Source organism: Nicotiana tomentosiformis, chromosome 1 (genome assembly GCF_000390325.3).
Source record: "Nicotiana tomentosiformis chromosome 1, ASM39032v3, whole genome shotgun sequence".
Lineage (NCBI taxonomy): Eukaryota > Viridiplantae > Streptophyta > Magnoliopsida > Solanales > Solanaceae > Nicotiana > Nicotiana tomentosiformis.
In genome coordinates, this window is record NC_090812.1 from 74,139,176 (window position 1) to 74,283,354 (window position 144,179).

Genomic DNA, 144,179 nt, shown 5'->3' on the forward strand with positions numbered 1-144,179 from the left:
TAGGGAATGGATATCGTCGGCCCTCTGCCATCGACCCCAGGTAAGGCAAAATTCATTTTGTTTATGACTGACTATTTTTCTAAATGGGTTGAAGCACAGGCGTTCGAGAAAATAAGAGAAAAAGAAGTTATAGACTTTATTTGGGATCATATCATATGTCGGTTCGGGATACCCGCCGAAATAGTATGTGACAATGGAAGGCAATTCGTTGGCGGCAAAGTAACAAGATTCCTCGAAGACCATAAGATAAGAAGGATATTGTCGACGCCGTACCATCCCAGTGAGAACGGGTAGGCCGAATCAACGAATAAAACCGTCATTCAAAACTTAAAGAAGAGATTGAACGATGCTAAAGGGAAATGGAGATAAATCCTACCCGAAGTTCTTTGGGCATATCGCACAACATCAAAATCCAATACGGGGGCGACCCCGTTCTCCTTAGTATATGGATCCGAAGCATTGATACCAGTCGAGGTTGGTGAACCCAGTGCCAGATTTCAATTCCTGATGGAAGAATCAAATAACGAGGCTATGAACACAAGCCTCGAACTATCGGACGAAAGGCGAGAAACTGCCCTCGTCCGAATGGCCGCCCAAAAGCAGCGAATCGAAAGGTATTATAATCGAAGAACCAAGCTCCGCCATTTCAAGCCTGGGGACTTAGTGTTGAGAAAAATTACCATCAATAAACGGAATCCAAATGAAGGGAAGCCAGGACCGAATTGGGAAGGACCATATCAGGTACTCGAGGACATCGGAAAGGGGTCGTACAGGATCGGCGTTATAAACGGCAAACAGTTATCAAGCAACTGGAATGTATCACATCTAAAACGGTACTACTATTAAGGTACAGCCTTTCCATATTCGTTTATATCTCAAAATTGACCCTCGCAGAAGTCCGAACAAGGGACGAATCTCTCATCAGAAAGCACACGTTGCACTCTTTTTTCCTTATACCGTTTTTATCCCAAATGGGTTTTTCGGCAAGGTTTTTAATGAGGCAACCACTGGTCGTGCAGCATTTATAATGATATCCGAGGCCCCGTAAGAGAGTTACTTCACAGCAACAGGGTCCCGATAGGAAAACTGTAAAGAGCCAAATGGCCGAAGCAAGCCATGCTCGTATAAATTGGCCCGAACCCGGGCGTGTAATAACATGCAAAGAATTAAGATATAATGCGACCATTAAGCCTACGGGCTATTTTCTCATTTCGAGTTTGAGCAAACACTCACTCGACCAAAAAGCCTACGGGCTGCATCAATTCGAGTTCGAATCATTCACTCGACCAGGCCTATGGGCTATTTTTTCATTTCGAGTTCGAGCAAAAACTCACTCGACCAAATAGCCTACAGGCTGCATCAATTCGAGTTCAAATCATTCACTCGACCAGGCCTACGGGCTATTTTTTCATTTCGCGTTCGAGCAAAAACTCACTCGACCAAATAGCCTACGGGCTGCATCAATTCGAGTTCGAATCATTCATGCGACCAGGCCTACGGGCTATTTTTTAATTTCGAGTTCGAGCAAACACTCACTCGACCAAAAAGCCTACGGGCTGCATCAATTCGAGTTCGAATCATTCACTCGACCAGGCCTACGGGCTATTTTTTCATTTCGAGTTCGAGCAAAAATTCACTCGACCAAATAGCCTACGGGCTGCATCAATTCGAGTTCGAATCATTCACTCGACCAGGCCTACGGGCTATTTTTTCATTTCGAGTTCGACCAAAAACTCACTCGACCAAATAGCCTACGGGCTGCATCAATTCGAGTTCGAATCATTCGCTCGACCAGGCCTACGGGCTATTTTTTCATTTCGAGTTCGAGCAAAACCTCACTCGACCAAATAACCTACGGGCTGCATCAATTCAAGTTTGAATCATTCACTTGACCAGGCTTACGGGTTATTTTTTCATTTCGAGTTCGAGCAAACACTCACTCGACCAAATAGCCTACGGGCTGCATCAATTCGAGTTTGAATCATTCACTCGATCAGGCCTACGGGCTACTTTTTCATTTCGAGTTCGAGCAAACACTCACTCGACCAAATAGCCTACGGGCTCCATCAATTCGAGTTCGAACCATTCACTCAATCGAGCCTATGGGCTATTTTTCATTTCGAGTTTGAACCATTCACTCAATCGAACCTACGGGCTATTTTTCATTTCGAGTTCGAACCATTCACTCGATCGAGCCTACGGGCTATTTTTCATTTCGAGTTCGAGCAAACACTCACTCGACCAAATAGCCTACGAGCTGCATTAATTCAAGTTCGAATCATTCACTCGATCAAGCCTACGGTCTATTTTTTATTTCAAGTTCAAGCAAACATCATTCAACCAAATAGCCTACGGGCTACATCAATTCGAGCACAAGCAAACACTCGCTCGACCGTCAAAAGCCTAAAGGGCTACATTGCCCCAAGTTTGAATAAACGCTCGCTCGGTTGCAGAGACCACGAGGTTCAAGTTTGATTAAGTGGTTTAATACATAGAGATATACCTATACACAAAATTTATCTACATAGGTGGCTACAGCAAAAAAAAATAAAAATAAAAATTTAAACGGGAGCGGTCTCTTCTTTATCAGGTTCCCCCCCGTTCTCGGATCCGCTTTTGCTCCCGTCATCGTCATCATCATCGGAAACCAGAGCTTCAGCATCAGCTTCGAGTTCTTTCGCCCTTTTTATCTCTTCTGTGAGATCAAAGCCGCGAGCATGAATCTCCTCGAGAGTTTCTCTCCTGGATCGGTACTTAGCAAGTTCGGCGACCCAATGCGCCCGACCATTGGCGGATTTGGCTGCCTCTCTTGCCTGAACTTGGGCAGCTTCAGCATCAGCCCGATAGACGGCCACGAGTGCATCCGCATAAGTCTTTGCCGTTTCAGCATCGGATTTGGCCTTGGCGAGTACTGAGGCCAACCGAGCCTCGATCTCCTCAATTTCTCTTGCTTGAACCATGCCCTTTTCCTTCATTTTCTGAAGTTGGGTTTCAGACGATGATAACTGGGCTCGAGCAGTCTCTTTTTCTGTAGCAAAGTGGTCCATACCTTCTTTCCACCGCAAGGATTCCATCCTTATCACATCGACCTCCTCACGCAGCTTCCCTATCATCTCGATATTTTGCTGCAGCTGTGAGACCGAAATGTTAGCTACCGTTCTGGTATCGAACCCATAGGCTTTCAAAAGCATCATTACCTGCTCAGACAAATCATTCTGGTCTCGATAAGCCTTGGTCAGCTCGGCTCGGAGATCTTTTATTTCCTCCTCTCTCTGCCCTAAGGAAAATTTGAGAGAATTCCTCTCATCGGTAGCGCATTTCAGGTCGGCCGCATATCGATGCAGCTCATTCTAGGAATGAGAACATTGTTCTCGATGGACCGTCGCAGCCTACGAAGGAACAAGAAGCAAAGATAACGAAAGACGAACATAAAGGCAATACCAACAAAAAGATTTTAACCAACAAAAAAGACTCACCTGGTTCAAAGCCTGCCGCAAACCGTGAAAAAGATCTGATTCATCACCGGCACCGGCAACATCCTCGATACTAGTAAACAGGTCACAAAACGGATCCTCTTCATCGTGAGGCCTACCTAGATCGAGGGCCCCCCAGAGCTTGAGCTTCCCGAATCACCCCTGCGGAAAAAGCGGGGAAGGTAGGTGAGTCCTCGATCGCTGCTGCCCCAAGTGACTCGCTCGGAACATTCCCCTCAGCTTGGAGGGGTTCGAAGGGCTCCTAGATTGTAACCCCTGCCGGTTGATTCCGATGAGAGGCGTCTTCGATATCCGATAGTTCGGGGACTCTACCAGAACCTCTCTCTGGTATATTTTCAGTTCAAGACGGAGCCCCATAGGGCATCATCGATCCAGCCGGCGTTGAAGCATCGATGGCTCTCTTCGTCCGGACTGCCAGCGTGGACTCATTATCCTCTTCCTCTTCTTTCTCATCCCTTAGGCGCAAAACGGATTCTACGGTCAAAGGAATAACATTCTTGTTCGGCTTACGAGCCGTCCTCTTCTTCGGTTTTGGATATTCGGGCAACGAAGCTCTCTTCCTTTTATTTTCCTTCACCGGCTTTGGAACGAAGGTCGAGACATCCTTCTCATTAGACAGAGGTCTCAAGACCGCGTCCTTACCCAAACCTGCATATGGGAAATCTTATAAAAAATATCGAGAAATGCCTCGTCAAAGTCCGAGAAATGAGCTTACCGTGATTTTTGGCCTCCCACCGACCCTTAGACAAATCACGCCATGAGCGTTCGGCATATGTGGAAGTCAAAACAAGATCCCGTACCCAATTCTTGAGGTCGGGAACCGCTCCGGGCATCCAGGGAACCGCTACATCACGAAAAGAGGAGTATCGATAAGAGAACAAATGAAAGAACAAAATAGAAGCAATGGCAAAATCACACTTACGTTTCAAATTTCACTCCACGAAAAAGGGCATCTTTTCAGTCGGGATCAGGTCCGAAGTCCTTAATCGAATGAACCTGCTCATCCAACCCCGGTCCCTGTCCTCGTCAATACTCGAGAACAAAGCCTTGGTAGCCCGACGCTGGAGTTTTATTAACCCTCCCCGAAAAAGTCGGGGACGATACAACCGGATAAGATGATCAAGGGTGAATGACATCCCCTCGATTTTGCTCAAGAAATATTGGATCAGAATAATGATCCGCCACAAATAAGGATGGACCTGGCCTAAGGTTACCTGATACTGTCGACAGAAGTCGATAACGACGGAATCAAGGGGACCCAAAGTGAAAGGGTAAGTATATACGTTCAAAAACCCTTTCACGTGAGAAGTGATGTCTTCATCAGGGGTAGGTATTATCACTTCTTTTTCCCCCAATTGCAGCCCTTCTTTAACAGATCGAGGTGCTTCTCAGTAATCAAACACATGTACCTCGATACCGGCTCACACCGGCCAGGGACCGATGAACCCTTATCAACTTTAAAATCTGAAGTAAGGACGCACGCCTCGGGGACACACTCCTCTGGCCGTGGCTCCGCCAGTGTCTCTTCGGCGGCACAATGTTAAGATGAAGCTTTCTCTTTCTGAGGAACGGTTTGCGATATTTTCGCCATTTTTTGAATTCAAAAATAAGGAGTAGAAGAAAGTGATAGAGATTTGGTAGAATTGAGGGGTCTTTTCGGAAAGAAATCACAGCTTTTTTGGTAGGCTGGAGAGTATAAAGAAGAAATTGAGAAATTTTAGAAGATAGAAGTTGCAAAAATGGTAAAATATAAAGGTGAGAGTTATTTATAGGTTCAAAGCGACGGCGGTTCGTTATCAGCAGTGGCAGACCACCGCCTGACATGCATTAAATGCCTTGAAAGACTAAACCGACAGGACAGCTATCATGTGTGTCATAGTCGAACTTGATGGAATCGACAAGATATAATCCGATCGAGCCGTTGAAAATCATATCGTTTCTCGCCATATTTGTTTTTGAGAAACGAGGGGACTATCTGTATACGGTCGAAATAGATTTCAGCCTTGGCATGTCTGGTACGGTTCGAAGGGTGGTGTATTGAAGTAAGATCCCGAAGGGGGGAACGAACTAACCTAGAGCCCGGGGAGGCCGGTCCGTGTTGAGATCGATATCATAATCAAACTCGAACAAGAATCGAACCATGGCGCGGGTAGATTTATCATGCTGATAATCCAAAAACCAACCTACATCGACCTGGAATCCATCCGAGGGCTCGAGCCAAGATCACGAGTTCGAGCCGAAATCAAGCTCGAACCAAAATCGAGGATTCTAAACAAGATCGAGCTCGCAGACAAAAGCCGTTGTAATCCCACTAGAGGGAATCCTGGCAGAAATTATGGAAAAGCTGATTTATCATGGGTCTCCCACTGAATGTTTATTTTATATTACTTGGAGCCAAACCCTTTTTACTATAAAAGGGCTTGTTTTATCATTCTGGCATAGCATCTTTTTGGAGACTTAGACTTTCAAAAACTATATTATTTCCTCTATAAGCAAGAGTGATCTTTCTAGTTTCTTAGATTGTTTCTATTTTGTTAAATCCTGAATTCACTGTTCAAAATTGATTCGCCTGGATTACATTTTCTCTAACCTATATTCATCCTGTTATTTATCCTAGCATTCTGTATTAAGTTGTACCACATATCTTCGGAACTGCGTATAAATTTAACTATATCCATTTTTCGGGTAAACAGTTTGGCGCCCACCGTGGGGCCGAGGATAACAGTGGTCACTTATTTCCGAAAACACCTTCAGTTCAGGTTCGACTACGAATAGCCATCGACCAAATGGCTTCACCGACCAATAACGAAGTTGGCCTTCAAGATAAAACCAACAACTTGGCACTACCCGAGATTCGAGCCGAAATACCACTAGATGTCAAATCACAAATTGCTTTGGAAGCAAACCAGTGTTCCGAACCGGAAAGAAGCATTCAGGGCGGTGCTCGATCCGTAGCCCAAGACACCCAAAACCCAGAGGAGATCGGGCCAGCTTACGCATGATCTTCGAGATGTTGCAAGCCCAGCAATTAGCGATAGCTCAGCTACAGAGCCAAACTCGCGCACAAAGCAGGCCAATTTCCAATCCACTTTGAGAGGTCACCCCCAGAACAGAGCCTGCCATAGTAAAATCTAACGAGCAGGAATCGGGGACTACTCCCGGAATTACTAAATTGCTCGAGGAACTCACAAAATGAGTCGAAGCCAACGATAAGAGGGTGGAAACGTATAATGCCAGAGTTGATCAAATCCCGGGAGCCCCGCCAATGATAAAAGGGCTTGATTCAAAAAAATTCATACAAAAGCCTTTTCCATCGAGTGCGGCACCGAAGCCAATCCCCAAAAAGTTCTGTATGCCCGAAATTCCCAAATATAACGGTACGACCGATCCTAACGAACATGTCACCTCTTACACGTGTGCCATAAAAGGCAATGATTTGGAAGATGATGAGATCGAATTCGTGCTATTGAAAAAGTTCGGGGAGACCCTCTCGAAAGGAGCTATGATTTGGTACCACAATTTACCACCAAATTTCATCGATTCTTTTGCCATGCTGGCAGATTCGTTCGTAAAAGCGCATGCTGGTGCCATAAAGGTTGCAACGAGAAAATCAGACCTCTTCAAAGTAAAGCAAAGGTAGGGAGAAATGCTGAGGGAATTTGTATCCCGATTTCAAATGGAACGCATGGAATTACCCCCGGTCACCGATGACTAGGTCATAGAAGCTTTCACCCAAGGATTGAACGAGCTAAGTTCAACAGCATCACATCGGCTGAAGCAAAATTTGATCGAGTATCCGGCGGTAACTTGGGCAGATGTGCATAGCCGATATCAAACGAAAATTAGGGTCGAGGATGATCAGTCGGGGACCCCGTACGGACCTGTTCATCAGAACAGGACAGTTGTTAATCAAAAGCAGATCGACAGAGAGCAAAGGTCAAACAGAGACCGATATCGACCGTATGTCACCGATCGAGTAAACAATGGTTCAACACGCAATGCAGTTCGGAATAGTTAAAGAATTGATCGGGGACAAAATTCTTGGGGGCTTATGAGTAAGAGCGGCTTCGACAAATATGCCGAGCCTATAGAAGCACCTCGATTATCAGAGTATAACTTCAGCATTGGCGCATCCGCTCTCGTGTCGGCCATCGAACGCATCGAAGACACTAAATGGCCTCGACCAATGCAAACCAATCCTGCCCGGAGAAATCCCAATCAAACGTGCGAATACCATGGTACCCATGGCCACAGAACGGAAGATTGCAAGCAACTAAGAGAGGAAATAGCTCGCTTATTTAACAAAGGGCATCTTCGGGAGTTTCTGAGTGATAGGGCAAAGAGCCATTTTAAAAGTAGGGATTTCAGCAAGCAGAACGAGCAAGAAGAACCACAGCACATTATCCACATGATCATCGGCGGCACCGATACCCCCGGGGACCGATGCTTAAGCGCACTAAAACATCGATGGTGAGGGAAAAGTGATCTCGGACTCAAGATTATGCACCCACGGGGACTTTGTCCTTTGGTGATGAAGATGCAGAGGGGGTCATCCAACCTCACAACGATGCACTGGTAATATCCGTACTCATAAATAAAACTAAAATTAAGCGTGTGTTGATTGATCAAGGTAGCTCGGCCAATATCATCCAATTGAAGGTAGTAGAGCAGCTCGGCCTGCAGGATCGAATCGTACCTGCAACTCTGGTCCTAAACGGGTTCAATATGGCATGCGAAACCACCAAAGGGGAGATAGCCTTACCAATAAACGTGGCCGGAACTGTCCAGGAAACAAAGTTTCACGCGATCGAAGGTGATATGAGGTATAACGCCCTTTTCGAAAGGCCATGGATCCACAACATGAGAGCCGTGCCTTCGACCCTACACCAGGTCCTCAAATTTCCTGCGTCGGGAGATGTCAAAACGGTATACGGAGAGCAACCAGCCGCAAAAGAAATGTTCGCCGTCGACGAAGCCAAACCAATGACCTCACTTTCGCGGATAAAGGGATCGGGCCCGGAAGAAGAACGGGACACCAAATAGCAATCACAGACAGCGACTTCAACCCAGCCAGACAACCAGAAAATCAAAGAGAATGGGGACCAAATGGTCCCTCGATCTTTCGTAATTCCCGATGACTCCGATGCCACAAAATCAACGATCGAGGAGCTAGAACAAGTCATATTAATCGGGCGCCGACCCGAGCAAAAGGTATACTTGGGAATGGGGTTGAGCCCTGAACTCAGGAAGAAACTCGTTCAATTTCTTATCAATAACATCGATTGTTTCGCCTGGTCCCATTTAGATATAACAGGTATCCCGCAGCAAAAGTTTGATAACAATTTATTTGGCTAAGTTAATATTTTCAACAAAAATAAAGTTCTTAGCTAAACGAAATAACAAAAATAACGAGCAATTTCAGAAAAGTTAAGGTTGACTATATAAATTCTTGATCATATTTCTTCATTTAAATTTAACTCATGTCGTCATACCAAATAAATTAAAGGTGAAAGTGAAACCTGCACCATCAATCAACAGCCTCCAAAGATATTGCGGGTAGTCCGAAACTCACCCGAGCACCCTGGGATCCCGTCCAAATATTTCAACAAGTCCATAAATACTACCGTATCTATCCATTTACCAATAACAAGATAAATTGCACAAGGTATAAAAATAAACACAAGGAAAATACAACATCACATGAAAATCACCAATGCAACCACTCCACATCATCAAATATCATCCCTGACAATAGCCACCCTTATCTCTCCTATAGCCACCCTTATCACTCCTATAATAGCCTCCCTTATCCCTCCGCCCTGACAATATCAATAGCCACCCTTATCACTCCTATAGCCACCCTTATCTCTCCTATAGCCATCCTTATCGCTCATATAGCCACCCTTATCTCTCCTATAGCCACCCTTATCGCACCGCCCAGACAATATCCCAACACATACGAGGTAACCAAACTTCTCAAAATAGGGTCCATTCGGGAGGTAAAATATCCCGAATGGTTATCCAACGTAGTCGTAGTCCCTAAAAAAGGGGACAAACTTAGGATGTGCGTGGACTATAAGGATTTGAACAAAGCATGCCCCAAAGATTCTTTTCCATTGCCCAATATTGATCGCATGATCGATGCCACGGCCGGCCACGAGATCCTCACTTTCCTCGATGCCTATTCCGGGTATAATCAAATACAGATGAACCCGGAGGACCAGGAAAAAACCTCGTTTGTCACCAAATATGGAATGTATTGTTATAATGTGATGCCCTTCGGGCTAATAAACGCAGGGGCCACTTACCAACGCCTAGTGAATAAAATGTTCGAAGAACAAATAGGAAAATCAATGGAGGTTTATATTGATGACATGTTAGTCAAATCCCTGCGCGCAGAGGACCATTTAATTCATTTGCAGGAAACGTTCGAGATTCTGAGAAAATACAAAATGAAGCTCAACCCCGAAAAATGTGCCTTCGGGGTCAGCTCGGGCAAGTTCCTCGGCTTCATGGTATCACGTCGGGGAATAGAGATTAACCCCGATAAAATCAAGGTTGTTAAAGACATCACCGTCATAGACAGCGTGAAGGCTGTGCAGAGACTAACGGGTTGTATCGCCGCCCTAAGCCGATTCATATCGAGATCTTCCGATCGAAGTCATAATTCTTTTTTCTCTACTCAAAAAGAAGAACGATTTTCCCTAGACCCTGGAGTGCCAACAAGCATTAGAAGGACTAAAACGATACCTATCAAGCGCACCACTGCTTCACACTCCAAAAACCGATGAGAAACTTTCTTTGTACTTGGCAGTATCAGAATTCGCCGTAAGCGGTGTCCTAGTTCGAGAAGAGCAAGGTACGCAATTCCCAGTTTATTATACAAGTCGAACCTTAGGAGAGGCGGAAACTAGATATCCGCTCCTAGAAAGGTTGGCGCTTGCACTGATAAGCGCCTCAAGGAAGTTAAGGCCATACTTCCAATGTCACCCCATATGCGTATTGTCTACTTAGCCGCTTCGTAATATTTTGCACAAACCCGAGTTATCAGGCCGACTGGCCAAATGGGCTGTCGAACTCAGTGGGTACGATATAGAATATCGACCCCGCACGGCCATCAAGTCTCAAGTCCTAGCAGACTTCGTGGCCGATTTCACACCAGCCCTCATCCCCGAAGCCAAAAAAGAACAGTTGAAATCAGGTACATCATCGGGGGTATGGATCCTTTTTACGGATGGGGCTTCAAACGTAAAGGGGTCCGGGTTGGGCATAGTTTTGAAAACACCCACGGTTGGCATTATTAGACAATCCATTAAAACTATTAGGTTGACTAACAACGAGGCCGAGTACGAAGCCATGATTGCAGGTCTCAAGCTAGCTAAAATTTTGGGAGCAGAAATCATTGAAGCCAACTGCGACTCCTTGCTGGTGGTAAGTCAAGTAAACAAAACTTTCGAAGTTCGAGAAGGTAGAATGCAGAGGTATTTAGATAAACTGCTTATCACCTTGCGCCATTTCAAACAATGGACTTTACGACATGTGCCACGGGAACAAAATAATGAGGCCGACACACTGGCGAATTTGGGGTCATCGATCGAGGTAGATGATACGGGCTCGGGGAATGTAGTTCAACTTTCGAGATAGGTAATCGAAGAAGGACACACCAAAATAAACTCTACAAGCTTAGCCTAGGATTGGAGAAACAAGTATATCGAATATTTGAAAAACGGAAAACTCCCATTGGACCCTAAAGACTCCAGAACCCTACGAACCAAGGCTGCTCGATTCACTCTGGCTTCAGATGGAACACTGTACCGAAGAACGTTCGACGGACCATTGGTGGTATGCTTGGGTCCGGGGGATGTCGATTATGTCCTACGGGAAGTGCATGAGGGTACTTGCGGGAATCACTCTGTAGCCGACACATTAGCCCAAAAAATAATCAGAGCAGGGTATTATTGGATCGATATGGGCAAAGATACAAAGGAATTCGTTCGTAAATATGATAAATGTCAAAGGTTCGCACCAATGATCCACCAGCCCGGAGAACAACTCCATTCGGTCCTATCCCCATGGCCTTTCATGAAATAGGGAATGGATATCGTCGGCCCTCTGCCATCGACCCCAGGTAAGGCAAAATTCATTTTGTTTATGACTGACTATTTTTCTAAATGGGTTGAAGCACAGGCGTTCGAGAAAATAAGAGAAAAAGAAGTTATAGACTTTATTTGGGATCATATCATATGTCGGTTCGGGATACCCGCCGAAATAGTATGTGACAATGGAAGGCAATTCGTTGGCGGCAAAGTAACAAGATTCCTCGAAGACCATAAGATAAGAAGGATATTGTCGACGCCGTACCATCCCAGTGAGAACGGGTAGGCCGAATCAACGAATAAAACCGTCATTCAAAACTTAAAGAAGAGATTGAACGATGCTAAAGGGAAATGGAGATAAATCCTACCCGAAGTTCTTTGGGCATATCGCACAACATCAAAATCCAATACGGGGGCGACCCCGTTCTCCTTAGTATATGGATCCGAAGCATTGATACCAGTCGAGGTTGGTGAACCCAGTGCCAGATTTCAATTCCTGATGGAAGAATCAAATAACGAGGCTATGAACACAAGCCTCGAACTATCGGACGAAAGGCGAGAAACTGCCCTCGTCCGAATGGCCGCCCAAAAGCAGCGAATCGAAAGGTATTATAATCGAAGAACCAAGCTCCGCCATTTCAAGCCTGGGGACTTAGTGTTGAGAAAAATTACCATCAATAAACGGAATCCAAATGAAGGGAAGCCAGGACCGAATTGGGAAGGACCATATCAGGTACTCGAGGACATCGGAAAGGGGTCGTATAGGATCGGCGTTATAAACGGCAAACAGTTATCAAGCAACTGGAATGTATCACATCTAAAACGGTACTACTATTAAGGTACAGCCTTTCCATATTCGTTTATATCTCAAAATTGACCCTCGCAGAAGTCCGAACAAGGGACGAATCTCTCATCAGAAAGCACACGTTGCACTCTTTTTTCCTTATACCGTTTTTATCCCAAATGGGTTTTTCGGCAAGGTTTTTAATGAGGCAACCACTGGTCGTGCAGCATTTATAATGATATCCGAGGCCCCGTAAGAGAGTTACTTCACAGCAACAGGGTCCCGATAGGAAAACTGTAAAGAGCCAAATGGCCGAAGCAAGCCATGCTCGTATAAATTGGCCCGAACCCGGGCGTGTAATAACATACAAAGAATTAAGATATAATGCGACCATTAAGCCTACGGGTTATTTTCTCATTTCGAGTTCGAGCAAACACTCACTCGACCAAAAAGCCTACGGGCTGCATCAATTCGAGTTCGAATCATTCACTCGACTAGGCCTATGGGCTATTTTTTCATTTCGAGTTTGAGCAAAAACTCACTCGACCAAATAGCCTACAGGCTGCATCAATTCGAGTTCAAATCATTCACTCGACCAGGCCTACGGGCTATTTTTTCATTTCGCGTTCGAGCAAAAACTCACTCGACCAAATAGCCTACGGGCTGCATCAATTCGAGTTCGAATCATTCATGCGACCAGGCCTACGGGCTATTTTTTAATTTCGAGTTCGAGCAAACACTCACTCGACCAAAAAGCCTACGGGCTGCATCAATTCGAGTTCGAATCATTCACTCGACCAGGCCTACGGGCTATTTTTTCATTTCGAGTTCGAGCAAAAATTCACTCGACCAAATAGCCTACGGGCTGCATCAATTCGAGTTCGAATCATTCACTCGACCAGGCCTACGGGCTATTTTTTCATTTCGAGTTCGACCAAAAACTCACTCGACCAAATAGCCTACGGGCTGCATCAATTCGAGTTCGAATCATTCGCTCGACCAGGCCTACGGGCTATTTTTTCATTTCGAGTTCGAGCAAAACCTCACTCGACCAAATAACCTACGGGCTGCATCAATTCAAGTTTGAATCATTCACTTGACCAGGCTTACGGGTTATTTTTTCATTTCGAGTTCGAGCAAACACTCACTCGACCAAATAGCCTACGGGCTGCATCAATTCGAGTTTGAATCATTCACTCGATCAGGCCTACGGGCTACTTTTTCATTTTGAGTTCGAGCAAACACTCACTCGACCAAATAGCCTACGGGCTGCATCAATTCGAGTTCGAACCATTCACTCAATCGAGCCTATGGGCTATTTTTCATTTCGAGTTTGAACCATTCACTCAATCGAACCTACGGGCTATTTTTCATTTCGAGTTCGAACCATTCACTCGATCGAGCCTACGGGCTATTTTTCATTTCGAGTTCGAGCAAACACTCACTCGACCAAATAGCCTACGAGCTGCATTAATTCAAGTTCGAATCATTCACTCGATCAAGCCTACGGTCTATTTTTTATTTCAAGTTCAAGCAAACACTCATTCAACCAAATAGCCTACGGGCTACATCAATTCGAGCACAAGCAAACACTCGCTCGACCGTCAAAAGCCTAAAGGGCTACATTGCCCCAAGTTTGAATAAACGCTCGCTCGGTTGCAGAGACCACGAGGTTCAAGTTTGATTAAGTGGTTTAATACATAGAGATATACCTATACACAAAATTTATCTACATAGGTGGCTACAGCAAAAAAAAATAAAAATAAAAATTTAAACGGGAGCGGTCTCTTCTTTATCAGGTTCCCCCCCGTTCTCGGATCCGCTTTTGCTCCCGTCATCGTCATCATCATCGGAAACCAGAGCTTCAGCATCAGCTTCGAGTTCTTTCGCCCTTTTTATCTCTTCTGTGAGATCAAAGCCGCGAGCATGAATCTCCTCGAGAGTTTCTCTCCTGGATCGGTACTTAGCAAGTTCGGCGACCCAATGCGCCCGACCATTGGCGGATTTGGCTGCCTCTCTTGCCTGAACTTGGGCAGCTTCAGCATCAGCCCGATAGACGGCCACGAGCGCATCCGCATAAGTCTTTGCCGTTTCAGCATCGGATTTGGCCTTGGCGAGTACTGAGGCCAACCGAGCCTCGATCTCCTCAATTTCTCTTGCTTGAACCAGGCCCTTTTCCTTCATTTTCTGAAGTTGGGTTTCAGACGATGATAACTGGGCTCGAGCAGTCTCTTTTTCTGCAGCAAAGCGGTCCATACCTTCTTTCCACCGCAAGGATTCCATCCTTATCACATCGACCTCCTCACGCAGCTTCCCTATCATCTCGATATTTTGCTGCAGCTGTGAGACCGAAATGTTAGCTACCGTTCTGGTATCGAACCCATAGGCTTTCAAAAGCATCATTACCTGCTCAGACAAATCATTCTGGTCTCGATAAGCCTTGGTCAGCTCGGCTCGGAGATCTTTTATTTCCTCCTCTCTCTGCCCTAAGGAAAATTTGAGAGAATTCCTCTCATCGGTAGCGCATTTCAGGTCGGCCGCATATCGATGCAGCTCATTCTAGGAATGAGAACATTATTCTCGATGGACCGTCGCAGCCTACGAAGGAACAAGAAGCGAAGATAATGAAAGACGAACATAAAGGCAATACCAACAAAAAGATTTTAACCAACAAAAAAGACTCACCTGGTTCAAAGCCTGCCGCAAACCGTGAAAAAGATCTGATTCATCACCGGCACCGGCAACATCCTCGATACTAGTAAACAGGTCACAAAACGGATCCTCTTCATCGTGAGGCCTACCTAGATCGAGGGCCCCCAGAGCCTGAGCTTCCCGAATCACCCCTGCGGAAAAAGCGGGGAAGGTAGGTGAGTCCTCGATCGCTGCTGCCCTAAGTGACTCGCTCGGAACATTCCCCTCAGCTTGGAGGGGTTCGAAGGGCTCCTCGATTGTAACCCCTGCCAGTTGATTCCGATGAGAGGCGTCTTCGATATCCGATAGTTCAGGGACTCTACCAGAACCTCTCTCTGGTATATTTTCAGTTCAAGACGGAGCCCCATAGGGCATCATCGATCCAGCCGGCGTTGAAGCATCGGTGGCTCTCTTCGTCCGGACTGCCAGCGTGGACTCATTATCCTCTTCCTCTTCTTTCTCATCCCTTAGGCGCAAAACGGATTCTACGGTCAAAGGAATAACATTCTTGTTCGGCTTACGAGCCGTCCTCTTCTTCGGTTTTGGATATTCGGGCAACGAAGCTCTCTTCCTTTGATTTTCCTTCACCGGCTTTGGAACGAAGGTCGAGACATCCTTCTCATTAGACAGAGGTCTCAAGACCGCGTCCTTACCCAAACCTGCATATGGGAAATCTTATAAAAAATATCGAGAAATGCCTCGTCAAAGTCCGAGAAATAAGCTTACCGTGATTTTTGGCCTCCCACCGACTCTTAGACAAATCACGCCATGAGCGTTCGGCATATGTGGAAGTCAAAACAAGATCCCGTACCCAATTCTTGAGGTCGGGAACCGCTCCGGGCATCCAGGGAACCGCTACATCACGAAAAGAGGAGTATCGATAAGAGAACAAATGAAAGAACAAAATAGAAGCAATGGCAAAATCACACTTACGTTTCAAATTTCACTCCTCGGAAAAGGGCATCTTTTCAGTCGGGATCAGGTCCGAAGTCCTTACTCGAATGAACCTGCTCATCCAACCCCGGTCCCTGTCCTCGTCAATACTCGAGAACAAAGCCTTGGTAGCCCGACGCTGGAGTTTTATTAACCCTCCCCGAAAAAGTCGGGGACGATACAACCGGATAAGATGATCAAGGGTGAACGACATCCCCTCGATTTTGCTCAAGAAATATTGGATCAGAATAATGATCCGCCACAAATAAGGATGGACCTGGCCTAAGGTTACCTGATACTGTCGACAGAAGTCGATAACGACGGAATCAAGGGGACCCAAAGTGAAAGGGTAAGTATATACGTTCAAAAACCCTTTCACGTGAGAAGTGATGTCTTCATCAGGGGTAGGTATTATCACTTCTTTTTCCCCCAATTGCAGTCCTTCTTTAACAGATCGAGGTGCTTCTCAGTAATCAAACACATGTACCTCGATACCGGCTCACACCGGCCAGGGACCGATGAACCCTTATCAACTTTAAAATCTGAAGTAAGGACGCACGCCTCGGGGACACACTCCTCTGGCCGTGGCTCCGCCAGTGTCTCTTCGGCGGCACAATGTGAAGATGAAGCTTTCTCTTTCTGAGGAACGGTTTGCGATATTTTTGCCATTTTTTGAATTCAAAAAATAAGGAGTAGAAGAAAGTGATAGAGATTTGGTAGAATTGAGGGGTCTTTTCGGAAAGAAATCACAGCTTTTTTGGTAGGCTGGAGAGTATAAAGAAGAAATTGAGAAATTTTAGAAGATAGAAGTTGCAAAAATGGTAAAATATAAAGGTGAGAGTTATTTATAGGTTCAAAGCGACGGCGGTTCGTTATCAGCAGTGGCAGACCACCGCCTGACATGCATTAAATGCCTTGAAAGACTAAACCGACAGGACAGCTATCATGTGTGTCATAGTCGAACTTGATGGAATCGACAAGATATAATCCGATCGAGCCGTTGAAAATCATATCATTTCTCGCCATATTTGTTTTTGAGAAACGAGGGGACTATCTGTATGCGGTCGAAATAGATTTCAGCCTTGGCATGTCTGGTACGGTTCGAAGGGTGGTGTATTGAAGTAAGATCCCGAAGGGGGGAACGAACTAACCTAGAGCCCGGGGAGGCCGGTCCGTGTTGAGATCGATATCATAATCAAACTCGAACAAGAATCGAACCATGGCGCGAGTAGATTTATCATGCTGATAATCCAAAAACCAACCTACATCGACCTGGAATCCATCCGAGGGCTCGAGCCAAGATCACGAGTTCGAGCCGAAATCAAGCTCGAACCAAAATCGAGGATTCTAAGCAAGATCGAGCTCGCAGACAAAAGCCGTTGTAATCCCACTAGAGGGAATCCTGGCAGAAATTATGGAAAAGCTGATTTATCATGGGTCTCCCACTGAATGTTTATTTTATATTACTTGGAGCCGAACCCTTTTTACTATAAAAGGGCTTGTTTTATCATTCTGGCACGGCATCTTTTTGGAGACTTAGACTATCAAAAACTATATTATTTCCTCTATAAGCAAGAGTGATCTTTCTAGTTTCTTAGATTGTTTCTATTTTGTTAAATCCTGAATTCATTGTTCATAATTGATTCGCCTGGATTACGTTTTCTCTAACCTATATTCATCCTGTTATTTATCCTAGCATTCTGTATTAAGTTGTACCACATATCTTCGGAACTGCGTATAAATTCAACTATATCTATTTTTCGGGTAAACACATACCATTATTAACAATTTGTCTAGTTCAATCATGAACCAAATGACTCCTATATAACTATATTACTATAATCTTCTAGTAATAATTACATAACAAATCAGAGATGGAGTTAGGATTTGAAGCTTATGGGTTTGGAGTTTTAGTCCTTTTAAATTTGTTAGTTCTAAATTAATATTTTAAACATATTCAATCGATTTGTTAAGATAAATAATGATTTGGATCAAAATTGGTGGGTTCATAATTAGCTGCTCATTATTGGGTAGTAGCGGTAAACTGCGTTGCAGTTGAGTAACTCAGGGCTATAGCTGAAAGAAATAATTTGTCTATTGCGACTGTTAGTCCAGCCAATATTGCTGTATTTATAAATAATAATTCTACAAAATAAAAGTTATCGTAATGAAACAGTAATTAATTCGAGCCCACTGAATTCACAGTGTTTTCTTAAGGAATTTAATCCCCTCCTAGTACCCAAGGTTATGGATTATTTCCTCCCAGGATAGAACGAATAACACGCTGGTGTAGTGGTACTTCAAACCCCAGTGTTTCAGCGAACACAAAGTTCGGTAGCAAATCACACTTACAGTTGCTTTGTTTGAAGTTAAAACAATGCAGAACGAAGGAGTAGAAACTCAGAAAATCGTATGGAAATGCTGAGAGGAAGGAGTGCAATGTATAGCCAAATCTGTTGAGCGATTTCAGTTTTGTGTCTTGTGTATTGTGTGTCTTTCTTCAACAACTGCTGCACATATATATAGCAGCCAGTGTTGAAGAAGAACAATCGTCCACCCTCCATGGTGGAGCAAGCATTAGCTTGTTTGTGGAGCAAGCACATTCATGGTGGGAAGAGCATTAGGCGGCTGCCTTGTGGTTAATACACGGATTGGAAAATATCCGTTACAAATGCGGATATTCTTACGTTAATATTTACTATTAATAAATAAATTTGGTCCAAAAAATTAATCAATCAATCGATCATTTGACCAAATCCAAATCCAAATCCAAATCCAAATCCGAAGCTGAAGCCGAAGCCGTAGCCGTAGCCGAAGCCGAGCCGAGCGAGCGACGACGACGACGGCGCGAGGCTTGCTTTCTTCTTAACTCTTTAAGAGCTACAAGAAGAGCAATTATATATATACCCACCAAAAATCTTTTCCTCTTCCAATATGGGACAATGTCTCATTGTCAAGAGGGAAAAACTTAAAATTTTACTCAAAAATTTCATTTTCTCTCCATTTCCCATTCACCCTCATTTTAAGACTATGAAAACACAATCAACTGTTTTCGGTCCTATCTTTACCCTTTTGGGTTTAGGAACTTGCACTTTTGCCAAACACCCCCACACTTTAAAATAATTCAAGTTGGGCTTCCTTCCTTTCCATTTTTCATATGGAATGGATTGTGTTTTGCTATGGGGCACTCGATTTAATATTCGATTAGCCGTAAGAATGGCTTCCCCCCACAAGTTCTGTGGCAAACCAGAACTTATCAACAATGCGTTCATCATCTCCTTTAATGTGCGATTCTTTCTTTCCGCAATCCCATTAGATTGGGGCATGTAAGGGGCTGTTGTTTGATGAATAATTCCATATTCTAAACATATTTCTTCAAAAGGAGATTCATATTCACCACCCCTATCACTTCTTATCATTTTTACTTTCTTGTTAAGTTGCGTTTCAACTTCATTTTTGTATTGCCTGAATGCGTCTATTGCTTCATCTTTACTATTCAGTAAGTAAACATAGCAATATCGAGTACTATCGTCAATAAAAGTTATGAAATACTTCTTTCCACCGCGAGATGGTATTGACTTCATGTCACAAATATCTGTGTGAATTAAGTCTAAAGGATTTGAATTCCTTTCAACTGACTTATAAGGATGTTTAACATACTTAGATTCCACACATGTTTGACATTTTGATTTTTCGCATTCAAACTTAGGCAGTACTTCCAAGTTAATCATTTTCCGTAAGGTTTTATAATTGACATGACCCAAACGTATATGCCATAAATCATTTGACTCAAGTAAGTAAGAAGAAGCTGAAATATTATTATTGTTTTCCACAACCATTACATTCAGATTGAAAAGGCCCTCGGTGAGGTAACCTTTTCCTACAAATATTTCATTCTTACTTATGACAATCTTGTTGGACACAAAAATGCACTTAAAACCGTGCTTAATAAGAAATCCAGTAGAGACTAAATTCTTTCTCATTTCGGGAACATGAACGACATTGTTCAAAGTCATGACCTTGCCAGAAGTCATTTTCAGAAATATCTTCCCATATCCTTCAACTTTTGCTGTTGAAGCATTTCCCATATAAACTGTCTCTCCGGGTCCAGCAGGAGCATAAGTAGCAAAAGCTTCTCTAACTGCACAAACATGGCGAGTGGCTCCTGAATCAAACCACCACAGTTTAGGATTTCTCACCAAGTTACATTCAGAAAGCATGGCACACAAGTTATCAACATCATCATGCTTTACTACCATGTTTGCTTGACCCCTTTTCTTGTCTTTCTTCGGAGCACGACACTCCGTAGATTTGTGTCCGTTTTTCCCACAGTTGTAGCAGTTTCCACTGAACCGCTTCTTAGTTGGGTTGTATTTCGGACTAGAAGCCTTCTTCCTCTTTTTGTTATCTTCAACAATATTTGCTCCCATTATTGTTGAATTTCCACAGCCTCTCCTTTCAGCAGCTTTATTGTCCTCTTCGATTCTCAACCGAACAATGAGATCTTCAAGGGACATTTCCTTTCGTTTGTGTTTCAAATAATTTTTGAAGTCCTTCCACAACGGAGGCAACTTCTCAATCATTGCTGCTACTTGGAATGCTTCATTGATGACAAGACCTTCAGCAAGTAGATCATGAATAATCACTTGCAATTCCTGGACTTGGGTAATAACAGACTTGCTATCTACCATTTTGTAGTCCAAAAATTTTGCGGCAACGAATTTCTTCATCCCGGCATCTTCAGTTTTATATTTCTTTTCAAGCGCATTCCACAATTCTTTTGACGTCTCCACGCTACTGTATACATTATACAGATTATCATCCAGTCCGCTAAGAATATAATTCTTGCATAAAAAATCAGAATGCTTCCACGCTTCAATCACGATAAAGCATTCATTCTCTGGAGTTTTATCTGGCAGATCAGGAACATCTTCCTTGATGAACTTCTATAGACATAACGTAGTTAAGTAGAAGAACATCTTCTGCTGCCAGCGCTTGAAATCAATCCCAGAAAATTTTTTGGGTTTTTCTGCCGGTGCCAACGCCGGTGTTCGGCCTGTCGATGTGTTGGCAGTCACCATCGGAACAGCTTGGTTTTCGCTTTCAGCCGTCATTTTTTTCTGTTAAAAAAAATGACACAAACAAACGTTTAATACACGTTTTCAAACAGGAGTAAAAATCACGTAGATTTTAATCTCCAACAAAACTCCACGAAGGCTTTACTCTCCAAAATGGGAGTACATAAAACCACAAAGGTTTTAGTTTGCAGAATAATAAGAATAACACAAATACAGAAATAAATATTAAATTTCTTAAGATTGTTAGTCCCGCCAATATTGCTGTATTTATAAATAATAATTCTGCAAAATAAAAGTTATCGTAATGAAACAGTAATTAATTCGAGCCCACTGAATTCACAGTGTTTCCTTAAGGAATTTAATCCCCTCCTAGTACCCAAGGTTATGGATTATTTCCTCCCAGGATAGAACGAATAACACACTGGTGTAGTGGTACTTCAAACCCCAGTGTTTCAGCGAACACAAAGTTCGGTAGCAAATCACACTTACAGTTGCTTTGTTTGAAGTTAAAACAATGCAGAACGAAGGAGTAGAAACTCAGAAAATCGTATGGAAATGCTGAGAGGAAGGAGTGCAATGTATAGCCAAATCTGTTGAGCGATTTCAGTTTTGTGTCTTGTGTATTGTGTGTCTTTCTTCAACAGCTGCTGCACATATATATAGCAGCCAGTGTTGAAGAAGAACAATCGTCCACCCTCCATGGTGGAGCAAGCATTAGCTTGTTTGAGGAGCAAGCACATTCATGGTGGGAAGAGCATTAGGCGGCTGTCTTGTGGTTAATACACGGATTGAAAAATATCCGTTACAAATGCGGATATTCTTACGTTAATATTTACTATTAACAAATTAATTTGGTCCAAAAAATTAATCAATCAATCGATCATTTGACCAAATCCAAATCCAAATTCAAATCCGAAGCCGAAGCTGGAGCCGTAGCCGTAGCCGTAGCCGAAGCCGAGCCGAGCGAGCGACGACGACGACGGCGCGAGGCTTGCTTTCTTCTTAACTCTTTAAGAGCTACAAGAAGAGCAATTATATATATACCCACCAAAAATCTTTTCCTCTTCCAATATGGGACAATGTCTCATTGTCAAGAGGGAAAAACTTAAAATTTTACTCAAAAATTTCATTTTCCCTCCATTTCCCATTCACCCTCATTTTAAGACTATTTCATCTTTAAAAAAAAAACAAAAAACCTCAACAATCCCCCACATGAATGGGGAATGGCTATATCACGGAAGTATGCATGGAAAAACTGTGTGATTTACAAGGAAGGATTAATCGGATCTGGATAAGTAGGTTTCCCTTTGAACTTTCAGTAGTAAACTTATGTTAGATATACTCGGTCAATCGGTAGATTTGATATCTTTGAACCGTCGATCTTTGGTGTATACCTAGACAACCATAAGTCACACAATCAACCCTTAACCGTCTTTGGTTCTCATTGTTGTGTTCGTTTCAGCCATGAACACCGCCTGGTTTCATAAGTGCGTAGAGAACTGGCCTTACAAAGTTCTCCTTGAAGCGGCTAACACTTCACACTTACATAGGTGATTCCTAAACGTGTCATCCTGTAGATACACTATTTGATATACCCCGTATCAAATTTAGAAATCATTAAAAAGCCTTAATGCTTTATCCTTGGTACTGAACATTGTCTCATCACGAGAACGGACTAAAATTTTATTTGACAATGTTGAACCGTCATTAATGACTTTGTTTGATCTCCTTGAACCTAGATCTTGGGATCTCTAGTCTTCTAGGTAGAGTTACCGCCACAATGACTTGTTCTCGGCCATAGCCCTATTCCCCTTGATGATTTCTCAACTACCTCTCTAGTTAGGCCTTTTGTAAGTGGATCCGACACATTATCACTTGACTTTACATAGTCAATCGTGATAATTCCTCTAGAGAGTAATTGCCTAACAGTTTTATGTCTTCGTCGTATATGACGAGATTTACCGTTATACATAACGCTCCCAGCCCTTCCAATTGCCGCTTGACTATCACAATGTATGCATATTGGTGCCAACGGTTTGGGCCAAAATGGAATGTCTTCCAAGAAATTCCGGAGCCATTCAGCTTCTTCACCGGCTTTATCTAAGGCTATGAATTCAGCCTCCATTGTAGAGCGGGCAATACATGTTTGTTTGGACGACTTCCAAGATACCGATCCTCCACCAATAGTGAATACATATCCACTCGTGGACTTAGAATCAGTTGAACCGGTGATCCAATTTGCATCACAGTATCCCTCAATCACCGCAGGGAATTTACTGTAGTGCAAGTCAAAGTTCTGGGTATGTTCTAAATATCCCAAAACTCGTTTCATTGCCATCCAATGAGATTGGCCTGGATTGCTCGTATATCGACTCAGTTTACTTATAGCACAAGCTATATCTGGTCGTGTACAATTCATGATATACATTAAGCATCCCAACACATGAGCATAATCCAATTGTGATATGCTTTGGCCTTTATTCTTTGCTAATGCAAGATTCACGTCAATTGGAGTCTTTGCAACTTTAAAGCCCAAGTGCTTGAATTTTTCAAGTACTGTCTTAATATAATGAGATTGTGACAATGCCAGACCTTGAGGAGTTTTATGGATCTTAATTCCCAGAATTAAATCAGCAACTCTCAAGTCTTTCATATCAAACTTGCTATTGAGCATATGCTTAGTAGCATTTATGTTGGCAATGTCATTACTCATTATCATCATATCATCCACATATAGGCAAACAACGACTATGTGATTTGAAACATTTTTAATGTACGCACATTTATCACATTCATTTATCTTAAAACCATTTGACAACATTGTTTGGTCAAATTTCGCATGCCATTGTTTGGGTGCTTGTTTTAGTCCGTAAAGAGACTTAACAAGTCTACATACCTTCTTTTCTTTACCTGAAACCACAAACCCTTCAGGTTGTTCCATGTAAATTTCTTCCTCCAACTCTCCATTTAAGAAGGCCGTCTTAACATCCATTTGATGAATTTCAAGACCATACACTGCAGCTAATGCTACTAACATCCGTATGGACGTAATTCTTGTAACTGGAGAGTATGTATCAAAGTAGTCTAGACCTTCTCGTTGTCTATACCCTTTGACTACGAGTCTTGCCTTGAATTTATCAATAGTGCCATCATCTTTGATTTTTCTCTTAAAAATCCATTTAGAACCCAAAGGTTTATTTCCAGGAGGAAGATCAACCAATTCCCATGTATGGTTGTTCAATATGGATTCTATTTCACTATTGACTGCCTCTTTCCAAAACAATAATTCCGAAGAAGTCATAGCTTCTTTAAATATTTGAGGCTCGTTCTCCAATAAGAAAGTCACAAAATCTGGTCCAAATGAAGTAGACGTTCTTTGACGTTTACTACGTCTTGGATCCTCCTGATTACATGTACTTTCTTTTGTTTCTTCCCGAGGTCGTTTAGATCCTTCACCAAACGACTCACATTCCTTTTTATACGGATATATATTTTCAAAGAACTCAGCATTATCTGATTCTATAACCGTATTATTATGAATGTCGGGATTTTCTGATTTATGAACCAGAAATCGATATGCTTTACTATTTGTCGCATATCCTATGAAAACACAATCAATGGTTTTCGGTCCTATCTTTACCCTTTTGGGTTTAGGAACTTGCACTTTTGCCAAACACCCACACACTTTAAAATAATTCAAGTTGGGCTTCCTTCCTTTCCATTTTTCATATGGAATGGATTGTGTTTTGCTATGGGGCACTCGATTTAATATTCGATTAGCCGTAAGAATGGCTTCCCCATAAGTTCTGTGGCAAACCAGAACTTATCAACAATGCGTTCATCATCTCCTTTAATGTGCGATTCTTTCTTTCCGCAATCCCATTAGATTGGGGCGTGTAAGGGGCTGTTGTTTGATGAATAATTCCATATTCTAAACATATTTCTTCAAAAGGAGATTCATATTCACCACCCCTATCACTTCTTATCATTTTTACTTTCTTGTTAAGTTGCGTTTCAACTTCATTTTTGTATTGCCTGAATGCGTCTATTGCTTCATCTTTACTATTCAGTAAGTAAACATAGCAATATCGAGTACCATCGTCAATAAAAGTTATGAAATACTTCTTTCCACCGCGAGATGGTATTGACTTCATGTCACAAATATCTGTGTGAATTAAGTCTCAAGGATTTGAATTCCTTTCAACTGACTTATAAGGATGTTTAACATACTTAGATTCCACACATGTTTGACATTTTGATTTTTCGCATTCAAACTTAGGCAGTACTTCCAAGTTAATCATTTTCCGCAAGGTTTTATAATTGACATGACCCAAACGTATATGCCATAAATCATTTGACTCAAGTAAGTAAGAAGAAGCTGAAATATTATTATTGTTTTCCACAACCATTACATTCAGATTGAAAAGGCCCTCGATGAGGTAACCTTTTCCTACAAATATTTCATTCTTACTTATGACAACCTTGTTGGACACAAAAACGCACTTAAAACCGTGCTTAACAAGAAGTCCAGTAGAGACTAAATTCTTTCTCATTTCGGGAATATGAAGGACATTGTTCAAAGTCATGACCTTGCCAGAAGTCATTTTCAGAAATATCTTCCCATATCCTTCAACTTTTGCTGTTGAAGCATTTCTCATATCCTTCAACTTTTAATCTCCAACAAAATGCCACGAAGGCTTTACTCTCCAAAACGGGAGTACACAAAACCACAAAGGTTTTAGTTTGCAGAATAATAAGAATAACACAAATACAGAAATAAATATTAAATTCCTTAAGATTGTTAGTCCCGCCAATATTGCTGTATTTGTAAATAATAATTCTGCAAAATAAAAGTTATCGTAATGAAACAGTAATTAATTCGAGCCCACTGAATTCACAGTATTTCCTTAAGGAATTTAATCCCCTCCTAGTACCCAAGGTTATGGATTATTTTCTCCCAGGATAGAACGAATAACACACTGGTGTAGTGGTACTTCAAACCCCAGTGTTTCAGCGAATACAAAGTTCGGTAGCAAATCACACTTACAGTTGCTTTGTTTGAAGTTAAAACAATGCAGAACGAAGGAGTAGAAACTCAGAAAATCGTATGGAAATGCTGAGAGGAAGGAGTGCAATGTATAGCCAAATCTGTTGAGCAATTTCAGTTTTGTGTCTTGTGTATTGTGTGTCTTTCTTCAACAGCTGCTGCACATATATATAGCAGCCAGTGTTGAAGAAGAACAATCGTCCACCCTCCATGGTGGAGCAAGCATTAGCTTGTTTGTGGAGCAAGCACATTCATGGTAGGAAGAGCATTAGGCGGCTACCTTGTGGTTAATACACGGATTGGAAAATATCCGTTACAAATACGGATATTCTTACGTTAATATTTACTATTAATAAATAAATTTGGTCCAAAAAAATTTGACCAAATTCGTAGCCGAAGCCGAGCCGAGCGAGCGACGACGACGGCGCGAGGCTTGCTTTCTTCTTAACTCTTTAAGAGCTACAAGAAGAGCAATTATATATATACCCACCAAAAATCTTTTCCTCTTCCAATATGGGACAATGTCTCATTGTCAAGAGGGAAAAACTTAAAATTTTACTCAAAAATTTCATTTTTCCTCCATTTCCCATTCACCCTCATTTTAAGACTATTTCATCTTTAAAAAAAAAAAACAAAAAACCTCAACAGCGACATCAGTGAAAACTCAGCTAACTGCTGTTCATAATTACCTCCTCATTATTGAAAGAAAAGGGGGAAAGAAAAGAGGACCGAAAATAGAACAAGTTTTATCTATTTTTCTCAATCAATTCAAAATTAGTTGGATTCGCTATATGAATTCGAATTATCTATTTTTCTCAATTCAAATCAATTTTTTTTAACGCTAAATAAAATATATTATGAATAATTAGGGTTCTTTAAAAAGTTCTTTAAATCACACAGTTCATCCTATATGAACACACAAGTTTTTCAACGAAATAAAAAGAGCCAATGGGCCATAAAAAAAGTTTTCCACCAAAAAAAGAAAGGAAAAGAAAGACCCAGAAACTGAAAACAGAATATAAAAAGTCAAAAAGAGAAAAACCATATTACAAATAAGTGACTATAAACCAGACAATGCAAATACACACCACATCCCCCTCAAGATATAGAAAATTAAAAAGAGAAGAAAAGGAAGCTAGAGGTGCATATGCGTTGTGTGGGAAAGGAAGCAACGACGATAGCTGATAGTATAAACAAAAGAGTTCCATATTATGTTTATTATACTCCTTGCATAATCTGGTTGGATAAAAGAAAACAAAATAAAAGCACATAGCTATCTCCACCTGCCACTAACTTCAAAATGACTCTTTCACTTTTTCGTACATGGGGTTCATTTTTAGTTGTTCATTTTTGATTTTACACGCCTCTTAAAAATTAATAATTATAGTATATATTTTACCATATAATTCTTAATAATGATAGCATTTCAAAAAATGTTAAAGAAAAGATTTGTGGAATGAGTAATTAATAATAAAGGTAAAACAGGAAAAAAAATCTTGATTTGTTAAAATGGACAAATAAAAGTAAAAATATATTTTTAGTATAATAGACAAGTAGGGAATATTTTTTATACGCATATTAATCACAAATCTTACTCGGTATGATCCAATGATTGAAAAGTGTTTCGACTTCACTCTCTAAATTTCGCTGAATTTCACTCTGCGAAGTTGTGAACCAAAGTTAATTTCTCAAACACGCACAAAAAAGGGAACAAGAAAGCGAACGGACAATATCCGATCCTCACATCGTTGGTGAATTTTTCTGGAAATATTAGCTTCGAAAATGATTTTGGAGAGCTTAAATTGAATAGTGTCTTGACGAAATTTTGAATAATAAAGATTTATAATAATGTCTATTAAGGACTATTGTATGAAATTAAAAGTTGAGATAATTATAAAGAAAAATAATTTTTATTCATAAACAAGAAATTTTCGATACCCTATTTGTGAAAAAAAAACTTTGAAAACTATTTTTGACAATTAAATGATAAAAGATGACTTATTTTCTGAATATACTTTTCGTGATACTAAAGAGGAATAGAGCTATCCTTTGCTTGAATTTTTCTTAAAATATGTATATATACTACAGATTGAATTTTCTTAATTTTTATATTTTAATTTTTTTTTAGTAAAAATTATGGCTTCGCCGTTATTATCAAACACATTGCACTTTCACGTGTATATGAACGTGTCATACGTGCAAAAATGTACGCACTCTAAATTGAAGTGTAATCCCATTTGCTTGATTGAGTAATGGAAATCTCACGGGAATGTACCAAAAAAAATACACTATTTACCTGTAACTAGTAATTTTAGTCATGTTACCAAAAATAGTCAAAAAATATTTAACAATGATATAGAACATTCAAAAAACATAGACAAAAAAAAGATTTTTTTTCAATGGGTATTATTGAGATTCGTTGAAAACATATAGATGAGGCAATATACACATTTTGACGAAGTTTGAAGATAAGTTAGACTAGTTTGGAGTCAAAATTCATTACCAATAATATACAATATTTAAAAAAAAATTAGGCAAAAAAGGACTTTTTCAATGGGTATGGTTAAAATTCGTTGAAAACATATAGATTAGGCAATATACAAAATTTAAGCAAGATTGGAGGTGATTTGGACTGGTTTGGTATCAAAATTCGTAGTTAAAACCAAGTTTAAATTTTTTTTCTACAACACATGTATCAAACTTGTATCACGTATGTATCTCACACAGGTACAAAGGGATATACATGTGATATACATATGATGTATATGTGATACCCAAATGATACACATATCATCTTTTTCATGTTCATCTTTTATTTCGAATTTTCAATTCAAACAACCTCAAAACTCCACTAAATCATCCCAAAATTGAGATTCAAACTCCTTAAGATGTACCCAATCTATTCTAACAACACTCACTCAAAAGAAAGCAAAAAATTAACCCTTTTTAGCGACAAATAGCTAATTGGTAATATTTAGCTAATATTAGTAATATTTTATGCATTGATCAATTTTTATACTAATTTGCTTATAGGCGGACATAATTGGTAATTTTCTTGAGTAATCTACTTTTCAACATTGAGCTCATATTTAATTCGAGCTTACTATTTAGGAATCGTCTAATCCCCCATTCTTTGACATATTAGTTTTTGATATCTTTCATATCATATTTAATAGTAACTATCAAATATAGGTCCTTCTAGATAATTGGATATCAGAAATCATAAGATCATAATGGATGCACATTTGCATCCTGGCCCATGCTATTACGAGTATTTCTTAATTTAATCATGCTTAAGATTTCTGCTACCTAAAAGTTCTATGCTTTATTAAAGTATAGTTGCTTTTCTCCGGTCATTAAATAATTAGCTGAAATTAAAACTTTTCGTTTCTTTATAATTTTATCATTCCACTTCTGAAGTAATTTACTAGTTCTAGTAATAATATATTAATAATCCTTGCTACAGAGATTCAACTATTAAGAACTGTGGCCGGTGGATCTGTATTTTTTTCACATATTATATGTGTGTATGTGTGTTTTGCCTGCCTTCTTAGAAACACGCTAACAAGTTCGTCTGTCAAAATACTCAGACTTCAATTAATTTAAAGTTGGAATTGTTTCCCTCTATTTTATTCACAACCTTTTCTTAATTAAGCTTGATTAATTAACGGTCAAAAAGACTCAAAACCGAGTAACTGAATATACCAGGTGCGCACCACTCCTATATAAACCTCATCCTCATCACTGCCAATTGCTCAACTCCAACAATATAAAAAAAAAAAAAAACCAACCAAAAGCAGAAAACAAAGAAGCCTCTGTATTTCTCCTGCTTTTTTCAGAAGAAAACACACACAGTTGAAATGGGTATTTGTACATCAGCCCCATTGATGACAAAATACAGTGGAAACATGAATTTGCCTATTACAAAAGTAGCCATGTTGATTCAAATGAATGGCCAACTTCAAGAATTTCAACAGCTCATAACCGCGGGCGAAATCCTTGTCCAAAATCCTGATTTCTTCCTTTGCAGCTCAGAGGCCATGAATGTTAATTCATTAGTTCCTCAAATGGCCAAAGATGAAATTTTGCAACTTGGTCAGCTTTATTTTCTCTTGCCAATTTCCAAGTTAAACACACCACTTTCTCTTCAAGATATGTGTACACTTGCTGTAAAAGCAAGCACCGCACTTAATGACTATTGTCGTCCGTCCATTACAGTGCCGGAGTCAAGAATTCTAACGAGAGGATTCAAGAAAATGCACGATTGTCACGTTAAGGATTTGAACATGCGACCTAAAGCAGTGTTTGAATTGCCTTTGCCACTACAGTACTAGCTAGAGGTTTTTCTTATAAGGAAATTCAATTAAATTTATATATATATAAAGTTGTTTTCAATGTATTTGTACTGTCTAATTTTCGACCAAGGAGATTATACTGAACTCCTTCATATCATGAAGCTCCGCCAGCCATGGGCGGATTTATAGCCCAATATATGAGGCATGTGAACCCATGGTCTCTCTGTCAAACTATGTATTTTATGTACATATTTTTAGAATTGATCTAATATTATCTGCTAGCACCCATGATCCAAAGAGGTTAAATGATGTACTTGGTTGAACATTGAATTACTTACCTAGAGGAGCAATGATCAATTCCCACTTAATACTTATTTTTCCTACTTTCTCTAGTGGTGCACGCACCCATATTATAAATCCTAGATCCGCCCCGCCAGCGACACCACAGGTAGTCCGTGCTTTGCGAGATTCTTTTAGTGAATGGCTAAAGTAGTGGAATGAAGACAATACATTATCAAGTTGGTCATGCCCTACCAGAAAATTTCCTGACATATGATAGAAAATGGAGTAAAGAAGTTGGAAAATTAAAGTAACTAGTGACATTGAAAAGGTTATGTGAAATGTAAATTGAGGAAATGGAATCCTTATTTGATAATTTTCGGATTTTGTATTTTGCAATATGCGGCTTAAATAATGGACTGCTAACTAGAACGTAGATCTGTTTAAGTTGAAATTGAATGGACGCTTGGGATTCTCTTTAGCAATTCTAATTGATGTTCTATCTTTGTTACTCCACTCTGTCTATTTTACGTGACACATTATTATTTGAAGAGTCAAATAGTTTTTCTTTTAACCACATCTTTTAATATCTCGTTTTAAATATTTTTTAACCACAAAAGTTGTAATTTTCTATTTATTCTTATTTAATATTAAAAAATGTCAATTTAACTTTTAGAAGATTAAGAAATAGCGATTAATCTAAATTGAGAACAAAGATTAAAATATTTGTCTCTTGTACTTCAAACGTCTTCGTTCTTTTATATATTTATGTGTATGTAGTAACAGATAATGCATGGTGATTTTGGATTTAATACAATTCCGTTACTTTCAAGAAAGCTTTCAAAATTGCATCGGAAAATCCCAGAATTTAAAAGAAAACGAAGTCTGCTTTAAGGTGGAAGTTTTCATTTCTCCAAATCTTAGAGGTCATTTGGCTTGCGAACATGTTAAATTGAAATTATAATATGAAAATTAAATAATAACGGGAAAATTTGGAAATGGAAGTTTAATATGGCAACCTAGCTTGTTAAACTTTCACAAGTGAAACCGAGTATAGGGCCATTTCCAATCTGTAAATGACATTTTCAGATGTCCAAATATTACTACTATTGTATGATACGATGATTTTAATGCAAGACTTTAACGTCTTTTCATTTATATGAAATCGATTTGTTTGAATTGTTGACTTTGTAGTAAGCTAATGACTTAGACTGGGACTTTAATCTTTTTGACCAGGAATATTCTCTTGAGTTTATAAATTTTAATTTACGGTCTTCTTCAATTTCTCTAATTTAAATTGTCACGATCATTGAGGGTCTCACTGCCTCGTGTAGGCCATTGAACTCGAATGGGAGTTGAACCTAGTCTTCTTTGGTAGCACATTAATATCACTGTTGAAAGCTATATAATTCTGCATTTAGAAAATAGAACTGAATATTTTTTAACCACTCCCAAAAATAATGACCGAAAAAATATATAATTTTTGCATATATGTGTTATGCATATAATGTACATATTTTAGTATATTTTAGTATTTTTTTGATTAATGAATACAATTAGTTTCGATCGACCAACCAATTGTGTATTTTGCCCTTTAGAAAACGACTACCTGAAATTTCAACAGAGGTTATTTAGTGGCGCAATACTACTGTTGGAGATACAATATACCAAGTTTAAAGTTTAAAACAATATACAAATTGGAAATATTTCCACTGGACTGCAAATAACGAAAACCAGAACTATATAGTTCAACAACAACAACATACCCAGTAATATCTCATACCTTGGGGTCTGAAGAGGGTAGTGTGTACGCAAATCTTACCCCTACCCTGTGAGGATAGAGAGACTGTTTCCAATAGACTCTCGGCTTAGGAAAGTATAGGAAAGTATAAGCACCACATTAATGAAAATATAGACAGACAAGAAGGGACAGTACCAAGAAATCATATAAAAACAGAATAAAAACAACAGATAGTAAGGTGATCAACAATGAAAGAAAACAATGGTTAGTCATAAAAACCTACTACCAACAAAAAGCGAGACTGCGTACCAATACTACTGTTATGAATACTCTAGACTACCTACTCTACTACCTCAATCCTCGACCTTTATATCTTCCTATCAAGGGTCATGTCCTCAGTCAGCTGAAGTTATGCCATGTCTTGCCTAATCACCTCTCCTCACCTCTTCTTTGGCCTACCTCTACCTCTCTATAGTCCCTCTAATGTCAACCTCTCACATGACCTCCTCACCGGGAAGTATGTGTTCCTCCTCCTCACATGACCAAACCACCTAAGCCGCGCTTCCCGCATCTTGCCCTTAATAGGGACCACACCCATCTTGTCGCGAATAACCTCATTTCTGATCTTATCTAACCTTGTGTGCCCGCACATCCATCTCAACATCCTCATCTCTGCTACCTTCATCTTCTGGACATGAGCGATCTTGACTGGCGAACACTCAGCCCCATACAACATCGTTGGTCCGACTATCGCTCTGTAGAACTTACCCTTAAGTTTTGGTGGCACCTTCTTATAGTTCAAGTATTGATATAATATAATACTCTATAATATTTCCAATTGCCAACAAAAAGGGCCCAACAAATGCAACTGGGAAGAAAATTATGATATCTTGATTTTGTAGAGTAAAATGGAGAGAAATTGGAATCAAACTAATAAATCAACCACTCTAATTCCAACTCATTACTTGGGTAGATGGCATGTGCTTTGTCTGGAGGAAGTTGCTCTGTTACTTAAAAGTCAATTAATTTCAGGTGAGCCAAAACATGAATGTGCTAGAATTCTGCCCCTTTATTTAATTATTAAACATGAAGTTGTTTATTAAATGACTATTTTGGATAATAAATAGAACTCTAGCCAAGCAATCCAAGCGTGCGACATTATAGTAATGACCTAGTTGGCAAATCTACGACAGATCTCTCAAGGTACACACAAAACCTTAGCTCACAGCTGTTGCCATTTATTATCGCTAAAATGAAAGCTCAACAATTATCTTAAATATTGCAACATAACATCGCTCGCGAGTAGGAGTGATTTAAAAAAGAATAAATAATCTGTCTATACATACCTCAATAATTTCCATTTTAGAAAAGTGCTAAAGGAAATTAAATACTATGGGATAAGTGTTCTACTAGCTAGTATATACATTACACAATATCTATGTGCAAGCATTTGGGAAGCAGCTCTCCAGTTAGTCTCATTTCGTTAATCGAACAATCAAACAATAATAATTATATCTCAATCCAAAATAATTTGGAATCGACTATATGAATATTGTGATCTTTTCTGCTATTTTTGGATCTTGGACTAGATAGCAGCAACAAGTTGATTTTTAGGCCTCGACCCATACATTCTTCATATCAACGTTCATGGAATTTTGTGCAAGCAATGTCAGTTTATTATCACAACTTAACTCATATGTGAGTTTGAGCTTTGCACGGTATTGGTTCTAAATTGATTTTTTGTTCTTTTTTTTTGTGATTCACAATATTTGATTTTTTCAGTTAATTTTTTTTTTTAAAGTTGCCTTTGGAGTAAAAAGATAAGGAGTATTTATTATATTTCCGATTACAAATTAAGGTTAATATGGTTAATTTTATTATTAATTAATGCTAAAAGGTAAATTCCTTAATATATGTGAAAACATCTAAAATATCAATTAAAATGAACCGGAGGGAGTAATGTTTGGGAAAATTACCCTCTATTGCCCCTCAAAATTTTAATAGACCATATTTTTCTATTGACACGAAGCTAGCGTTTGGCCATAGATTCCCAAATTTGTTCTGAAAAATCTGATTAGGGTGAAGTTTGGTTTGAAGATGAAAATGTGTTTGGACATCAGTTTTCAAAACATATTTCCCAAAACTATTTTGGAAAAACATGAAACATGACTTATACCCACAAGTTCTAAAACTATCACAAATACCCAACAGTACCATTATCAATAACATTCATTATATTATCGCAATCCATGGTACTAAACATAAATAAATTTGATACAAAATTATCATTTTTATAATGAATTACATGATACACTATCAGATGACCGAGAAGACGAAGCAACATTGTTACAAAATAATAAATGATGGGCTCTTTTATAAAATACAAAAGTTTGGGGCAATTTTTAAAAAAATATAATAGTGATATTTTGGCCCAAAATCAGCTATTGGGCTGGTTTTGGGATTTGAGATTTTGCCAAAATGTAGGCAAAATCTATGGCCAAACAAGTGTTTGCCAAATAAAATCCAAATTTATTTTGGCAAAATCTATAGTCAAACGGGTCCGAAATTGCCCTTCAGCCCAACCATATTGCATCTAGTAGCCCGAAATGTCTATTTTGTATATTTTTTATATAGTGACGGCCTATTTTGTATATTTCTTGTATAGTAACAATCTATTTTGTATATATTTTGTATAGTGACAGTCTATTGTATATAAATTGTATAGTGTCAGTCTATTTAGTATATTTTTGTTTAGTAACAGTCTATTTTGTATATATTTTGTATAGTGACAGTCTATTTAGTATATTATTTATATAATGACATTCTATTTTTATATATATTTTGTATAGTGACACTCCATTGTATATAAATTGTATAGTTTTTGTACAGTAATAGTCTATTTTGTATATATTTCAACTTTATGCATAGTTATCTCCTCTCATCTTAGAGACCAGCCACCGGCGTCCATGGCCTCACAGTCGCCGAAAATGGTAACAAGATTGCCGGAGTTTTAAATTTTCAGCCAAAGATCTTCAAAATATTAACTTCATATTCACAGAAACTATAAGAAAAAATCAGAGAAAGAAGACAAGGTCATGAGAGTCGTGGTTGGCGGAGTTGCTTCTTCAACGGCGAGGACACCGGGGCAACTTCCGGCCGACCTCCTGTGGGAGAATCGTTTTCCCTTTCTTTTCTCTTTTTTTAAGATCTTGAAGGTAAATCAAAATACATATGAAAGAAGTAACTATGATACACCGGAAATCAAAATACATCTGGCTATTCTGTTGACAGTGGTAACAACCATGGGTTGCTAGCGTGAGAGAGAAGAAGAGAGATAGTAAGGAAGATGGGGATGGGAGGCGACTGCTATCCCTCCTCTCAAAAATGAGAGATGTAAAAATGTGATTGGGAACTCGAGATTTGCCAGAGAAGTTCACCGACGAAGAGCAAAATAGAGTTATTCGGCTTGAAGAATCCGATTTTCCTCGGTGGTACCACTTTTAGGTTTTTTCAGTTGCTAGCAATTGTTATTGTTTTTAGAGTATGACTTGTATGGGTTAATTTGTGACTACCGGATGATATATGTTTGGCCGATGAGATATAAATGAATTTCTCTCGTAATGTTTTACATTTCCTCCCAAATTAATGTTTACCTTGCATTACTTTTTCATTGAGAATATGAATAGCAAGAAACTGAAAAACTGGCAAGTAGCAAGATGTTGTACCTAATCGCATACTAATAATGGTAATCCAACAATATGCAAACAAATTTTTGGGGCTACACTAAATATTGTATAGGTATCCAACGGACATTTATAACCACATATGGATGACCTTTTTTCTTCCATTTTGATCCAGATGAGCGTCATGGTTCTTGATTAGGAGCTGTGTCCTGTGGTGGGAATTCTTCAGCATATGAAAAGAGGAAGTTACAGGGTACAATTGAGTATGAGATTTTATTTTCAGATTGAACTTTCCCTAGCTAAGACAAACAATGTCAGGCCACAAGACTTTCAGCAAAGTTCAAATAGAGTCGAAAACTCAGTGGGATTTACACAAACGCTGAAAATGACTTAACATTTTCATCCACAACCATAATTTACATCTGGAGTTGCCACAACTGATTCAAATGGGATCTCAACTCTCTCTTTCACGACGCACCGAGTTTCCCCATTTTCAACCACTGGGACTTTTCCTGGAGGGCATTCAACAACCACTGGGACTTTTCCTGGAGGGCATTCAACAACCACTGTCGCCTCCTTGCTTGCAAGCTGTTGAAACAAGGTCGACACCTTGAGCTGATTATCCCGTTTCTTTAGCTGAGGCTCAAATCCAGCCAAACTCAAGACAGAGATTACACCAACAACTGTAAGTGCTGTCTTGGCTGCTGCACTAATGAAGAACTTAACCATTTTTAATGGGCTTTTAGACTCGGATCTTTCTTGGTTAGCTTCATCGAGATCTTTCCTGGAGTAGTGGTTGTGGCTACCAGTTACCCCATTTTGAGTGAACTTTCGTGCAGATGGCAAGTGTGCGCCATAACCTTTGTCTGACACCATGGCACGAGATGGTCTGCTTGGGTACGGAGGAAGTAGAAGATCGTTGTTGTCTCCTACTGTTTCAGAAACAAAAGCAATCGCCTCGTGTATGACTTGGAAGTCCTTGCCTTTGTAGCCTTTCAGTGTCTGGAGCAGCTTTTCTTGACTATAACCTATCTCAGACAGCGCTGCTTCTTTTTCATACCATTGTTGCTCTTGTAGTGCCTGGACATTTTTAATTTGAAGGCGATAAGGTATAGCCTTTACCAACATGAAATAATTCAAATACACAAAAAAGTCGTGTAAAAACAAGACTTTACAGAGAGAAGATAATAACAGCTTTGGAGGATGCAGTGAATAATCTCAGGCAACTAGGACAAGAAGTTCTAATATGTTATTCAGAAATACTGTTGGAAGAGGCACATGCGATCCAATCTCTGAGGCAATCAGAAAATACTGCCACTTTGGGACATTGGATAACGTCGTGTTTGAAACAACAAATAGGAAGAAGAATATTTACACATGTAACTACCAACCTCGGACAAAGCATAGTTTCACGCTTTGAATTATAAAAATCTTTCGATAGATACTTCGAATAAAGTAAACTATATAAAGAGTTTTCAACAGATAGGTGCTCATACAAAGAAGAGATGCTTGGCTTCTCCCCCACACGGCAGGGACGGAAAAACGTTTGAGCTTTACAGTTACCATACTTTTGATCAGATACTTCTTTTAACATAAGTGAAACAATCTATTTATTAACCAAGGATAAATCCTTCCTCCAAAATTGCCACCAATCCAATCTAATTACATGAAACGGGAGACACTAGTCATTTACTAAATGCAAAAGAATATCTTTAACAGGACAATAAGCTCTCCTAAAATCGACGGATCAGATTTCACTTGTAATTACCACTGGCACTTCTGACTTCTCATGAAATAAAAAAATCAAAATACGTGCAACTGAGAAATACAAAGCCTTACTAATAAAGAGAGACTAAAATTGACTAAAAAGTACTACTAGCCTCCTCACAAAAGATAATACTTGTTTTCGTGGTAGCTCTATAGCTTATAAATGGCACTGCAATCATTGGATCAGGATCGACCATGGCAATCATTGGATCAAAAGATTTTAGAGATAGTACGAGACAAGGTTTTCCCTCTGCAGAACAATACAACCAACTCAGGCGCATGCTACAGCCCCAAGGCCAACATGCAACAACCAAGTGATAAAATAAGCATAAACAATTATCTGAAATTCACATGAAATTTTTTCATACAAACTTCAAATTCTTTGATGAGAGCCGGTGATGACACATTTAGACTATGTCACTCCTACTCTGGAAATAATATGTAATTCCCCTCACAACATGGTGAAATAACTTTCCAGTTGACTATACAGAGCATCAACTGCAACAGACAATCAGCAAGCAGATCCTAGGAATTCCTATCTGATTTAAGCGCTAATTTGTAGACACATTACTTCCGAATTTACCTTCTATTTTTGGTTAATGAAGACTTTTATTACCAAAGTGAAAGTGTTACAGCTCAAAAGAAATAGAAAAACAACTATCTAAGGCTGGGGCATGCTTTATTAATATTGGATAGCATTCTTTAAGAATAACTGAAAGGAACAAATTTCTAATGAGAAATATCAGAAACTAGACTGCAAAAGAACAGATATACCCAGTTTATTTATAAATATTATAGCTGGAACCCTCATTAAGTAGTTAAGGATTCAAAACTATTCAAAACACCCTATCAATTTTCAAGTCTATGGCAAAACAGGGGATGAAGTATGGGGTTTCACAGACTGAGATTTCCATATCTCTTGTTAAAACAGTGTTTTAGTCTCATTTATAACGAATGCCGCTGAAATCAGGTATCTACTTCACCTACAAAGATACAGCTAGAAACCAGCATTTACATTGTTTGTGGAATCAGGCTTCAAAAGTCAACAATTTTAGGGAAAGGTCGTTCAAGCAAGTTAGATTTTAAGGGGTTCGTGAGTTGCGGAAAATTTGTTTTCCCAATATCTTACTTCTACATCTCAAGATCTTTAGTTTCAAATAGAGATGAGAAGACCATAATCTTTCTATCTATAAGAAAGATAATAGTTTCAAAAAAGGTTTTTCTACCACAAGCACATGTTTATGTAATTGACCTTCAGTTCATTGTTCGCAAGTTCCCTTTCCCCTTTCATAGCAAATATTGCTCATAGCACAATAGACAAACCAGATTATAGAAACCCCACTAAGAAATCTGGAGTAAGGTTAAAAAAATGGAGTAGAGAATGCAATGAAGCGTCTAGCAACTATTCATTAAGGTTGAACCCTAATTTGGCCGCCGCTTTGCCTATCAACTGAAGAAAAAGGGAAATTTTGCAAAATTCTGTAGCATATGAAGAGAACAAAATAAATACAACACGTCAATCTCAAACTAATTGGAGTCGACTATACGAATCCTTTAAATTATTCAGCTCCAATTAGGCAGATTTCATCCCATACATGCACATTTAAAAGCTTAAAAATAAAAATAAAAACGATGAACAGAAAGAGACCTGCAGAGAAGACACTTGGGCTTCAAGTGATTCAAGAGCATCCTTAATCTTCAACAAACAATCCACTGCTTCATCATCCTCAGCCTCAAGGCTTGTTCCATTTGCAGATTCCACTTCTTCTTCATCTAATTTCTTGGATGCTTTGTGAATGCAGTTTGTAATCTCTACTCTCAGCTCAGAGATTCTAGCCAGTACTAACCCTATTCTGTCTTCATCCATATTAACCTAAAGATTTCAACTTTGGCTTCTGAAAAATGAAAATCTTGAATTTTTGTAAAAAAGGGGTTTCTGTAATAGAGACAAACAAGTGCCAAGAAAGTGCCAAAATGTGAAATACAAGTGATTGTGGTGCTTTCTTAAAGCCTAAAGAGATGACTTTAGGAATTCTTTTTCCTATAAACCCCGAAACCTCCTCCCAACAAAGTAAAACAAAACAAATTATTCATTTGTCTGTTTTATCGTTTACCTGATATTGAAAAATCTCCTATAATTATTTTATTTTGTGAAATTATTTTTGTGGTCCGGGATCACTCTCCTTGTTGTTATTTTTATTTCTCATTTCCCGTCTTTCTTTGAATTTAAATGAAGGGAGGGCAACCTTAGCCGGTAAAATTATTATCATGTGACCAGGAAATTACAGGTTCAAGTCGTGTAAACAGTCCCTTGTAAAAATGTAAGTCATAGACATTTATGGTCCGGCCCTTCCTCGAACTCCGTTAGTACACCGGACTGCACTTCTATTTTCGAGTTTATACTTGTCATAATAATTTAAAAAAAATAATTAAATCCTATTTCCAAGTAATTATCTCTGCCTTTTATAGTCATATTAGGAAAATTCTAAATACCATTTCACAAGTCTTTTTAGTTCATACGAAATTCCACTATTTTCTAGAACTAGAAATGCATTAAATCTTATTTCCAATTTTTTTTTTTAAAATCAATTTTTCCAATTAAAATTAACCTTTGGTTCTTTGAAGCTTCCACCTCCGTCAAAAAATTACAATCAATATCTAAAAACTATTAATATAAAAAAATTCATTATTTTCTTGTATGGTTTCGTTAAGAATATAGTAGGTCTCATTTTCAAATTTGGTAATTTATTTCAATATAAATATTTTAGAACTTTGAATTAAACTACTCAATTCTTCATATTAGTAAATTTTTTTTTTTACAATAAGATCCAAAGTAATGTATTATTAATACGTGGGTACCATCTTATTGACTTAAATTAACTCTTATCGATATAGATAAATATTAGTAACAGTTCTTGTGAAGTTAAATACATGTCTGGTAAGAATACAATATTATTAACAACAAGTAAGAAAAAACAGAAAAGTGATACTAACGTTTTGATTAAGTGTTATACATATATAATATAAGTATTTATTTAAAAAAAGTTTAAGGTCTCTTATTAAAATTTGGCTTTGATAACCACTGACTGTATTTCTCTTCGTGTGGGAGGCTCTATATCTCCTCTCTTTTCGACGGCTCAATATCTCCCCTCTTTTCGACTTTTCTATAGTGCTTTTGATAGGGCAAGTTATTCTTCTCCATACTTGCATGGCTCATCTATGCCTATTATGCGTATTCTGTATATGAGACGCTGTCAGCATTGTCTAAAATACGGGATACACCAGTTGTTGTTGTGGCATAGCTCAAATATATACATGACAATCTTCGCTCTACATGAAAAAATACTTCTCCATCAGGGGGTGCTTACTTTCCTTATGACACTTTCCATACTTTTGGGTGGGGATTTTGTTAGTGTGGATGGAGAGGGTGCTTACTTTCCTTATTCCATACTTTTGGGTGGGAATTTTTTTAGTGTGGATGGAGAGACTTCTGGTTAGGACTGAGTTGCCGACACACTTACCCACCAAGCTGAAGCTTACTGTTACCATCGCCTGCTGCCAAGGGAGGACATTTATATTAATAACACAAAATAACCACCTACCTATTATATTTTCATAAATTAGAGATGTTATGCATCGCGTCTCATGTCTCTTTGCTAGAATCCCATCACCATGCAATTCATATCATTATCCTAGTCAAGGAAGGTTGTTGCCACCACTACAAGGGATACATTTGCTGTCAATTTTACATATGATTTCTCACTATAATAATAGCAGTATATTGGAATGTATCAAGCATAGTGTAGGTTGTAAGTAGTATAGATAATTAATCTTTCAATCTTTCTAGGTTGAATTAAAAGTTTAAAAATAGTTTATTATAATAGTTGAAGTGCAAGTACTCTTCCTAATATAACTTCAGTTTGTAGTTTGCATAGTCAAGTTTTAAAAACATACTATTGTGACTTATACCTTACTGATATATGATTTTGAACTAAAAAAAATGGGATTTAAGACTCCATTGCACGAATCGTGACAAATTATCTATTTAAGAGTAAGGGAACATTGAAGTTAAATACTTTCGAGTACAAAACCAAATTTTGGGCTTTAGTGTATCCTTTTTTGTTAATCGTTGGTCAGCCTTCAGCTTGCCAATGCAGGCATCTCGTCTCAAAGTTGAACAATAAGTTGATCCAAGGGAAATCATGAGACATGAAGAGAAGCTAGCTTTTTAGATTAATCTCTACTATGCATTGGTGATGCTTGTTAGATTTTTCTAGCTGAGAGAGGTGTCCAAATTTCGCTTAGTTTGTACAAACTTGTTAGTACTTGTTTTCAGATTGCACATTTCTTAGTCTTGTAACTGAATACGATTCAACTACTTAAAGTGACTTGTGGGGTTGTGGTTTCCACATCTTCTGTTCACTGCTTGGGCCTCATTCATGTAACTCCGAAATAAAGCTTACATCCTTGGTCTAAACAAGCAAAAAAAAAGTAACCAGAAATGGTCTTCATAATTTATAATACCACTTGCTTTATAGTACCTTTTGTCTTTTTGCATACCATTGATCTATTTAGAGCTACTATAACCAAAGAAACTCTAACAAAAAGGGGAAGAAAAAAAAAAAGAGAATAGATGAAGTTTAGACCATCCAAATTATTACAAACTCACTTGGGAAAATGAGGATACAATCATAAGGAATGACAATTATGGCACTTCACTAGACAACCAGCTCAAGAAAGTTCAATAAATTGAACCACTTCTCAATCTGAAAAAACCTTCTAATATATTCATGCTTTTAAGCTACTTTATTCTCAAAACTGCTATTCAACAGGTTTGATTGTGATTCATCTGACATTCAAAACCATTGACATTTGACAGTGAAGTCTTTAGAGTGGAATGAGACTGTGAGACTCACTCAACCAATTCACTTGAAACAAGGTAGCGGAATGTGAAGTTGTGAGGAATCCAATCAATTTTCTTCCACAACTTTCGTTGCTCGGGCTGTTGAATTTTCTTCCTCAAATAAGAAGGTAATGCTTGCTCTATTGTTTCGAATAAACCAGATGGGCACAAATTTATCTCTTTAATATAAGATTCCACATTCTTTGGAAGGACTAGTTTTTGTTCTTTGTGTACCCTTATGTTTGCCTGAAGGTACTCGTCTTTAGCCACTTCTAGTTCTTCGAACACTCTCTTCGATGTGTACAGACGAAGCTACACACATATAATGGAATAACAAGTCAAAACATATAGGTATAAAATCAAGAAAACAGTTATATTCTTATCGATGAAGATACCATTAGCTTTAGGCAGTAAAGGAAAAGGGCAGTTTGGCTGAACGAAAAGGTAATAAGATACTAAGTAATGTTTTTGTCAGTGCATACCACATTATCAGAATGGTTTCCTGAGCAGAGAGCAAAGCGTAGGCGAGGATCTGGATGCTCTATTGCATATCCCTTTCGTGCATCTCCAGCTTTAAATCTTTGTTTAGTAAAGAACAAAGATTGAAGCCACTACAGGCAAAATTAGCTCCAATAAGCCCCATTCAAACGAGACACAAAGTCTAACAAATTAATTATCTAAATAATACATATGAAACCAAAGAGGGAATACAGATGACTTGACTGTTACAGAAAATAGTTTTGTGACTTTAACTTACTATTACAGAATTAAGAACTGAATTTACCTGACCAGGACGAGGCAACTGGCATCGTAGTATAGAATTCTGAATCCTGTTTACACTTACTGTATTCCCTCCAATGTTGTAAGCTGCCTGAAACATGAAAATTTTATTCTAAGTACCACTTACTGTGCAACTATTTTCCAGGTATATCAAACAGAATCTTCTTACCTTAAGAAGTAGAGATGTTCTCTTAAGATTACTTCTTGGAATCCCATGAACCAAAAATGCCTGCAACATATATAATGCTGGTTCATAATTTTTTACATTTTAATATAAAGCAGGAATTTACAGTAAAATTTCTTAACTCTTAGCTATAGAAATATTACATGCATCACTAGTGCATTGTGGACATTAATCCAAAAAGATAGTTTCTCTCCATGTCTCATTTTCCTAGGGTCAACTTCTTCCAACTTTGAGACTAGATACCTGCATTGGAAAGTTCAAGACTATTCAGAATTGCAAAAGTTGTACAACTCCGCAAACTTATTGATGTAGACCACATTTTATAAAAGCTATCAACATTAAAATTCCATATGTAGTCATGTAGATGCACTTAGGCTTTGTTTCTTTAGAACGGAAAGCAAAAGGAAAGGGAAACTCAAAATCAGTACAATGACTCGCCTCTTCTACCCTTCCTTCCAAATGCTTTCGTCCAACATAATGTTAATGTTTTTTAATAAATGTCATCTCGTCTATTATTTTACTTGGGTGTGGTCCATCATAATGTTAATCTAAATGTACCTATGAAGAGTTTAGTAAGTGGTATCAGCTGGAGCTACTATCCACAAACCTACACATGGTATCAAAGTCAATGCTCCACTTACGAAAACTTACAAGCAAACACGAGCTTGAGGTAATCGTGGAAACTTTAGGTATCTTAGTATATATTCAGCCTTAAAATTTTGATGGCTTATATGTGAAGAGGTATTATACAAACTACAAGTTGAGTTATAAATTGCTTTAGCATGTGCTCTACACCATTTAAGCTCTGGCTATCTCGACACAGCCCTTGCACCTGAGAACCAGAAAATGAATTTTCTCTGCATTGCTGTCCCTGGATATCACCCTGAGCTTGAGGGAAACGATGATGAGACTGAGATGGGAGACAAACTTAAATCATAGCCAAAGAAAGGCGGATCAGCAAACTGACAATATATGGCTGAAATGCACTTGATCATTTCTTCTGAAAGCTGGCTTGGCGAGCCATGATAATTATTAAAACAACTGGTAACAAAATGCTCCGCGAGACTCCTATTAGAAGTTGACAGCTGAGCGTGCTGGTTGCAACATGATAAGATTTTCAATTATTAGTTACTCTACAATGCATATTAACAAAACTTAGTTCATGTATTCTGCGCAGTAGTTACAAGAGATTGTTGCAAAAATTAATGAGATGGTTGTTTTTCTATATCATTACTTACCTCCAGCATTGATAAAGGCAAGGAATGATATGAGTCTACAGCCTCAGCAAGAGCTGCAATTGAAGGTGAAGCTCTGAAGGAAAAAGCAGCATGTGATAGGGAAGAATGGCATCTCAAAATGGTAGAATCAACTAGTTTTTTTGTGTCATCACATTCTTTGATTGGATTACTCAAAGGTGGTAAAATAGGACTAGTATTAGTCATTTGATTTTCCTTTGACTTGCCATTTTGCTCTTTGAGTTCTGAAAGTCTCCTTTCATTGGGAGTTGAATTAGTTTTCGACAGTGATTCTAAGCACTTGCCAAATGTTTTTCGATACATTGAAAGGAGATGCTTCTCCAAACACATAATATCCAGCTCTAGAAGAGAAATTTTTCTAATCAGATCTTCATGAGCAGGCTGAAAATAGGAAAAAGCAAGAAAAGTTACTAAACAAAAGCTTGATTAATTAAAGACAGAACAATTCAGATAGCATTTCAATTCCCCTTAACAGTCTAGTTCAGTTCTCAGACTTACAAATATTTTCTTTTCCTTAAACAAGAAAGTCATGAATCAGAAAGTCATTTGTCAGAAATATTTCCCAGTGAAAATATTTTCACCAAAGAAGGAAAATAACTTCCTTCACTTTTGGGCGGAAGTCGTTTTACTGCATAATTGTTTAACTCTTAACTTCATACATACTTCTTTAACTAATACTTAGATGTTATTATCAATATTTGTCACTCAAAATTTTCATCAAAACCCTCACACGTTTTGCTAATACCATTATCAATCTCTACGGAGTAACTGCTTATTTCCAAAAAGTATTGTCCAGAAATATTTTTCTAGAAAATAAGTCATTTTCGGAAAGGAATTGCTACACAAATAGACGGTCAGATTCAATGTTTACTTTCTAGCCAGTATGCATTTATTATACACAGTTATACATATATTATATATCCGTCAGCTATTATTTATTTAAAAGATTAGGTGTGCGGCTATTTGGGTTAATTCTTCTCTCGGTTGGAAAGTCATAATAAACATACCCCAAAGAAATATTACTTGTAGTACTTATTTTCTTGTTAGTCCCGCCAATATTGCTGTATTTGTAAATAATAATTCTGGAAAATATAAGTTATCGTAATGAAACAGTAATTAATTCGAGCCCACTGAATTCACAGTGTTTCCTTAAGGAATTTAATCCCCTCCTAGTACCCAAGGTTATGGATTATTTCCTCCCAGGATAGAACGAATCACACACTGGTGTAGCGGTACTTCAAACCCCAGTGTTTCAGCGAACACAAAGTTCGGTAACAAATCACATTTACAGTTGCTTTGTTTGAAGTTAAAACAATGCAGAACAAAGGAGTAGAAACTCAGAAAATCGTATGGAAATGCTGAGAGGAAGGAGTGCAATATATAGCCAAAGTTGAGCGTTTTCAGTTTTTGTGTTGTGTGTCTTTCTTCAACAGTTGCTGCACATGTTTATAGCAGTCAGCTTTGAAGATGAACGACCCTCCACCCTCCATTGTGGAGCATGCACTAGCTTGTGGAGCAAGCACTTGGCCATAGTGGGAAGAGCATTAGGCGGCTGCTATTGCAGGTGGTGGTCAATACACGGATTGGAACATATCTGTTACAAATGCGGATAATCTTACGTTAATATTTACTATTAACAAATAAATTCGGTCCAAAAAATTAATCAATCAATCGATCATTTGACCAAATCCAAATCCAAATCCAAAAATCCGAAGCCGAAGCCGAGCCGAGCGAGCGACGACGACGACGGCGCGAGGTTTGCTTTCTTCTTAACTCTTTAAGAGCTACAAGAAGAGCAATTATATATATACCCACCAAAAATCTTTTCCTCTTCCAATATGGGACAATGTCCCATTGTCAAGAGGAGGAAACTTAAAATTTTACTCAAAATTTTCATTTTTCCCTCCATTTCCCATTCACTCTCATTTTAAGACTATTTCATCTTAAATAAAAAAAAACCTCAACAATCCCCCACATGAATGGGGAATGGCTATATCACGGAAGTATGCATGAAAAAACTGTGTGATTTGCAAGCAAGGATTAATCGCATCTGGATAAGTAGGTTTTCCTTTGAACTTTCCGTAGTGAACTTATGTCGGATATACTCGGTCAATCGGTAGATTTGATATCTTTGAACCGTCGAACTTTGGTGTATACCTAGACAACCATAAGTCACACAACCGATCCTTAACCGTCTTTGGCTCTCATTGTTGTGTTCGTTTCAGCCATGAATACCGCCTGGTTTCATAAGTGCGTAGAGAACTTGCCTTACAAAGTTCTCCTTGAAGCGGCTAACACTTCACACTTACATAGGTGATTCCTAAACGTGTCATTCTGTAGATACACTATTTGATATATCCCGTATCAAATTTAAAAATTATTAAAAAGCCTTAATGCTTTATTCTTGGTACTGAACATTGTCTCATCACGAGAACGGACTAAAATTTTATTTGACAATGTTGAACCGTCATTAATGACTTTGTTTGATCTCCTTGAACCTAGATCTTAGGATCTCCAGTCTTCTAGGTAGAGTTACCGCCACAATGACTTGTTCTCGACCATAGCCCCATTCCCCTTGATGATTTCTCAACTACCTCTCTAGTTAGGCCTTTTGTAAGTGGATCCGACACATTATCACTTGACTTTACATAGTCAATCGTGATAATTCCTCTAGAGAGTAATTGCCTAACGGTTCGTCGTATATGACGAGATTTATCGTTATACATAATGCTCCCAGCCCTTCCAATTTCCGCTTGACTATCACAATGTATGCATATTGGTGCCAACGGTTTGGGCCAAAATGGAATGTCTTCCAAGAAATTCCGGAGCCATTCAACTTCTTCACCGGCTTTATCTAAGGCTATGAATTCAGCCTCCATTGTAGAGCGGGCAATACATGTTTGTTTGGACGACTTCCAAGATACCGCTCCTCCACCAATAGTGAATACATATCCACTCGTGGACTTAGAATCAGTTGAACCGGTGATCCAATTTGCATCACAGTATCCCTCAATCACCGCAGGGAATTTACTGTAGTGCAAGTCAAAGTTCTGGGTATGTTCTAAATATCCCAAAACTCGTTTCATTGCCATCCAATGAGATTGGCCTGGATTGCTCGTATATCGACTCAGTTTACTTATAGCACAAGCTATATCTGGTCGTGTACAATTCATGATATACATTAAGCATCCCAACACACGAGCATAATCCAATTGTGATATGCTTTGGCCTTTATTCTTTGCTAATGCAAGATTCACGTCAATTGGAGTCTTTGCAACTTTAAAGCCCAAGTGCTTGAATTTTTCAAGTACTGTCTTAATATAATGAGATTGTGACAATGCCAGACCTTGAGGAGTCTTATGGATCTTAATTCCCAGAATTAAATCAGCAACTCCCAAGTCTTTCATATCAAACTTGCTATTGAGCATACGCTTAGTAGCATTTATGTTGGCAATGTCATTACTCATTATCAGCATATCATCCACATATAGGCAAACAATGACTATGTAATTTGGAACATTTTTAATGTACACACATTTATCACGTTCATTTATCTTAAAACCATTTGACAATATTGTTTGGTCAAATTTCGCATGCCATTGTTTGGGTGCTTGTTTTAGTCCGTAAAGAGACTTAACAAGTCTACATACTTTCTTTTCTTTACCTGGAACCACAAACCCTTCAGGTTGTTCCATGTAAATTTCTTCCTCCAACTCTCCATTTAAGAAGGCCGTCTTAACATCCATTTGATGAATTTCAAGACCATACACTGCAGCTAATGTTACTAACATCCGTATGGACGTAATTCTTGTAACTGGAGAGTATGTATCAAAGTAGTCTAGACCTTCTCGTTGTCTATACCCTTTGACTACGAGTCTTGCCTTGAATTTATCAATAGTGCCATCATCTTTGATTTTTCTCTTAAAAATCCATTTAGAACCCAAAGGTTTATTTCCAGGAGGAAGATCAACCAATTCCCATGTATGGTTGTTCAATATGGATTCTATTTCACTATTGACTGCCTCTTTCCAAAACAATGATTCCGAAGAAGTCATAGCTTCTTTAAATGTTTGAGGCTCATTCTCCAATAAGAAAGTCACAAAATCTGGTCCAAATGAAGTAGACGTTCTTTGACGTTTACTACGTCTTGGATCCTCCTGATTACATGTACTTTCTTTTGTTTCTTCCCGAGGTCATTTAGATCCTTCACCAAACGACTCACATTCCTTTTTATACGGATATATATTTTCAAAGAACTCAGCATTATCTGATTCTATAACCGTATTATTATGAATGTCGGGATTTTCTAATTTATGAACCAGAAATCGATATGCTTTACTATTTGTCGCATATCCTATGAAAACACAATCAACGGTTTTCGGTCCTATCTTTACTCTTTTGGGTTTAGGAACTTGCATTTTTGCCAAACACCCTCACACTTTAAAATAATTCAAGTTGGGCTTCCTTACTTTCCATTTTTCATATGGAATGGATTGTGTTTTACTATGGGGCACTCGATTTAATATTCGATTAGCCGTAAGAATGGCTTCCCCCCACAAGTTGTATGGCAAACCAGAACTTATCGACAACGTGTTCATCATCTCCTTTAATGTGCGATTCTTTCTTTCCGCAATCCCATTAGATTGGGGCGTGTAAGGGGCTGTTGTTTGATGAATAATTCCATATTCTAAACATATTTCTTCAAAAGGAGATTCATATTCACCACCCCTATCACTTCTTATCATTTTTACTTTCTTGTTAAGTTGCGTTTCAACTTCATTTTTGTATTGCCTGAATGCGTCTATTGCTTCATCTTTACTATTCAGTAAGTAAACATAGCAATATCGAGTACCATCGTCAATAAAAGTTATGAAATACTTCTTTCCACCGCGAGATGGTATTGACTTCATGTCACAAATATCTGTGTGAATTAAGTCTAAAGGATTTGAATTCCTTTCAACTGACTTATAAGGATGTTTAACATACTTAGATTCCACACATGTTTGACATTTTGATTTTTCGCATTCAAACTTAGGCAGTACTTCCAAGTTAATCATTTTCCGCAAGGTTTTATAATTGACATGACCCAAACGTACATGCCATAAATCATTTGACTCAAGTAAGTAAGAAGAAGCTGAAATATTATTATTGTTTTCCACAACCATTACATTTAGATTGAAAAGGCCCTCAGTGAGGTAACATTTTCCTACAAATATTTCATTCTTACTTATGACAACCTTGTTGGACACAAAAACGCACTTAGAACCGTGCTTAACAAGAAGTCCAGTAGAGACTAAATCCTTTCTCATTTCGGGAATATGAAGGACATTGTTCAAAGTCATGACCTTGCCAGAAGTCATTTTCAGAAATATCTTCCCATATCCTTCAACTTTTGCTGTTGAAGCATTTTCCATATAAACTGTCTCTCCGGGTCCAGCAGGAGCATAAGTAGCAAAAGCTTCTCTAACTGCACAAACATGGCGAGTGGCTCCAGAATCAAACCACCACAGTTTAGGATTTTCTACCAAGTTACATTCAGAAAGCATGGCACACAAGTTATCAACATCATCATGCTTTACTACCATGTTTGCTTGACCCCCTTTCTTGTCTTTCTTCGGAGCACGACACTCCGTAGATTTGTGTCCGATTTTTTCACAGTTGTAGCAGTTTTCACTGAACCACTTTTTGCTTGGGTTGTATTTCGTACCAGAAGCCTCCTTCCTCTTTTTGTTATCTTCAACAATATTTGCTCCCATTATTGTTGAATTTCCACGGCCTCTCCTTTTAGCAGCTTTATTGTCCTCTTCGATTCTCAACCGAACAATGAGATCTTCAAGGGACATTTTCTTTCGTTTGTGTTTTAAATAATTTTTGAAGTCCTTCCACAACGGAGGCAACTTCTCAATCATTGCTGCTACTTGGAATGCTTCATTGATGACAAGACCTTCAGCAAGTAAATCATGAATAATCACTTGTAATTCCTAAACTTGGGTAATAACAGACTTGCTATCTACCATTTTGTAGTCCAAAAATTTTGCGGAAACGAATTTCTTCATCCGGGCATCTTCAGTTTTATATTTCTTTTCAAGCGCATTCCACAATTCTTTTGACGTCTCCACGCCACTGTATACATTATACAGATTATCATCCAGTCCGCTAAGAATATAATTCTTACATAAAAAATCAGAATGCTTCCACGCTTCAATCACGATAAAGCGTTCATTCTCTTGAGTTTTATCTGGCAGATCAGGAACATCTTCCTTGATGAACTTCTGTAGACATAACGTAGTTAAGTAGAAGAACATCTTCTGCTGCCAGCGCTTGAAATTAATCCCGAAAAAATTTTCGGGTTTTTCTGCCGGTGCCAACTCCGGTGTTCGGCTTGTCGATGCGTTGGCAGTCACCGTTGGAACAACTTGGTTTTCGCTTTCAGTCGTTATTTTTTTCTGTAAAAGAATAACACAAACAAACGTTTAATACACGTTTTCAAACTGGAGTAAAAATCACGTAGATTTTAATCTCCAGCAAAACGCCACGAAGGCTTTACTCTCCAAAATGGGAGTACACAAAACCACAAAGGTTTTAGTTTACAGAATAATAAGAATAACACAAATACAGAAATAAATATTTAAATTCCTTAAGATTGTTAGTCCCGCCAATATTGCTGTATTTGTAAATAATAATTCTGGGAAATATAAGTTATCGTAATGAAACAGTAATTAATTCGAGCCCACTGAATTCACAGTGTTTCCTTAAGGAATTTAATCCCCTCCTAGTACCCAAGGTTATGGATTATTTCCCCCAGGATAGAACGAATCACACACTGGTGTAGCGGTACTTCAAACCCCAGTGTTTCAGCGAATACAAAATTCGGTAACAAATCAAACTTACAGTTGCTTTGTTTGAAGTTAAAACAATGCAGAACAAAGAAGTAGAAACTCAGAAAATCGTATGGAAATGCTGAGAGGAAGGAGTGCAATGTATAGCCAAAGTTGAGCGTTTTCAGTTTTTGTGTTGTGTATCTTTCTTCAACGTATCTTTCTTCAACAGCTGCTGCACATATTTATAGCAGTCAGTTTTGAAGATGAACGACCCTCCACCCTCTCCGAAGCCGAGCCGAGCGAACAACGACGACGACGGCGCGAGGCTTGCTTTCTTCTTAACTCTTTAAGAGCTACAAGAAGAGCAATTATATATATACCCACCAAAAATCTTTTCCTCTTCCAATATGGGACAATGTCTCATTGTCAAGAGGGAAAACTTAAAATTTTACTCAAAAATTTCATTTTTCCTCCATTTCCCATTCACCCTCATTTTAAAACTATTTCATCTTAAATAAAAAAAAAACCTCTAACATTTCTTCCTCAAATGATCACCTTAAAAACATTCAGGTAAACTTTTACAAGTTCAAAAAGAAGAAAAGAAAATCCATAAACAAGTTTCTTACATCAACTTCTTCATTAGAAGAATCATGTTGTCTGCCGCCAGGTAATTGTCTTTCTTCTCTTCTGTATAGTTCTGTAGCATAGTGTACTATTACATAATGAAAATTTTATAGCAAGGGAAGGAGTAAAATCAGGACTCTGCTTAGGAAAAAAAAGGTTAAGCAGTAAATAAAAATCTCACCAAGTCAAGATGGTATGAAGATTTGCAGAATGCACTAAGCTTTTCTTCCTCCATTGTCTAACTGCTTTTGTCAATGTGAAAAATAGAATGTTTTAGTCGTTTAGTGCTAATTTGGATTGGATTATTTATTGCTCCAAATTTTAATATGACACGAGGATAGCAGAGGATTTTTACTGAAAATAGCAAAGAAGCACTTATGCTATTAAATGGAAGCAGAATAAGAGTAGCTATCGAAAGTGATGGCTTTACTTTTAGTTGATATAACTCAAGACAACAGCAGCTTTTGAAGAAGAGCCATGCAAATTTACTTTAAAAGTGAAAATTGCAAAAAGACCCCACATTTGGAAATTTTACTGAAATAGCATTAATTGCAGCTACGTTAGATCCAAGCCCAACAAAAGTTGACAACTGCCCAAACAGAAGCAAAAGAAGACCGGGTTATGACAAATCCAAGAAACATTAATTAGTGGAGCAGTAACAACAAGAATGCCTAAATGATTGAGACTACTCACACCAAATTGCAAGTTTCCTAAAATAATGAATCAAATATCTAGTATCAAAGCAGAAAATAATTGGTTCAATCTGATATTTTCCTAATCAACGCTAATGTGTTGTGGCTTTCAGACTTTTCACTCCAAACTATGATGCACTCATTCACTTATAGGTTTTTAAAGGTGTGGCTTATTTTGAGCATTTGACCGGTATTTATTTTAACCATCTCGTATATACTATGGTCAGTCCGATACACTAAACTTTTGCTATGCGCGAGATTTGTGGGAAGGGCCGGACCACAAGGGTCTATTGTACACGGTCTTACCCTACATTTGCAAGAGGCTATTTCTACGGCTCGAACCACTGACGTCCTGATCACATGGCAACAACTTTACTATCTCGTATATATTGATTCGATTAATCAAGATTCACACCATATAAGACCAATCAAAGAGGGAAGCGCTCCCTAATCCCCATCATATAGGACCTATCAAAGAGGAAAATGCTCCCTAATCTACATTGGTAAGTTTTTTAATTTTTATGGTCCAAACTCGAGGTCTCCGGCTAGGAATGAAAAGATCATATCCATCCCGCCATATTACTCGGCGGTGAGTCTTTGACTAGTCACTTGGAAAACAATACTGCGGGCTAGTTTTTTCTTTTGAGAGAACTTTTTGTTGCACTAAAAGAAGTAAATTAGCTGGTAACCTTTTTATTTCAGGAAAGTCACGTTTTATACCCTCGAGATGCACCAAGATTTTTTAATGCATTTGTCCAATTACCGAATGACAAAAGAAGAAAGAGGACAAATTGTAAAACGTATTATATGTGCAGGAAAGAACCGACTTTAAAAATTGACGTACGAGACAAGTTTAGCAGTATATCACTCGCTGTACAGACATCATAGAGTGGTGTGGTCGGATAGATAACATTCATCCGTCTCGGATTCGAGTCATAAAAATGAAGAAAATTCTTAATCACCTTTTAATGGTCGCATAGTAGTGGTCTTTATTGTTATATTTCTGTATTGCTGTAATAAATAATAAAACTTTTTGAAAAAAAGAAAAAAAAATAAAAAGTTAGTAATACTTGTTTAACGAAATAGATTCTGAAAAACAAAAACAATATAGGAATAAATCGAGCCCACTGAATACACAATATGTCCTTAGGAAAATTATTCCCCTCAAGTACCCGAGGTGCTGGAATATATCCTCCCAGGATAGAACGATTTAACTCACCGGAGTGTTGGTACCAAAACGTGTTTCTGAAAAGGTTTGCAACCTTTCAGAAACAGCCATGGCTGTTGGAAAATGGTTGTTTGAAATATTGCGAGAAAAATATATTTAAAATAATCCGAGAAAAAAAACGGGCCTGACCGAACCGGGTCGCGGATTGTTTGAAAGAAATTTTGTCCAAAAAGATTAATCAATCAATCGATCTTTGACCGAAGCCGAAGCCGAAGCCGAACCGAGCGAGCGACGACGACGACGGCGCGAGGCTTGCCTTTTTCTTAACTCTTTAAGAGTTAGAAGAAGAGCAATTATATATATACCCATCAAAAGCCTTTTCTTCCTCCGATATGGGACAATGTCCCTTTACCAAGGGAAACTCAAATATTTTATTTTTTCTCTATTTCTCATTCACTCTTTTTAAGCTACACAAGCTTAAAATCCCAACAATCTCCCACATGAATGGGGAATGGCTATAAAATAAAGGAATGCACGGACGCGTGTGTGTTTTACATACAAGAATTAATTGCATCTGGATAAGTAGGTTTTTCTTTGAACTTTCCGTAGTGAACTTATATCGGATATACTCGGTCAATCGATAGATTTGATATCTTTGAACCGTCGAGCTTTGTTGTATACCTAGACAACATAAGTCACACAATCAATCCTTAACCATCTATGGTTCTCACGGTTGTGTTCGTTTCAGCCATGAACACCGCCTGGTTTCATGAGTGCTTAGAGAATGGGCCTTTACTTTCATTCTCCTTGAAGCGGCTTACACTTCACACTCACATAGGTGATTTCTAATCCAAAAAGATTAATCAATCAATCGATTTTTGACCAAATCCGAATCCGAATCCGAGCCGAACGAGCGACGACGACGACGGCGCGAGGCTTGCCTTTTTCTTAACTCTTTAAGAGCTAGAAGAAGAGCAATTATATATATACCCATCAAAAGCCTTTTCTTCCTCCGATATGGGACAATGTCCCTTTGCCAAGGGAAACTCAAATATTTCATTTTCCCTCTATTTCTCATTCACTCCTTTTAAGCTACACAAGCTTAAAATTCCAACAATCCCCCACATGAATGGGGAATGGCCATAAAATAAAGGAATGCACGGACGCGTGTGTGTTTTACATACAAGAATTAATTGTATCTGGATAAGTAGGTTTTTCTTTGAAGTTTCCGTAGTGAACTTATATCGGATATACTCGGTCAATCGGTAGATTTGATATCTTTGAACCGTCGAACTTTGTTGTATACCTAGACAACATAAGTCACACAATCAATCCTTAACCATCTATGGTTCTCATGGTTGTGTTCGTTTCAGCCATGAACACCGCCTGGTTTCATGAGTGCTTAGAGAATGGGCCTTTACTTTCATTCCCTTTGAAGCGGCTTACACTTCACACTCACATAGGTGATTTCTAAACGTGTAATCCTATAGATACATTATCTGGTCATATCCTGCCAGACTTAGCAAATCATTAAAAAACCTTTAAACTTTGTTGACTCATCAAAAAGCCATAATGCTTTACCTCGATTTCTGAACATTGTCTTCATCACGAGAATGGGTTGAGTTATTTGACAATGTTGAACCGTCATTCATAACTTTGTTTGATCTCTTTGAACCTAGCTCGTGGGATCTCCAGTCTGCTAGGTAGAGTTACCGTCATGATGACTTGTCCTAGACCTTAACCCCATTCCCTTTGATGATCTTTCAACTGCCTCTCTAGATAGGCCTTTTATAAGTGGATCCGACACGTTATCTCTTGACTTTATGTAGTCAATTGTGATAACACCACTAGAGAGTAGTTGTCTAACGGTATTGTGTCTCCATCGTATATGACGAGATTTTCCGTTATACATAACGCTCTCTGCCTTGCCTATTGCCGCTTGACTATCACAATGTATACAAATAGGTGCCAAAGGTTTGGGCCAAAATGGAATATCTTCCAAGAAATTCCGGAGCCATTCAGCTTCTTCACCGGCCTTATCTAAAGCTATGAATTCAGATTCCATTGTAGAACGGGCGATACACGTTTGTTTGGATGATTTCCAAGACACTGCTCCACCCCCAATTGTGAAAACATATCCACTCATGGATTTAACTTCAGATGATCCAGTGATCCAATTTGCATCACTATATCCCTCGATCACAGAGGGATATTTGTTATAATGCAAAGCGTAATTTTGGGTATGTTTGAGATACCCCAAAACTCGTTTCATTACCATCCAATGTATGTGATTGGGATTACTTGTAAACCAACTCAGTTTACTAATAGCACATGTTATATCTGGTCGTGTACAATTCATGATATACATCAAACTTCCCAATACTCTTGCATAATCCAGTTGTGAGTCACTTTCACTTTTATTCTTTTGAAGTGCATAACTCACGTCAATTGGAGTCTTGGCAATTTTGAAATCCAAATACTTGAACTTGTCAAGTACCTTTTCAATGTAGTGAGACTGTGATAATGCTAGACCTTGTAGAGTCTTGTGAATTCTGATTCCTAAGATCACATCAGCAACTCCTAAGTCTTTCATATCGAATTTGCTAGCCAACATGCGCTTAGTAGCATTTATATCTGCCATATTTTTGCTCATTATCAACATGTCATCAACATATAAACAAACAATGACTTCATGACCTGGAGTATTTTTAATGTAAACACATTTGTCGCACTCGTTAATTTTAAACCCACTTGCCAATATTGTTTGGTCAAATTTGGCATGCCATTGTTTGGGTGCTTGTTTAAGTCCATAAAGTGACTTAACAAGTTTGCACACTTTCTTTTCTTTACCAGTTACCACAAAACCCTCAGGTTGTTCCATGTAAATCTCTTCCTCTAATTCTCCATTTAAGAAAGCTGTTTTAACATCCATTTGATGAATTTCAAGACCATACACGGCCGCTAGTGCCACTAACACCCTAATAGATGTTATCCTCATTACTGGCGAGTAAGTGTCAAAGTAATCAAGGTTTTCTTTTTGTCTATAACCTTTGACAACAAGTCTTGCCTTATATTTGTCAATAGTGCCATCAGTTTTCACTTTCCGTTTAAAGATCCATTTCGAACCTAAAGGCTTATTTCCTGGAGGAAGATCTACCAATTCCCATGTATGGTTATCAAAAATTGATTGAATCTCACTATTGACTGCCTCTTTCCAAAACGCTGAATCAGAAGATGACATAGCTGCTTTAAAAGGTTGAGGCTCATTTTCAAGCAAGAATGTCACAAAATCTGGTCCAAAGGAAGTAGATGTTCTTTGACGTTTGCTACGCCTTGGATCTTCTATACTTGGAGTATTTTCCTTTGGTTCATCCCGAGGTTGTTTAGGTCTTTCACTTAACGACTCACATTCAGTTTTATACGGATAGATTCTTTCAAAGAATTCAGCATTATCTGATTCTATTACCGTATTAACGTAAATTTCGGGATTATCGGATTTATGAACCAAAAACCGACATGCTTTATTGTTTGTAGCATATCCAATGAAAACGCAATCAATAGTTTTTGGTCCGATTTTAACCCTTTTAGGTAAAGGAACTTGTACCTTTGCTAGACACCCTCACACTTTGAAATATTTCAAGTTGGGTTTTCTTCCTTTCCATTTTTCATATGGAATAGATTGCGTTTTGCTGTGGGGTACTCTGTTGAGTATTCGGTTAGCTGTAAGGATAACTTCGCCCCATAAACTCTGCGGTAATCCGGAACTTATTAATAAAGAATTCAATATTTCCTTTAATGTCTGATTTTTCCTTTTCGCAATTCCATTGGATTGAGGTGTGTAAGGTGCAGTAGTTTGATGGATAATTCCATATTCCGAACATATTTCTGCAAATGGAAATTCATATTCTCCACCCCTATCACTTCTAATCATTTTGATCTTTTTATTCAGTTGATTCTCCACTTCATTCTTGTATTGCTTAAATACTTCAATTGCTTCATCCTTACTATTAAGCAAATAAACATAACAATATCGAGTGCAGTCGTCAATAAAAGTAATAAAATACTTTTTTCCACCTCGAGATAGTGTCGACTTCATATCACAAATATCAGTATGAATTAAGTCTAAAGGATTTGAATTCCTTTTAATAGACTTATAAGGATGTTTTACAAACTTAGACTCAACACATATTTGACATTTTAATTTATTATACTCGAATTTAGGCAACACTTTTAAATTAATTAACTTCCGCAAGGTTTTATAATTGACATGTCCTAAACGAATATGCCATAAATCATTTGACTCTAATAAATAAGAAGAAGCTGCAATTTTATTCATACTGTCAACAACCATTACATTTAGTTTGAAGAGGCCCTCTGTGAGGTAGCCCTTTCTAACATACATTTCATTCTTGCTTACAACAACTTTATCAGAAACAAATACACATTTGAATCCATTCTTAACAAGCAAAGAAGTAGAAACTAAATTCTTCCTAATAGTAGGAACATGAAGAACGTTGTTGAGCGTTAACACTTTGCCGAAAGTCATCTTCAGGAATATCTTCCCATAACCTTCAATCTTGGTTGTTGCAGTATTTCCCATGGAAAGCTCTTCTTCGGGACCAGCAGTAGAGTAAGTCGCAAATGCTTCCTTGACAGCACAAACATGTCGAGTGGCTCCAGAGTCAATCCACCACTCCTTCGGATTTCCAACTAGGTTGCATTCCGAAAGCATTGCACACAGATCATCAATGTCATCATTCTTCTCCACTATGTTGGCATGTCCCTTCTTCTTATACTTTTTCGGGAGACGATAATCAGGGGCTTTGTGACCGGTTTTTTCACAATTGTAGCAGCTGCCCTTGAATTTTTTTTTTGTTCTGCTCTTTAGTCTGTCCAGAAGACCTCTTTCTCTTCTTACTTTTTGGAGCAGTCTCCTCAACGATATTAGCTCCCATGATCGTTGAATTTTCACGAGACTTCTTCTCGGCTGTTTTGTTGTCTTCTTCAATCTTGAGACGAATCACAAGATCTTCCAACTTTATTTTTTTGCGCTTGTGCTTAAGATAGTTTTTGAAATCTCTCCACGAAGGAGGCAATTTTTCAATCATTGCAGCCACTTGAAATGCTTCATTCACGACCATACCTTCAGCAATAAGGTCATGAAAAATAAGTTGAAGCTCCTGAACTTGGGTTCCAACAGTTTTACTGTCTATCATTTTATAGTCTAGAAATTTGGCAACCACGAACTTCTTCAAGCATGCATCTTCAGTCTTGTACTTCTTCTCAAGTGTGTCCCATAATTCTTTTGAAGTATTCATCGCACTGTACACATTGTACAAGTCATCCTCTAAAGCGCTTAAGATATAGCCTTTGCAAAGAAAATCTGCCTGCTTCCACGCCTCAACAATCATGAATTTCTCGTTGTCCAGCATATCCGCAGCAGGCACTGGAGGTTCTTCACTAGTGAATTTCTGCATACCAAGTGTGGTAAGCTAGAAGAATACCCTTTACTGCCATCCTTTGAAGTTGGCTTCGAAAAATTTCCCAGGTTTCTCTGCCGGTGGAACAGAAGTCCGGCTTGACGAGGCCATCGTCGTTACCGCAATAGTCGCAGAAGAATTTCCGTTATCAATTGCCATTTCTCACTGTAAACAAAAGAAGAGTTCAATTAATGGCAAAATCAGAACAGTAAACAATATTGTTATTAACAAAAAAACAATATGTAGAATAAATAAAACCGAAGTTTTTATAAACTATTTCACAGAAAAACGATGAAGTTTTTATGTTCTTCAAATCGTTTTATGAATTTCAATACTCTGATGAAGTTTTTTATATCTTCAAATCAGAATAGTAAAATTCAGAAGGAGTAGAAAACCACACAGGTTTTAATCTCCACAAACAAAATACAGAATATAAAAAAAAAATTTCTTAAGAATGTTATATTTCTGTATTGCTGTAATAAATAATAAAATTTTCTGGGAAAAAAAACGGAAAGTTAGTAATACTTGTTTAACGAAATAGATTCTGAAAAACAAAAACAGTATAGGAATAAATCGAGCCCACTGAATACACAGTGTGTCCTTAAGGAAATTATTCCCCTCAAGTACCTGAGGTGCTGGAATATATCCTCCCAGGATAGAACGATTTAACTCACCGGAGTATTGGTACCAAAACGCCGGTGAACAGCAATCTTTGATCAAATCCAAATCCAAATCCAAATCCAAATCCGAAGCCGAAGCCGAAACAGAGCCGAGCGAGCGACGACGACGACGGCGTGAGGCTTGCCTTTTTCTTAACTCTTTAAGAGCTAGAAGAAGAGCAATTATATATATACCCATCAAACGCCTTTTCTTCCTCCGATATGGGACAATGTCCCTTTGCCAAGGGAAACTCAAATATTTCATTTTTCCTGCATTTCTCATTCACCCTCTTTAAGATACACAAGCTTAAAATCCCAACACTTATGCGGGTACTGCAAAAAATACATCCGACAGTAAGACTGACTTTATAAATTGACTTTACCGCAATTTTGTTTCATAAACAGAACTCAAGTTACTTTTTTTAACCCCCACCTAGCCGGGAGTGTCAACAATGCCCTCACTTACCGTGACTCGAATCTCTAAAATATAAGTTGATGGTAAATGTGCTAGCTCCAACCACTAGAGGCTAGAGCAGACGTCGCTTGACACTTTGGTGATTTTAATATAAATACCTGATGCGGATAAATTTTTAACCTTTCACAAGTATGTTAGGAGTTGTCCTAATTTTCTTACCATATTTGGTTTTCCTATTTCTTGAAGGAAAGGACAATATATTTACCATAATTGGGTTTTCCTTTTTGTAGAAAAATATTATAATTCTTCCATGTTTGGCTAGTCCTTTTTAAATTGAGGATCCTTCTTTCTCATTCAGTAACATCCACAATGTAGCCATATAAGATTTGAGAGTCGTGTTTAGGGGAAGAATTTTACGGGACAAGTTTTAGTGTGTCACTTGTGTTTGCCTCTTCGTGAGGTTGTTCTCTCGAGATTTTGTACTCTCTTTTTATATAGTGGATTACTCATCTCCGTCGTGGACGTAGGTCAATTGACCGAATCACGTTAAATGTTTGTGTCTCTTTTGGTATATTTCTCTTTTGTTGTCTAATTTATCGTCGTTCAAGGTTTGCTTTGCTCTCTTCCGCATGACACCTGATTATTTCGATCCTAACAAAGTAGGCCTCAATAATCTGAAAGCGGGGTATTTCAAGGGGCTTGTCCATGTTGTTCTCTTTTAATGAATAAAACACTCGTGTACACTTGCGATATTCAACTTACAACTGCTAAATTGCTACTGTTGAGAGCATAGCAAGCTGATGTGTATTAGTTAGTTAATTAGCTAATGAAGTAGTTATTTATGTTAAAAGGAAAGCTTAGTTAGTTAGTGGAGTTAGTTAGGTTATATGTATATATATGAGGTACAACTCACTACTGTAGCATGCAGAAGAAATGAGAATCAGTTAGATTTCTCTCCAAGTCTTCTTCATCTCTTCTTCTCTCTATCAATTCATCAATTTCTCTCTAGCTCATTGATAAATTTGGCATGGTATCAGAGACTACTGCTCGAATCTAAATCGCTCAGTCATGCGTTTGATTAGTTCGAGCTCAATTTCTCAAGCTCTATTTCTACTAGTGAAGCTCATCAATGGCGGAAATTGACAACGAGGTTCCTGAGAAGCTAAGTCACAATCATCCTTTGTTTCTAAATTCAAATGATAATTCTTGAGCAATTTTGATCTCACTACAACTCCGAGGTCAGGAAAATTACTCGGTATGGAGTCGAACAATGAGAATTGCCATTTTAGGGCGAAATAAGTTAGAGTTTATAGACGGTACTTGTAAGCGAGGAAATTATGGTCCAAATCTAGTAGATCTATGGGAGAGGTGTAACGCCATAGTGCTATCATGGATAAAGAACTATGTATCGCCTGAATTGTTCAGTGGAATTGCTTACTCCTCAAATGCAAGTGCTGTGTGGAATGACCTAAAAGAGAGGTTTGACAAGGTTGATCTCTCTAGAATTTTTCAGATTCATAAGAACATTGTTACAATTAATCAAGGTACTAGCTCAATCTCTTCTTATTTCTCAAAATTGCGACTGTTGTGGGCTGAGTTTGATAGCCTAGATCCAGTCCCTAGGTGTGACTATGAGAAATCGTGTGAATTTATTGTGTTCATAGAAAAGGTGAAGCTTCTGCAGTTCCTTATGGGGCTAAATGAGTCTGATGAGCAAGCTAGAAGTCAGTTGCTCATGATGATACCAGCTTCCTCTGTTAACAAGGCTTACTCTATGATGATGGAAAGGGAAAGCCAGAGGGCAATTGCACATACAGGTATACCTATAGAGAATCCTGATATTACTGCTTTTGTGTCTACTAGAGGTGGATTCCAGCACAAACCTAAGAAAAATTTTATCCTCATCTGTGACTACTGGAACTACAAAGGTCATACTAGAGAGAACTGCTTTAAACTGAATGGTTATCCTGCTGATTTCAAGCACATGAAGAAGGGAAGCTCATTTCCTACAGCTAACTTTGCAGGAAATAATGGTGGTTCTAATACTAATACTTGATCACTGATTCCTACTATTGGCTGTCAGGATCTGTTTTCAGCAGCTAATTTTGCAGGTAACAATAGTGGAGGAAACCATGGTGAAGGGGCCAACCTCATCTAGCAGCACCACCTCTCTCAGCACCATGCTTTACCCCAGAACAGCACCAACAAATTTTACAGATACTTAGTAAAGGGAATGAAGAAACAACAAGCTCTGCTCAACCAGCAGCAGCAGGTATATTTGCATTCATATCCAGTATAATTGATGATAGGTGGATAATTGATACTGGAGCTACTAATCACATGGTAGCAAATTCTAGTTTGTTGAATAAATTGGATAAGGAGTCTAGTCTAAAAGGTGGAAAGGTGCATCTACCAACTAGTAATGTGGTGTCAATATCAAATACAGGGACATCTAGTATATTCAGAGATCAGGATTTACAAAATGTGCTGCACATTCCTGACTTCAAGTTTAATCTTTTGTCTGTGTCAAAGTTGACAAAGGAACTGAAGTGTTGTGTGGCATTTTTCCCTGATTTTTGCCTCTTCTGGGACCTCTTCAGTGGGCAGGTAAGGGGGATTAGTAGAGAAGATTATGGGTTGTACTATCTGAAGCCAACTCCTACACAAGTTCAACCACCTGCACAAGTACAACTACAAGAGTCTGACAATAGAGAAGTTTGCTATTATGTGTCTGCTAATGTGACACTATCTGTATGGAATAATAGACTAGGGCATGCTCCTTTAGATATTCTCATAAAAATAGAGTCCTTGAAACAGTTTAAACTAGACAAAAATTATCATTGCACTGTATGTCCACTTGGAAAACAGTCAAAACTCTCATTTCCTATCAGCACTACTAGTTCAAATAAACCTTTTCAGTTAGTACATGGTGATGTATGGGATCCTTATAGAGTACCTACACATGATGGTAAGAGATATTTTCTAACATTGGTGGATGACTTCTCCAAGTACACTTGGATATTCTTGTTGAATAATAAAGCTAAAACTTTCGTTATTGTGAAGCAGTTTCTAGCTTTAGTAAAGAATATATTCAATTCTAATGTTCAGATCTTAAGAACAGACAATGGTTATGAATTCTTTAACTCTCAGTTTGATGAGTTGATTAAGGAAAATGGTAATGTACACCATAGCTCTTGTGTCTATACACCTCAGCAGAATGGTGTAGTAGAGAGGAAGCACAGATCAATTCTGAATGTAGCCAGGTCCTTAAGGTTTCAAGGAGTTGTGCCTTTGAAGTTCTGGGGAGAATGTGTTGCTACATCTGTCTATCTACTCAATAGGTTACCCTCTGTCATCTTACAACATAAATCCTCTTTTGAAATGTTGCATTCACATCCTCCTAGCCTTGGCCATTTAAGAACTTTTGGTTGCCTTGCCTATGCATCAAATCCTAATATCACTAATAAAATGTCACCTAGAGCCATTCCTGTTGCATTAATAGGATACTCCTCCACTCAAAAGGGGTACAAACTCTATGATCTACATGCTAGATCATTCTTTGTCAGTAGAAATGTAGTATTCAGAGAAGACTTATTTCCTTTCAGGCACTTCACTCCCTCTACTCTACCTATGTTTCCAGTGCTAGAACCTGCACCTGACCCACCGAGAATTCTTCCAAACACCACACCTAGCATCATAACAATTCCTCCACCTATTTAAGAAGACTTAGTCACAGAAAACCCTTCATCTTCAATCCCTTCCACAACTATGGATCACTCTCTATACCCAGTTCTGCTTAATAGCACAATAACTGATGAATCTATTATCAGTTCACTACCTATCACTGAGCCACAACAACCTGAAACACTTGAAAAATCTTCTAGAACTGTCAAACAACCTTTGTGGATGTAGGGTTTTGTCACTACCAAAAATTCCAACTGTGTCTATCCTTTATCATCCTATGTCTGTTATGAACATCTGACCCCATCCTATAAGGCTGCCTTAAACACCTATTCATCTATTATGGAGCCTGCTAGTTACAGAGAAGCAGCTACAGATCCAAAGTGTATTGAAACCATGAAATTGGAGATTGCAGCACTAGAGGACAACAACACCTGAAGCATTGTGGACTTTCCTAAGGGAAAGACTCCCATTGGATGCAAAATGGGTGTTCAAGGTCAAATATAAATCATCAGGAGAAGTGGAGAGGTATAAGGCACGATTGGTGGCTAAGGGTTATAGCCAAAAAGCAGGATTGGACTACAAAGAAACCTTTTAACCAGTAGCTAAAATGGTTACTGTCAGATCAGTGGTGGCTGTGGCAGCTTCAAGACATTGGTTCATCTATCAAATGGATGTTCACAATGCCTTCTTGCAAGGAGATCTGTTAAAGGATGTCTATATGACTATTCCAGATGGGTTTGCTAGACAGGGGGAGACCAAACAAGTCTGTAAACTACAAAAATCATTGTATGGTCTGAAACAAGTACCAAGGCAGTGGAACCTCAAGTTGACTGAAGCTCTGCAGCAACTTGGCTTCGTTCAGAGCCACTTTGACTACTCACTTTTCACACAGAAACTGGGAGGTGACATTGTTGTGATCCTAATATATGTGGATGATTTGATCATTACAGGAATCAACAATGATTTGTTAGTTAAAATCAGGGAAGACCTTCATAAAAGGTTCAAGATGAAAGACCTAGGGGAACTAAAATTCTTCTTAGGCATTGAATTTGCCAGGTCAAACAGAGGAATGCATATGTGTCAAAGGAAGTATTCTTTGGAGCTGATCTCTGAACTTGGCCTAGGAGGAGCAAAGACATTTGGTACTCCTTTGGAGTGCAATCAAAAACTTACTTCAATTGATTATGATAGAACATTCAACAAAGGTGCAGGTCATGAAGATCCTATACTGAATGATGCTGGAGAATATCAAGGGCTCGTAGGGAGACTCTTATATCTGACTATGACTAGGCCAGATATTTCATTTGGAGTACAAGTGCTAAGTTAGTATATGCATGCTCCAAAACAATCACACATGGAAGCTGCTCTAAGGATTGTTAAATACCTGAAAGCATCACCAGGTTTGGGACTCCTAATACCATCAACAGAGACTAAACATCTACAAGCATTCTGTAACTCTGATTGGGGCTCTTGTCTGCAGACCAGAAGATCTGTCACAGGTTATCTTGTAAAATTTGGAGAGGCCTTGGTGTCATGGAAGTCAAAGAAATAAGAAACTGTGGCCAGAAGTTCAGCTGAAGCTGAATTCAGAAGCATGGCATCTTGTGTAGCTGAAGTTACATGATAATAGGTTTGTTCAGGGAACTTGGAATTGAAGTGCAGCAGCCTGTTGATTTGTTCTGTGACAGCAAAGTTGCTATCCAAATAGCAGCCAATCCTATATTTCATGAACGAACCAAACACATAGACATCGATTGCCACTTTGTGAGAGAAAAACTGAGTCAAGGAGCAATTACAACTCATCATCTCTCAACAAAGGATCAGCTGGCAGATTTGCTGACTAAGAGCATTGGAAAAGCACAGCATGAAATCTTGTTGAATCAACTTGGAGTTGAGAATATATTCAAAGCATCAGCTTGAGGGGGAGTGTTGAGAGCATATCAAGCTGATGTGTATTAGTTAGTTAATTAGCTAATGAGGTGGTTATTTATGTTAAAAGAAAAGCTTAATTAGTTAGTGGAGTTAGTTAGGTGATATGTATATATATGAGGTACAACTCACTACTGTAGCATGAAGAAGGAATGAGAATCAGTTAGATTTATCTCCAAGTCTTCTTCATCTCTTCTTCTCTCTATCAATTCATCAATTTCTCTCTATCTCATTGATAAATTTGACAGCTACATTAAAGATATAAAGCCGGATACAGCACAACTATAATATGGTCAAACAGTGAGTGAGAAATTTAAGCACTAGGTGTGTTTTAAACATAACTAGACATGATATTATCAATTTATATTTTGTATCAATATGAAAGGGAGCTTTGGAGCAACGGTAAAGTTGTCTCCGCGGGTTCGAGCCGTGGAATCAACTACCGATGCTTGAAGTGCGGCATTTTTCGGACCCTGCGTGAACGCAAGATGCTTCGTGCACCGGGCTGCCCTTTTTTTATATACATATATATTTTGTATCAATATCAACTACTGACTTATTTTGATTGGTGCTGATAAACAGATTTCAAGTTTTTCCCAAAGTATGGTGCTGAGAAACAGATTTCATGCTTTATGCAGTTCAAAATGTCATTCAACATAAGTCTCAGGTCCAAGCTAGCAAACAAATGTAACCAGAAAATGTTCTTCATAATTTACAAGACTAGAGAATACTTGCTTAATAATGCCTATTGGCTTTTTGCATGCCATTGATCTATTTAGAGCTACTACAATAACCAAAGAAACTCTCACAAAAAAGGTAAAAGAAAAAAAATAAGAGAATAAATGTGGTTTTTGACCATCCATATTGTTACAAACTCACTTGGGAAAATGAGGGTACACTCATTAGGAATGACAGTTGAATCACAACTGCAGCACTTTGTTAGACAAGCAGCTGAAAAATTGAACCACTTCTCAATCTGAATAACCCCTTTAATATATTCCAGATCTTAAGTTACTTTTTCTCAAAGCTGCTATTCAACAGGTTTTGATTGTGATTCATCTGACATTCATAACCATTGACAGTGACGACAATCAGAAAGGCGCGAGACTGTGAAACTCATTCAACCAATTCACTTGAAATAAGGTAGCGGAAAGTGAAGTTGTGAGGAATCCAATCAATTTTCTTCCACAACTTTCGTTGCTCGGGCTGCTGAATTTTCTTCCTCAAATAAGAAGGTAATGCTTGCTCTATTGTTTCGAATAAACCAGATGGGCACAAATTCGCCTCTTTAATATAAGATTCCACATTCTTTGGAAGGACTAGTTTCTGTTCTTTGTGTACCCTTATGTTCACCTGAATGTACTCGTCTTTAGCCACTTCTAGTTCTTCGAACACTCTCTTCGAGGTGTACAAACGAAGCTGCACACATATAATGGAATAACAAGTCAAAACATATAGGCATAAATCAAGAAAACAGTTATTCTTATCGATCAAGATACCATTTGTTTTAGTCAAAAAAGGAAAAATACAGTTGGTATGCATATTATACTGGAATTTCGCAAAATTGAGGTAATAATATTGCAAGTAATGTTTCCGTCAGTGCATACCACAGGATCAAAATGGTTCCCTGAGCAGAGAGCAAAGCGTAGGCGAGGATCTGGATGCTCTATTGCATATCTCCTTCGTGCATCTCCAGCTTTAAATCTTTGTTTCGTAAAGAATAATGATTGAAGCCACTACAGGCAAAATTAACTTCAATAAGCCCAATTGAAACCATACACAAGTGACAAGTCTAACAAGTAAATCATCTATTTAATATATGTGAAACCAAAGAGGAAATGTAGTGACAGCTTTCAAGTGCAGAAACAAGAACTGGATTCACCTGACCGGGACGAGGCAACTGCCATCGTAGTATAGAGTTCTGAATTATGTCCACACTTACTGTATTCCCTCCAATGTTGTAAGCAGCCTGAAAACATGAAAAGTTTACTGAATTATAAGAACCACTTAGAATGCAAATTGTCATCATTTTGGAAGTACACAATTATTTTCCATGTAAAGCGAACAGAATCTTCTTACCTTAAGAAGTAGAGATGCTCTCTTGAGATTACTTCTCGGAATCCCATGAACCAGAAATGCCTGAAACATATATATTGTTAGTTCATAATTTTTCACATATTAATATAAAGCAGGAATACACAGTAAAGCTTACATGCATTACTAGTGAATTGTGGACATTAACCCAAAAAGCTAGTTTCTCTTCATGTCTCATTTCCCTAGGGTCAACTTCTTCCAACTTTGAGACCAGATACCTGCATTGGCAAGTTTAAGACTACTCAGAATTGCAGAAGTTATACAACTCTGCAAGCTAATTGAAAGATCAAAAGTTACCCCGAAAGCAGAAATTTATTTTGTACTGCTTTTTATAAAAGATATCAATATTAAAATACCATCCGTAGTCAAGTAGATGCACTTAGGCTTTGGTTCACAGGTGCATGCTTTCCAACTCGTTAAATAGACAATTTGTAAAGATTTGTGTAACGGATAACTTAGAGTATATAATCCGATTTTTATTTAAGAAAGCTCTGTAAATCATATCATAAACTGCTTAGATTGATCCTTAAACTCGCAACACAGAGAGAGGGTGATTATAAAAATTTGGTGGCTTATATGTGAAGAGGTATTATACAAACTACAAATTGAAAGATTGGGCTTACCTAAATTGTTTTAGCGCGTTCTCTGTACCATTTAAGCTCTGACTATCTCGACACAGCCCTTGCACCTCAACCATTCTAACAAAACATCCGTTAAATCTCTTCGACTCTTCAATGTGGAACGGATAGTTTGTCAATGAATCAGAAGACGAATTTTCTCTGCATTTCTGGCCTTGCATATCGGTCTGAGCTTCAGGAAATGATTCCAGTGTTGATGACGAGACTGAGATGGGAGATGAACTTAAATCATGGCCAAGGAATGGTGGAACAGCAAGCTGACAATATATGGCTGAAATGCACTTGATCATTTCTTCAGATAACTGGCTTGGCGATTTATGATAATGATTAGAACAACTTGTAACAATATACTCTGTGAGACTCCCATTAGAAGTTGATGGCTGAGCATGCTGGTTACAACATGATAAAATTTCCATTATTAATTACTTTACAGATCATATTAACAAAACTTAGTTCATGTATTCTGTGCAGAGTGGTAAGTGAAATAAATCAAAATTAAGATGAATAATCTGGTTAGCAGCAAGGTAGTTGATCCAAAATTAAAGAAGGAAAAGGTGCCATCTTAATTCCCTCTAACTCAAAATGACCCCTCGGTTAAACAGGTTTATACACCCGTTCCAGCCATTGGAGAGGCCAGGATTTTCACTAAGGGAGTCAAAATATAAAGAAGTAAACACATGAAGAAGCCAAGGGTGTCAATATGTAGTGTATATACCTAAAAAAAAAATTACCTAGCTACAAAGTGTAATTTTCTGACGAAAGGGTCGGTTGACACCCTTGAATACATGTGGCTGACTGATTCCAGCCAAGACTATTGTCACTGATCTGCCTAACTTCCAACCCAAAAGCCAACTCATGAGGTGAAGGGTTGCAGACCATTTATAGACTGCCCAGGCCTCCCTCTCCTATCCAATGAGGGAGGGCGTCAGACTCTCACCCACCCGGATCCTAGTTCCCTCACTACTGACCGACTGCCAGACTCAACTAGGTCACAAGCTTGGAACGAGGCGAGGGTGGGTCTGATACCACTCTGTCACCGATTCGCCTAACTTCAACCTCAAAAGTTAGCTCGTGAGGTTGTGGATTGCTTATAAGCTGACCACGCCGCCTCCCTCTCTTGCTCCGAATAGGAGGGCGTCAAACGATTATAGTTACAAGAGCTTGTTGCAAATATTTATAACATGGTTCTTTTTCTATATCACTACTTACCTCAAGCATTGATAAAGGCAAAGAATGGTATGAGTCGACCGCCTCAGCAAGAGCTGCAACTGAAGGTGAAGCTCTGAAGGAAAAAGCAGCATGTGATAGGGAAGAGTGGCATCTCAAAATGGTAGAATCAACCAGTTTTTGTGTGTCATCACATTCTTTGATTGGATTACTAAAATTTGGCAAAATAGGACTAGTACTAGTCATTTGATTTTCCTTTGACTTGCCATTTTGCTCCTTCACTTCTGAAAACTTCCTTTCATCTTTCATAGACAGTGATTCTAACCGCTTGGAAAATGTTCTCCTATACATTGAAAGAAGATATTTCTCCAAATACATAATATCCAGCTCCAGAAGTGAAATTTCTCTAATCAGATCCTCATGAGCAGGCTGAAAAGTAAGAAGAAGAAAGAAAAATTACTGAGCAAAAGATGGATCAATTAAAGGCAAGTATACAAATTCCTCTTAGCAGTTAAGTTCAATTTCCCAGGCTTGATAATATCTTCTTTTCCTTAAACAAGAAAAGGAGTCATTAATATTTTCCACGCTCCAACCAAATACCAGAAAATAAGTCATTTTCCGAAATATATTTTCTGGAAATTACTTCTCTCGTAACCTATGTTGCTCAGACTCTCCGAGAATGTCGCCTAGCGTATGTCGGATCTTCCAAAAGTAGTGCATTTTTAAAGGATCCGACATGAATGCGGTGTCTTTTTAAGAGTCTGTGCAACATAGCTCATAATAAGCACACCCCAAATAAATATTTATTTTTCTTCCTTGTCTCAACACTTTACAACATTCAGTTAAAATACTAGTCTCATCCTTAGAAGAAGTTCAAACAAAAATCCAGTAAACAAGCTTCTTACACTAGTCTCATCCTTAGAAGAATCACAGCCAGGTAATTGTCTTTTCTTCTGCTCTACATAGTTCTTCTCTAGCCCAGTGTCCTATTGACATAGTAATAAAATTATTTGAAGGAAAGAATCAAGACTCTGCTTAGAACAAAGGAAAAAAGGTAAGTAGTAAATAAAAGTCTCACCAAGTCAAAATGGTATGAAGATTTGCAGAATTCACTATGCTTTTCTTCCTCCATTTGTCTAACTGCTAATTGTCAATGTGAAAAGCAAAACTGTTTATTCATTGCTCAAAAATTTAATAGCATCAAAAGATGACAACTGAGGATCTTTTCTTAAAATTAGAATAGAAATACCTGGTGAGTGATTGTATTCTGAGGCTTTAACTTTCATATAACTCAACAACAGCTTTTGAAGAAGAACCATGCAAATTCCTTTTACAATTGAAAACGAACTGAGCATGTTGCAAAAGACCCCACATTTGAAAAATTCACTGAAACAGCATTTATTGCAGCTATGTATATCCAACAGAAATTGACAACTGCCCAAACAAAAGAATAGAAGACCAGGTTATGACTAAATCCAAGAAACATTTAATTGGTAACAACAAGAATGCCTGCAAAAAGATTGAGACTACTCAACTAGTCACCACAAGTTTCCTAAAAAATTGAATCAAAAATCTAATTTTGACCAAAGGACAAATTGGTTCAATCTGATAATATTCCTATTGCGCACCATGTGTTGTGGCTTTCAAAATTTTTTTATTACAAAGTGTGGTGCAACATGAGCTTATTTATGAGCGCATGCACTCATGCATTCAATTACTTGTGGTTCTTTAAACATGTGGCTTATTTTGAGTCTTTGACTAGTCTTTTTTGTTTTACCATCCAGGTACTTATTGATTCGGCTAATCCAGATTTGCAGAGTATAAGGCCTATTGAAGAAAGCGCTTCAAATCAAGAATTTTTTCATTCTCAAATTTAAACGCGAGATATCTAATTAAAAGTGACAATATTCCATTCAGCCCATTGTATTCCTCGATGGTGGGACTTCGACTAGTCACTTATGGATCGTTTGGTCGGTGGGATAGGATGAAATGCTTGATTATTTTATCCCGTGTTTGATTGCATTTTTAAATTCAGAATTAATAATTCGGGATTAGTTATACAGTAATTGTAGTATTATTTTATCCCACATTGGGGTGGGATAACAATCCAAATGTTACTAATCCTAGGATAAAATGTTAAAATAACAAAGATGTCCTTCTCCGAGTCTCTTCTTTCCGAAGTCTTTTTAAAAATTCAAAATAAAAATTTATAATAAGAATTTATTCCGATTTATCTCCTCGGGTGTGAGTGTTCGACTAGTGACTTATAATTTAGAAAGCAGTAAGTATTGCCTTTATAGTGGTCTACTTTTTCCTTTTGTAAGAGGGAGCTTTTTGTTGCATTAAAAGAAGTAAATATAGGTGGTAACATTTTTAATTCAAGAAAGTCACATTTTAGACTTGGGATGCACCATGCTAAAAGGTGCCAGGATTTTCTAATGAAGTTGCCCAATTACCATATGACACAAGAAAAATGAAACAAATTGTAAAACGTAATGACGTATGTACAGGAACTGACTTTATACAAATTGACCTATGAGACAAGTTTAGCAGTATATCACTACGACTGACTTTATAAATTGATTTACCCAAGGGTTCTAGTAGATTATACGTGGGAATATGGATATTTTGCAATTTTGTTTCATATATTTGCCTAGTTTTTAGAACTAGGCTAAACTCCTACTCAAAAAGCACAGCCAGTGGTAATACTCGTGTTAAAATTTTAACCTACTCTGTACTTTTAAATCATATCATTCAAACACAGTAAATAAGATCATATCACCCAATCACGGGGGAAACAAATCTTTTCAGTAGCTGTGACTGTGAGGGAAAAGGAGATAAAAAGTAAGTTGGTGGGCTTTCTTAGCCTTTAGGAGATAGCATTAACAAGAGAATAAGGTCACCTCAAAAGGGCTGAAAGGTGAAGGTCAAAGCAATTCCAAAAAGAATGTGAGATATTGAAATGACCAGTCTAGTATTTGCTATTTTTCCTTTCCTTCTCATTTGTCTAATTTAAATGTTGAAATTAGTAAAAAAATAAATATAATTTCTTTATCTTTAATCAGAAATATAAAGGTCTAAATTTTAACTAGAGAAAGTTTCTCTGTTTGATGATCCTTATGAAATCTAAATTAATTAGACTAGTGAATACCGAAAATATGGTCACAACTCGCACGACCGAAAAAGGGTGCACCTATTGATTGTGTCTCACAGCTCAACACCCAGTAAGTTTGCTTCCCTACTTTTTATGGGACTACGTGCATTTTGCTTCATTACTCAATAGTTATGACCAAAATTGAAAGAGGAAAAGACGACATTCTTTTCTAAAAGTTTTTAAGTCATGAACAAAATTGAAAGAGAAAAGACAACAACATTCTTGCTTAAAGTTAACATCCCTAATAAAAGGCTGTTACTTTTTTAGGCCCAAAGATGACCAACACCACGTGTGACTGATTGGCTGACTTTCGCCAATTGAGTTTTCTCTGGTTTCGTGCTGCTTGACAAATGATATTTGCTTAGTTGGTAAATCACAACCTAAACGGCTAGGTACTGAGTTCGAGTCACATCGGGAGTAAAGTGTGAAAAACACTATAAATTTTCTTTAATTGGGAGTGAATTTTAAAAAAAAATAGTGGAGGTCTTCCAAAAGAGATAGAAATGTACAATGGGAGCTAAAATGTAATTGCGTTTGTTATTTTATACTACCTTAGTTTCAATTTATGTGAACATATTTAATTGGCCACGAAATTTACGAAAAAATAGAAGATTTTTGAACTTGTGGTGTAAAATAAGGGACATATATTTTGTATGGCTATAAATCATTACATAAAGGTAAATTATTTTCAAATATAGAAAAGGATTTTTTTTTTTTTTTGCACGAACTTAAAAGAAATAGATTCATATCTATCTATACTATATTAAAAGCACGAAAACCCTTAGCAAAATGTTGTTCGCCTTTTTTGCCCTTTAAAAATAGATTTCAAATTGGACAAATTTGTAATTGTAATTTACTTATATTCATAATATTTAGGACTTTAAAAATCAACTAATTTTTATTTATTAAATTCTTCCTTATTTGAACTAGGTAGAAACTCTTATTATTTAGGAATCTAAAATTGAGTTTAATTTGAGTTATATAACTTTTTTCCATATTTAAATTGTGTAAGTATTTTCCTTAAATGTTTCCAAGTTTTTAACACGTTAGAAATTTTGTAGTACTAACCACGTAAGAATTATCAAACATGTCAATTCCATTTTTTTTCGATTTTGTTAGAACCATCTTGAGTATTGTTAATTTGAATATTTCACACGCGCACAAAGTCTTAAGGTGGTTTATTATTTTTAATATAAAAGTTAAATAATTAATGATGGATAACATGTATATTATATCATACACATTAAATATAATTTTGTCATTTAGTTAGTTTTTAATATTTATAACTTTAAAATTAACAAAAAAAAATATTGCTATAATAATCATGAATATTAATACAAATGAACTAAGTTGCAGCCTGTTTTAACAATATTTTTTTGAATTGAAGAATGGGAATGTTAAGGTATATTATCTCATGTTTCGAATGATAAATCCAATCAAAAGTACTATTGACAATTCAAATGATACAAATGAGTTTGGATATAATGATGAATAAGAATACTTCAAATAAAAAAGTTTACACAAAAATAAGTAAGGATTAATTGTTATTAAAATCGGTATATCAGTCGACACTCCATCTAAATTTAATGATATTTTAGCTTCTCAGGATATGTGCCATTTTCTTTGTAAATATATACGATGTATAAATCTCTTTTTAGATGTTACTATCATTAACGCTAACAATTTAAAATTTATTGTAATATTAGTTAATAACCAAAAACACAAAAGAGAATTTGTATTTTTTTTTTTAAAAGGAGAAGAAAAAGCTAAGGAACATATCTTTTGGAACTTTGATATGAAGAAATACTTGAGGGGATATTTAATAGTAAGAGAAAAAAAAGGCTATAAGATTTTTGTCAAAGGCTAGATATTTAAATACGGACATATAATCTGTTCTAAAAAGTTTGATTAAGAGATAGGTGACAAGCTCAAAGATCGAATGTCTATAATAGTTCATTAATCACAGTTAATATAAAAGTATATTTAAAAATCTTTGTATAATTATTAGGCGAGGAAAAATAATTAAGATTATCTCATTAATTCTACTAATGTTTAGATGTTAGTTTATAGAGCTTTGAACAAACTAGAGTTGTGTCACTTATTATTTTGATAAAATCAATAATGGATAATATTTTTCGTATCCAAATTGATTATGAAATTCGTATTCAAAATCAAGACTTTTTTCTTTATCTATCTATATGTCATTAACATTATTTATTTTTCAAGAACGTACACTTCTAAAATTTTATTTTGTAACTCAATTATATTATTTAATAATAGTTTATTATTTTTAAATTATATAACTATTGATATATGTACACGCGTAACGCGCGTACATTAAAACTAGTAAATTAAAACTAAGGGAGTATGATATAAAATCGCAGTGTTCAAATCAATTGTCGTGCCTCTATTATTCTACTTAGTATATGATATCTTTCATTAACATAGATATCGAATAATCTGCCAAAATAAGACTTGAGAAAATGGGATTTTTTTTTTGGTCTCTGTTGAGACTAAATATAATGTTAATGAAATTTGTTTTTTTTATTTAAATTATGGGTTTGGGACAGTTTGAGTGCAGCTTAACGATTCTACATGATACTTGTTACCTTCTTCTAATATAATTTCGGGTAACTCGGCCCGCCAGAACTTAAAATAAATGAAAATGGATAATTTTTTGTCTCTGCTATGACTGACATGTCATTGAGCTTGCTATTTTTAAGAAATACAAACGAAAAAATAATTAGGATATTCAGACGACAAGCTAGTGTGTGTGAGATTTTCGGTGTCTTTTTTGTTGCTTAAAAAAAGAGGCGAAATCAAATACTACTCCCTCTGTCCACTTTTACTTTTCTACTATTGATTTTGTACACTTATTAAGAAATAGTAATAAATAAAGTGAATAATTTACCATGATACACATATTAATTGGTGTATAGGACTTAATGAATTTGGAAATGATTTGAAATGAGTAAATAATGTTAAGAGCAAAACAGAAAAAATAAATTATTTTTCTCTGTGAAACGTGACAAGTAAAAATAAAAATTTATTTATGGAATACTTGAAAACTAAAAGTAAAGTGAGGGAGTATCAAATATTAGCTATATATGTTTTTTTTTTTTGAAGCCATCACCTTCAGGCTGGAGCCTTTGGTGTGGGGGGTTAGGCAAGACCCCTACCATGTCTATATATAAACAAAAGAGTACAAGATAGAGGGGATATGGACCTTACTTCTACGATGAAAGAAAAGAAAGCCTAGTTCCTTTCACTAATCTGAACTATACAATCAGCTTACAAAAAAATTACACTTATCATATCTTCTTCTCATTGAAGGAAGTTGCCATCTATCTAGTTGAAATAGTCCGTTAGCCTCTCTTGGCATCTGTTGGAGAGAGTAATATAAGGTGCCAGTTCCACTAGAAGATGCTAACTTAGCGAGAAAATTCGCCACTTGATTTGCTTCTCTGAAGCAATGAGAAATCTGTACAGTAGCGTCTCTGAGAGCATGAGTAGTATCCATGATGATATTCTTTAATATAAGGTTGTTGGTTCCCCTATTGATAAGCATATTGGCAATAACCATAGAATCCAATTCAATATGAATCCTGCTTAGCCCATGTTGAGTGCACTATTTAATGTCAAAGTTGGCCGCCATTGCTTCAGCTTGATTGTTATTGTTACATTGAACAGGGAAAGAAAATGCCATCAGGAATTCTCCATCACTGTCTCTGACCACACCTCCAATGCCAACATTTTCATTTTCTCTGATAAAACTTTCATCTGTATTGAGTTTGAACATCCCCTCTATAGGCTTATTTCAGGTGACTTGCTTGATATTCACTGTATGTTGAAGTCTTTCAATCATATTACAAATGTTGGGCCATGTACCTGTTAAATTATAGGTGGGATAGGTAATTTGAAGGGTTGCTTGAATGTGCCAAATGGTTTGAAATTCCATCATACTTTTGTAGAATTTTTTTTGCTCCCCATATTTACATGTCGTCCAGCTTTTCCAAAGTTCCCAGCAAATGACCACCGGAGCAATCTGTAATAGAAGCTTGTGTATAGTATGTTTTGGATTAATATCCCACCATTCCTTAATAACTTTGTTGATCGGCCACTGGTGGTGAGTGATTCCTAAAGGAGCACCTATGTATTTCCATATATGCCTAGCTGCTTCTCCCTGCACAAAGGTGTGTTGAATAGAATCATTGTTAGTAGGGGTGTTCACGGTTCGGTTTGGTCAGTTTTTTATTAAAACAAAAACCAAACCAATTTAATTGGGTTTTTTAAATTTTAAAATCAAAACCAAACCAAATTAAATACAAACTATCGGTTTGGTTGTTGTTGGTTTGGTTCGGTTTGGTTCGGGTTTTCGCTTCTTAATAAGCTAATGATAAGTCGATAATAGTAAAACGACACTATACAATAATATTTTAAGTACTACTAGAGCATAAATTCAAATACCTACGGTGGTAGTTCTTTTAACTATTTACATTTAAAACTGTAGCATATAATATAAAGCAGAGTATTAAAATTGTAGCAATAATATAAGTTAGAAAACGGTACCGGGTGAACTAAGTTGCAGTACATGATAGAATCAAAAGAACAAGCCAAAATAAAGGTTCTAAAGTACAAACAACTTTGTCCACTTAAAAGTAAAAATTATGTATTTAAACTAAAAAAGGAATGAGAGAATTCATAATATCATATTCACTTCTACTTTTTTCTTCATAAAGATCACTTTCGCAGTTGCTTCCATCATCGTCCTTAGCTTAAGCTCCAAACTAGTCAATGCTCAAAGCAGTGTCTAGATTTTTTTGTATCTCTTCTGTTAGGCAAAAGTAGATACGTAGGGTTAGAGAATTTGAGTCTCTTAAGAAAAATAAATTGGCCAATTCCTATTACTTTGGTCTTAGGTAATCTTTTAAGATATAAGTAGTATAAACCAAAATCTATATTAATAATTAAAATGCATAAAATATTTAAAATTATTTACAAAAAGATATGATACTTTATATAAATAGTTATTAAATTTTATATATAATTTATCGGTTTGGTTCGATTTATTTTTCGGTTTTTTATAATAGAACCAAAACCAAACCAAATATTATCGATTTTTAAAATTTAAAATCAAAACCAATCCAAATCAAAAAAAATATCGGTTTACTTAATCAGTTTAGTTCGGTTTTCGATTTGGATCGGTTTTTTGTCAAACCATGAACAGCCCTAATTGTTAGGCATCTGACAGCAACTACACCTGGAGGTTATTTGGTTGTCAAATCTAGCCAGAACTTCATCAAAGGGGAGTTTACCTAAACACAATCTCCAAGTAAGAATTGAGAATTTAAAGGGGATAGAGTTATGCCAAAGCTTACTGAAAAACATGTTAGTAGGTCTCTGATTTCGAATGGTATGCTAGACAGACTTATTAGAATATTGGCCATCTTCAGTTATGTTCCATACAGCATCATCTGCATCAGTTGGTTGGCCAATGTTGATGTTGCTAATACCTTCCACCATTTGGTTTGTAAGAGTGTTGCGCAGCTTATTCATGTCCCAACCACCATTGCTTATAAACTCGCAAACATTGGTATTATTACCAATGGTGGTAACGATATTAGCATTGCTATAAGCCAGAGGGCCTGTCATTGTCCAGTTGTCCCACCAAAAATTGCGGTCACCGAAGTTAATAAGCCAAGTGATGTTGCCTTCAGATTTGTCTCTAGCCAATAGCAAGTACTTCCAAGCTTGTGAGTTATCCAAGATCCATTTCTTTTTAACAGGATGACTTTTTGGACAATATTTAGCTCTAAGGAAATCAGCCTATAATGAAGATTTTTTTCTAAACCTCCACCATCTCTTGATAGTTAAAGTATTAGAGATATCTTCAAGACTTTTAATACCAATGCCACCTTTATCTTTAGGAAAGCACAAGTTTTTCTAGGGTCTCCAGTGATAATTTCTTTATTCCCCAGTGGTTCCCCAAAGGAACCTAGACATGTATTTCTCAATAAGTTTTAAAGTTCCTTTGGGAGGATTTAAAGCAGTAAGAATGTAAGTAGGCATAGACTATAAAACATTCTTGATGAGAACCAATCTGCCACCATAGGTTAACATTTTACCTTGCCATCCATTCAATCTCTTAACAACTCTAGTAACCATGTTATCAAAGAAGCATATCTTTTTTCTACCAATGTAAATTAGACAACCAAGAAAAGGGAAAGGGAATCTCTTGTCCATAAATCATGTGCAATCTTTCAATCTGTTGATTCTATGAGTACTAGCTTTAGGGCCAGTGAGAAAGAAGCCTTTATCCTTGTTGACAAGTTGACCCGATGCCTTTTCATACTTTCTGATTTTTTTCATCACCATCTTGACAGTTTTGGAGTTACCACCACAGAATATAACAATGTCATCAGCATAAACTAGATGATTAATTTGAGGACCTCTCTTGTTCATAGAGAAGCTAGTGAAGTTCTCCTTATGAATGAGACTGTTAAGAGATCTAGTCAATACTTCTGCAGCAAGGATGAAGAGAGAGGGGGATAAAGGATCCCCTTGCTTGAGACCCTGTGAAGAAGTAAAGAAGTCATGTCTTGTTCTATTAATAATAATCGAGTACCAGACATTCGATACCATTCTCCAAATCATATCAGACCATTCTTTGCATAAGCCAAATTTGTTTAGGACATCAATAAGGAAGCTCCAGGAAAGCCTATCATAGGCTTTAGCCATGTCAAGTTTCATAACAATATTCCCTCCCCTGTTAGGTTTGGAGATATCATGAATGATCTCCTTAGTGAGCATCGCATTTTCCGTAATTAGTCTTCCACAGACAAAACCATTTTGATTTTCAGAGATTAGCTTAGAAAGAAGAGAATTCAACCTTCTGGTTAAGAGTTTTGAGATGATCTTACTAGTGTAATTGCTTAGACTAATAGGTCTAAGCTCTTCAAATCTGGAAGGAGAATCCACCTTGGGTTTGAGGGTTGTGCAGGTGTGGGAATAAAATTTAGTGAGGTCCTTCTCTTTAACGAAATTCATGACAAATTCAATGATGTCGTGCTTGATGATATCCCACGTAGCTTGAAAAAATTTTCTATTAAAGCCATCAGGTCCAACAGAGCTATCTATGCTCATACTGAAGACAGACTCTTTGATTTCCTCTTCCAAAGTCATCATAATAAGCATATTATTATCATCTTCTGTAATAAGGTTAGGGATGCAATTAAGGATATCATTGCTCACAATAGGCTGTTGGTCTAGATTGAAGAAACTTTTAAAGTGCTTGACGCAGCCTTAGCAATTTTTTCATCAGCTTGTATCCATCTATCTCGGTGATTCTTAATTCTATGTAGTTGAAGTCTTCTTCTCCTGTCTCTCAGGATACTGTGAAAATAGCTAGTGTTGCAGTCACCATCCTTGAACCAATTAATTCTAGCTTTCTGTTTCATCAAGGATTCTTTCATACCCAACCACCTAGTATATTCAGCATAACCTCTGTTTAGATCTTTCCTTCCTTGCTCATTGTTGTTTTGCATATCAATCTCTTCCAGGATTTGCACTTTAGCTTCCCAGGAGCATACTTGTTCGTGAATGTCCCTAGTTTTATCCTTCGACCATTGACTACGGTGCTTACTAAGAAGTTTCAGCTTACTTTGAAGCCTCCATATAGCATTATCTTCAATATTTGTGTTCCATATCTCCTGAACCATATCCAGAAAACCTGGTTGAGTGGTCCAGAAACTGAGGAATTTGAAGTATTTGATGTGATGTTGTTGATCATTCTGACACTTAAGTAGTAGGGGTCTATGATCATAATCATTCCTTACCAAATTTTTCACCATATTGTTTTGAAAGAGTTGAGCCCATTGATCATTGATCATTATTCTCCAGTCTCTTCCAATTTCTTTTGCTAGGTCTTCTGTTATTACACCAAGTGTATCTTGGGCCAGTGAAGCCAATGTCTATTAAGCCACAGGATTCCATAGTGCTAATAAAATCTAAACTTTTGTATGCCATGTGGGGATTACCCCCTAGTTTTTCAGCCGGATCCATGATAATGTTGAAGTCACTACCAATATACCATGGGCCATCAATAGTGTTGTTCATGATATGATTGCTATCCCACAAATCTCTTCTTTCACTAGTAGTACATTTGGCATATACTGTTGTGATAAAGGTTCCTGAATTTGCAACATTATCTTTCATTTTGAGAGTAATTTGTTGTTCATTGTTTGCCAATATCTTAGTGTGATCCAGGTAGTTCCAGAAGCACCAGATCTTACCAGTGACATTAGCCTGACAGTGTTGAGATCCTAAGAACCTTTTGTATCCATCTATCTTACTCATATCCACAAAGGGTTCGAAAATAGCCACAAAACCCACTTTGTTGATGTTGATAAGAAGTTTAAGTCTGTGAATAGCCTTCTTTGACCTCACCCCTCTTATATTCCAAAAGATTATACTAATCATTGGGTTGAGGGGGAGGTGTGATGTTTGTTTCCTCTTCCTTTACAGGAAGTAGAAGTGTTGTCTTTGTTTTGTCTTCCAGCTTTTTTGTTTCTGCTTCTTCCTCTGGCCATTGAAGATTCACGAGAGTCACCCTTTCTTATGAAATTTTCAGCAGTCTCTGTAAGATCTTTTTATTTACTATTTTTCATGTCATTCTTTCTATTTCTGCTTCTTACTCTAGTGTAAGAAGCTCCATCTTCATTTTAGTTCTGAGAAGTAACTTTATCTCCATCAGTCATAGTTTTGGATTCCATAGTAGCTTCTTCTTCAACATGGTTGATATGTCCTTGGTTGCAAGATTCTGGCATCTGGCTTTGATTTGTCGTGTGTTCCCAGTAAAGATGAACGCAAACATTTATGGCTTTTTGGTTTTTGATCTCCGAGGGTAAGCTAATGGATTGGACATCCTCAGTTGTAGCCTCTGTGATTGTAATATTTTTACAATTGTCTCCTTTCGATTTTGGTTGATCACTACTTACTTTATCATTGCTCTTTTTCTCCTTCCCTGTACCATTTACTCTGATTTCTCCTGTTTCATGATGTTAATTAGTAGTAACTGTAGGCTCACCTTTTGCTGCTCGATCTTGATTAAGAGTATCCTCCGGCTGATTACCTTCAATCATCGAGGCTGTTAATTATTGTGAAACTGATGAGAGCTTAACTTGATAGTGCTTCTTAGTGATCTTATCTCGGATAGCAGGTTTGAATTTGACACTGCTTTTTTTTTTTGGAATTTTCTTTACTTTATTATTCTTTTTATTCTTCCTTCTTGTTTTTGCATCAAAATTCTGGTGTAACAAAGGCCTGCCAGTCCTCTGTTTCATCTTTTCAGCATTGAGACTTTGAGTTTTTGTGTTCAGAAGTTGTTCTCCCTCTAATAATTCCCGATTCTTCCTATTTTCTGTCGCATCTTTCTTTATATTACTGTTGTGATCTTTTTCTTTATCTGCTACTTTGTTCTTAGTTGGCTGCTCCTTGTTTTTGTCTTGTACCTCCTCGACATTAGTTGCAATCTTCTTCTCTAAGGCCCTGCATTCAATCACGTTGTGCCTAGTTTTTCTACAATGCTTACAATACATAGGTATGCCCTCATATTCCAACTTTTGAGTGTAACCATCTAGTGGTGAGTCCTCATATTCTTGGCCTATGAATACACTTTTCGCCAGAGGTTTAAGAAGATTAACCTCCACCCTAATCTTGGCCATACTTGGTCTAGTTCTTTCATAAGTTGCCGCATCTAGAACCAAAGGGGTTCCAACAGAGCTAAGAATTTGTTTAACATAATGCCATGTGTGCATGTGAAATGGCAATCCCGACAGTAGAACCCATGCTGGGGTAACAGGAAGGTCTTCCTCAGGCTTAAAATTAGAGGACCATTTTTGTGACCACATTTGCCGACCATCAATTTCAATTACCCTTTTAAACCATACCGTTTTCCAATCTTCCTCATTAAATAAATCGATGAAGACATTGTAATTTTCATAGACACCAATTCTGGCAGATCCTTTCAGCGTTATCTACTCCTTAAACCTTGACCTAATTCTATCAATTTGGGGTCGGGGTTTCAGAAATCGACCAACAATAGTATACTTACATTTTTCTGCCGTTATGCTATAATAATCTTTAGCCTTGAATATCACACTGTATTTCATTGTAAGTTGTATGCTTTACAATTACCTTATCCCTTTCATGGCGTATTTGGTTCAAATTAGAGGATGACGGAGCCGTGACCGATGTCGCATAAGAGATTTTCTTTTCAATTGCTTCAGAGGGTAGTGTCGCTCCCTCAAGAGGGATGTTTTGCTTCTCCTTACACGCCAGAAGTAGGTCTCCCGGCGGCTCCATCTGGTGGAGCGTGAAGAGACGCGCTGGACAATATAGTTGTTGGGTTAGCCGTTGGAGAGAGTGTTATTTTTGTAAGCACCCTTATAGTGCTACTTTAGTGGAGAGAATACTTGGTTTTGTTTAGTTATAAATTAAAATAGAATAATGTTGAGGCTGTACAATGCTATATATGTTCATAAATGGGATAACCAACAGATATCTCAGCAGAAACCCTAGTTCTTGGTAAGGCAAGTTCTAACAATTTCCAAAGGAACTGACACACATGCTCGCAGACCAATTAATTAAAAACATAGAGCTTCATTAATTAATGATTACCTCATCCCATCTAAAGGCACGGAGGTCGAGGCGAGATTTGAAACTTGTGCGTTTAGGATTTTAATTCTTTTAAGTTACTGAGTTCTAACTTAATAATTTGTATATATTTAATAATTTTTTAAGACAAATATAAAGTCTGAATCAAAAGTGTTGGGTTCGGCCGAACCCGTAGCCGAATGTCTGGCTCCGCCCCGCTGATTATCCTAACTCCAAAGACATTACGGATTAGTGCCAGAAATTAATTGAAGCTATAATATTAAAAGACAAGAGGAAATTAAAGAAACGTTACATAGATTTCTGCAGCACAAGATTTTTAATCTTTTAAACAGTTCTCTTTGGAAGTCCAACGTCTAAGAGAAAAAAAAAATCTTGAAAACATAGAACTTTAGAAGTAACATATATATTGAAATGTAAAGAATCTTTACGTTATCAATATATTTTATCTGTTGCGTTATTTTTCAGGTTACTAATTTCACTTGTTATGAACGATTATCTGTATTTATTTTTTAAATGCTCGATAATATTATTTTTTCTGATGGTGTAGAGAAGTAATAATTAATTTTAACAAACAAACAAACAAAACTCCGCAAGGAAATATGATATATATATATATAGCCCGACGTCGTGCCATGGCCAACCCGACATCGTGCCATGAACGCCCTGCGTCGTGCCATGGCGGCCTACCACGTCCGGTGTCTGTGCCATGGCAACGCCCTGCCACGCCATTAATTTTTATTGTATAATTGGACAATGAGAAATTGGGACATCAATTTTATTTTTGTCCAGCGCAATTCTAGTTGCAAGAACTGAAAACGGAAGGGGGGAGAGAAAGAATCTGAGGGTAGATAACGAAAGGCGTTAAATCAGAAACAAATTTGTATTTCTTATCTTTCGAAACTATAACCACTTTCAGATTAAAAAAATTCTTCATTTTGTTTCTTTCGGAACCATAGCCGTTAAGATAAAAGATAAGAAAACAATAGAAAAGAATCTTAATGCATAGATTAATGTACAATTGTGTGGATCTAGAAAAGACAGGAGAGAACTTTCTAAAGACTTTCTGGAGCGAATTAATTACTTAACGAAAAATTAAAGGAAGATATCTGAAGATAAAGGAATCTTTAAGCCTGACTATAACATGATTTAATTAGCAGCTGCTTCTGTTTCGGCTCTTCTTCAATCTGCCATTGTTTTCTGCTAACAGGAAACATAGTGTTTACCCGAAAAATCGGATAACATTGAATTTATATATGGTTCTAAGGGCAAGTAGATTCCTTTGATCTGAAAATAATAATACACGTATTTATGGTGCAAAAATAGAAGATGATGAACAAAGATATTTAGTGAGCTTTAGAAAGATAAACACAATGAATTCTTAATCCCAACGAAGGTGCCTTCTATTACAATCTATCTTGCCTTTTATAGCCAAGGATCACTACTTTATCTATAGCAACATGATGGAATAATACTACTAGTGGAGGACCCATGATGGTGTGTCTCCTCCTTAATTTCCGCAGAGATTCTCTCCTTTGGTGCGTTTGTAAAAGCTTTTTGTCTGCGAACTCGATACCGACTCGAGCTCGGTATCGGATCGGAACCTCGGCCTTGGTTTCGAGCTAGGTGATCACTTTCGGGCATCGATGTTCGGGACTTGTATCGGTCGATGCTACCTCGGTCGATTCGAACGCCCCGAGCTCGACGCCCCGAGCTCGGAATTCGTTCGAGGTCTTCGTGAAGATACCCCTTGATTGAAATGCCATCCTCGATCGATCTTCATGACCGAGGATCGGTTTTAACCGTATACAGATAGCCCCCTCGTTTCTTGGAAAGGAGATGACGAGAAACGATGTGATTTCCCTAAGGTTCGACCGCATCGATGATGACGCTTCTATCGGCTTTGACTATGACGTGCGTGATAGCTGTCCCATCGATTTTGTTTTATCGAGGCATTTAATGTGTGTCAGTCGATGGTCGGCCTCCGCTAGAAACGAATCGCCATGCCTTATAAATAGTTTTCCCATATAATGTTTTCCACTTTTGTGCTTCCTCTTTTCCCAAATTCCCTTTGATTAGTTTCTCTTATTTCGTTGCTTTAGTGCCGTTTATACCAGAGTTTCGGTGTTGTCCCCTCTTTCACCTTTCTTTGCGACTTTTTCTTCTCATATTAATGGCGAAAACTTTAAAAATCGTACCTCACAAGGAGAAAGCTTCTTCCTCACGGCCGTGTGACGATAAGGCGCCGACCGAGCCGTCCGTTCAAGATTATATTCCCGGCCCGTGTATTTTAAAAACTGATTTTAAGGTGGAGAACCCTTCGTCCGTTCCGGGTCGGTGTGAGCACGTATCGATGTATACGTGCTCTATAGCGGAGGTTCACCTCGAGGCCGTCAGAAAAGATTGCGGCTGGGGTTCTGAGATTGTGTTACAAATCCCCTCCTCCGATGAGAGCGTCACTACCTATGTGGAGGGATTTTTAAGTGTTTACACCTATGCCTTTACGTTGGGAGCTGTCGATCCCGTGATTTTTGATTTCTGCAGGAGATATCAGGTCACCCTCGGCCAAATTCATCCTTCCTTATGGCGTATAGTCATCTTATTGTGTTTCTTCTCTATCAAAGCCGGAGGGTTGGATTTTTCTCTGAACCACCTTATACGACTGTATCGGCCTCAGATTTATCGTGGACTTATTAGGCTATATCGTCGGGCATCGAAGGCTTTGATGTCGAGCATCGATGAAGATAAGGATCGAGGCTGGATGGGTCGATATATTCGAGTGAGGACTCGTGATCTTATCCCGGAGGAAAAGATGTCATTTCCTGAAAAATGAAACTTCGACCGTAAGTGATCCATGTTTGTTTTTCGTGTCTTTTTCCGTATTTGTTAATATTATTTTCTGATGTCCAGGTGCACCTTGGATGCTACAAGTTGTGCCTGATCTCGAGGATTGAGTTCGAAAGTTAGCCTCGACTTCATCCTATGCCGAACGCGCTTGGCGTGATTTGGCTAAAGGTAGATGGGAGGCCAAGAATCATGGTGAGGTTTGGTTCCTGTTTCCCTCGAGGTATATTCTGCGTTCATTTCGTTATCGATTTTTCCCTTGTATATAGGTGTAACTAGGGATGCCATTTTGCGGCCTTCGAGCGGTGATGAAGGAAACAAGCCCCCGGTCCTGGCATAGGGAAAAGAAAAGACACGAAGGGCTTCCTCTCGGCCGGAGGACCCTAAGCCCAAAACTTGAAAGGTGAGGAGAAAAATCATTGCCCTTTCGATCGACTCGGTCCGTCGACTGAGGGAGGAAGAAGAAGAAGAAGAAGATAGCTCCTCGGCTTTGGTAGTCCGACCTACGGAGGCAGTCGAGGTTGCTAGAGCTGCTGAGCCAATGGCAGCCGTGCCCATCGGGGTTGGTTCCGAAGACCTAAGTCTCGATCGGAGTACTCCAAGTGATTTGCTCGGGGTAATGGCAATGGGTCATTCACCTTCCCTTCCGTCTTTTTCTGAGGAGGCGTTGAAGGAGGCTCGAGAGCTGAAGACTCCCGATATTGGTGTTGGCTCAGGTGCAGCGGATCCTTTTAAGGATTGTTTTACTGGTGTTGATGACAGTTCCGATATCGGTGATGCTTCTCTTTTGTTATAGGAAGCTCAGCGTTTTATTACTCGGGTAATGATTCTTCCATACTTGGCTTCTTTGTCCTTTTCCATACTTGACGGTTCCGATATCGGTGATCCTTTTTTGCTTTATTGGTGTTGATGACAGTTTCTAATTATGTAGGCCATCGGTAGGTTTCGAGTTGATCTTAGCCAGTGTGAGGCCGAACTCCGGAAGGTCCTAGGTAAAAGAGATGACCTTCGGCTTCTTTGTAGCAAAAAGGAGGAGGCTATAAAGGATCTTCAAGCGGATTTGGCTAAGGTTCGTGAAGAAAGGGTCGAGCTCGATTAGCAGGTGAGCCTCGTTCTGTTAAAGTATGGATTTGACTCGACTGTGGAAGTTAACCCTCCGTTGTCTCAGTTGCAGCAAAAGATCGAGAAGATCGGGCTACTTCGAGAGGAGGTCGATCAAATCCGGGCCGAATGTAACCAGTGGAAGGAGACTATTGACCGCCTGGCAGCGGAGAAATAAACCATCTTAACAAAGTTATTATCAGCCGACGTTCAGCTTCGAAACGTCAAGCAAAAGGTGTCGGTTCAGGCTAAGAAAATCGATGAGCTTGAGATACGACTTGCTGAGGCTAAGGCGGAGGTTGAGTCGTCGAAAGTTTTGGCGGATAAGTCTATTGCTGTATATCGATCTGATACTGAGGCAGCTTAGGTGGAGGCCCGAGAAGCGGCGAAGATTGCTGATGCTCGAGCTCATTGGGTTGCCGAACTTGTTAAGTGTAGATCTCGGAGGGAGACCCTCGAGGAGATTCATGCTCGAGATTTCGATCTTACCGAAGAGGTAAGAAAGGCAAAAAAGCTTGAAGCGGAAGCTGAAGCCTTGGCTTCTGATGATGATGATGATGATAACGATGATGGTAGCAAAAGCGGGCCCGAGGGTGGGGAAGACCCCGACCCAGAAGCTTAGAGTCTAATTCTCATTATCTGTAAATTAATTACGTAGGCAATCTTGTATATATAGCAAGGTTGATTTTGATCGATCAGATTTGGAGTGACGTTTTGCTTGTTGAGTTGATGATAATGTGGTGGTTAACGTAAATTCTGAGTAAACGTAGCTTTTTCAATGTTTCAAATTCGATTGGGTCCTTGTTCGAACTCGGCAGCCCGTAGGCTTTAATATTTGACTGTTTTATTTCGAACTCGATGTAGAAGTGACCCGTAGGCTCAACGGTTGACTGAGTATTTCGAACTTGATATAGAAGTGGCCCGTAGGCTTAATATTCGAGTGTTTATTTTGAACTCGAGATAATGTGGTAGCCCGTAGGCTTAATACTTGAGTGATTATTTCGAACTCGAGATAATGTGGAAGCCCGTAGGCTTAATATTCGAGTGATTATTTCGAACTCGAGATAATGTGGAAGCCCGTAGGCTTAATATTCGAGTATTTATTTTGAACTCGAGATAATGTGGTAGCCCGTAGGCTTAATATTTGAGTGATTATTTCGAACTCGAGATAATGTGGAAGCCCGTAGGCTTAATATTCGAGTGATTATTTCGAACTCGAGATAATGTGGAAGCCCGTAGGCTTAATATTCAAGTGATTATTTCGAACTCGATATTGAAGTAACCCGTAGGCTCAACGGTCGACTGAGTATTTCGAACTTGATATAGAAGTAGCCCGTAGGCTTGTTTATTTCGAACTCGAGATAATGTGGTAGCTCGTAGGCTTAATATTCGAGTGATCATTAATTCTGGTTGCATAATAAATCTCAAGTCATTGTACATATGTTTTGGGGCAATCTAATATGAGCATGGTTCATTCTGACCATTTTGGCTCTTACAATTTTTCCTCTATTGTTGTGAGAAGACTTTGTTGCATCTGAACTCGATGTATTTGAGGCCCTGGTGCCCTCCCGGTATTCGAGGCCGTTCAGGCTAAGGGTCGAAAGCTTCGGATACTGTTTTGAAAGCGCAGCACGATCGATGGTTGCCTCATTAAAAACCTTGCCGCAAAAAACCCTTTTGGGAAAAAAAACCGGTCTAAGGAAAAAAGAGTGCAACACGTGCTTTTGAGTAAAAGAATACTTCTGTTCTTTGTTCGAACTTCTGTACTGGACAGTTGAATAAATATGGGAAAGGTCGGACCTTAGCAGTAGTACCGCTTTAGATGTGATACATTCCAACTGCTTGATAGCTGTTTGCCGTTTATGATGCCGAGCATGTACGATCCTTTCCCAAAGTTCTCGAGCACCTGGTACGACCCTTCCCAATTTGGTCCTAATTTTCCTTCGTTTGGATTCCGAGTATTGATGGTGACTTTCCTTAACACCAAGTCCCCTGGCTTGAAGTGGCAAAGTTTAGTTCTTCGATTGTAATACCTTTCGATTCGTTGCTTTTGTGCGGCCAACCGGATGAGGGCAGCTTCTCGTCCTTCGTCCGATAATTCAAGGCTGGTGTTCATAGCCTCGTTATTTGATTCTTCCATCGTTAATCGAAATCTGGGACTAGGCTCTCCGACTTCGACTGGTATCAATGCTTCGGAGCCATATACTAAGGAGAATGGGGTCGCCCCTGTACTGGATTTCGATGTTGTTCGGTATGCCCAAAGGACTTCGGGCAGGATTTCTCTCAATTTTCCCTTAGCGTCGTTCAATCTCTTCTTCAGGTTTTGAAGAATAGTTTTGTTTGTTGATTCGGCTTGTCCGTTTCCGCTGGGGTGGTATGGGGTTGCTAGTATCCTTCTTATTTTGTGGTCTTCGAAGAATTTTGTGATTTTGCTGCCAATGAATTGCTTCCCATTATCACATACTATTTCGGATGGTATCCCGAATCGGCATACGATATGATCCCATAAAAAGCCGATAACCTCTTTTTCTCTTACTTTCTCGAACGCCTGCGCTTCAACCCATTTAGAAAAATAGTCAGTCATAAACAAAATAAATCTGGCTTTACCTGGGGTCGATGGTAGGGAGCCGACGATGTCCATTCCCCATTTCATGAATGGCCATGGCGATAGGACCGAGTGAAGCTGTTCTCCGGGCTGATGGATCATTGGAGCAAACCTTTGACATTTATCGTATTTACGAACAAATTCTTTTGCGTCTTTGCCCATATCGATCCAATAATACCCTGCTCTGATCACTTTTCGAACTAACATGTCGGCACCGGAGTGATTGCCACAAGTGCCCTTGTGTACTTCCCGGAGGATGTAATTGGTATCTCCCGGACCTATGCATACTGCCATCGGTCCATCGAATGTTCTTCGATATAACGTTTCGTCCGCAGCCAAAGTAAATCGAGCAGCTTTAGTTCGAAGGGTCCTGGACTCTTTGTGGTCTGAAGGGAGCTTTCAGTTTTTTAAGTATTCAATATACTTGTTTTTCCAATCCCAGGTTAAGCTAGTAGAATTTATTTCGGCGTGCCCTTCTTCGATTACAGACCTTGAAAGTTGAACGACAGTTTCCGAGTTCAAATCATTCACCTCGACCGATGATCCCAAATTAGCAAGCGCATCGACCTCGTTATTCTGTTCTCGTGGAACATGTCGTAGACTCCATTGTTTGAAATGGTTCATAGTGATAAGCAGTTTGTCCAAATACCTTTGCATTCTGCCTTCTCGGACTTCGAAGGTTTTTTTTACTTGACTCACCACTAGCAAAGAGTCGCAGTTGGCCTCAACGACCTCCGCTCTTAAATTTCTAGCTAGCTCGAGACCTGCAATTATGGCTTCATACTCGGCCTCGTTGTTAGTTAACCTGATAGTTTTAATAGCTTGCCTAATAATGTTACCTGTGGGAGATTTCAAAACTATGCCTAGCCCGGACCCCTTTACATTCGAAGCTCCGTCCGTAAAGAGGATCCATGCCATCGTCGATAAATTTGATTTTAACAGTAGTACTTTTTCGACTTCGGGTACGAGGGTCGGCGTGAAATCGGCCACGAAGTCTGCTAAAATTTGAGACTTGATGGCCATTCGAGGTCGATATTCGATATCATACCCGCTGAGTTCGATGGCCCATTTGGCCAATCGACCCGATAGTTCAGGCCTATGTAAAATATTACGAAGTGGGCAGGTGGTTAATACGCTTATGGGGTGGCATTGGAAGTACGGTCGTAACTTCCTAGAGGCGCTAACCAGTGAAAGCGCCAATTTTTCCAAGTGCGGATATCTAGTTTCCGCTTCCCCTAAGGTCCGACTTACGTAGTAAACAGGAAATTGCGTACCTTCCTCTTCTCGAACCAGGACACTGCTTATGGAGACTTCTGATACTGCCAAATACAGGTAAAGTTTTTTGTCGGTTTTTGGAGTGTGCAGCAGTGGTGGGTTCGATAGATATCGTTTCAGTTCTTGTAACGCTAGTTGGCATTCCGGTGTCCAAGCGAAGTCGTTCTTCTTTTTGAGTAGAGAGAAAAATTTGTGGCTTCGATCTGATGATCTCAAAATGAATTAGCCTAAGGTTGTTATTCTTCCTGTTAACCTTTGTACAGCTTTCACGCTGTTCACGATGGTGATGTCTTCAATGGCCTTGATTTTGTCTGGGTTAATCTCGATTCCCCGATTTGACACCATGAAGCCGAGGAACTTACCCGAGCCGACTCCGAAAGCACATTTTTCGGGGTTGAGCCTCATGTTGTATTTCCTCAAGATATCGAATGTTTCCTGCAAATGGGTCAAATGGTCCTCTGCGCGAAGGGACTTGACTAGCATGTCATCAATATAGACTTCCATTGATTTACCTATTTGTTCTTCGAACATTCTATTTACTAGGCGTTGATAAGTAGCTCCTGCATTTTTTAGCCCGAAGGGCATTACGTTATAACAATATGTTCCATATCTGGTCACAAACGAAGTCTTTTCCTGGTCTTCCGGGTTCATCTGGATTTGATTATACCCGGAATAGGCATCGAGAAAGGTAAGGATCTCGTGGCCGGCCGTGGCATCAATCAAGTGATCGATGTTGGGCAGTGGATAAGAATCTTTGGGGCATGCTTTGTTCAAGTCTTTGTAGTCTATACACATTCTAAGTTTGTTTTCCTTTTTAGGCACTACGACCACATTGGATAACCATTCGGGGTATTTTACCTCTCTAATGGATCCTATTTTGAGCAGTTTAGTTACCTCATCTTTTATGAATGCTTGCTTCACCTCCGATTGGGGTCTTCTCTTTTGCTTCACCGGTCTAAATCTAGGGGACACACTTAGTCGATGTGTCGTTATGTCCGACGGGATTCCTGTTATATCTAAATGGGACCAAGCAAAGCAATCGATGTTATCGATAAGAAATTGAATGATTTTCTTCCTGAGTTCGGGTTTCAAACCCCTTCCCAGGTATACCTTTCGTCCGGGCCAGTGATCGATCAAAATGAGTTGCTCCAATTCCTCAATAGTTGATTCGGTGGCATCGGAGTCATCGGGGGTCACGAAAGATCGAGGGATCCACTGATCATTATCTTCTTCGATGCTCTGTTTATCCGGTTGGGTCGGGGCCGATGTCTTTGGTTGCTATTTGGCGTTTCGGTCTTCGATTGTGCCTCCTTTTGAACCCGATCCATTCATTGGCGAAGACGAAGATGTTGGTTTTGCTTCTTCGATGGAGAACATTTCCTTTGTGGCTGGTTGTTCTCCGTACACTATTTTGACACATGTCGGTGTTGGGAATTTGAGGACCTGGTGTAGGGTCGAAGGTACAGCTCTCATGTTGTGGATCCACGGCCTTCCGAAAAGGGCGTTATATCTCATATCGCCTTCGATCACGTGAAACTTTGTTTCCTGAATTGTTTCGGTGACGTTTATCGGTAGGGTTATCTCGCCTTTGGTGGTTTCGCATGCCATATTGAATCCGTTTAAAACCAACGGATACGACCCGGTTTTGTAGGCCAAGCTGTTTTACGACCTTCGATCTGATGATATTGGCCGAGCTACCTGGATCAATTAACACACGCTTAATTTTAATTTTATTCATGAGTACGGATATTACCAGTGCATCGTTATGGGGTTGGATGATTCCCTCTGCATCTTCATCATTGAACGATAAAGTCCCTGAGGGAGTGTAATCTTGAATTCGAGATCGCTTTTCCCTCACAATCGACGTTTTAGCGCGTTTGAGCATAGGTCCCTGAGGGGTATCGACGCCGCCGATGATCATGTGAATGATGTGCTGTGGTTCTTCTTCTTCGTTTTGCTTGCCGAAGTCCTTATTTTTAAAATGGTTCTTTGCCCTATCACTCAAAAATTCCCTAAGGTGCCCTTTGTTAAATAAGCGGGCTACTTCCTCTCTTAATTGTCTGCATTCTTCCATTTTGTGACCATGGGTGCCATGATACTCGTATATTTGATTGGGATTCCTTTGGGCCGGATCGGTCTGCATGGGTCGAGGCCATCTGGTATCTTTGATGCGTCCGATAGCCGATACGATGGCGGATGCATCGATGTTGAAGTTATATTCCGATAATCAAGGAACTTCTATAGGATCGGCATATTTATCAAAACCTCTCTTGCTCATAAGTCCCCGAGAATTTTTTCCCCGATCATACCTGCGGTTATTCCTAACTGTCTCATGTGCCGAACCGTGGTTCACCCGATTTGCGACGTACGGCTGGTGTCGGTCTCTGTTTGACCTTTGTTCTCTATTGGTTTCCTTCAGAATTTTAGTGGTTGCGCGGTTCTGACGCGTGGGTTCATACGGAAATTCCAATTGATCATCTTCGACCCTGATTTTCGATTGATACCGATTGTGTATATCCGCCCAAGTTATTGCAGGGTATTCGATCAAGCTTTGTTTCAGCCGACGTGATGCTGTCGAACTCAGTCCGTTCAACCCTTGGGTGAAAGCTTGTAAGGCCCAGTCGTCCGTGACTGGTGGCAAATCCATGCGTTCCATTTGAAACCGGGATACGAATTCCCTCAGTATTTCGTCACCCCTTTGTTTTACTTTGAATAGATCCGATTTCCTCGTTGCGACCTTTATGGCACCAGCATGTGCTTTTACGAACGAATCTGCTAACATGGCAAAAGAATCGATAGAATTCGGTGGCAAGTTGTGATACCAGATCATTGCTCCTTTTGCGAGGGTCTCTCCGAACTTTTTCAATAATACGGACTCGATCTCATCGTCTTCCAAATCGTTGCCTTTGATAGCATATGTATAGGAGGTGAGATGTTCGTTAGGATTGGTAGTACCGTTATATTTGGGAATTACGGGCATACGGAACTTTTTTGGGATCGATTTCGGGGCCGCGCTCGATGGAAAAGGCTTTTGTAAGAATTTCTTCGAATCCAGCCCTTTCATCATGGGCGGAGCCCCCGGGATCTGATCGATCCTAGCATCATATATTTCGATTTTTTTGTCGTTGGCTTCGACCCGTTTTGTGAGTTCCTCGAGCAGTTTAGCAATTTCAGGAGCGGTTCCTAATTTTCGCTCGTTCGGTTTCACTGTGTCGGGCTCTGTTCTGGGGGTTACTTCTCGAAGAAGTGGATTGGAGTTTGGATTACTTCGCATATGAGTTTGGCTCTGCAACTGAGCTATCGCTACTTGTTGGGCTTGTAGCATTTCGAAAATCATACGCAAGCTGACCCCGATTTCTCCCGTGCTGTGGGTGTCTCGGGCTATAGGTCGAGCGCCACCCTGAACGTTTTTTTCCTGCTCAGAACATTGATTCGCTTCTAGAGCTATTCGTGAATTGATATCTACTGGTACTTCGGGTCGAATTTCGGGTTCCTCGATTCGAGCTTCGTTGCCGTTGTTGGGTAGCCTTTCGGCCACGGGCACCAAGTTGTTGGTTTCATCCTGAAGGCCGGCTTCGAGGTCGATTGGCGGAGCCATAGCTGGTATGAAGCTGTAAGCTAGAGTGTACTGTATATTTGTATCAAATAATCACTTGTTATCCTTAGCCCCACGGTGGGCGCCAAACTGTTTACCCGAAAAATCGGATAACGTTGAATTTATGTATGGTTCTAAGGGCAAGTAGATTCCTTTGATCTGAAAATAATAATACACGTATTTATGGTGCAAAAATAGAAGATGATGAACAAAGATATTTAGTGAGCTTTAGAAAGATAAACACAATGAATTCTTAATCCCAGCGAAGGTGCCTTCTATTACAATCTATCTTGCCTTTTATAGCCAAGGATCACTACTTTATCTATAACAACATGATAGAATAATACTACTAGTGGAGGACCCATGATGGTGTGTCTCCTCCTTAATTCCCGCAGAGATTCTCTCATTTGGTGCAGTTGTAACAGCTTTTTGTCTGCGAACTCGATACCGACTCGAGCTCGGTATCGGATCGGAACCTCGGCCTTGGTTTCGAGCTAAGTGATCACTTTCGGGCATCGATGTTCGGGACCTGTATCGGTCGATGCTACCTCGGTCGGTTCGAACGCCCCGAGCTCGACGCCCCCATCTTGGAATTCGTTTGGGGTCTCCGTGAAGATACCCCTTGATTGAAATACCATCCTCGATCGATCTTCATGACCGAGGATCGGTTTTAACCGTATACACATAGCAAATTTTATGAAAACATGTTGCATGTGCTGCTAAAATTTTAAGAATGAAGTGCAGGCAAGTCCAATATAATTAAGTCATATGTCGTAATAATGGGATTTGAAGTAGCACGTACACTGGTTGTATAAAGAACTTATATTCTATCAATAAATTTAACATGTGATAAGATGCTAATTAGTTACTCCCTCTCTCTCACTTCCAATTTATGTGAATCTGTTTGACTGAGCACGGAGTTTAAAAAAAAATGAATACTTTTGGAATTTGTGGTCCTAAACAATTCAAAAAGGGGCCTAGAGTATTTGTATGATTATAAAAGCTTCCCATTAAGGGTATAATTGTAAGTTTTAGCAAAATTGTTTCCAAATTTAAAAAGGGGTCATTCTTTTTGGAACGGACCAAAAAGAAAATAGGTTCACATAAACTGAAACGGAGATAATACTATTTTAACCATGTATCGGTTAATGCTTATATAAGGATTTAAGCTATAATTATCTCATAAATGACGTGCAAATATCTTTTATATCAAATCATTAGGTAGAACAAAAAATCTGTCGGGGAACCCCCGGAATATTAGGACAGACGTGACTAAATTATGTAACATAAGGTTGTAGAAGTGTTCGCAAAATAATTAATCATGGGGTTATTTTTTGTTGGGATGTTTAGTTTGAAATATAACAATTAGTATACAATGTATGTTTTAAAATATGTTTTCACTTTAATGAGGCTAGTTTTGTCATTTTAATATTTTCAGTTCATGTATTTCTAATCTATTTCAGATAAAATAATATATAAATACTCTCATTACTTATGCAAATATTATTTATGGGAAAATTAATTACAAGGGAAGTGAAAGATGATCGAGAGTTTTCTTGTATTTTTGAAAAATTTGTAACATCGTTATATCAATCTGAATCTCTGTCTTTGTAAACTTGCTCATATTACCGGTCCCAAGCCGGATGAAGCAGGGTTGCGGCATAAAACTAGTCAATTCATATGCATCCTCGTAATACAACATGGTTAGTGATGTTAGGATCGGGAAACCAGATAGTGCGGAATTTAGCCAAACAACGTTATACTGATAATAACAAAGACAATACAAGTTGATAATAACGCCAATTAAAGAAGATAAAGAAGACACAAATTTAACGTGGTTCGGTCAAGGTGACCTACGTCCACAAGCGATGAGAAGCAATTTCACTATACCAGCAAGAGTACAAAAGAGAGTACAAAATTAGAGTAAATACTCTAATTAGTCCCAAATACCCCAAGAGAATAACCTCACAAGATCACTCCAAAGAAAGGGTTCACACAAGTGTTTTCCAACACTCACTCTCTTACAAAATACTCTATAATGAAATAAAGGAGGAGAAAAAAAGACAAGAGTGAAAAGCTCTTGAATTGGTGTGTTTGCAAATGAGAAGAAGCTCCTCTATTTATAGCAAGAAATCTTTGGCCTAATAGTGGATATTATGTCATGGCAAATGCCATGATCCACAATTTTTGTTATAATGGATATTATGTCATGGCAAGTATCATGAAAATTTGGCCATATTATAAATCTCCACCTTGGCCTAATTTCGGCTTATATATAGTAAATTTGCTCCACCTTCTCCGCAAAAATCCCAATGGGCAAAATCATTCTTCATAAATGCCAATCAAGTTCACGCAAAGCTTGAACTTGAACATTGGAAGAGGTTTTGTGAACAGGTCAGCAGGATTGTCTCTAGTGTTGATCTTCTGAACAGAGACTTTTCCTTCGGCAATGATTTCTCAGATGAAATGATACTTTATATCAATGTGCTTCGTCCTCTCATGATACATTTGATCTTTAGTCAAGTGAATGGCACTTTGACTATCACAAAAAATGGTAATACCACCTTGGTGTAAACTGAGTTTCGCAAATAGACCCTTCAACCGTAAAGCTTCTTTGATCGCCTCGGTCACTGCCATATATTCTGCTTAGGTAGTAGATAAAGCTACTACATATTGTAATGTAGCTTTCCAACTAATAACGCAACCACCGATGCAAAATACATAGCATGTCAGTGATCTTCTTTTGTCAAGATCGCCTGCATAATCTGAGTCCACAAAACCAACCAAAGTGTTAGTATTTCTCCCAAACTCCAAACGTGTGTTTGAAGTACCTCGCAAGTATCTGAGAATCCATTTCACAACCTGCCAATGTGCTTTACCAGGGCAAGCCACATACCGACTTACCACGCTCACTGCTTGTGAAATGTCTGGACGTGTACAAACCATTGCATACATAATACTGCCGACTGCACTGGAATAAGGAACTTGTTCCATGTACCTCTCTTCTTCCTCTGACTGCGGGGACTGAGCAGCTGATAACTTAAATGAGCAGCAAGAAGGGTACTAACTGGTTTAGCATCTTTCATGCCAAACCTCTCCAAGACTTTCTCCAAGTACTTCTTCTGAGTCAGGAATAGCTTGTTGGATTTTCGATCTCTTTTGATCTCCATGCCAAGGATTTTCTTAGCTGCTCCCAAATCTTTCATCTCAAATTCACTTTTCAGCTGACTTTTCAAGTTATGAATTTTTGTTAAATCCTTAGCAACAATGAGCATGTCATCAACATATAATAATAGGTACACAAATGAACCATCATTTTAACTTCCGGAATTAAACACAACTATCATACATGCTCCTCGAATAATCATGACCTAACATAAAGGAATCAAACCTTTTTATACCATTGTCTTGGAGACTGTTTTAATCCGTACAAGTACTTCTTCAACAAGAAAATATGATCTTCTTTTCCTTCAATTTCAAATCCTTCGGGTTAATGCATGTATATTTGTTCCTCAAGTTCGCCACATAAGAAAGTTGTCTTAACATCAAGTTATTCTAATTCCAAATCATACATGGCAATGAAGGCAAGCAAGACACGAATAGAGCTATATTTAACAACAGGTGAGAAAATATTATTAAAATCAACTCTTTGTACTTGACTATAGCCCTTTGCAACTAATCGTGCCTTATACCTCGCTTCTTCAACCCCTGGAATACCATCCTTTTTCTTGAAGACCCATTTGCAACCAACAATTATTTTTTCTGATGGCGGCTTCACAAGAGACCAAGTACCATTCTTGTGGAGAGACTCAATTTCTTCATTCATTGCAATCACCCACTTGGCTGAGTCAGCACCAAAAACTGCTTCTGAATATTTTGATGGTTCTCCAATTTCTTCAGTTTCTTGTGCAACTGAAAAAGCAAATGCAACATAATCTCCGAACCTTAATGGTTTTTTACCTTCTCTTCTTGGTCTATGTTTGGCTATAGAATACTCCTCTTCTTCTGGTTCAATTTTAGGAGTCTCAACTTCAGGAATTTCAGCTTTTGTCTCAACTTCAGGAGTTTCAACTGTATTTTGCTCCAAAGTTGATGAGGTTGGCTCAGAAGGAATGCCAATCTCAATCTCCACCTGGTTCTGTGTACTCTTTCCTTTATCTGTATTACAAGAACTAGAAGACTCTTTTCTAGAATGTAACATAGAGGATTCATCAAAGATTACATCTCTGCTAATTATAAATTTTGGTATCATGGGATCAGGATACCATAGTCGGTATCCTTTCACCCCAGATGCATATCCAAGGAAAATGCATTTTTTAGCCCTTGGATCTAATTTTCCATCATTTACATGCATGTATGCAGGGCAACCAAATATCTTTAAATCAGAATAATTAGCAGAAGTACCTGACCACATTTCCTTTGGAGTCTTAAAGTTCAAAGGTGCAGAAGGAGCTCGGTTGACAATATAACAAGTTGTACAGATAGCTTCTGCCCAAAAGGAGTTTGTCAACCCAGCATATGAAATCATGCAACGAGCCATTTCCAAAAGAGTTCTATTCATCCTTTTTGCCATACCATTTTGCTGAGGTGTCATTCTCACAGTACGATATCAAGCAATTCCTTCATTCTTGCAAAATTCGTTGAATTCATCATTACAAAATTCCAAGTCATTATCTCTTCTAAGCCGCTTAACCTATTTTCCTGTTTGCTTCTCAATCAAAACTTTCCATTGTTTGAAATTTAAGAAAACATCACTTTTATTTTTCAGGAAATAAACCCAAACTTTCCTTAAATAATCATCAATGAAAGTTAACATATACCTGGCACCACCTTTTGATGGGGTACGTGAAGGACCCCAAAGATCTGAATGAATATAATCCAAAGTACCTTTTGTTCTATGAATCGCTGGAGATTTGAAGCTGACTCTTTTCTGCTTCCCGAACACACAATGTTCACAGAATTCCATATTTCCAGTACTTTGGCCACGTAAGAGATCTCTTTTGCTGAGGATGGAAAGACCCTTTTCACTCATATGCCTCAATCGCATATGCCACGATTTGGTGATGTCAGAATCTGATTTATCTGATATTGAAACTGCAGCAGCACCTGTAACAGTAGATCCCAAAAGAGTATACAACGTACCAGATCTGCGTGCTTTCATGATTACAAGAGCACCATGATAAATTTTCAGAACTCCACCTTCACATGTGTACTTGCACCCAAGAGATTCTAGAGTGCCCAAAGAGATGAGATTTTTCTTCCAAGTCAGGAACATATCTAACATCGATGGGAGTTCTCACCACACCATCGTGCATTTTGATTCGGACTGTAGCTTTTCCAATAACTTTGCAAGCAGCATTGTTGCCCATCAAGATAACTCCACCTCCAATAGATTCATATGTGGTAAATAAATCCCGACTGGGACACATATGATAAGAACAACCCGAATCTTAGATTTGAAACTATTATTAGTTGCTAAAAAAATAGTTCCCTCAGTCTCATCAGCAGCTACACTTGCTTCAGCAGTGTCAGTATTTTTGTGCTCATTTTTCTTTTTCTGTATGTTTTTCTTTGTTTTTCAATTTAAAGCATTCAGAAATAATGTGACATTTCTTATGACAATATTTGCACATGACATTTATGTATCTGGATTTTGACCTTGATTTAGGTTTCTCACTATTTGAATCTTTCTTATTGGATCTACTTCTTATGAATAAGCCTTCATCTTGGTTCCCACTAGATTCCCCGGTAATATCTCTATCTATTTGTTCTTTTGATTTCAAAATAGACTTGATATCCTTATAAGAGATATTACCCTTTCCATAAAGCATAGTATCTCTTATATGTTTAAACGACTAGGGTAAGGAAACAAGCAATAACACAGCTTGATCCTCGTCTTTGATTTCAGCATCTATATTACTTAAATTCATAAGAAGAGAATCAAAAGTATCAAGATGTGTAAGTATAGAGGTACCTTCAGCCATACGAAAAGTGTAAAGTTTTTACTTTAGGTAAAGTCTGTTTTCTACTGTTCTTTTCATATATATGGTTTTAAGTTTTTCCCATATGCCTTTGGCTGAGCTTTCTGCCGCAACTTCACGCAAAACCTCATTTGAAAGATTTAAAATAATACATGTTTTTGCCTTTTTTGTCTATGATGGCAAACTCCTCGTCCGTCATTTTATCCGGCATCTTCTCATTTCCTTGCAGTGCCAAATCTAAGCCATCCTGAATTATGATAGCTTCCATCTTTAATTGCTACATTCCGAAGTTTGCACTTCGGTCAAATTTCTCAACATAAGATTTTGTTAGAGTCATTTTGGCTATTTAAACTAACCCAGTTAGATCTGGCTCTGATACCAATTTGTTATGATCGGGAAATCAAATAGTGCAGAATTTAGCCAAACAACGTTATAATGATAATAACAAAGACAATGCAAGTTGATAATAAAACAAATTAAAGAAGATAAATAAGACACAAATTTAACGTGGTGCGGCCAAGGTGACCTACGTCCACAAGCGGAGAGGAGGAATTTCACTATACCAACAAGAGTACAAAAGAGAGTACAAAATTAGAGTAAATACTCTAATTAGTCCCAAATACTCCAAGAGAATAACCTCACAAGATCACTCCAAGGAAAGGGTTCACACAAGTGTTTCCCAACACTCACTCTCTTACAAAATACTCTATAATGAAATAAAGGAGGAGAAAGAAAGACAAGAGTGAAAAGCTCTTGAATCGGTGTGTTTGCAAATGAGGAGAAGCTCCTCTATTTATAGCAAGAAATTCTTAGCTTAATAGTGGATATTATGTCATGGCAAATGTCATGATCCACAATTTTTATTATAATGCATATTATGTCATGGCAAATGTCATGAAAATTTGACCATATTACAAGTGATGATTCATACACCCCAACTCTAACTTGTTTGGAGTTGAGTTGTCATTAGCATTGTTAAGACTAGTTCTAACTCAGCATGCAAGATCGAATTTCGACTCGTGATGCTAACATCCCAGAAACTTATATCTCCAGAGAAATTTCAATACTTAGAATACTTCACAACTTTGATCTTTTTTCATGCTTGAGGTCTTGGTATGGATCTCTGACTCTGTTTATGTTATATACATCGAATCTCATCAGATATGTAAGAGGCATAAGGAGACGTCAAAATGATTTAGATGAAAGTACATATGTACAACTCAGACCTTGTTTTTTTGGTAAGCTAACCCAATAAGAAACTGGTACAGTTGTAGTATAAATAAGAAAATGTCCAATGACGAGATAAAACTAAACAGTAAACAACACGATCACGATGTAGAAATTTCACCAAAAAAAATTTCCCATTATGGATATGAAGCCAAAAGTCCCACGGGAGCACTGCCCATTCTGGAAAGTGCACAACGAGAGGAACTGACAGGAGGGGATGGAAATTTCTACCCAAAACAATAATCAAACTATCTACCCAAAACAAGCCAAATAAAGGCTATACACTTGAAATCTTAGCCAAAACTAAGGACTTTATAAGGTAATTCTTATCCTCTTACAGGGCTCAAAAAATTTCAAGAACAAAATAGGATGACGCAGTGAAATGCATCATCCACTGAACTATCATTTCAAATCTCTGAGAGTAGCTTTCTTCTTTTTTTTTTAAAGAGCTGTACACTTATTTTAAAATAATCAGCAACTCAATAGGGTTAGTTCCTATCAATGAGCTCGGCAGGCAAGTTTAGATCGAAAAAACCACCACCTGAATTCTCTATTCTTCGACGCTTCCTTGAAGAGCATCCACTGTCATCTGAAGTCCCAGAACCTGATGGCTGAACCAATTCTATGGAACCTCCTGCAAGATGTACAAGCACTACAACTTCAAATAACTCTTTTTCTGGTTATAATTCACAACCTACATTACAACACAAGAAATAAACTGTACATCCCAACCCTCCCCCCCCCCCCCTCCCAAAAAAGAAAAAGAAAAAGAGGTTAAGAGGGGAGACATATACTGCAAAAGAGAATAAGTGGGAAAATGGGAACCTAGACAAGCATGTCTTAGGAAAATTTGTATTGCATTGATGATCGACATAATAGCAGCATAAGATTGAATTATGAGTAAGATTTAATTGAATAAAACAGCCATCAATAACCATCACAAAGCTCTTTAATGAAAGGTCAAAACTGCTTGCATGGTGACAGTGACTGTTATTGTGTGGAGATAGAGTTGTATGGCAAAAACTTTAAACCAGTTTAAGTGTTTTTTTTTGTAACAAACAACTGATGAAGATACTTTCTGTACACGGATAAGAAAGTAAATAGTTCTTGAAGGTAAAAGACAAATTTGTTTATGAGATTAACAAAAGTTAGACTAATTAGTGCATGAGCTAATTTCAATGTGGGCGACTATAAGGATGAACTAACAAGAGAGTTTTCGACACTAACAGTTCAGAATTATATTATTGAACTCAGATGCCTAAACTGGTGGGATGAAATTGCAATAGAACCACTAAACTTGTTTAGAAATTGGATAAACCACTATAATTACCACTAACCAATTAAGTTACTAGAACAGTGAATCATTTTGCAAAACTGCATATTATGATTTAGCTCTTGCCTAATAAGTACTTAACAAATTCATCACATAAAATGAACAAGACATTATCACTAGTGACAGTTCTCATAAGTTTAGTTCCTGGTGATAGGATCTTCAACCATTACCTTTCTCCCTCTTCAAGAGAAATATAAAAGTTTGGGCAACTTCCAATCACGACATTTCTTTTAATTAGACATGCTAATTTCTCATTAGTTGCTTCAGCGACATTGGCTTGAGATTAAGGCCACTTTTCCATTTCTCCAATTTTCTCACCACTCCAACTAGCACCCACTGCCTTAAACAGCAACAGCATAGAATGTCACCCTCTCTAAGATGACAACTAAAGAAAGGTAACCTGCTTTCCCTTTGACGATCTCCTTACCCATTTTTCTGCTATCCGTTATTCACTGCTTATCTTGGGATTAACTAGTTCACCGAGGACCACTCTCCATAAACACTTTGCTCAACTGAGTGACGATGAAGATGATGTTGATGCAAAGTATTATTGAATAATAGCATGCTGCATGCCTAAAATACTTAAAGTACCACCTTCCCAAACAACCAACAGCATGTCTAAAACACTTCAAGTACGTCTTCCCAAGCAAGTTAAAACACACTACTGTCCTATGATGTGGTAACACTTTTTTTTGGGACTAAATCTGATGAGGTAACTATGAGATAATGTAAACTACTTGTATCACTTGCAAAAGCAATCAGAAATTTGAAGAAGAGGTGGACACAATAAACTACCACTCCCCAGTAGGCAGAGATGACTGATCTACATAGGTACTCAGGCATGAGAGAGGATGGAAAATTCACCATTTGTCTGGTCATGAGCTTTTTGACATGTAATATTGTTGTTTGCTTTGGTGCTCTGTCCTCCATTAAGCTCTGTTGCTCTCTCAATGCCCTTTGACTTGTATGGAGCTATATTTGCACAACTGAACTTTAGAGGTCCCAATAAATCAGTCTCGATGCATTCATACCTGCATATCAGCACTACCATCAGTTTCTCACTAAAACTAACAATAAATTATGATACCAAGATGCCTACTTACATCTTCTTACATAATGTATCAGTTACCACAGAGAGATTTATAACTTGCATCCTCATTTCCGTAATCTCTTCCGCTTTGAAATCATCAAATGGATCCTCAAAAGCTTTTGATAGCTTTTCAATATTTGCCTCAAGCTGCTGCTGCTGGTCCTCAAATAAATGCTGCTTTATTTCCTTTTCTTCTTTTGTCATTTCATCCTTAAATAAGTCATCACCAAACATATAATACGCAAATGGGTATGAAAACGAGAGAGCCCGTCTTGATCTGGAAAGCCTGTAAAGTCCATTTGTAATCCAACTAAAATCTTTCACTATTGACTCCTTTGCTTCCAAAATTGCCACCTTTTCTTTTATAGTATCCCTCAGACGAGACTCCTGTGTAGAAGAATCTGTATGAGCTTTATAACGATTGTGATAATGCATGTAGCGATAAAGATCACGCTTAGCACGTTCAGCTTTCTTCTCCTGATCTTCCTTATAACGACCACAACTGTGACCAGTGATATGCGACCAAGTATGATCTCGGCCAGTAGCTCCACCACATAGCCAACTAAAGAAAACGAGAAAACATAATACAAGATCAACCAACTAAACTGGGAAGGCAATTTCCTTCAGTGCTAGTGTAAGTAATGTCAAACAACACTAAAGAGAACGAAGCAGCAAGAATTATATCATATGGCTCGAGTTAAATGTTGTAGCTACTATTTCAACTTATAGAACAAATGGAATGTCCAATTTGAGATTCATAAAGACTTCAATGCAAACTTATGAGAGTGAGAATAGGCTTCCTAAAGGTTAACTCTGGTACCAGGTAAGAGAATTTGAGCATCCAACTCAAAACCTTAAGGTGAAGTGGAGTAGGGTAAAACATTCATAACCCCTTTGGAAGCCGTTACACAGTCCATGTAAAGACAACTATATAACTGAACACACTAAAAGTAAGACAAAATATATGCACTGTAAGTTTAGAGTATAACAAAAATAAAATTGAAGTGAGATTAGACAAGGTTTTAATGCCTAAAATGCAGACAATAAGATATTTAAACTCAGACTTTTAGAAGAATATCATGATAGATGAAGATGTAATGTGTGCAATTAAAATAAGATGTTTGAACTGAAAGGTGCTAAGGAAGTATTATGCGATAGTAGAATACCTACCAACGTGTAAAGCAAGTCCTAAGTAATACTTATAAGACCAAAAATGCAAATAAGAGCCAATATTGGCATGTAAATCAAACCATATCAATAAGATAAATGCCGTAGCAATGCGAACACTAACATATATGTGCAGCCCATTCAAGATTAGACAAGATTAAAAATGAACACATATGACAGAAAATGCAAGTAGAAACATGCGGAGGAATGAGATAAGGTCGCTTGAGATGGTTTAGTCATGTCTTACATAGACACCCAAATAGACAGATTCATAGCACTGACACTATGATCAATAAAATTATTTACTATATAGAAAAAAGAACCTTAAAAAGACAAGTTAGCAAGTCCTAGGAATCCAAGTTTTTCCAAACAAAGATCAAAACCGCTTAAATTAAACTAGATCTATGTTAACTCCAAACTAGATCAAAATAGTATAGGATGGCCCGAGGACTTTGGTCTAGTGGTAAGAACGCAAAAATCCAGACATTTAAGTGGACGAGAGGCTGGTGGGACCATTGTGCACCACTCGCTTCGAGGATTTCTCAGTAATAAAAAAAGTATTGGATCAAGTCCGGTCCTGATCCTAAAATTACAAAAGGAGCCTCAATCTTTCAGGACTTTTCAAATTACTAGAGGCTGCTAACAGAATAAGGTAAAACAATAGGTGCACCATGAAGTCATGTTCTCTGCAAATGGGCCGACAGTGCTGATATGTATCCAGAGTGTTCGTTCATCAATAACATCAGAATCAGCTTTAAGTTGCGAGAAATCTAGGCACAAACAGACATCAAGAGTAAACTCACCAAAATGCTTGCCCACAAATGCAGCTAACTAGGTTGCAACCTCCATTCTTCTCAACGGGTTTGTGACACTTTGGACAAGGCTTAGTGTGAACTGTAATCCAATTAACTGTCTCTGATTCATCTCGGCACTTCTTGGTCCAAAGTTCCCACATCAAGCAAGAACAAGGTGAATGTGCTTCTGATAAGCAACTGAAACAGAACTGTAAACCACATGAACATTCTACTTCACAAAGATCATCAGTCTCTAGCCGTATAGCATTCCCACAGTGAGGGATACTTGGACACCATTTCACCATTTTATTGTCCTCAATGTATGATTCAAGGAGAAACCGATCAAATTTCTCTGCCAAATCCGGATGCCTTTTACTAACGAGCTTTCTGATAACGGCTTCATCACAAATTGCAAAGCATTTATGAGCCATGCACCTTATTCTCTTACTCTGCCCCTCCTTTATTTTCACAATGAAATGCTCTGTCCAACCTAAACAAACAAACAAGAATTAGCTTATTTCCAGCATAAAAATGAAAATAAGTAGCAGCAAAATTCACAATTTGACTAGCATGTGAAACAAAAAAGAGAAGCCTGGAACCACTTTAATTTGACAGGTTTCAAAAAATACAAATGTAGAGACCATTTGAAAATAAAAAAGCACACCCTTTGACATAGAAACAAGAACATGCAAAATCTTAAAAACATTCGAAACAAATTGTACAATTGTATGCTAATTACAGAACTGGAAGGCCAAACATTCAAGATTAACAAGATGATCATAAAAGGTAGAAAGAATTCTGATGGAATCAATAACGAAGCACTGGCTCTACTCAAAGAATTAGTTCTCACATTCATTGCAGAAGCAGTGACCACAGTCCATTTTTGTGACATCACTCCCCGCTACCTCTTCTATGCATATATTGCACATCACAGTCGAAGAAGAAGACACAGATGATCCAAAATCAACTTCTTCAAGCACAGTTACCCCTGCTTCAGCAAATAAGCAAGCTTTTCCCTTTTCTACAAGAACCGCAAACAACCTCTCGAGATCCCAACGGTAGTGAATAAGCAAGGATCTCGCATGGTGTTCTCTTAGTGAGAGCAAGTCCATCACTCTCCGCAACTCCTCCCTCTAGCAAATATGTAAAAACACCTCAGATATCCGTGTTTAAACATCTAACGCAAAGCAAACACACGTCAAGTGCCAAAAAAAGAACTTTTCAAGTCTTCCTACCTGTGCCACCAAGAGAGACTCCCTTGTGATTACCTGTAAAACAAACAGCATATTGTCAGATAAAACCAATAAAGAGAGAGAGAAAAAAGGGGGGCAACAAACAATGGCACATCATCCAATTGAAATCCATAGAAAAGAACCTAACTTGAAGCAGTAATTTCAAAGAAGGAATAGCACTTTTGGTCCCTAGGTGATTAATAAATTCTGATTTTGGTCATTGTGATATTTGACACCGTTTCTGTACAGGTTAGCCAAGGTGCGAGAGAGGAAGGCCCGTGACCTGGACCAATTGAAGTGCATCAAGGATGAGGAAGGTAGAGTGTTGTTGGACGAGGTTCTGATTAGATAGAGATGGCAGGTATACCTCCATAAACTCCTGAATGATGATCAGGGGGATAGGAACATTGTGTTGGGGGACTTAGAAAACTCCGAGAGTCGTCGGGACTTTGGGTATTGCAGGCGGATTAAAGTTGCGGAGGTAGAGGGGGCTATGTGTAAGATGAGCAGGGGGAGAGCGACCGGGCCGGACGAAATTCCGGTGGAATTCTGGAAGAGCATGGGTAAGGCGGGTTTGGAATGGCTAACTGGGCTATTCAATGTTATTTTTAGGACGAAGAACATGCCCGAGGAATGGAGACGGGATACGATGATCCCATTGTATAAGAACAAGGGGGATATCCAAAATTGCAACAACTATCGGGGTATCAAGCTACTGAGCCATACTATGAAAGTTTGGGAGAGGGTGGTGGAGCTGAGGGTGAGGAAGATTGTGTCTATTTCAGAGAACCAATTCAGATTTATGCCGGGGCGTTCGACTACAGAAGTTATTCACCTTGTTAGGAGGTTGATGGAGCAGTATAGAAAGGGGAAGAGGGATTTACATACGGTGTTCATCGACTTAGAGAAGGCTTACGATAAAGTGTCGAGTGAGGTGTTGTGGAGATGTTTGGAGGCTAGAGGCGTTCATGTTGCATACATTAAGACTATTCAGGAATGTGTGAGGGTGCTAAGATTCGGGTGAGAACAGTGAGAGGGGGACTCGGATCACTTCCCGGTTGTGATGGGGCTGCATTAGGGGTCAATCCTCAGCCCATTTCTGTTTGCCCCGGCGATCGATGCGCTGACGTGTCACATTCAAGGGGAGGTATCGTGGTACATGCTGTTTGCAGATGACATTGTACTGATTGATGAGACGCGTTGTGGTGTCAACGAGATGTTAGAGGTTTGGAGACAGACTTTGGAGTCTAAAGGTTTCAAGTAGAGCAGGACCAAAACAGAATACTTGGAGTGCAAGTTCAGTGGCGCGACTCAAGAAGAGGTCGAAGACGTGAGGCTTGATTCACAAGTCATTCCTAAGAGAGAAAGTTTCAAGTACCTTGGGTCTATTATACGAGGGAATGAGGAGATTGACGAGGATGTCACACACCGTATTGGGGCGGGATGGATAAAATGGAGGCTCGCTTCCGGTGTTTTGTGTGACCGGTCAAGCCATCCCATGTCCAGAAGATGAAGGTGGCGGAGATGAGGATGTTGAGGTGGATGTGCGAGCATACCAGGTTAGATGAAATTAGAAATAAAGTTATTCGCGACAAGGTGGGTGTAGCCCTTGTGGAGGACAAGATGCGGGAGGCGAGACTTAGATGGTTCGGGCATAAGAAGAGGCACTGATACTCCGGTGAGGAGGAGGTGTGAGAGGCTAACATGGGAGGGCCAACGGAGAGGTAGAGGCAGGCCGAAAAAGTATTGGGGAGCGATGATTAGGCAAAATATGGCATTGCTCGAGCTCACTGAGGACATGACCATCGATAAGAAGGTGTTGAGGTTGAGAATTAAGGTAAAGGGTTAGGTGGTCGAGTGTTGTCCTTGTTTGTAGCAGTAGCTTTGATACACCACTTGGTGTCTTCCGTGTTTTTTTTCGTACCCTAGTCTTCTGTTACAAGAATACTTGATGTTGTCTTGTGTTTTGGTTTTCTGATTGCATTACCTTTTGCTAGTTTTGTATTTTTTGCTTTGGTTGTCAGATCGATTTGCTTGTTATTGCCCCTCCCCTCTCCCCTTACTAAGCTGAGGGTCTTCCAGAAATAGCCTCCAAAAAGGCAGGAGTTTCTGCGTACACTCTACGCTCCCCAGACCTCACTTGTGGGACTACACTGGTATGTTGTTGTTGTTGATGTTGTGATATTTGACACCGACACATCTAACATTCAATTATTTAAAATGTATGTATTTGGTCTCTTTATGTAGGAAATACGTTATATTAATATTATCTTGTGTTGTACTTAGACTATATTTTAGCTATTAACCCTTCAAAAAAAACCTTTTTTAATCCCATTTTAGATAAAGAAATTTACAAAATCGCGAAAACCTATAAAGAAAATGTTTGTAAACACACTAAGACTTCAATCAATGGATCAATCAACTACTTCTCAATCTCAAATAAATTAAAGAACTAAAACTAAGTAGTACTACTTAATAGCCTAAAATCAAAATGTATGAAATTATTAATTATTACTCCTATCACATAGATGATCATCAAAATTGAAGGTTTTATAACACGAGGAGCGAAACGGGTAAACTAGAATTTTAGACATAAGCAAAAATTCCAGGGATTTTAAAGCACCTTGCAGGAATTTCCTGTAGAAGAGGCCCACCGGGAATCAGACTCCTCATTCTCGAGTCCTTCTTCTTGATCAGAAGAATATATATCTTCATCGCCGCTCAGGTAATCCTCCATTCACTTTTCGCCTCTGCGCAGATTAAATACCAAAAAACAAAACAAAAAAAGGAAATTTGAAGAATGTATGAATCAAGAAATCGGTGGATCGAAGTGAGAATTCTAGCGCTCCGATCAGATTAACATCGGAGGTTAATTAGGAAATCGTTTCCTCTTTTCGTCGAGAGGAGATAAATAGAAATATTATGTGTGTGTGTGTGTGTGTTTTTGCATAGAAATAGTTTAATTTTTCTACACTGAAGGTGAGACTTTGTGCTTTACTTATTTTTAGCTTCTGGGGAGCTGAGGCTGGGAATCCGAGTTGGGGTGGGGAATTCATGAAAGCTATACGACGCCGTTAAGGAGGCTTCAACGGGAAGATTTTGTCGGAACGACGTGTTTTGATGTTGAAAGGTTTGTCAATTTCCCTATCTGGATCAATTAGTCAAATAGTAACTAACTAATTAATTGTATTCCTTATCCATTATGTGTCTGCAAATAGTAGGTTCATTAATTAGCTTTACGATAAAAATTCCACAAAACCTTACTTACAATTTAGTAGTAGCACCCCTAAGAGTCTCTCAACATAATAGGTGAGAGAGCTTAAATCTCACCTTAATTAATGCAACGAATATGACATGTACCTTATGCTAAATGTTATGAACAAAATTCTCTGTAAGTTTTTTTTTAATAAATAAACAGGCCATGTGATATGAAGAGTAAATTTTATAGATGTTTATTCAACTTTGTGTTCATTACGCAAATGTCACTTTTCTTCTTTTTGTTACGTAAAAATTATTCAACTTTGTGTTCATTACCTAAAAGTCACTTTTCTTTCTTTTGTTACACAAAAATTATTTTACTTTGCTATGTTTATCACAAAAGTCATCTTTACCAAATTTTATAATACTTTTACTTGAAAAGTTTATTATGCCATTGACATTATATATCCTCTCATTTATATAATACCTTTTATATTATATATTATATAATATATTTTTAACTAGGTATTTTACTTATAATTAAAATAACTTTAAATTATTTTATAATATATTCATACATTTAATTTTTTCACGGCACTTAATTTGTTTAATCATATTTAAACATGAACATATTTTAAATATAAAAACCATAAAAAAATATTTATTTTTAATATTTATTTGAAATAATAACAAACAGATTTGTTTAACAAATGATAGTTTTTTTTTAGTCAATACAAATTTTTAAAAAAGTTTCGAAGATATTTGTATTTAATATTAAGATATTTAAAGCTTTATCTGTTAATATTATTTATTTAAAAGTGTTAATTTGATGTGTCATTGTGCTAAATATGGGTATTTTATTTATTGGATTAATGAATATGGCGTGGCTGATCATTACAAATATTTCATTAAGCATGGTTAAGAACGTGGACTTGAGATTTGTTCACTGTAATATTTACTAACAAATTTAATAATGCTACTTATATAACTTAAAAATTATCGTTAAGAAAAAACTAAATGTTCGAATATATTATAAAAAAATAAGTAAAATAATATCAAGTTATTTTAATTATAAGTAAAATACCTGGGTAAAAGTATATTATATAGCATATAATATAGAAGGTATTACATAAATCGGATGATTTATTATATCAATGGCATAATAGACTTTTCAGGTCAAAGATTTGTAAAATCTGGTCAAAGTGATTATTGTGGTAACTAGAGAATAGATAAATAATTTTTGTGTAACAAAAGAAAAAAAAGTGATTTTTGGGTAATAAACACAAAGTTGAGTGACCACCCATAAAATTTACTCGTGATATGAATATAGATTTATTCTGAAATCACATTGCTAAAGTTATTTAGATGATTTTTTAAAAGAAAAAAAAAAAGAGTGATTAAGCTGAAGAACGTTCACCATTAAAATGTAAGACTGCTTACCTTATGGAACTGTAATATTGATTGTTCAGAATCTACTAGATAACAAACCAAACCGATTAAAAACCCGACTTGATTTGGTTTGATTTGATTTGGTATTGAGTAAAAAATCTGAACCAACCCGACATATAAATATAGAATTTTTATGTATACTTTAAGATTTTATATAGAATTTTCTTTAAAAAATATCTTAAAATATTTGGGATTCTCTTGCGGGATATAAATTTTAATAGAATATGAAGTGTTCCATATTTATTGACCTTAAATAATGGGTTATATGATCACTTTCTTATTAAGTGTTACAGAAAATGCCTTTTATCTCTTTGTTCTTCCATATTCATAACATATGTTAAGATTTATTAAAGTCTTATATCTTTTTCGAATGTGAAGTGATTATTAATATTTAGGTATCATATTGATTTTTATATTTAATTACTAGATTCAGTTAACCTGAAAGTGTACATCAACGAAAAAATTGGTAACCTGAAAGTGTACATCAACAAAAAACTATTGTCAGAAGACTAAAAAAATAATTATTATATGTTACTAATAGAATTCTCCCATAAGAATATTTTAATCGATAGTATGTTTGTTAATTTTTTATATTTTTACTAAATATATAATTACTTATCAAATATTTAACAAAGTAAGATTGAAATAATATTTAAGTAACAAAAAACCCGAAAACTCGAAAAATCCGACAAAACCGAACCAATTCAAACCGATATAATGGGTTTGGTTTGATTTTGATAAAAATCGAATCAACCCGATCCATGTACACCCCTACTTTTAGTAAATAGATGTAACAACTTGTTACTGCTGCGGGTTTTTTCCATTTATATTAGTCCCTAGAGAAGAAATGTTGGTTCCTTTTATCTTATTTAGTTGCGTTGTTGCACATTTCATTCGACAAAATTCAATGAAATGGTTTTCTTTTTTCTCAAAAGAAACTCAAAAATAGTAGTAATAATTATGTATATATGGGGAAAGAAAATATATTAGAATTATCTATCACATAGCAACGGAGTGGACCACGAAAAAGAACAATTTGATAATAATTTCGCAAGAAAGATATCTCAATAATAAAGCAAGGACCAAGTTAACCCCAATTTTGACAACGGTAACAGAAATTCCATGAGAGGACTTACAGGGTTTTATTTCTGGTGTTGTGAACTGCGAATAACTAATTTGCCCAGATGAATTTTCGAAATGTAGTAACACCCCAAATTCCAAAAAAAAACAAAAAATGATAATCAATTAAAGATCATACTGGTCGAAAGACTAGACAATTTTTGTAACATTTCAGTACTATAACAAAAGTAATAAACAATAACATAAGTTGCAAAAAGGAGCCGCTGTATACGTTTTACTTCTGGCTTTACATCTCATCAATGTTGGTTCTGAATAAATAGTCTTCACCCTCTAATTCATCATGGTATAGAGATATTGATGGGATACGAGTCTTTTCCCCGCACTCCTCGCTCTCTGATGATCTTTGTCCCTGCATTAATTCAATTCTCATGTTCAGCATTCTAACTTGGTGCATCAAACCATTATAAAATCCGCATTTTCTCTAGGGTTTTACAGGTCATGTTGTGCTCGGGAAGATATATTCTGAGGAAAAATGAATAGAACACTGGCCAACAGCATGTAGGGTGAAGACAATTTTTCTGGATTCGCGACTTACCTTTTTCAAGATGTAGAGAAAATAGTGGAATGTTTCGCCAAAAGTATTCCACTCAACAGACCAGGTGAACTCAGGATGATTAAAGAACCGGCGCCTGAAGTGCGGCTGGCCAATAAAAGCAAAATGAAACAATTTAGAAGCATTTAGCAATAGAATTAGGACAAACCATTTAAGAAGAGCGAAGAAAAAGAGATAAGGTGTTGGTTGCTGCTCTTACTATTTACAACTTAAAAATGAAAAGATAAACCAAAAGCTGTTCTTACTACCTGACCGAATGTGATAGATATAAATATTCCCTCAGGTTTTAGAACTCTGTGAATTTCGTGAAGCATCTTCATCACCTTCTCCACTGTTGCATGGTGTGGATTCCAGGGGTCACCACTGTCCACGAACAACACATCCTTCAAGTTCAACAACATACATTTTTGATAACGAAGTTCAACATACAAATGAATAGCCGATCGTCTGAAAAGGAAAATGATTGGCAGCCATTGCTGCACTAGGTAGTACATCCAAAATAAAACTTCTAATAATACCATTGTTCCTTTCTCTATAACCACATCAAAACATCCATCTTCAAAAGGCAGGTCTAGCATATCAGCTTCCAGCACTTTTATTTCTGTTGGCATTGATAACATAAAACATCAACAATGGAGCATCTCAACACCCTTAATTAGTCGGAACATATTCCTAATACTGACATCTTTCTCTTGTTATGTGTTAGCATTCTTTCACCCAATACAATTACCAAATGCGAATAGTCTTATTTAAGTTTTCATAGGCAAAAGTGCCCTTAAACTCAGGACGGAATGATAAAAAAGACACATTCTGATAAAACACAAATCTCTTAGAAAAATATTGGCTAAGCCTGCCATTGAAGTTCCATACCAAAATCTGTCTTTGACTTCACATAGAGCATTTCATAAGCGTAACGATTGTGCAGACACTATCTCAACCAATAAAAGGTTCTTTGATGCAAAAGATTTTTTAGACAGAATGTGGGGGCTGCTTAGAGTCAAGATCCGAAAGGGGAGAGGGTTGGACGAGCTCATCTCTAATGCAGCAGTGACAGATTAGTTATCATCAACTTTGAAAGCTACCTGATTCTTAGCATCTTCTTGCTCCTTCTTTCTCTCCTAGAAGAAGAGTATTCTATTTACTTCAGAACGGCAGAACCCCATCCCAGCTTCTATATGCTATTTTTTTTATTGATAACGGTGGTATCCCGGCCAACTTGCGCGCACCTCCATTAATTTCACGGGATACTTGCTACCTCCCACAACAGGTACATGGTAACTCTATCAAACAAGGCCAACTTGCGCGCACCTCCATTAATTTCACGGGATACTTGCTACCTCCCACAACAGGTACATGGTAACTCTATCAAACAAGGCACCTAAGGGTTGGAACTCATGCTTCTATATGCTATTATTGGTAAAATTTGTCTTTTGCGTTGATAAAACATTTATCTAGAGTGGGCAAGCAATGAGATCCTAGGTCTCCAACTGGGACCTCAATCTTAATAGGAAGAATCATCCATTGCAAACCACTTTAGCTAACAAATTTTTTTTACTTCAATTGAGCAAAATGAATCAAAACAAAAGGAAAGTCAAATCAAGGAAACCAAACAATAGCACAAAATTTGAACAACTAGAAAGTGTATTTATACCTTTGTAGCCCTTGTTAACCAATCTTTGTTTCATCTTGTCGACTGCAATGGGGGACAAATCAATGCAGGTCAATTCAGTAATCCCATCTCTATATAACTCTTCACTCAACTGAGAATTTCCACATCCTAGCTCCAACACCTGTCACCTCACCTAAAAACTAAGTTCCACTTTTACAACAACAACAACAAAAAAAAAAAAAAAAAAGTAATAAATGGTATATATAGAGAGATAGAGAGATGTACAGAAGAATGGGGTGTAATGTGTTGTTGAAGAAGGTGACGGAAATGAGAATAATCTTTGAACCATTCGTAGTGTTCCTCTTGAGCGAACCTCTTGTCCCTGAGAGTTAAAATGGTGTTTTTTTTTTGTAAAATGACTATAAAAAAGTGAGCAACAAAGATTAAAAGGAGTAATAAAAGGAGAAAGCGAAAGGTCTCACCAGTAGTTCCGATCAAGATATGCCAAAGCTGTAGAAGGAAGGACATCTGTTTTCTCCGGCTCTCTCCGGTCCATGACGATGAATCCTTGCGGCGATTGCCGGCTCGTCGATGAAAACCCTAATAACCTTCGATTCACCGATTATTTTAGGACATTTATTACTAAATTTAATTAAATTCTAAATTATATTCCGCTTCCCTCCCGTTATTTCTCTACACTTCTTTCTTTCTTCTTCACTTCTTAATTAACTTTATTTGATTGATTTAAATCCGTTCAAGTTTTGGACTTTTGGTTCAATTTGAGAAGTCAGTGATTCACCAATGTCTATATTTGGCTGACTAAAATTAAGTGCAAAATTAAATTTAAAAAATTCTTGTTTTTCCGAAATAAGAATTAGGCAATAATTATATGAAATTATGAAGATTCATAGAAATTAATGTTTACAGTATACTTTTGTTGTTATCGACCTTTACATTTGCCCCTTTGGCCTTAGCAGATTGAAATGGATGCATTAGAGGTCGTTAAATTTTCTGTTTGGTCAAGTTTCTAAAATCTGCTTATTTTGAGAATGTCTTTTTTTTCAAAAGTATTTTTGATGAGAAGCAATTTGTGTTTGGCTAATCAACTTAAAAAGCACTTTTGAACGACAATTAGTGCTTGACCAAGATTTTAAAAACTATTTTTAAGTGTATTTATTTCAGAAAGTACTTATACGGAGAAGCTACTTTTTTTTGTTTTTGCTTCTACTCAAAATTATTATTTTTAACTTTAAAAAACTTGGCCAATGACCTTGTTTTAAAAATAATACTCTTGGCCCGGCTAAAAGCTTGGCCAAATAGGGTTGTTCATAAAAACCCAAAAAATCGAACCAAATCGGAAAAAAAAAAAAACGATACTTTTTAGGTTTGGTTTGGTTTTGATTTTGAATTTTAAAAACCGATCAAATTTGATTTGGTTTTGGTTTTAATCAAAAAATAAACAAAAAATACGAACCAACCCGACTATAAAAGTAGCTATTTATATTTATACATACATATACATATATATATATATATATATATATATATATATATATATATATATATATATATATATATATATATATATATGTATATGTATGTATATTTTTATTAGTCGTTTGTATTTTTAGTCTAGTTCTTTGCTATTATAATAATCTAATTCTTTGTCTTTACATTCTAGTTTGATTGGTAGTTTTCTTTTGCGAAGTACAAGAATTTATTTCATGTTAAAAATAATTAATTTTTAATTGAGTACTTAAATTATTTATCACTATTTGATTCAATTTTTATCGATATATCTTGGTAAATGATAGATTTCTCAAAGAGCAATTGGTTTGATAGTGTTACGTTAAAAATGTAGTCACCAAAATATGCGTTTGGTAGTATATGTCTCATATTAAAGAAAAAAAATCGATAAACAACCGAAAAAATTAAAAAATCGAAAAAAATCGAATCGATAAAAAAATCAACTTAATTGATTGATTTGATTTCAATATATAAAAAACCGACTTGATTGGTTTGGTTTGGAAAACCGACCAAAATCTAACGAGGAACACGCCTACCAAACAAACTATAATTGTACCTTTATTTTTTCATGAGTGATAGTACTTCTTCTCACGGGAAAAAATAATTAATACAGCCGTAGAAAATATTTTGGACAAAAAGTACTTAAACACGTTGCACTCAGTGGTTTGATAGATAATCTTATTGAAAATTGAAGGCTTAGATCTCTCCCACAAGTTTGGATGTCACCACATTTGATTTGTCCTCACTTGGGTCCACAATAAGAATTCCACAGCCATCAATTTTGTTTTAAATAATCCCTGAATTTCAGTCAACTTTCCATGTCTATATTCCCAATTCTTTTGTCAAAAAGAGTTTGTTTGCCTGAACAAATTTATTACTGGTTTTAATATTTTGTAATAGAAAATAGAAATAAGAAAGTTCCAGATCGCTGTATTTCCCTTATTTCTTAGCACAGTGTTCTTTACTATATGTGATATCGTACTATGTCCCCCTTCTAAAATTATGATTCCATCTCCTTAAAATACTAAAATAAACATTGATAATCTCCAAAATTTTGTTATCAACGTAAAGATTTCTATTGGGGGTAACGAAGGAACTATAAAGATACTAATTATTTAAAGTTGTTGTCACAACCCTATGAATTTATTGGCAAAGATATTAATAAATGCATGATGATTACTTAAACAGTATAAATCCTAAATGAGATAAGAAAAAAAAATATAAAACGAAAAAAAGAAACTACTAATAAAACACATCAAAATAATATTCGTATCAAGGCTTATCTAGTGATATTAATCTCTCAGTATTGATATGAGTTCAATTCTCACCATTCTCATTTTCTTTTCCTCTTTCCTTAATAACAAAAATAACATATCCAGTATAGTCCTACATGTGGAGTATAGGAAGGTTAAAGTGTACACATACCTTATCCTGCCATTAAAAAGACAGAGAGTTTGTTTTCGGTAGACCCTCGGCTCAGAAAGGGGAGGGGGAAGTGTGGGGTTCATCCCATGAATGTGAAAAGAAGACGAACTTCCTTTGACATAAGGTACCATGCTGCCAAATCTACATAAAATGTGATTTGTGTTGTCGGATTTTCATTGCTTTCACAAGGTGAAACTTTGACATTTACATTATGATGATATCATCTATGATGCAAGCAAGGAGTATTGGACGTCTGTAAATAGATAGCTCCTAATTCAGTTGAAGATACACAAAAAATGGAGAGAAAGAGAGTGATTTACAAAGTAAGAAACGAAATACTCTTTAAGGAAAAATATTGAGAGTTTGAGCGGGATTTGTAGTGAGGTGGAAAATCAAAAAAGGGTTATTTTCTTTGAGTGTATAGTGGTATTGGAGTATTTTACTCGGTACCACAAATTGTAAAATCCTTGCTATAGTGAAATCAGTTGCTCCTCTCGGGCGTGATTTTTGCCTTATTCAGAAAGGTTTTTCATGTAAAAACTCGGTATCCTTGTTTCTCTTATTATTACTGTTGGCTATTGTATTTAGTAATCCACATTTATTACAATCATATACCGTGAATATTATTTATGTGGGGGATAAATTTTTCAACAACTGGTATCAGAACACATGTTCTGCTCATTCACAAAAATATTATTTACAGTCAATTTTGCTCTGTGATGAAAAAAATATCAGAAATAAAGTACGAAGTAACAGATTCAACGGTAATGACAATTTCTCCATATGTCAAAGAAGGATGAAGGACCTACTCATCCAATAAGGGTTAGACATTGCACTAGATGAAAAAAAAAAACCGAAAACTATGAAAGCCGAGGATTGGGCAGACATGGATAAGAAGGCGGCTAGTGCAATCAGGCTACACTTATCCGATGAAGTACTCAATAATGTCAGGGATGAAAATAGTGCATGTGGTATTTGGAAAAGACTAGAAAGTCTATACATATCCAAATCCTTAACAAACAAGTTGTTTGTGAGAAAGCAACTTTATGCCATTGATCACACCCAACTATGCCTTATAAAAAAGACTAAGCGGTCGTTGCAAATATAATCTGATTTACAAGTCCGGAATCGAATCCCACAGAAAATTAACCTATTAAACACAGCTACTAGACTCGTACAAATTCACGCAATCAAAATTCAGAAATATTTAAATAACAAGTTGGATGTTTACTAACTAAATATCACGTAAGGAAAATGCATTAAGTAATAACTAACTACGAACATGTTGTAGACAGGAATTGGAATGATCTAAGGTTATGAATTATGATTTCCCCTATTGTCGGAATCCTTTCCTCTATGTTTTCCTATAAATTTGCCTAAGTTTTCTCTACCGATCATGAGCGCTCTAAGTATCATAATTCTCTCCCGAGTAACTACCACAATTTACTAGACATATTCTTCCGAATTACGCTAGCTGACACTAAGTACGGCTCACTCGGATCGCACCAAGTTTTTATTATTCCTAATCCCATCTTTAAACCCTCCGTATTGATCCCTCATATACGTTAGGAGTGATGTTGTTCAACAACTACCTAAATATGCACTCTCTTTCGAGTAATACACATTAAATAGGTATAGTCGATTGAGAGCTTTTCAACTAACTACGATAATAATGTAGTTGAACAAATAGAGAAAATACTACGGCAAATCTATATCAACGTAACAGGAAAATCATCTTTCAATAAGTTCCATCAAAATCCTAGATTAGGAGTTTAGCTACTCATACTCATAGTAACAATATCCCACGTATATTGCATAAATAAATTACAAAGTAAAGATGAAAGAATGTGAAATTGATGATTCTATCTCCCAGCTCGTATTCCACGAGCTATTCTTGCCTCCGGTCGCAAAACTCCTTCAAAAGTGGTGTTTTATGTCTATTTATATGTGTAGGAAAAGACCTAAATGACATAGGTCAAGTCCCAGTCAAACCAGGAGACGAAATAAGCCTTCAAAATCCGGAGTAAGCGCGCCTCAGACCATGCCTCGCGAGGCTCCACGCGAGATGCACCTCGCCTAACACTGTGCGACGCCAACTCTCACGCGAACTCGAGCTCGCCTCACCCTTCGCGACGCCTGCTCCTATGCGAGCTCAGAGGCTCGCGTCGCCAGCTTCCACGCGAGATCAAAGGGTCGCCTCGTGAGCTTCTTCATCTTTTCACTGCTTAATGCATTCTTTCTTCTTTCCATAGTTTTCGAGCACACTTTATTATTTAAATCTTTCTTTTGCTCTAATTTTATCTCCAATTCACCTACACATAAAATAGACTCCATTACAAGCAAATAAAGTGTAGTTTAACATTAAAGCACATAAAATGCAGCGTAACTAATGTACTAAAATATTAAATTATAGCCACACATCAATACCCCACACTTAAACATTGCTCGTCCTCGAGCAATCAAACTATTCTTATAGACACGACCTTTTTAAGCAATTCCCTTAACTCATCACACCATGAATCTTTCAAATAGACTAAGCACAAAGGTGTAATATCCTCACCTCAAGATTTGACTCACAAATACTATGCCTTATTCACAATTCACTTACTTACTCTAACATGGAGGTCAATGACATTACCTTTCCTTTATGAATCACGTGCCCTCACCCAACAAAGAGCTTAGTTCCACACACAGTGAATTTTAAAAACGTAGGAACTCAAGTTAGGAAAAATTCACTCGCTCTCAGAAATAATATTCATATGCCACAAATGATGCACTATAGGCTTGCCCGTAGTGTAATACCCTACTAACCGAGCTCATTCAGTCTAGGATCAAGTAGGACTTTAATTGGTTGTAATGTAGGTTGCGGGTCGGGTAGGATACATTTGGATATGAGTGACTACACCTCCCTTAAGTACTTTAATACATATACTTTAACACTCAAGCCCATACTTATGTCAAACCAAAATTTCACCTTCACATCCAAGTATAGTACCCCATACTTCTTTAAGCACAAGTATATCACTAGCCACCACCATCAAGAATTTTATATATATATATATATATATATATATATATATATATATATATATATATATATATATATTCTTCTTTTCTTCAAGTGGCTTTTGTTGACATTTTTTTTTTCAAACGGTGCACCTTTCTCCTTACTTCATTTGTTCTACTCAAAAGCCAAACCACCACCCACACTTTAACTTTTACATATTCATCACAATTCAAGTGCTCATGAGAGGTGACAAGGTTCAAATATATGGTCGATTCAAACAAAGGGGTAAGGCTTGTAATGTGGTTACCAAATAAACAGGATTATAGGCTCAAGGTGGTTTTAACTACGTTACATAACATTTAGGTGGGTAAACTATATATATCTGGCTCAACAAAGAAACACTTATATCACTTCCCAGACTGAACAAGACTACTTTTTCGCTTTGCAGACACACGGGGCAAGTTCTAGACATCAACTACAATGCACAGAATTCATACAAACCTCACACACACATGGCACATAACTCACTCATGATTGGTTTTATCGCAACACTCTAGTTAAAGCAGTTAAGAAAATTTAAGCATCTACGATTTAAGGTACTTATACTAGAGTTAAAAACTGAGCCTAAGCATCACAACTAGAGTACTCACTATTCTCAAGGTATAACAAAGTTAAAAGATATCGCTGCAATTCAATTCCTAGCCCAGTGATTTCTACTCCTAACAATTAAAACTAACTACACTCGGTTCAACTAAAAACCCTTGGAAAAGAACCGCGGCCCAAAGAAAAACCAATGGGTAATTACTACACTACCTACAATAAAATCTTTTTGGTTTTTTTTTCTTTAGACTTAATTCCCTCAAGAAAGCTGTCTAAGAGATCCATCGTCGGGAAGAGTCCAATTTTTTTTTAAAAAAGGCTAAGACAACCTAACTAAAAAAAAATAACTTAACTAAAAAGATATAACTAAAACAAGACTAATATTTACAAGCCACTACCCCACACTTATTTCATGCAATGTCCTTAATGCATATACAAATAGACAAAACAAGAAAACAAATGAGTAAAGTGTAGGAAAACTCCCTGATTAAGCTACGTCATCGCCTTCCTCTACTGAGGTTGCCCACTCCTCATCTTGTGCTTTCTCCTCCTCCTTATCCTCCTCCTCATCATCATTTGACTGCTCCGGCTCGGCCTCGGACTGCTCATGGGTGTTGACATCCTCATCATCTGGGAGTCTGTATGCATCACCAATCCCAACCAGCTGCTGAGCATGAGCATTGAGCGGGAACCGCTCACCCAATATGCCCCTTTCCTCTGTATAGGCCGACCGTCCCCCGATCCGAAGCTGCAAATCCATCATCCCATATAAATGGGCCATAAAGTTATCATCACGAGCATTGCGCTCGACACCTGTCAATGAAATCATAGTAGTCTCCTCCTTAACCCGGAAACTTGTAATGTCCATTAGTCTTAGGGGCTGATCAATGATGTGATCGAATGCTGGCTCCTCCTCAACCTCTTCGTGTATCAAGAACTGAGTTAACAGATTTTCAAATGGTATTCGATCGATCCTCTTACTAGTTCTTACTTACTAGAGACATATGGTAGCGGATCAAATGACCCACATTCACCCTCTGACCTGTCATGAGGAAATATAGCACACACGTCCTCTCACGGCTAATAAACGTTTCATGATTGCAAGGTAGGAGCTGTGTATTTATCAGTTTCAGCCATACTTCAGCCTCTGCCCTCATCTTCTTCTTGGGGAATTTCCTGTGCCGATTTGTTTTCTTGTCCCAAACCCAAGCTTCCACAGAATTGACACCACAAAGAGTGTGTCTAAGCTCTCGATATGTGGGACGAGCGATGAAGTAGTCCAATGGCTCCTGAGGAACATCCGGAGCACCTAAGAAATTACATATTGTCGTGACTGAAAAATCTATCAACCGTCCACGAATCGGCACCAGCTGTTCAGGATCTTTTGGATCAAACCCGGCATAGAATTCCCGAACCAAATTGAGATTTATATCCCCTGTATTTTTGAACACATAACTCAACCCCAACTCATTGACGCCTCTCCAAATTGCTTGGTACTTGTCTTGCAGGCGACGCCCATGAATAGCAGCTTCTGGATGTACATGTTTTGGCCTACAGCGCATGTACCAATCCTTAGTGTGTGGGGGGTATGCTTTTGAGTCCAAACTCCCAATGTACTTGAGGTTGTGGATGAGTGGCTGCTATAGCTGACATGGCTTGTAGTCCTTCACCTTGACTGGAAGTAGCTTCCCCCCCCCCCCCCTTTTCTCTTCTTTGGGAAAGGTACGGAGGTAGCCTTAGCTTTAGACGGAGCAGTGGATGTGGCTTTGCCTTTACCAATGTCTTTTCTTGGAGGCATATTCGTACCTACACAAGTGAGCATGAATCAGTTTAAGCTGCATTGCAACATATCAAAACATGGTCTTGCCATCCCACACTTAAGAGTTTAACACATGATTATCAATAATTTCTGAGGTTACTTAGAATTTACCTCATCGTTTCTTAGTATGAGAATCAAGCAATGACACATGGGTGCTTCCTCCAATTTGGAAGCATCGGGCTACTAGTGAGCCACCCCACACTTAAAATTTTAAAGTGGTGCACGACTACATAGCACTGGTCTTATAGTCCTGGAGACTCGGGCTCCAATGAGGATGAAGAATGCCTTTGAGGCATTATGCCAAACACTTAGCATGCACTAGTACCATGGGAGTGCTTGTAGGGGTGAGGGATTGCCTCACCCTCCCAACTCGTCTTGGGAGTTCCGTACTACCACTGGTTCACACAATAGCAACACCATTCCTATGGGGTTCATGGGGTTGGGACACACAAACACATTGTGACAATGAAGAACAACCCCAAAAATTGGGTCCAATGGCATGCATTCACCCAACCCAAAATTGCCAAAAAAAGGAGATAGAAATCATACCTTAGATGTTTAAGAGGATGGATTTGCCTTTGAATTGTTGTTGCAAGTGAAGGAAATAGTAGAAGATTGCTTGTCTTCAATGGGGTTGTGAGGAAGAGCGTTTGGCAGTGTTCTTGCGTGAGTGTGTTTTGTGAGCAGTGGGGTTTGGGCGTTTAAGTTAAGTTTATAAGGGAGGGGTTAAAAGAAATAAGGGAAAAAATTAAAATAAGCCGAAAATAATACTTACCTGGCGACGCGTGTTTGCTGCCTCGCCTTACCCCTTGCGAGGCGAGCTCCAACGCGAGCTCTTGGGCTTGCGGCGCGAGACCTAACGCCAGATGCCCCCCGCTCTATCCCTCGCCTTACACCTCGCGAGGCGAGACATAACGCCTGGCCCAGCTCGCTGGGGACCAGGCGACGCGCAGTGCACTGTACGACTTGCTGAAATTACCTGCAAACATGTTAGTACCTAAAAGAAAAATTCTAACTACACTAAAAATCAACTACAATTACAACATTACAACGGGTTGCCACCCATGAAACGCCTGATTTAACGTCGCGGCACGACGCATGCAATCGACATAAGGCTCGCTCAACATTGGTGGCTCTAGCAAATGATTCACCGACACTACTTTCGTGTCATCCATGCCCAAATAATGTTTCAACCTGTGCCCATTGACTCTGAACTTGCGAGAGCCGTATTCTGAAGAAATCTCTACGGATCCGGTGGGATGAATCTCTAGCACACGAAATGGTCCTGACCATCTTGACTTCAATTTGCCCGGAAACAACCTCAATCTCGAATTGAATAATAGTGCCACGTCTCCCGGCTAAAAATTTTGCTCAAGAATATTTTTGTCATGCACTAGTTTCATTCTTTCCTTATATAGCCTTGTACTCTCAAAAGCATGGTAACAAAACTCGTCAAGTTCATGTAGCTCTGTGACTCTCTTTGTTCCAGCGGCCTCCACGTCCAGATTTAATTGTCGTAATGCCCAGAAGGCTTTATGCTCTAACTCCATCGGCAAGTGACATGCCTTTCCAAACACCAATTTATACGGCGACATACCAATCGGTGTTTTGAATGCAGTGCGGTAAGCCCATAGCGCATCATCCAATTTTCTCGCCCAATCAGTCCGAGTAGCATTTACAGTTTTGGTCAAAACACTCTTGATTTCTCTGTTTGACACCTCGACTTGCCCACTTGTTTGTGGGTGATACGGAGTAGCAACTTTATGGCGAACGCTATATTTCTCCAACAGCTTTGTAAAGGCTCGGTTGCAGAATTAGGTGCCTCCATCACTGATAATAGCTCTTGGAGTGCCAAATCGGGTGAAGATGTTCTTTCTCAGGAAACCAATAACTGCCTTTGCATCATTTGTTGGAAGTGCCACGGCTTCTACCCATTTCGAGACATAGTCCACCGCTGTATGTACTTGTAATTATATGAGCTAACAAATGGTCTCATAAAGTCGATTCCCCATACATCGAATATTTCTACCTCTTGAATTGGGTTAATGGGCATCTCATGTCGACGGGAAATATTCCCCGTCCGTTGGCACTCATCACAACTTTTCACCCATACATGTGCATCTTTAAACAACGTCGGCCAATAAAAACCTGATTCCAACACTTTAGTCGTTACACCTCCAAAATGTCCTCCATACGGTAAAGCATGACATGCCTGCAAAACAGAAGATTGATTTATCTCGGGAATGCATCTCCGGATCATGTTATCAAGACAAATCCTGAACAAATATGGTTCATCCCAGAAATACATGCGACAATCACGAAAAAAAAATTCTTTTGCATAGAGGACAAGTCATAAGGAACAATACCGCTTGCTAGGTAATTTGTAATATCTGCATATCATGGTGTAGCCTCTAGGCTCGTTGCTAAGAGTTATTCATCTGGGAAAGTCTCCATGATCTCCTCTACCTTAACCTTCTTTTCCGCTTCTTCAAGCCTGGACAAATGATCAGCTTGACAAATGATCAACAACTTGGTTTTCTGTTCCCTTTCGGTCCCGGATTTCCAAGTCGAACTCTTGTAGCAGTAGCACCCATCGAATTAGGTGCGACTTTGACTCCTTTTTCTCAATTAGGTACCTGAGGACAGCATGGTCAGTGTAAACAATTACCCTTAGGCCTATCAGGTATGACCTGAATTTATCAAATGCGAACAACACAACTAGCATCTATTTCTCTGTCATTGTGTAGTTCAATTGGGCGCCTCTAAAGGTTCTACTTGCATAGTAGATCGAATGCATGACTTTATCTTTTCACCACCCAAGAACTGCTCCCACAGCATGGTCGCTTGCATCGCACATCAGTTCAAAAGGTTGCCCCCAGTCGGGGGCCACTATGATTGGTGCAGTCACCAGTTTATTCTTCAAATCCTCAAATGCTACCCTGCAGTCATCAGAAAACACAAAAGGGTGATCTTTTTCAAGCAGTTTACGCAAAGGGTTGGCAATTTTGGAGAAATCTTTTATAAACCGTCTGTAGAAACCGACGTGGCCAAGGAAACTTCTTATTACTTTGATGGAAGTGGGTGGTGGTATATTTTATATCACATCAACCTTTGCACGATCCACCTCAATGCCCTTACTTGACACTAAAAACTATACCTTCTTGTACCATGAAGTGGCACTTTCCCAATTGAGCACCAGATTAGTCTCCACACATCTTTTGAGCACTATTTTTAGATTCTTTAGACAATCATCGAATGAGTCTCCCACCACTGAGAAATCATCCATGAAGACCTCCATTATGTCTTCTACTATATCTGTGAAAATAGCTATCATGCACCTTTGAAATGTGGCGGGTGCATAGGCCGAACGACATTCTCCGGAAAGCGTAGACGCCATATGAACAAGTGAATGACATTTTCTCTCTATCTTCCGGGGAAATAGAGATCTAATTATACCCCGAGTATCCATCCAGAAAGCAGGAGTGGGACCTCCCAGCCAATCTATCTAGCATTTGATCAATGAACGACAAGAGAAAATGGTCTTTTCGGGTGGCCTTCTTCAATCTTCTGTAGTACATACAAATTCGCCATCCCGTGACTGTTCTTATTGATATCAACTCGTTGATCTCATTTTGCATTACAATTATTCAACCTTTCTTTGGCACACATTGGACTGGGTTGATCCAGTTGCTGTCGGAGATGGGGAAGATGATCCCCGCATCTAACCACTTTATCACCTCTTTTTTCACAACTTCTTTCATGCTGGGGTTTAGCCTTCTTTGATGTTCTCGGGAAGGTTTGTGGCCATCTTCTAGTAAAATCTTATGCATACAAAAGGCCGGGCTGATACCCTTAATGTCTGCAATGGTCCAACCACTTGCAGTTTTGCACTCTATCAATACCTGCAAAAGTTGTTCTTCCTGCACATCTAACAAACCAGATTAGATAATAACATGTAAAGTTGAGCTAGGTCCCAAGAAAGCATACCTGAGATGAGGTGGTAGTGGCTTCAGTTCCAACTGTGGTGGCTCTTCGATCGATGGCTTAGCTAGAGGGGTCTTTCTTTCTTCTAAGTGAAAAGATTCAATTTCGAGCTCTCTTTTCTAGAACCCTTGGCCTTCAAGAGCCAGCACCCACTCTGCTAAGTCCTCTCCATTTACTTCTTCTAAGTTCGTGAGACAGACTGCTAGAGAGTCTTTAGAGTTCAGAGTCTCATCTTCCTCCTCCAAAATTACATCCACGGCTTCTATGATAGAGCAATTAGCAAATTCACTTGGTCGCCACATAGACTTCCGCACATTGAATGTGATCTCTTAATCATTCAATCTTATTTTTAGCTCTCTAGTTTCACAATCAATCAGTGCTCTCCCAGTGGCAAAGAATGGTCTTCCCAAAATTATGGGAATCTCCTCGTCAACCCGGCAGTCCAGAATGACAATATCTGCTGGAAACACAAACTTTCCAACCTGCACTAGTACATCATCAAGGATATCTGATGGCCTCTTCACTGTCCGGTCGGCTAGCTGTAGTAACATGGATGTGGGTCTTGCTTTTCCAATGCCTAACCTTTTGTAGATAGCCAATGGCATTAAGTTTATGTTTGACCCCAAATCACACAATGCTTTAGCAAAAGCATAGCTGCTTATTGTGCATCGGATTGTGAAACTTCTTGGGTCTGACAACTTCTCAGCTACGGGTCTCGTCACTATTGCACTACAGGTATGGGTTAGTGTAACAGTGGTCAGGTCTTGGAATTTGAATTTGCGAGACATTAAATCCTTCATCATTTTGGCATACCCAGGCATCTCCCTCAAAGCGTCAATCAATGGAATGTTCACCTGGATTTGTTTTAACATCTCCATGAATTTCTTATACTGCTCATCCTTCTGATATTTGGCCAATCTATTTGGGAATGGTGCTGGAGGTCGCTTCCTTCCTGTGATTTGAGTTTTATCTTACTCAGGCACTGCTTCTACTGTCATTTCTTGTGCTACCTCAGTCTCATTTGCAACCTCTTTTTCTTTGCTTGTGCCCTCTTGTGCATGTTGTACCGTCACCACAGTTAACCTTGTTGAATCATCTACCTCAATGGGTACTGGCACAAGTGTTTTAGTTGGTCGGCTTTCGCGAGCAATTTCTTGCTCAAGATCTAGATCTCTACCATTTCTTAGACTTACTGCCATAAGCTGTTTCGGGCCCTGCTCTATTGGATTAACTTGCGTATCAGCCGATAACGTCCCTTGGGGATGATTATTTAGAGCCATCGAAATCTGTCCTAATTGAATCTCAATGCCTTTTATTGTTGATTCATATGAGTCCACTCTCTCTTGCATTTTTCCATTGGACCCAATCAGTTGTTGCAACATTCCTTTAATTTCAGACTACCCATCTTCTTGTCTCACTATTTGCTGTTGTTGAGATTGTTGATAAGCTAGCTGCTGATTTTACTGGTTGTATCCTTGTTACCTTTGGTAAGGCACAACTTGACCCTGTGGTCGCATAGTTCCAGGATTGCTGCTATTATTGTACTGCTGTTATGCTGGTCTATATTGCTGATTCTGTTGCCCCAAATTCTGACCACCTTGCCTCTGTCCTCCATAGTTGGCCACATAGTTCATATCTTCCTAATAGTGCTGGTTGTCACTTTTCGCACTCCAGGAGCATGCATATTATTGGTTAATGCGTGGTGTACATAAGCCCCATTAGTCGCGTCAACTATGTGTACATGCTGCTTTTGGCCTGATTCATCGATCTTTTTGGTGAGGATACTCATTTGTGTCATCAGAATGGCTATATTTTCGGCTCTGGAGTTGTTTGGGTACAAAGCCACAGAGTGAACTACAGGAGTGATCGTGGAGTCTCTTGTCATCATCTTGAGTTTTGAGCTATTTTATCAAGTAGGATCTTACATTCTCTGAATGATTTGCTCAAAAATGCTCCCCCCGCTGAAGCATCAACATTGGCCTTTAAGTTGTTTGCCAATCCCATGTAGAATCTCTGCCCCAACATCTGATCTGGAATGCCATGATGTGAACACTTAACCAGCATACCCTTGAACCTCTCCCACGCTTCTTGTAGTGTTTTTGTTGGTCTCTGCCTGTAGCTCAATATCTCATCAATTCGTTTGGCAGTTTTATTGGGTGGGTAGAACTTGTTCACAAATTACTTAACTAATTCCTCCCAAGTAGTGATGGAGTTTATGGGGATTGAATTAAGCCAAGTCTGAACTTCTTCCGTCACCGAGAATGGGAACAGTAACAGCTTTATTGCTTCCGGTGTCACATTAGGTTGCCTTTGCATGACACATATCAACAAAAAGTTTTTCAGATGCTGTTGAGGATCTTCAACGTAAGACCCTGAGAACAATCCCCTGTTTTACAACAAATGTAGCATGTTGTTTGTGATTTGAAAAGATTCCGCTTGTATCTGAGGGACTGCAATTGCGGTTGCCATATTTTCGACGGTGGGTTGTGCCCAATCATACAATGCTGCTTCAGGCACAAGAGGCACCACACCCTGATTGTTCGGGTCATTCGCATTGACTCTATTGATTGGATTTTCTATTCCGTCATCCATGTATGGTTCGATTTGTTCGGTTGAGTTCTGTTGTTGTTTGCCCTTCTTGTTTGCACGATTCAGTGCCTTGAAAACTTTCTCAGGATCTGATAATACTTCGAACAATTCACCAGTTCTTCAGGAATTTCTAGGCATGCACCTGTAACACCCAAGACTACAAACGTTAGAATTTTAATGTATTCAGTTTAAAATGAAGAAAATTGACTACACTAAGAATTCTAGCACTTCTTTTGGTTGTAATTAATAACACCGTTAACTCCCCGGTAACGACTCCAAAATTTGATCAAGCCCAACTATGCCTTATAGAAAAGACTAAGCGGTCGTTGCAAATATAATCCGGGTTATAAGTCCGGAGTCAAATCCCACAGAGAATTAACCTATTAAACACAGCTACTAGACTCGCACAAATTCATGCAATCAATATTCAGAAATATTTAAATAACAAGTTGGATGTTTACTAACTAAATATCACATAAGGAAAATGCAGTAAGTAATAACTAACTACGAACATGTTGTAGACAAGAATTAGAATGATCTAAGGTTAAGATTTCCCCTATTGTCGGAATCCTTTACTCTATATTTCCTATAAATTTGCCTAAGTTTTCTCTACCGATCATGAGCGCTCTGAGTGTCGTAATTCTCTCTCAAGTAACTACCACAATTTATTAGACATATTCTTCCGAATTATGCTAGCTGGCACTAAGTACGACTCACTCGGATCGCACCAAGGTTTCGTTATTCCTAATCTCACTTTTAAAACCTCCGTATTGATCCCTCATATACGTTAGGAGTGATGTTGTTCAACAACTACCTAAATATGTGCTCTCTTCCGAGTAATACACACTAAATAGGCATAGTCGATTAAGAGTTCTTCAACCAACCACAATAATAACATAGTTGAACAAATAGAGAAAATACTACGGCAAATCTATATTAACGTAACAGGAAAATCATCCTCCAATAGGTTCTATCAAAACTCTAGATTAGGAGTTTAGTTACTCATACTCATAGTAACAATATCCCATGTATTTTGCATAAATAAATTACAAAGTAAAGATGAAAGAATGTAGAAATCGATGATTCTATCTCCCAATTGGTGTTCCACGAGCTATTCTTGCCTCCGGTCGCAAAACTCCTTCAAAGATGGTGTTTTATGTCTATTTATATGTATAGGAAAAGACCGAAATGACATAGGTCAAGTCCTAGTCAAACCAGGAGACGAAATAAGCCTTCAAAATCTGGAGTAAGCGCGCCTCAGACCATGCCTCGCGAGGCTCCACGCGAGATGCACCTCGCCTAACACTGTGCGGCGCCAGCTCCCACGCGAGCTTGAGTTCGCCTCACCCCTCGTGACGCCTGCTCCTACGCGATCTTAGATGATCGTGTCGCCAGCTTCCACGCGAGATCAAAGGGTCGCCTCGCGAGCTTCTTCATCTTTTCACTGCTTAATGCATTCTTTCTTCTTTTCATAGTTTTCGAGCACACTTTATTCTTTAAATCTTCCTTTTGCTTTAATTTCATCTCCAATTCACCTACACATAAAATAGACTCCATTACGCACAAATAAAGTATAGTTTAACATTAAAGCACATAAAATACAAAGTAATTAATGTACTAAAATATTGAATTATAGCCACAAATCAGCCATCCATATGAGTGAAGGTACAAATTTCTTGTCCCATTTAAATATGTTCAATGGATTAATCACGCAACTGGAAAACCTAGGAGAAACAATCACTAAAGTATATAAGGCTATCATGCTTCTAAACTCGTTGCCATCTTTCTATGATAATTTGGCAACAACCATCCTTCATGGTAGAGATACCATCGATTTAAAAGAGGCCATATCAACCATCCTAATCATTGATAAGATGAGGAAAAAGCCCGAAAAGCAGGGCCATGCTTTTATCATGGAAAACAGAGAAAGAAGTTTTTATAGAGCATCGAGTAGCCGTGATAAATCCAAAGCTCGTGTAAAGTCCAGGAACCGATCAAAGGGTAGGAATTGCTACGGTTGCGGTCAACCCGATCACTTCAAAAGAGAGTGCCTAAAGAAAGGTCGAGGCGAGAGCAATGGCCAGAAAAATGATGACAACACAACTGCAGCAGTGCATAACGATAATTTAGTGGTTGGAGAAATGCATGCACTTAGCAAGCCAAGAGTCAGAATGGGTTGTTGACACAACAACATCCTACCATGCCACACCGGTAAGAGAATTCTTCTATAGGTACAAAGTAGGAGATTTTGGGATGGTCAAGATGGAAAATAACAGTCACTCAAAGATTGTGGGAATTGGTGATATTTGTATCAAGACAAATGTCGGATGCACATTAGTCTTAAAAGATATGCAGTATGTACCAGATCTGCAAATGAATTTGATTTCAGGGATCACTCTAGATCGAGACGGGTACGAGAATCATTTTACCAATAGGAAATGGAGATTCGCCAAATGATCATTGGTGATTGCTAAAAGAGTTGCTCCCTACACATTGTACAAGACAAGCACTGAGATATGTGAAGGTGCATTACATGCGGCTATAGATGATATGCCTACAGATTTATGGCACCGGAGATTGGACCATTTGATTGAGAAGGAACTACATATCCTATCCAAGAAGTCACTCATCTCATTTACAAAAGGTACAACTATGAATTCTTATGATTATTGTTTATTTGGAAAACAACACAAGGTATTGTTTCAAGCAACTCGTGGAAGAAAATCGAATATACTTGATTCAGTATATTTTAATATTTATGGTCCAATGGATGTAGAATCAATGGGAGGTAACAAGTATTTCTCACATTTATTGATGATGCTTCACAGAAATTGTGGGTTTATTTCTTGACAACAAAAGACCAAGTATTTTAAGTTTTTCAGAAATTCCATGCTCTAGTGAAAAAGGAGACATGTCAAAAATTAAAGCGTCTCAGGACAGACATGCGAAGACAGTTCCTGGAATCCTACAACACAATGGTGTAGCTGAAAGGATGAATCATACCATTGTCGAAAAAGTGAGAAGTATGCTCAAAATGGCAAAACTACCTAAGTCATTTTGGGGTGAAGCAGCTCGCACGACCTGTTACTTGATTAACAAAAGTCCATCAATTCCATTAAAGTTTGACATTCCAAAGAAAGTTTGGACCAACAAAGAAGTGTCATACTCTCATCTGAAAGTGTTTGGATGTAAAACTTTTGCACATGTGCCGAAGGAGTAGAGAACGAAGCTGGATGACAAAGCTATTCCTTGTATCTTCATCGCTTATGAAGATGAAGAGTTCGACTACATAGTGTGGGACCCATAAAGGAAAAATATCATGAGAAACAAATATGTGATCTTCAGAGAAGATGTGGTCGGGATTGATAGTGATCAATCAACAAAGAGCAAAAATGATAATGGTACAACTACTAACTTTGTTACTACTCCTATTGTACCTGCATGTAATCCTTACACAAGTGAATAATGGCACACGGAAGGTGTAGATGAAGAGGTTGATGAGTAGGGGGAGCATCCTATTCCACAAGAGGAAGAAGAAGAGCAACAACAACAACAAGAAAAATAATAACTTTTGAGAAGATTTGAAAGAGAGAAGGTAGAGTCCACGAGGTATCCGTCTTCAGAGTATATCATCATCACTAATGAGGGGGAGCCAAAGAATTTTAAGGAGGTGATATCTCATCCGGAAAAAATCCAGTGGATGGAGGTCATGTAAGAAGGGATGAATTCTCTACAGAAGAATGACACATAAGAACAGGTTGACCTTCCAAAAGGCAAAAGACCGCTTAAGTGCAAGTGGGTCTTTTAGCTCAAGAAAAATGAAAATGGCAAGCTGGTCAGACACGAAACTCGATTGGTGGTAAAAGGTTTCGAACAGAAAAAAGGTATTGATTTTGATGAAATTTTCTCACATGATGTCAAAATGACTTCTATTCGAACAATCTTGAGCTTGGCAGCTAACCTAGATCTTGAAGTGGAGCAGTTGGACATAAAAACTGTGTTTCTACATGGAGATTTGGAAGAAGAGATCTATATGGAGCATCCATAAGGTTTTGAAGTAAAGGTGAAGAAACACATGGTGTGCAAGTTGAAAAAGAGTCTTTATGGGCTGAAACAAGCACTGAGACAGTGGTACAAGAAGTTTAACTCATTTATGAGAAGTCAAACGTACACAAAGACGTTTTCAAATCCATGTGTATACTATAAGAAATTCTATAACAATAACTTTATCATCTTGTTGTTATATGTGGATGATATGCTGATTGTAGGACAAGACAAAAAGTTGATTGCCAAGTTGAAGGAAGATTTGTCCAAGTCATTTGACATGAAAGACTTGGGTCGAGCACGACAAATTATAGGAATAGAGATTGTCCGAGATAGGACAAATCGAAAGTTGTTGATGTGACCAATGAAGTACATTGAACGTGTACTTAAACGCTTCAACATGATGAGTACTAAACTAGTTAGCACGCCTCTTGCTGGTCATATGAAGTTGAGCTAGAAAATGTATCCTACAACGAAGAAAGATAAAGAAAGCATAAATAAATTTCCATATTCTTCTGCCATCGAGAGCCTGATGTATGCAATGGTATGTACCAGACCTGATATTGCTAATGCTGTCGGTATTGTTAGCAGGTTTCTTGATAATCCCGGAAAAGAACATTGGGAAGCTGTGAATTGGATACTTAGGTATCTAAAAGGAACCTCAAATGAATGCTTGTGTTTTGGGAGATCAGATCCAGTCTTGAAGGGCTATACCGATGCTGATATGGCCGGTGATACTGATAATAGAAAATTCACTAGTGGATATCTATTTACTTTTTCAGGGGAGCTATATCATGGCAGTCTAAATTACAGAAGTGCGTTGCACTTTTAACAACTGAAGCAGAGTACATTGCCGCTACAGAAGCTGGCAAGGAGATGGTATGGCTCAAGCGGTTTCTTCAAGAGATGGAATTGCATCAAAAGGAGTATGTCGTCTATTGTAATAATCAAAGTACAATAGACTTGAGCAATAACTCCATGTACCATGCAAGAACAAAGCATATTGATGTGAGATATCATTGGATTCGTGAGCAAGTGGAGAATAAATCTTTGCAGGTCAAGAAGATTCACACGAGTGAAAATCTTGCGGATATGTTGACCAAGGTAATACCAAGAGACAAGTTCAAGCTATGCAAAAAACTTATCGGCATGAACTTTATATGAAAAACTGGAGATACCTCATTCAGGTGCATGGGGCTGGAGGGGGAGATTGTGGGGTCCATCCCATGAATGTGAAAGGAAGACAAACTTTATTTGGCATAAAGTAACATGCTCCAAATCTATAGGAAATGTGATTTGGGTTGTCGGATTTTTCATTGCTTTCACAAGGTGAATCTTTTACATTTACATTATGATGATGTCATCCATGATGCAAGTAGGGAGTATTGGACGTCTATAAATTGATAGCTCCTGATTCAGTTGAAGATACACCAAAAAGGGAGAGAAAGAGAGTGATTTACAGAGTAAGAAGGGAAATATTCTGTAAGGAAAAATATTGAGAGTTTGAGCGGTATTTGTAGTGAGGTGGAGAAATCAAAAGAGGGTTATTTCTTTCGAGTGTGTAGTGGTATTGGAATATTTTACTCGGTACCATAAATTGTAAAATCCTTGCTATAGTGAAATCAGTTGCTCCTCTCGGGCCGTGGTTTTCCCTTTATTCAGAAGAGTTTTCAACGTAAATACTCGGTGTCCTCGTTTCTCTTATTATTATCGTTGGTTACTATATTTTAGTAATCCGCATTTATTACAATCGTATACCGTGAATATTATTTCTGTGAGAGTTAATTTTTCCAATATGGAGGGGCTTCTTCTTTCCTTAATCCTTCAATATAATAGAAAATTTCAAAAAAGAAAAAAGAAAAAAGAAACACATCTGTGGTTTTGATTATTGAAGATATTTTATTCACCACATTTAAAACACCTTGAATGACAACAGTTCATAGAAACAAGACTGCCAAAATATTAAATGATCAATGTCGAGCTATTCCACAAAGATGAGCTATCTTAATATTCTATTCCTAATTCCAAACGCGACTAAGTCGGCGTTTGGACATAAGAATTGTAATATTCTAAAATAGGAAATTTTTTTTAATTGAAAATGATATTTGAAATTTAGAGTTGTGTTTGGACATGGATATAATTTTGGGTTATTTTTGAAGTTTTGTGAGTGATTTGAGTAAAAATTTTAAAAAATAATTTTTTGAGTTTTTTAAAATTTTGAAATTTTTTAAAATGAATATTTAGGTGAAAATTGAAAATTTTATGAACAAAAGCTGATTTCGAAAAAAGTGATTTTTTGTTTTTTTTAAAAAGGAAAAAAATTATTATGTCTAAACGGGCTGTAAGAATTAGGCTCGACAGTATCAAATGCAGGTCTGGTTACGGATCCTCTTAAAAGCGTAAGGCCAAACTAAAAATATAAAGTATAAAAATTAGGTACTCCACTAAAAAACAGAAATCGAAATATATAAACGAGAAAAGCATGTGGACATGAAATGTACCAGATCACGAACTTGGCAGGGATAAATTGGCCTTCACCATAGGTGAACATCACCCACTTTGCTCCACCAAACACAGTTCGCTAACGTGCGCACTCTCTATCTCCCATGGCTATTCCTCTCCAGTTCTCTAGTATCTCCATTCGTACAGAACTCTCCTTGCCGGAGACTAGAACTTTCCGATTGCCAAAGTTCTCCGTCGTTAGATGCTCCGCCGGCGAAGCTGCTCCTTCCTCCTCGTCTACTGCGGATTCAGAGTTCGATGCTAAGGTTTTTCGGAAGAACTTGACCAGAAGTGCTAATTACAATCGTAAAGGATTTGGACATAAAGAAGCTACTCTTGAGCTATTGAATCAGGAGTATCAATCTAGTAAGTTCTTAACTCCATATTCATAGCTCAATTCCTTCAGTTTGGAGCTCAAGTTAAGAACTGAACTTAAAATTAGCAAAAATTAGAATCGGACCGAGTTCAGTTTTCTTTCTGTTCCTTGAGATTTTGTCTTTATTTGTAATTTGTTTTTCTTTTTTATGATATATGCATATACTTATTCCTTTCAGAAGAATGTAATTCTCGGCGTGAATTATGTGAATTTCGTGAGTTTTGAAGTAAAATTTACATATAGAAACTTATATATCACGATGTAGCTTATAATGTTTCGTCTGAAAAAATTATGGGTTGACTCCTCAAATAGTGTAAAATGATTTGGAACAAAAGTATATTTTTTGTTTTTCTGTTTTGGTCGCAGAGCCTTTGGTTCACGAGATACACAATTATGCAACTTCTATGATAGACATATTCAAACTCATCTTGGTTAACACCCTATATGAAAAAATATCTTTATCACAAGTCATTTGGACAAAGTTGCGGGGAATTCTTACTTTAGGATCTATTAGCGATCATCAATCATTTGTGAACCAAAGATATTAGAAGGTTTGGGCGTGAGATAAAAAATATAACTAAAAAAATAATTTCAGAAGACTACTCTGAACGTTGTGGTTTAGTAGTAAATGAAGTGGGAGGAGAATCAGGAGGTCTTTGGTTTAAATCCCAGCGGAAGCAAAACACACTTTTGGTGATTTCTTCTGCCTAAGCCCGGTGGGAGGTAGCATGTAGCCGAGGAAATCGTGGAGGTGTGCGTTGTTGGCTTGGACACCACCGTTATTAAAAAAACTCAGAAAACTTGTTTGGGTACAATTCTTCCAAAAGATTTTCAAGAAGACTATGTTAAGTTCTTATATTAGATTGGATGACGAATAACAGTGTTCTTTTTTCCCATTTATTCTCATGAATTTCAGGTGATATCATAAAGAAATTGAAGGAGAATGGATATGAGTACACCTGGGGAAATGTTACCGTAAAACTTGCAGAGGCCTATGGTTTCTGTTGGGGGGTTGAGCGTGCAGTTCAGATTGCTTATGAAGCGAGGAAACAGTTTCCAACAGAGAGGCTTTGGATAACCAATGAAATTATTCACAACCCCACTGTGAATAAGGTCTCTGCTTCTTCTGCTAATCCTTAGATGTGCATGCCATTGTTCCTGATTTTCAGTTTTTATTTATTGTAGGAGGAAGACTGTGAAATTGTATCTCGTTTTGCTCCTTCTTCCCTACTCTGCTTATATCTTGGCAGTTTTAGGAACTACCTCACTATGCCTGACTTTTAGGCTTCTAGAGGTGTTGCATCTATAATAGTTGCTTGCCTCAAATGATTGCAACCTAAGGATAGAATTATTTGAGCCAATGCTTTAAGACATTGCCTTTCACTCTCATGAGATACTGGTTACACACAGACGAGTACCAGCTTCTACTACTTTTTCAGATGCTGGGATCCTATAAATGATTTTGAAAAGGTCCTTCTCACATGTAATTATTACCTCATTTCATGTGTAGATTTTCTCTGGTGCTCCATTCCTCTTCGACAGGTTTGTTTGTCTGTTTCCCTTCTTCTCGGCATGAAAGAAATGAAAAATTGGAATGGGATATGTGAGAAGAAAGGAGTAAGTTATTCATGATGCTGAAGATCGAAAATAGTAAAATTAATCTGCAGAAATTTCAAATTCTGATGTATAGTTGGTGAACATTCTTTGTTTGAATTACATTTCTGATAACCACTTATACCACCCTCTGCGTTTTGTGCTATTATTAGTTTTCTACTCAGGCTACGTTCTGGTTTATGCTGTTTGTCTGTTTGTATTTTCATCTATCTCATGTAAATTTTGATAGATTTCTTTGTGTGGATCAGAGACTAGAGGAGATGGAAGTTAAAAACATCCCTATTGAGGAAGGCAAGAAAATTTTTGATGTTGTTGACAAGGATGATGTTGTGGTTTTGCCTGCTTTTGGGGCCGCTGTTGATGAAATGCTTGTTTTGAGTGATAAAAACGTACAAATCGTTGATACAACCTGCCCCTGGGTAACAAAGGTTTGTGATACAGTTGCTCAAATGAATCTATGGCCTTTTTTTTCATTAGGACTATATTAGATTTCCTCATAATTCTTTGTAAAGGTCTGGAACACCGTTGAAAAGCACAAGAAGGGAGACTATACCTCCATTATCCATGGTAAATATTCTCATGAGGAGACTGTAGCGACTGCATCCTTTGCTGGGAAATACATCATTGTGAAGAACATGGCAGAGGTATTTCAATCTCACATTATGTGTTAATTCTCTCGAAATAGTGAGCTGGGATCTGATCTTGATTATTCTGTGGCAATTTTTCCTTGATCCAGGCAACTTATGTCTGTGATTATATTCTTGGAGGTAAACTTGACGGTTCTAGCTCAACCAAAGAGGCATTTATGCAGGTGCTGTCTGAGTTGTTTATTTGACCTGGTACAATTGCAGTACTTTGCATCAGTACTGATATTTTCTGTGAATTTTTCTGTATAGAAATTCAAAAACGCAGTTTCTAAAGGGTTCGATCCGGATGTTGATCTTGTAAAAACTGGTATTGCAAACCAAACTACAATGTTGAAGGGAGAAACAGAAGAAATTGGTTAGATTCTATTCAGCGTATCACTCCCTAATATAAATTGCCTCCGGGCTGCAATCATGTAGTGATTTAACTTCTTTTGATGTACAGGGAAGTTGGTTGAGAGGACAATGATGCAAAGATATGGGGTGGAAAATATTAACAACCACTTCATAAGTTTCAACACTATATGTGATGCAACTCAAGTAAGTTTTCTTACATCCTCGTGGCCCCTAAATTCCAGTGCAATATATATTAGACGATAAGTATTCAGAGACATCTTATTATATGTTTTTTAATTGAATGATCTGTTCCTTTCTTCCTCTTTGCCTTAGACAGCCTATTTTCAGTCTGGCTCTAAAAAAAAATCTTGTAACAGTCTGTTACAAACCGATTTTCTACATCTATCATTCTGTGTCGCGCACATCCATGTTGGAGTATATTCCTCACGTAGCGTCAACCTTAATTTTTTCAGCAGTATATGGCTGTTCAGATATCATTTTCAGGTCTGTAAATTGCCCAACTATAATTAAAGGTGATGTAAAATGTTGAAGAAGGGTAATTCAGTCTCTACTATCTAGTGTAATTTGTCTATTCCTAGCCGAAACTCCAATGTCTTTTGTCTACGAAAGATACATCAGGAGGCATATTTGTTTGACTGGGGGCCCTTGGGAGAATGGAGGCGAGTGCTGGAGTCGATTCCTGCTTAGGAGTTGTTTCTCTTTCTAAGATATTAGAAAGTGGTTATCAATTGGTATTATCACCTCATGCCAACAAATGACCACAATGTTTTGGTGGAAAATGCATTTTCCTAACGGTGGCTATAGAAGTCGGAGTTTGCTCTTTTCCATTTAGATGGGAGTAATTAATGTAAATTATGGTTGTGAAAGAAAAACTTGCTTTGGTTTCTTTTTCTTCTTCCCATGATCTATGTTTTCCCTCTCGTTTGTACCTCTGATACTTAAGATTGCTTTGTCTATACGTGGATGTGGCAAGGTACACATGCCGTAACATGCTCGTGCAAGACAGCATTAATTAGACATTAATAATACATGTCAAAGTTTCTCTTGCTGCTGGCACTGGAAGGGTGAATATTTGGCAAGGCCTTCTACAAGTCCTGTTGTTATTTATTAATTTCATTAAAAGTCGTCTATTGTTATTTGTCTTTGGAAGAAGAAACAGAGTTTGTTGCATGAAGGCCCGAGTGCTAGATGGATTCTTTCTTACTAAACCACTCCAGGGCCTTCTGTATTTTTCTGTATAGTATCACTATTTCTCGAAGTCTTCTCAATGATGTGGACCTAACTTATCCTTACGTATATCAGGAGCGGCAAGATGCAATGTATAAGCTGGTTGATCAAAAGCTTGATCTTATGTTAGTGGTTGGCGGTTGGAACTCAAGCAACACTTCACATCTTCAGGAGATTGCGGAGGAGCGTGGAATTCCCTCATACTGGATTGACAGTGAGCAGAGAATAGGTCCTGGAAACAGAATAAGTTACAAGTTGCTGGTGAGCTGACATATACACAGATTTGCAACTAAAAATTTGAATACAGTATTCTGGTTCTCACAACAGCTTATTTTAACAGCATGGTGAGTTGGTCGAGAAAGAGAACTTCTTACCCGAGGGTCCTATTACAGTTGGGGTGACATCTGGTGCATCCACCCCCGATAAGGTAATTATACTGAAGCTGCCAATATGGTTGAGCTTCCTTCTCTTTTCAAGCTAATCAGGAGAGTCGATAATGTTTGGTTTTGCATATGCCCGATCTTAATTAACCTTTATATTCTTCCACTCCAATAACCAAAAAGAAAGCTAGTTCATTAGTAATAATTTATAATTAACTCTATTGACAAGGTGGGTTGCTCTGATGGCAAGCACCCTCCACTTCCAACCAAGAGGTTGTGAGTTCGAGTCACCTCAAGAGCAAGGTGGGGAATTCTTGGAGGGAAGGATGCCGAGGGTCATTTGGAAACAATCTCTCTACCCCAGGGTAGGGGTAAGGTCTGCGTACACACTACCCTCCCCAGACCCCACTAGTGGGATTATACTGGGTTGTTGTTGTTGTTATAATTAACTCTAATTTTCTTTATTTTTCAATCAATTTCAGAAAATATTAAACAATAAGAAGAAGAACCCCATCCCTCGCTTTTCCTTTTTCATCCCCATGTTGCCACACGGGGAAAAACATGGAGACAAATAAAATGAGTCATGTCAACTTGTTCCGACCTAGTATAATAAGGTCGTGAGCTTATTCGTACTTCAGCTTTTCATCCCATAAAAAAGGTCCTAACGGCTTGTTACGATTTAGGACAATAAGCTCATAAGCTTATTCTTACTGCATCATCGATTTATTTATTTATTTTTTAATTTTTTTAAATCCTTTTCCTTCTATTTTTGTGCTGCATCCGAGTGATGAACTTCCAACTTATGAAGCTGTTGGTAAACACATTGACATATCGATGTTTATGCTAGCATAATTGGCTTTAGCATGACCACATTTATCATGAGAAATGGACTTTGCAGGTTGTTGAAGATGTCCTTATAAAGGTGTTTGATATCAAGCGCGAACAAGCCTTACAATTGGCGTAAACCAGATTGGAACTCCAAGACGATAGGGGTGCGGGGATTTGGTTCAAACTCACCCCCTCAAAAAAACTAAACTATATGCATTCTTGGATGTGGATAACTCAAGCCATTTAACACTATCTGTCCACTGCCCAGCTCTGTAGTAATGTAAACCCTGCAGAATCATGTAATTTGGCGGGGAGTAATGTAAGGCCGTTTAGAAATACAGTAGTAGTCAGTTCTTGGAATGAGAAGATTAAAATACACTACTAAGCAGAATCTTCTTCAACAACAACAGCAACAAACTAAGCAGAATCTTCTACATGATAAAATTAGTCTCAAAGCTAAATGTACTAAAAAGCAAGAAGATTAACATTTTCATAATTTGTTGATGTTAGAAAGCATAAATTATAAATTTAACAAAATAAAAGGAGCAAAACAAACAAATAAAATAACAGCATGTTTTCTATGGACTAAAAATTTTCAGTTTTTTTAAAATTACCCCTAGTTAAAACTGTTCTTTTTCTTCCCTAGATAGTTTAAATAACTTTTGGTTCGTTATGGATGTTGTTGCCCTAGTAATTCATGGAACGTACGAAGGTGTATCCATAGCAGCAGTTCTTAAATGGACAGGCAGCCTTTGATTTGCAGCAGACTTATGATCTTGACTGGATTTCACATAGTACATTGTCCTACATTGTCAAGGACTAATTTAAAATTTAAATCCTGACTAGGTTGCCCGGT

General features: G+C 38.1%; 9 protein-coding genes, 1 long non-coding RNA gene and 1 other non-coding gene across 18 annotated transcripts; 2 read left to right on the plus strand and 9 right to left on the minus strand.

Moving 5' to 3' along the window:
- Window positions 1-36,367: 36,367 nt before the first annotated feature.
- Window positions 36,368-40,004, minus strand: LOC104099680 (plastid division protein PDV2). The gene is made up of 2 exons (XM_009606745.4): window positions 39,537-40,004; window positions 36,368-37,201 (listed from the first exon to the last, which is right to left on the minus strand). The coding sequence occupies exons 1-2, from the start codon at window positions 39,753-39,755 to the stop codon at window positions 36,521-36,523; spliced, it is 900 nt and encodes a 299-aa protein (XP_009605040.1). The 5' UTR covers window positions 39,756-40,004; the 3' UTR covers window positions 36,368-36,520.
- LOC117277586 (U6atac minor spliceosomal RNA) lies at window positions 37,608-37,735 on the plus strand. Its single transcript, XR_004507893.1, has one exon. It is a non-coding gene; the product is annotated as a U6atac minor spliceosomal RNA (small nuclear RNA).
- A 2,796-nt stretch (window positions 40,005-42,800) lies between the features above and the next one.
- LOC104099679 (uncharacterized) lies at window positions 42,801-72,051 on the minus strand. Of its 8 annotated transcripts, none has more exons than XM_070185418.1 (11): window positions 71,918-72,051; window positions 71,632-71,816; window positions 71,461-71,525; window positions 71,288-71,368; window positions 70,425-70,811; window positions 69,201-69,604; window positions 43,899-43,998; window positions 43,741-43,800; window positions 43,576-43,662; window positions 43,274-43,402; window positions 42,801-43,103 (listed from the first exon to the last, which is right to left on the minus strand). In XM_070185418.1, exons 2-11 carry the CDS (start codon window positions 71,735-71,737, stop codon window positions 42,801-42,803), a joined length of 1,722 nt encoding a protein of 573 aa, XP_070041519.1. In that variant the 5' UTR covers window positions 71,738-71,816; window positions 71,918-72,051. The 8 variants fall into 8 exon arrangements, with proteins under 8 accessions (XP_070041519.1, XP_070041523.1, XP_070041527.1 ...); XM_070185422.1 differs by lacking the exons at window positions 43,741-43,800; window positions 43,899-43,998 and adding exons at window positions 68,563-68,622; window positions 68,696-68,795; XM_070185426.1 differs by lacking the exons at window positions 42,801-43,103; window positions 43,274-43,402; window positions 43,576-43,662; window positions 43,741-43,800; window positions 43,899-43,998 and adding exons at window positions 67,113-67,902; window positions 68,091-68,219; window positions 68,366-68,452; window positions 68,563-68,622; window positions 68,696-68,795 and having other exon boundaries at window positions 71,461-71,522.
- On the minus strand, window positions 44,581-52,691 carry LOC104099682 (uncharacterized). The gene is made up of 4 exons (XM_070192695.1): window positions 52,673-52,691; window positions 52,459-52,544; window positions 44,994-45,392; window positions 44,581-44,849 (listed from the first exon to the last, which is right to left on the minus strand). The coding sequence occupies exons 1-4, from the start codon at window positions 52,689-52,691 to the stop codon at window positions 44,634-44,636; spliced, it is 720 nt and encodes a 239-aa protein (XP_070048796.1). The 3' UTR covers window positions 44,581-44,633.
- An 8,750-nt stretch (window positions 72,052-80,801) lies between the features above and the next one.
- On the minus strand, window positions 80,802-81,891 carry LOC138906872 (uncharacterized). The gene is made up of 2 exons (XM_070196563.1): window positions 81,573-81,891; window positions 80,802-81,484 (listed from the first exon to the last, which is right to left on the minus strand). Exons 1-2 carry the CDS (start codon window positions 81,889-81,891, stop codon window positions 80,802-80,804), a joined length of 1,002 nt encoding a protein of 333 aa, XP_070052664.1.
- A 797-nt stretch (window positions 81,892-82,688) lies between these two features.
- LOC138906875 (uncharacterized) lies at window positions 82,689-83,444 on the minus strand. Its single transcript, XM_070196564.1, has one exon. It carries the CDS (start codon window positions 83,442-83,444, stop codon window positions 82,689-82,691), a length of 756 nt encoding a protein of 251 aa, XP_070052665.1.
- Window positions 83,445-103,128: 19,684 nt separating this feature from the next.
- Window positions 103,129-111,533, minus strand: LOC104099678 (probable E3 ubiquitin-protein ligase ARI2). Its single transcript, XM_009606735.4, has 7 exons — window positions 111,075-111,533; window positions 108,455-108,487; window positions 108,070-108,352; window positions 107,229-107,709; window positions 105,272-105,820; window positions 105,033-105,199; window positions 103,129-103,469 (listed from the first exon to the last, which is right to left on the minus strand). The coding sequence occupies exons 1-7, from the start codon at window positions 111,186-111,188 to the stop codon at window positions 103,324-103,326; spliced, it is 1,773 nt and encodes a 590-aa protein (XP_009605030.1). The 5' UTR covers window positions 111,189-111,533; the 3' UTR covers window positions 103,129-103,323.
- Window positions 111,534-114,313: 2,780 nt separating this feature from the next.
- On the minus strand, window positions 114,314-117,133 carry LOC104099677 (uncharacterized). The gene is made up of 7 exons (XM_009606734.4): window positions 116,883-117,133; window positions 116,686-116,782; window positions 116,443-116,581; window positions 115,310-115,392; window positions 115,040-115,174; window positions 114,774-114,878; window positions 114,314-114,587 (listed from the first exon to the last, which is right to left on the minus strand). Exons 1-7 carry the CDS (start codon window positions 116,954-116,956, stop codon window positions 114,465-114,467), a joined length of 756 nt encoding a protein of 251 aa, XP_009605029.1. The 5' UTR covers window positions 116,957-117,133; the 3' UTR covers window positions 114,314-114,464.
- Window positions 115,801-116,436, minus strand: LOC104099676 (uncharacterized). Its single transcript, XR_687064.2, has 2 exons — window positions 116,100-116,436; window positions 115,801-116,017 (listed from the first exon to the last, which is right to left on the minus strand). It is a non-coding gene; the product is annotated as an uncharacterized lncRNA (long non-coding RNA).
- A 10,075-nt stretch (window positions 117,134-127,208) lies between the features above and the next one.
- LOC138906883 (uncharacterized) lies at window positions 127,209-129,064 on the minus strand. The gene is made up of 6 exons (XM_070196565.1): window positions 128,912-129,064; window positions 128,516-128,698; window positions 127,946-128,283; window positions 127,592-127,717; window positions 127,415-127,468; window positions 127,209-127,272 (listed from the first exon to the last, which is right to left on the minus strand). Exons 1-6 carry the CDS (start codon window positions 129,062-129,064, stop codon window positions 127,209-127,211), a joined length of 918 nt encoding a protein of 305 aa, XP_070052666.1.
- Window positions 129,065-137,850: 8,786 nt separating this feature from the next.
- Window positions 137,851-143,683, plus strand: LOC104099675 (4-hydroxy-3-methylbut-2-enyl diphosphate reductase, chloroplastic). The gene is made up of 10 exons (XM_009606732.4): window positions 137,851-138,263; window positions 139,190-139,386; window positions 140,136-140,315; window positions 140,400-140,531; window positions 140,624-140,698; window positions 140,784-140,889; window positions 140,977-141,071; window positions 142,191-142,376; window positions 142,456-142,542; window positions 143,394-143,683. The coding sequence occupies exons 1-10, from the start codon at window positions 138,002-138,004 to the stop codon at window positions 143,457-143,459; spliced, it is 1,386 nt and encodes a 461-aa protein (XP_009605027.1). The 5' UTR covers window positions 137,851-138,001; the 3' UTR covers window positions 143,460-143,683.
- Window positions 143,684-144,179: the final 496 nt, after the last annotated feature.

Excerpts from the sequence above, each read along its gene's own strand:
- LOC104099680 (XM_009606745.4), bottom strand. The coding sequence starts at position 39,755 with ATGGATGAAGACAGAATAGGGTTAGTACTGGCTAGAATCTCTGAGCTG. Across the intron at positions 37,202-39,536 it reads CCCAAGTGTCTTCTCTGCAG|GCACTACAAGAGCAACAATG; the intron begins GTCTCTTTCTGT and ends AAAAATGTCCAG.
- LOC104099682 (XM_070192695.1), bottom strand. Across the intron at positions 45,393-52,458 it reads CTTCTAATGAAGAAGTTGAT|CCTGCTCATGAAGATCTGAT; the intron begins GTAAGAAACTTG and ends TCCTATTTTCAG. Across the intron at positions 44,850-44,993 it reads TGCCTTTATCAATGCTGGAG|CACGCTCAGCTGTCAACTTC; the intron begins GTAAGTAATGAT and ends TGTTGCAACCAG.
- LOC104099679 (XM_070185418.1), bottom strand. The coding sequence starts at position 71,737 with ATGCTCAGTTCGTTTTCAATTGTAAAAGGAATTTGCATGGTTCTTCTT. Across the intron at positions 71,526-71,631 it reads AGAATACAATCACTCACCAG|CAGTTAGACAAATGGAGGAA; the intron begins GTATTTCTATTC and ends ATTGACAATTAG. Across the intron at positions 43,801-43,898 it reads ACAATGCACTAGTGATGCAT|GCATTTTTGGTTCATGGGAT; the intron begins GTAATATTTCTA and ends TATATGTTGCAG.
- LOC138906872 (XM_070196563.1), bottom strand. The coding sequence starts at position 81,891 with ATGAGTAAGATAGATGGATACAAAAGGTTCTTAGGATCTCAACACTGT. Across the intron at positions 81,485-81,572 it reads TCCGGCTGAAAAACTAGGGG|ATACACTTGGTGTAATAACA; the intron begins GTAATCCCCACA and ends CACTGGCCCAAG.
- LOC138906875 (XM_070196564.1), bottom strand. The coding sequence starts at position 83,444 with ATGTGGTCACAAAAATGGTCCTCTAATTTTAAGCCTGAGGAAGACCTT.
- LOC104099678 (XM_009606735.4), bottom strand. The coding sequence starts at position 111,188 with ATGGAGGATTACCTGAGCGGCGATGAAGATATATATTCTTCTGATCAA. Across the intron at positions 107,710-108,069 it reads TCACTGCTTCTGCAATGAAT|GTTGGACAGAGCATTTCATT; the intron begins GTGAGAACTAAT and ends TTGTTTGTTTAG. Across the intron at positions 103,470-105,032 it reads AGCTCATGACCAGACAAATG|GAGGTTCCATAGAATTGGTT; the intron begins GTGAATTTTCCA and ends TACATCTTGCAG.
- LOC104099677 (XM_009606734.4), bottom strand. The coding sequence starts at position 116,956 with ATGGACCGGAGAGAGCCGGAGAAAACAGATGTCCTTCCTTCTACAGCT. Across the intron at positions 116,783-116,882 it reads TATCTTGATCGGAACTACTG|GGACAAGAGGTTCGCTCAAG; the intron begins GTGAGACCTTTC and ends TTTAACTCTCAG. Across the intron at positions 115,393-116,442 it reads GGTTAACAAGGGCTACAAAG|AAATAAAAGTGCTGGAAGCT; the intron begins GTATAAATACAC and ends CAATGCCAACAG.
- LOC138906883 (XM_070196565.1), bottom strand. The coding sequence starts at position 129,064 with ATGTGGCGACCAAGTGAATTTGCTAATTGCTCTATCATAGAAGCCGTG. Across the intron at positions 128,284-128,515 it reads AAGAAGTTGTGAAAAAAGAG|ATAGATTGGCTGGGAGGTCC; the intron begins GTGATAAAGTGG and ends ATCAAATGCTAG. Across the intron at positions 127,469-127,591 it reads GTGGGAGCAGTTCTTGGGTG|GTCATACCTGATAGGCCTAA; the intron begins GTGAAAAGATAA and ends TGATAAATTCAG.
- LOC104099675 (XM_009606732.4), top strand. The coding sequence starts at position 138,002 with ATGGCTATTCCTCTCCAGTTCTCTAGTATCTCCATTCGTACAGAACTC. Across the intron at positions 138,264-139,189 it reads GAATCAGGAGTATCAATCTA|GTGATATCATAAAGAAATTG; the intron begins GTAAGTTCTTAA and ends CATGAATTTCAG. Across the intron at positions 140,532-140,623 it reads TTGTGAAGAACATGGCAGAG|GCAACTTATGTCTGTGATTA; the intron begins GTATTTCAATCT and ends TCCTTGATCCAG.